Below are 144,179 nucleotides of genomic sequence, written 5' to 3'. Positions count from 1 at the left end.
TCGTGACCCGTTTTTGTTGGTTATGTTGTCGTAGTTGTGCCTAGGGGGGCATATGGGGGGGGGGAATGCTGTCACCTCCAGGTAGGTGTTTGTCCCCCTGTGTGCTGAGGGTGTCAGGTTCTTGTCCAGTTCTGGCATTTAGGTCGCCACAGACTAGTACATGTCCCTGGGTCTGGAAATGATTGATTTCCCCCTCCAGGATGGAGAAGCTGTCTTCATTAAAGTATGGGGATTATAGTGGGGGGATATAGGTAGCACACAGGAGGACATTTTTCTCTGTTGAGATAATTTCCTTTTGAATTTCTAACCAAATGTAAAATGTTCCTGTTTTGATTAATTTAATAGAGTGAATTAGGTCTGCTCTATACCAAATTAGCATACCCCCTGAGTCCCTTCCCTGTTTCACACCTGGTAGTTTGGTGGATGGGACTACCAGCTCTCTGTAACCTAGAGGGCAACCAGTGGGTCCGTCTCCTCTATACCATGTTTCTTGTAGGATGACAATGTCTGTATTTCCGATTTCTTTGGTGAAGTCCAGATTCCTGCTCTTTAGGCCAAAGGCAGATGACCTCAGGCCTTGGATATTCCAGGATGAAATAGTGAAGGCTTTGTGTTGCATAAAGTGTCTAATATTGTTGGTTGTGTGGTTTGGCCTCAGGCCAGTAATTGTGAGCAGAGTCTCTCTCTCTCTCTCTCTCTCTCGCTCTCGCTCTCGCTCTCGCTCTCGCTCTCGCTCTCGCTCTCGCTCTCGCTCTCTCTCTCGCTGTCTATCTGTCTGTCTCTCTCTCTCTCTCTCTCTCTCTCTCTCTCTCTCTCTCTCTCTCGCTGTCTATCTGTCTGTCTGTCGCTCTCTCTCTCTGTCTATCTGTCTCTCTCTCTCTCATTTGGCCTGTGGCTCTTATTATTATGCATGCAGACACACAAACATCTTTCTCTTTTATGTGGGAATACCGTATTTTCTACGCAATTAAAGCTTTACTGTGTTGATGTATCCATGGGGAAGACTTCTAGGTAAAGAGATAAGGGGCTCAATTGAATCCGTATCGTAGGAAGATCCGCGTTGAAATGTAAAGGTAATTTCTGATTTAGTCGACATACGCAGCGTTTTCCATGAATGCAGTCTCAGCGAACGCGAGAACGTTGAATTATAATTTCAGTCGAGCTATAACGCGGCTCTTCCACAATACTTCTGCGATACGGATTAAATCCAGCCCAAGATCATTATTTCTGTTAACATCTCGCTGATGATACTGCAGGTCACAGGTCAGAGAAACCGACACTGATAGAATGTGACAGAGGAAAGTAGTATGGAGGTGACATGACAGGGAACTAGTATGGAGAGCATGGGACAGGACGTATTTGGGGAATACACAAAATGAGATGGATTCATATAGTAACCAATTATGTCAGTCCAGCTTGCTAGCTAGAACACCTCAGAACACCTCAGATGAATTAACCTTAGCTAATAATAGCCTAGCTGAGGTGATCCAGTGTTTTGTTTGAATGATCTAAGGTGCCTAACCACTGGACACAAACTGGTTGAATCAACATTGTTTCAACATAATATGTAAACGTATTCTGACATGGAATCTACTGTAGTACACTATGCTGTAGTACACTATACCATACTGTAGTAGATTATACTATAGTACACTATACTGTAGTAGACTATAGTATAGTAGACTTTACCATACTGTAGTAATATGCCATTTAGCAGACGCTTTTATCCAAAGCGACTTACAGTCATGCGTGCATACATTTTTTTGGTGTATGGGTGGTCCCGGGGATCGAACCCACTACCTTGGTGTTACAAGCGCCGTGCTCTACCAGCTGAGCTACAGAGGACCACGAGTAGACTATAATGTAGTAGACTATACCATACTGTAGTAGATTATACTGTAGTAGATTATACTGTAGCAGACTATACTGTAGTAGACTATACAATACTGTAGTAGACTATACTGTAGTAGGCTATACTATACTGTAGTAGACTATACTGTAGTAGGCTATACTATACTGTAGTAGACTATACTGTAGTAGACTATACTATACTGTAGTATACTATACTGTAGTAGGCTATACTATACTGTAGTAGACTATACTGTAGTAGACTATACTATACTTCAGTAGACTATACTGTAGTAGACTATACTGTAGTAGACTATACTATACTGTAGTAGACTATACTGTAGTAGGCTATACTGTAGTAGACTATACTATACTGTAGTAGACTATACTGTAGTAGGCTATACTGTAGTAGACTATACTATACTGTAGTAGACTATACTGTAGTAGACTATACTGTAGTAGACTATACTATACTGTAGTAGACTATACTGTAGTAGACTATACTGTAGTAGACTATACTATACTGTAGTAGACTATACTGTAGTAGACTATACTGTAGTAGACTATACTATACTGTAGTAGACTATACTGTAGTAGGCTATACTGTAGTAGACTATACTATACTGTAGTAGACTATACTTCAGTAGACTATACTGTAGTAGGCTGTAATGTAGTAGACTATACTGTAGTAGACTATACTATACTTCAGTAGACTATACTGTAGTAGGCTGTAATGTAGTAGACTATACCATACTGTAGTATATTATACTGTAGTAGACTATACTATACTATAGTAGACTTTACCATACAGTAGTATGGCCTCCTGTAGCTCAGTTGGTAGAGCATGGTGCTTGCAATGCCAGGGTTGTGGGTTCGTTTCCCACGGGGTGCCAGTATGAAAAATTTATGCACTCACTAACTGTAAGTCGCTCTGAATAAGAGCGTCTGCTAAATGACGTAAATGTAGTAGATTTTACTGTAGTAGATTATACTGTAGTAGAGTATACAGTTGTAGGCTGTGCTGTAGTAGACTATACTATACTATAGTGGTCCACCCACACAGACAGTGTGGTGAAGAAGGCGCAACGGAGTCTCTTCAACCTCAGGAGGCTGAAGAAATTCGGCTTGGCACCTAAAACTCTCACAAACTTTTACAGATGCACAATTGAGAGCATCCTATCGGGATGTATAACCGCCTAGTACGGCAACTGCACTGCCCGCAACCACAGGGCTCTCCAGAGGGTGGTGCGGTCTGCCGAACGCATTACCGGGGGCAAACTACCCGCCCTCCAAGACTCCTACAGCACCCGATGTCACAGGAAGGCCGAAAAGATCATCAAGGACATCAACCACCTGACCCGAGGCGAGGTCAATACAGGTGCATCAAAGCTGGGACCGAGAGAATGAAAAACAGCTTCTATCTCAAGACCATCAGACTGTTAAATAGCCATCACTAGCACATTAGAGGCTGCTGCTGCCTATTGAAATCACTGGCCACTTTAAGAAATGGAACACTAGTCATTTTAATAATGTTTACATATCTTGCACTACTCATCTCATATGTATATACTGCATTATATTCTATAATATTCTTCTGTATCTTAGTCCATGCCGCTCTGTCATTGCTTGTCCATATATGTATATATTCTTCAATTCCATTCCTTACTAGTTTTGTGTGTATTTGGGTATATGTTGTGAAATTGTTAGATATTACTTGTTAGATATTACTGCACTGTCGGAGCTAGAAGCACAAGCATTTCGCTACACCCGCTATAACATCTGCTAAACACGTGTATGTGACAAATAACATTTGATTTGATTTGATTTGTAGTAGATTATACTGTAGTAGAATATACTGTAGTAGATTATACTGTTGCAGACTATACTGTAGCAGGCTATACTGTAGCAGACTATACAATACTGTAGTAGACTATACAATACTGTAGTAGACTATACTGTAGTACACTATACTGTAGTACACTATACTGTAGTAGACTATACTGTAGTAGACTATGCTGTAGTATACTATACTGTAGTAGACTATACAATACTGTAGTAGACTATACTGTAGTAGAATATACAGTAGTAGACTATACAATACTGTAGTAGACTATTCAATACTGTAGTAGACTATACTGTAGTAGACTGTACCATACTGTAGTAGACTATACTGTAATATACTAAACTGTAGTATACTATACAGTAGAAGGCTATACTGTAGTAGACTATACAATACTGTAGTAGACTATACTGTAGTAGAATATACAGTAGTAGACTATACAATACTGTAGTAGACTATTCAATACTGTAGTAGACTATACTGTAATATACTAAACTGTAGTATACTATACTGTAGTAGACTATACTGTAGTAGACTATACTATACTGTAGTAGACTATACTGTAGTAAACTATACTATACTGTAGTAGACTATACTAAACTGTAGTAGACTATACTAAACTGTAGTATATTATGCTGTAGTAGACTATACTGTAGTAGAATATACTAAACTGTAGTAGACTATACTAAACTGTAGTATACTATGCTGTAGTAGGCTATACTGTAGTAGACTATACTGTAGTAGACTATACTGTAGTAGACTATACAATACTGTAGTGGACTATACTGTAGTAGACTATACTGTAGTAGACTGTACTGTTGTAGACTATACTGTAATATACTAAACTGTAGTATACTATACTGTAGTAGACTATACTGTAGTGGACTATACTATACTGTAGTAGACTATACTAAACTGTAGTAGACTATACTAAACTGTAGTATACTATGCTGTAGTAGGCTATACTGTAGTAGACTATACTATACTGTAGTAGACTATACTATACTGTAGTAGACTATACTAAACTGTAGTAGACTATACTAAACTGTAGTATACTAAACTGTAGTATACTATACTGTAGTATACTATACTGTAGTATACTATACTGTAGTAGACTATGCTATACTTCAGTAAACTATACTGTAGTAGGATATACTGTAGTAGGCTATACTGTAGAATACTATACCATACTGTAGGATATTATACTGTAGTAGGAAATAATGTACTAGACTATACTGTAGTAGACTATACAATACTTCAGTAGACTATACTGTTGTAGACTATACCATACTGTAGTAGACTATGATATACTGTAGTAGACTATCCTATACTTTAGTAGACTATACTATAGTAGACTACACTGTAGTCGGCTATACTATACTTCAGTAGACTATATTGTGGTAGGCTATATTTTAGTAGACTATACTATACTTCAGTAGACTATACTGTAGTAGACTATACTGTAGTAGAATATACTGTAGTAGGATATACTGCAGTAGGCTATACTGTTTTATAAACTGGGTCGTTCGAGCCCTGAATGCTGACTGGCTGACAGCCAGGGTATATCAGACCGTATATCACAGGTATGACAAAACATTTATTTTTACTGCTCTAATTACATTACGTTGGTAACCAGTTGATAATAGCAATAAGGCACCTCTGGGGTTTGTGGTATATTGCCAATATACCACGGTTAAGGGCTGTGTCCAGGCACTCTGCGTTGCGTCATGCGTATGAACAGTCCTTAGCCGTGGTATAATGGCCATATTCCACACCCACTTGGGCCTTATTGCTTAAGTAGACTATATTGTAGTAAGATATACTGTAGTAGACTATACTGTAGTAGACTATACTGTAGTAGAATATACTGTAGTAGACTATACTGTAGTAGACTATACTGTAGTAGACTATATTGTAGTAAGATATACTGTAGTAGACTATACTGTAGTAGACTATACTGTAGTAGACTATACTGTAGTAGACTATACTGTAGTAGATTATACTGTAGTAGACTATACTGTAGACCTGACAAGACTAAAGGACAGAGCTGCCATCTTTAGTTGTAACCAATCAGAGCTCAGAAGTCATTGCTCTTATACATGACAGGCTTAAATCCCAGGTAGAGATTTAAGGCTTTAGCGACTTATCATTACGCTTAATAATATCATCATTTTATTCTCTGCAAAGCTCCTGTGAATAATTTTAATAACTTTATTCCATTATTTCAAATCCTAACAATCAAGGAAAAGTGTGGGTTACCTGACTTATTGCACATCATGGCGACAGTGGGAGGATAGCTTTGTGAATGCTAGGCTTAATCCTCACCTACACAGTCCAACTGAATCAAATGAAAACCTTGTACCTTTAGACCTGAGCCCTTTTCGCCACATAGAAATTCTCTGCCCTCTAAGCCCTTTAAATCCCTCTCAGTCACCGTTAATATTGGTTCTTACAGTCTGTCTGGCCCCTAAAGCTTTCCACTAAATGACTTACAGTGGAATCTCATCTCTCCAGCTAAACTGTGACCTGCCTTTCCTTCTGTTAGATGGGGCTTCATTCAGTTTGCCGGCGTAATTGAAAAGAGCCGAAAGCAACGTCCCTCCTAGATGTATCATAAGGCACTACACCACGAAGACTGTCTCTGTCTCACTCTGGCACAATGGACTCTTTAGCAGTGCCGGAGTCTCCATTTTTCCTCTGCCTTGTCTCGGGGTGACTGCGCTGAGAACATACATGTACAGCTTAATTGGAAGTAAATTGAGTTTAGACACCTTGAGAATTGATTGTATCTCTGATACAGGACATTTTGTTGTTGTGTTTTCACCCTCTGTAAAGAATCAAACAATATACATTACCATTCAAAAGTTTGGGGTCACTCAGAAATGTCCTTGTTTCCTTGAAAACATACATGAAATGAGTTTGAATAGGAAATATAGCAACATGCATAGGAAATGTAGTCATTGATAAGGTTAGAAATAATGATTTTTAATATAAATAATAATTGTGTCCTTCAAACTTTGCTTTCGTCAAAGAATCCTCCATTTGCAGCAATTACAGCCTTGCAGACCTTTGGCATTCTAGTTGTCAATTTGTTGAGGTAATCTGAAGAGATTTCACCCCATGCTTCCTGAAGCACCTCCCACAAGCTGGATTGGCTTGATGGGCACTTCTTACGTACCATACGGTCAAGCTGCTCCCACAACAGCTCAGTAGGATTGAGATCCAGTGACTGTTCTGGCCACTCCATTATAGACAGAATACCAGCTGACTGCTTCTTCCCTAAATAGTTATTGCATAGTTTGGAGCAGTGCTTTGGGTCATTGTCCTGTTGTAGGAGGAAATTGGCTCCAATCAAGCACCGTCCACAGGGTATGGCATGGCGTTGCAAAATGGAGTGATAGCCTTCCTTCTTCAAGATCCCTAATTCCCTGTGCAAATCTCCCACTTTACCACCACCAAAGCACCCCAGACCATCACATTGCCTCCACCATGCTTGACAGATGGCATCAAGCACTCCTCCAGCATCTTTTCATTTGGTCTACATCTCACAAATATTCTTCTTTGTGATCCGAACACCTCAAACTTCGATTCGTCTGTCCATAACACTTTCTTCCAATCTTCCTCTGTCCAGTGTCTGTGTTCTTTTGCCCATCTTAATCGTTTATTTTTATTGGCCAGTCTGAGATATGGCGTTTTCTTTGCAACTCTGCCTAGAAGGTCAGCATCCTGGAGTCGCCTCTATACTGTTAACGTTGAGACTGGTGTTTTGCGGGTACTATTTAATGAAGCTGCCAGTTGAGGACCTGTTAGGCGACTGTTTCTCAAACTAAACACTAATGTATTTGTCCTCTTGCTCAGTTGTGCACCGGTGCCTCCCACTCCTCTTTCTATTCTGGTTAGAGCCAGTTTACGCTGTTCTGTGAAGGGAGTAGTACACAGCGTTGTACGAGATCTTCAGTTTATTGGCAATTTCTCGCATGGAATAGCCTTCCTTTCTCAGAACAAGAATAGACTGACGAGTTTCAGAAGAAAGTTATTTGTTTCTGGACATTTTGATTCTGTAATCGAACCCACAATTGCTGATGCTCCAGATACTCAACTAGTCTCAAGAAGGCCAGATTTATTGCTTCTTTAATCAGCACAACAGTTTTCAGCTGTGCTAACATAATTGCAAAAGGGTTTTCTAATGATCATTTAGCCTTTCAAAGTGCCATTGGAACAAAGGACTCATGGTTGCTGATAATGGGCCTCTGTACGCCTATGTAGATATTCCATAGAAAATCTGCCGTTTCCAGCTACAATAGCCATTTACAACATTAACAGTATCTACACTGTATTTCTGATATTATTTTAATGGACAAAAAAATTGCTTTTCTTTCGAAAACAAGGACATTTCTAAGTGACCCCAAACTTCTGAACGGTAGTGTATATATATTTACAATATATAAATATATACAGTACCAGTCAAAAGTTTGGACAAACCTAATCATTCAAGGGTTTTTCTTTATTTTTACTATTTTCCATATTGTAGAATAATAGTGAAGACATCAAAACTATGAAATAACACATATGGAATCATGTAGTAACCAGAAAAGTGTTAAACAAATCAAAATATATTTTATATTTGAAATTCTTCAAAGTATCCACCCTTTGCCTTGATGACAGCTTTGCACACTCTTGGCATTCTCTCAACCAGCTTCACCTGGAATGCTTTTCCAACAGTCTTGAAGGAGTTCCCAAATATGCTGAGCACTTGTTGGCTGCTTTTCCTTCACTCTGCGGTCCAACTCATCCCAAACCATCTCAATTGGGTTGAGGTCGGGTGATTGTGGAGGCCAGGTTATCTGATGCAGCACTCCAGCACTCTCCTTCTTGGTCAAATAGCCCTTACACAGTTTTGATGTATTCACTATTATTTTACAATGTAGAAAATAGTAAAAATAAAGAAAAACCTTGGAATGAGTAGGTGTGTCCAAACTTTTGAATGGTACTGTATATACAATATATAAAAGTATAAAGCAAATACCCTCAAAAGCAAAACATATCTATGGTCTGCATCGTTTTAATTGCTTAAAGCTCTCTAGTGTCTATTTTGTCTGTGAAATGTCACATCACTTTGCATATGGGGAAAGACTCCCATTGATCAAAGTATAACTTAGAGTTTTTTGGATTTTAATCAGATCTCCATCTACACGTCCTCTCTGAAGTATGACAGCCAACTTCCTCCTCAGACTCGTTGGCATCTCCATGGAGATTAGCTAGAGAAATTAGGCATAAATTATGAATAATCCCCTGACTTGCTTGACATTTATGCAAAGACTATTTATTCCCACACACCTGCGCTTCTGGCAAACAGCATGATGCAAATGAATCCAAAATGCTTGTATTTTGTCACACTATTATAAAAGCGTAATCTCCTCTAGTGGCTACTTGTCAATCATTTCTATTCTGCTAATGGAGGTGATTTGCTGTGTCATATCAGGATGAAACATGCACAGGACAATCTTCCTGGGCTGTCATTTGGGGCTGTGAAACTACAGGAGTAGACATACCCTAACACTCATTCAGCACCATAATTAAACAAACTGTCGGGGTCAAATCTCAACCACCTCGTCAGTGAAGTTCCGTTCTTTATTTTCAGCCACGCTTCAAAGCTGGTGGATTCTCGTAAACATGAAATTATTTCTGGAAATAAACAACATGAAAGCCTATAAGCTTTGAGTTATCACACGGAACTTGTTAATCATAGCCTGTTACATTCATTTTATATTTCAAATCCCTCTCCTTCTTGTGTTGAATTACTTTCGTTTTGTAGCCATATTGTTTTCTTTCAAAACCCACCAAAATAGAAGTATCCATTTTGCAGCCAGGTCATTTCAGGCATATTTTGTATTTGTATTTATTAAGGATTTCCATTAGCTGCTGCCAAGGCTACTCTTCCTGGGGTCCAGCAACATTAAGACAGTTATATACAGTTTAAAATATTACATGACATTACATTTCATAACACTTTACCCAATACATTTAGTGTGTTCCCTCAGGCCACTACTCCACTATCACATATTTACAATACAACATCCATGTGTACGTGTGTGTAGAGTGCGTGTCTTATCATGTGTATGTGTGTCTGTGCCTGTGTGTGTCTCTTCACAGTCCCAGCTGTTCCATAAGGTCTGTTTTTATCTGTTTCTTTTCTATTACATCAGTTATCTGATGTGGAAAAGAGTTATAGCCATGGCTCTACATAGTAATGAGACCTTTGGTGGCATGTCTTGTGGGGAATGCATGGGTGTCTGAGCTGTGTGCTAGTAGTTTAAACAGACACCTCGGTGCATTCAGCATGTCAACACTTCTTACAAAAACAAGTAATGATGACGTCAATCTCTCCTCCACTTTGAGCCATGAGAGATTTACATGCATATTATTAATGTTAGCTCTCCGTGTACATTTAAGGGCCAGCCGTGCTGCCCTAATTTTCCGAGGTCCCTCTTTGTGGCACCTGACCACACGACTGAACAGTAGTCCAGGTGAGACAAAACTAGAGCCTGTAGGACCTGCCTTGTTGATAGTGTTGTTAAAAAGGCAGAGCAGTGCTTTATTATGGACAGACTTCTACCCATTTTAGCTACTGTTGGATGAACATGTTTTGACCATGACAGTTTACAATCCAGGGTTACTCCAAGCAATTTAGTCACCTCAACTTGCTCAATTTCAACATTATTAATTACCAGATTTAGTTTAGGTTTATGGGTTAGTGCAGTGGTGTAAAGTACTTAAGTAAATATACTTTCAAGTACTACTTAAGTAGTTTTTTTTGGTATATGTACTTTAATTTACTATTTATATTTTTGACAAATGTTGCTTTTTCTTCACTACATTCCTAAAGAAAAAATTTAACTTTTTATTCCATACATTTCCCCTGATACCCAAAAGTTCTCAATACATTTTGAATGCTTAGCAGGACATGAAAATGGTCCAATTCACACACTTATCAAGAGAACATCCCTGGTCATCCCTGCGACCTGATCTGGTGGATTCACTAAACACAAATGCTTTGTTTGTAAATTGTCTGGCTATCCGTAAATTAAAAAATCAAGAAAATGGTGCCTTCTGGTTTGCTTAATATAAGGAATTTGAAATTATTTATACTTTTACTTTTACTTTTGATACTTAAGTACATTTGATCAATTACATTTACTTTTGATACTTAAGTATATTTAAAACCAAATACTTGTAGACTTTAAGTATTATTTTACTGGGTGACTTTCACTTTTCACTTTTACTTGAGTCATTTTCTATTAACATATCTTTACTTTTACTGAAGTATGACAATTGGGTACCTTTTCCACCACTGGTTTAGCGAATGATTTGTCCCAAATACAATGCTTTTAGTTTTAGAAATATTTACGACTAACTTATTCCTTGCCACCCATTCTGAAACTAACTGCAGCTCTTTGTTACAGTGAGGGAAAAAAGTATTTGATCCCCTGCTGATTTTGTATGTTTGCCCACTGACAAAGAAATGATCAGTCTATAATTTTAATGGTAGGTTTATTTGAACAGTGAGAGACAGAATAACAACAACAAAATCCAGAAAAACGCATGTCAAAAATGTTATAAATTGATTTGCATTTTAATGAGGGAAATAAGTATTTCACCCCCTCTCAATCAGAAGGATTTCTGGCTCCCAGGTGTCTTTTATACAGGTAACGAGCTGAGATTAGGAGCACACTCTTAAAGGGAGTGCTCCTAATCTCAGTTTGTTACCTGTATAAAAGACACCTGTCCACAGAAGCAATCAATCAATCAGATTCCAAACTCTCCACCATGGCCAAGACCAAAGAGCTCTCCAAGGATGTCAGGGACAAGATTGTAGACCTACACAAGGCTGGAATGGGCTACAAGACCATCGCCAAGCAGCTTGGTGAGAAGGTGACAACAGTTGGTGCGATTATTCGCAAATGGAAGAAACACAAAAGAACTGTCAATCTCCCTCGGCCTTGGGCTCCATGCCAGATCTCACCTCGTGGAGTTGCAATGATCATGAGAATGGTGAGGAATCAGCCCAGAACTACACGGGAGGATCTTGTCAATGATCTCAAGGCAGCTGGGACCATAGTCACCAAGAAAACAATTGGTAACACACTACGCCGTGAAGGACTGAAATCCTGCAGCACCCGCAATGTCCCCCTGCTCAAGAGAGCACATATACAGGGCCGTGTGAAGTTTGCAAATGAACATCTGAATGAATCAGAGGAGAACTGGGTGAAAGTGTTGTGGTCAGATGAGACCAAAATCGAGCTCTTTGGCATCAACTCAACTCGCCGTGTTTGGAGGAGGAGGAATGCTGCCTATGACCCCAAGAACACCATCCCCACCTTCAAACATGGAGGTGGAAACATTATGCTTTGGGGGTGTTTTTCTGCTAAGGGGACAGGACAAATTCACTGCATCAAAGGGACGATGGACAGGGCCATGTACCATCAAATCTTGGGTGAGAACCTCCTTCCCTCAGCCAGGATATTGAAAATGGGTCGTGGATGGGTATTCCAGCATGACAATGACCCAAAACACACGGCCAAGGCAACAAAGGAGTGGCTCAAGAAGAAGCACATTAAGTTCCTGGAGTGGCCTAGCCAGTCTCCAGACCTTAATCCCATAGAAAATCTGTGGAGGGAGCTGAAGGTTTGAGTTGCCAAACGTCAGCCTCGAAACCTTAATGACTTGGAGAAGATCTGCAAAGAGGAATGGAACAAAATCCCTCCTGAGATGTGTGCAAACCTGGTGGCCAACTACAAGAAACGTCTGACCTCTGTGATTGCCAACAAGGGTTTTTGCCACCAAGTACTAAGTCATGTTTTGCAGAGGGGTCAAATACTTATTTCCCTCATTAAAATGAAAATCATGCGTTTTTCTGGATTTTTTTGTTGTTATTCTGTCTGTCACTGTTCAAATAAACCTACCATTAAAATTATAGACTGATAATTTCTTTGTCAGTGGGCAAACATACAAAATCAGCAGGGGATCAAATACCTTTTTTCCCTCACTGTATAGTGTTTAGTCATCCGCATACATAGCCATTAGTAAAGATTGAAAAAAGTAAGTGGCCTAGCTGCCCTGGGAATTCCTGATTCTACCTGGATTATGTTGGAAAGGCTTCCATTAAAGAACACCCTCTATGTTATTTTAGACAGGTAACTCTTTATCCACAATATAGCAGGAGGTGCAAAGCCATAACACAGACATTTTTCCATCAGCAGACTATGATCGATAATGTCAAAAGCCACACTGAAGTCTAACAAAACAGCTCCCACAATATTTTAATAATCAGTTTTGCTGTGCTTGTTGAATGTCCTCCCCTCTAAGTGTGCTGAAAGTCTGTTGTGAATTTGTTTACAGTAAAATAGCATTGTATCTGGTCAAACACACATTTTTCCAAAAGTTTACTAAGGGTTGATAACAGGCTGATTGGTTGGCTATTTGGGCCAGTAAAGGGGGCTTACTATTCTTAAGTAGCAGAATGACTTTTGCTTCCCTCCAGGCCTGAGGGCACACACTTTCTAGTTGGCTTAGATTGAAAATATGGCAAATAGGAGTGGCAATATCGTCCGCTATTATCCTCAGTAAATTTCCATCCAATTTGTCAGACCCCGGAGGCTTGTCATTGTTGATAGACAACAATCATTTTTCCACTTCTTCCACACTCACTTAACGAAATAAAAAAGAACAATGCTTGTCTTTCATAATTTGATCAGTTATACTTGGATGTGTAGTGTCAGTGTTTGTTGCTGGCATGTCATGCCTAAGTTTGCTAATCTTGCCAATTAAGAAATCATTAGTAATTGGCAATATCAGTGGGTTTTGTGATGAATGAGCCATCTGATTCAATGAATGATGGAGCTGAGTTTGCCTCTTTGCCCAAGATTTCATTTAAGGTGCTCCAAAGCTTTATGTCATTTATCTTTGTTTCATAGTGTAGTTTCTTCTTCTTTTTATTCAGTTTAGTCACATGATTTCTCAATTTGCAGTACGTTTGCCAATCGGTTGTGCAGCCGGACTTATTTGCCATTCCTTTTGCCTCATCCCTCTCAACTATACTATTTTTCAATTCCTCATCAATCCACGGGGATGTAACAGTTTTTACAGTCATTTTCTTAATGGGTGCATGCTTATTAGTAACTGGAATAAGCAATTTCATAAATGTGTCAAGTACAGCGTCTGGTTGCTCCTCATTTCACACCACAGACCAACAAATATTCTTTACATGAACAACATAGGAATCACTACAAAATATTAGGCCCATCCTTTGGAACTGTGGTTTTCCTAGATATGAATACTATAATGTGATCACAACATTCGATGGATTTGGATACTGCTTTATGGATCAGTTCCTCGTTAGCAACATAAACCCTGCTTATTTTCATACATTGACAGTGTTGCCATTATTGCTCTGCATTGATAAAGAGTTATCATATTCAGCACCCCCTGTCCTTAATTTGCGAAAGATTCCAAGTTCCATATGTTCATTTTCCACCCACTAAAAGGCATCATGGGACATATATTGCTGGTCAACGCAAATCAACGAAAGGGTTCAAAAGGACAAGGGAAAACAATTATTGGCACAGCTCAACATATTTTCAATGATCAGTATGTGTAGGGTCTGACGTGTTGTGTTCACCTGAAAGACCCGGAGTAGATGGTGTCATGTCATCAACCTGTCAGCTCTAATCGCTCATGCTTCCTAGTGGTTTCCTCTATTGGAGACTCTATGAGACAGGCACTTAGTGGCAGGTTGTCCTGTGTCAGAGGCAGTGGCTATTTCATTTATATTAAATGTAATAATTTGAATCAAATAATCCATGTATTAAAATGCTCTTGAATATGCAAAACAATCCAAGGACTTGGCATATCTGATGTTAAATGTCAAAATTATATCCAGGGATTACCACAGCAGGGGAATGTTGTGTCCTGCTGAGTGCTTTCTCCTTCTGGGGTTCCTTCATTCAAATCAAATAGTATAATGGATTAACCTTGTGGCTTTATGTGTGCCAATAATTACGTTTTCAAACTTGCAACGTAAGGTACTGCGGGCAGGTGTACTGAGAGTAATATGTTATTTGCTGCTCCTCCCCCCCATAACACATTTTCTTACAGCTGGCAGTTGTGGACTTGGCCGGCACATTACCATTACATTAGGTACGGTGCCTGTGATGCTCCAGTATTGAGCAGAGTGGCCACCGTTGTGCCGTAGGCGGTATAATATAGGTGTAGTGCGTTCCACGTATCCTATCATATATACCATAACCTGTCCCCATCCTGTGCCTGTAAAAGCAATCAGTGGTTCTTTTGAAATGATAACCAGAAAGGTGTTACAGGACCATCCATTTGCATGTCATTATGGTATAGGCATGTACGAGATGCCCTTCACGTTACAGCCCCACTCCTAAGATTGTAATATCAATCTTGGATGTAATGGCTGAAAATGAGGGTATGGGAATGTAGGTGGTAGAAATATGCCTCATGGCATGAGATTGCAGAGAGGTCGAGGTCACGTACTGTTTATTCTTACGCGTATCACTGCATGTAGGATACTTTATGTAGGTGGGATTGTTGGCGGTTTGAAATGGTGACTCCTCTGCATTTTCTAACGCACCCCATTTATTTCTCTCTCTTTCTTCTTCTTAGGTTGGCATGCTGTAATAGAAGCCTGGAATAAGCTGTGCAGTGCTATTCCCCTCTGGACCTCACACCTGAACGCTTAACTGACCAACAAAGATTTGACAGGAAAAGAAGTTAGACACACACACCGAAAATCAATAGAGCACATGCTGTGCTTCGTCTCACTAGGAGTCTGCAAACGCCTTTATCGCATTGAGTTGAGAATTTCTATTTCTAAGGCAAAGCCAAAAACATATGGAATGAAGAAGTGATATTGACTTGTTGTCCATGACTGGACCGGTTGAAAAGGACTCCCCGCGTGATGTGGATCATGTTAATGTTCAAGCTCACCCTCAACATCAACACGACTGGACCGCCCAGCCTTTAGCTCTGAAACCAAATTAAATAACCCCTTGGTTCAGCTTTAAACTAGGACAGAGCGAGCCAACCCTGTGTATCACTATCATCTATGAGTGTGGACTTTACCCACCGAGGGTTATTGAAAGAGAACCAGAACATCAAAGCAGTAGTTGATAGGGAGTCGGGGTCTGTGGTGTTGTGCTCGGTCTGGCTGGAGGGGAGATAAGAGCGATAAGGGCGAGCGAGGAAGCAGAGCAGAATACAAATTCTGCCGTCCCTTGGCCAGACTGCAGTGTCAAACCAATATTAGTGTGTCTACTGAAATGGACAGTGATTCAGCAACTGTAGTAAATCCAATAGTTGTGCATTAAAATGGTACGAGTATAACCAAAATCTCTAATATTTTTTACATTTAGATTTTCGTCATTTAGCAGACGTTCTTATCCAGAGCGACTTACAAATTGGTGCATTCACCTTATGATAGCCAGTGGGACAACCACTTTACTTTAATATGAAACTAAATAACAGTCATCACTTTTGAGACGATCAAAATGGAGATATACAAATAACCCAGTGTGTCTTCAAGAGTGAAATAAGGGATAAAGGATCCATCACGTCCCATGGATACGTGTGACAACCAACAGTGACATCCATCAATGCAGTCCTCTTTACCATGCGGAGAAGACAAAGTGAACCATAGGCTCTGATCGATTGCGGTGATGTGGCTTGTCTAGACCTGGAACAAAGGGTTACAGGGGAAAGGCAAGATGGATCAGGATAATAGCTCCGTTGAGTCAATCTTCACCAATGCCACAGAGAGCCCTGTACCTTCAGAGGCACCCTGGGATGAGGCCATTCTCCTGGGCCTGCAGATCTTCCTTTCGGCCATCCTGGCCATCGTCACCATGGCCACCGTGCTGTCCAATGCCTTTGTTATCGCCACCATCTTCCTGACCCGGAAGCTGCACACGCCAGCCAACTTTCTGATCGGTTCGCTGGCCGTGACAGACCTGCTGGTGTCCATCCTGGTCATGCCTATCAGCATTGTGTACACAGTGAGTAAGACCTGGTCCCTGGGGCAGATCGTCTGCGACATCTGGCTGTCATCGGACATCACTTTTTGCACCGCCTCCATCCTGCACCTGTGTGTCATCGCGCTGGACCGCTACTGGGCCATCACCGATGCCCTGGAGTACTCCAAGCGCCGGACGATGCGTCGAGCGGGCCTGATGATAGCAGTGGTGTGGGTGATCTCCATCTCTATCTCCATACCGCCGCTCTTCTGGAGGCAGGGCAAGGCCAACGAGGAAGTGATGGAGTGCCTGGTGAACACGGACCAGATCTTCTACACTCTCTACTCCACCTTGGGGGCGTTCTATGTGCCCACCGTGCTGCTGATCATCCTCTATGGCCGGATCTATGTGGCCGCCCGCTCGCGCATCTTCAAGACTCCGGCGTCGTCCGGCAAGCGTTTCACCACGGCCCATCTCATCCAGACGTCAGCCGGCTCCTCCCTCTGCTCCATCAACTCTTCCGCCTCCAACCAGGAGGGCCACCTGCACCACGGAGGGGGAACCAGCGGAGGTGGAGGAGGAGGCAGAGGTGGATTGCCTCTCTTCAATGACAGCGTGAAGGTGAAGCTGGCTGACAGCGTGCTGGAGAGGAAGCGTCTGTGCGCCGCCCGGGAGAAGAAGGCCACCAAGACGCTGGGCATCATCCTGGGAGCCTTCATCGTGTGCTGGCTGCCTTTCTTCGTGGGCACCCTGGTACTGGCCATCTGCAAAGAATGCTGGTTCCACCCAGTGCTCTTCGACGTGTTCACCTGGCTTGGCTACCTGAACTCGCTCATCAATCCCGTCATCTACACCGCCTTCAATGACGAGTTCAAACTGGCCTTCCACAAACTCATCAAGTTCAAGAGATGCTACTGAGGGAATGCGAGGATTGTACATTCAAAATTGAAATCCATAACCTATTCTCTCGCCATACTTAGTAAATACCGGTATGGGAATATAGGGCCTGTTCATAGAAACACTCTACTGTTGTAAACACACATGCTCATTGTGTTTGGTCTCTGTACATTGTTCTGTACATTGGAACTTCATTGACCGGCTTATGAGGTGCCACAGCTCTTTTAGATATTTCCATAATACAGATTTATGCATGCATTTCTAAAAGAAGAGAGAGTAAAACATATTCAGACTACAAAACATATTATAAATTAGGGTTTGGGTTGGGATATTACAGACCCCAAAAGAACAGACTCATCATACATTGAGACAAATTAATAATTATAAATGAGGGTTTGGGTTGGGATATTACAGATATTACATGAGAACTGGATCTCCTTTGGATGATAGACATGAGGGAATTGATCCATGGATTATAACTGAGCAGGGGATTATAAACCTCCATCGTACTGGAAAAGCCACGGCATGTTGTCACAGAAATGTCACATTACAGAGGCTCATCGTCCATAACACATCTGTGGTACAGCGCAATAGAGAAATATATAAAGATTAAGTCTTACTCTCTCTATGTGTGTGCATTTGTTTATGCTCTAGGTGTGAGGGTGTGTGTGTGTGGAGGGGGGGGGATCAGCTTTCCGTATTGAGTGTGTCAAGAACTGCAACGCTGATGGGGTTTTTCACGCTCAACAGCGTGAAAAACCTGCCAACTTGATACATCCAGCCAACTTGATACAACTGTGGGAAACATTGGAGTCAACATGTGCCAGCATCCCTGTGGAACACTTTCAACACCTTGTAGAGTCCATGCCCCGACGAATTGAGGCTGTTCTGAGGGCAAAAAGGGGTGCAACTCAAAATTAGGAAGGTGTTCCTAATGTTTTTTACACTCATATATATATTTTTTTTATAATACCATCTTTGAGAACTAACAATCAAACAAAAGCTAGACAGTCACAGAGAATCAAAAATTCCCAAAACCAGGCATTCAGGGCACATGCCATTGATGAGCAGAGGAACATCGCATTAGCCATGACAAAATGCATAGAATTGCAGGAAATTAGCTTTAAACTACAAAATTGTCTCTCAGCTCCATACCAAACTGTGTAGAATTCCTGGAAATTATCTTCAAAACTGCATTATTTTCTCTCAGCTCAATGGAAAAATAGGTCCCTGGGCAAGAAAAGTTTTTAAAAACCCTGTTCTAAGAGGCTGACTTTTCTGTGTAGGACACAGCATTTACCTTCGGATTGAACCTAAAAATGAATGATGGCCTCTTCCCTGTTAATATATTAATCTGTATGAGCTACTGTGAAGTTGTCATAATGACTAATTGATTCAACACGCAGGCTGTCTTAAACACATTTGTCAAATGCCTTACTGAAGAGGATTGCAAAGATGAAATAGGATTGTTTCCATTGAGGCTTGGTCATGTGTACAGCTACTGTTTCTGTGATGTTAAAAACATCAGTGAGAGAAAGCCCAGAGTTTATCATCATTCCTCAAATTTGTCTCCTACAACAAATAGGCCTAAACTCTTAAAATATGTAATATTATATGGAACTGTCCTTCCCCATAAGAGAAAATGGTACTGATAGTATAGTACATAACACTGACGACAGCTGCGGTAAAGTGACCTTTGTCAGCCTTGCTGTGTCTTTCACATCTCTTCCTGACACCCTGGTTTGTGTTTATTTTGACTCTAACTTGCCATGTCCGTAAACAACGCTGTTAGAGTCATGACATGCTAAAGTGGGGTGGAAATTGTCAGAGATGAGGTGATAAAGTGGACCGTGTCAGAAAGTTATAATCACACCGAGAGGTGGGTGTGGGCGGTTAGTGTAAAGGCAAGGGTCACATAGAGAGTGGAATTCCCTCTTAGTTGTCAGGTATCAAAATGTGCGTTTAGATGGTGAGAGACAAAGGAAACCCTAGAAGCTCAGTTGGTAGAGCATGGCGCATGCAACACCAGGGTTGTGGGTTTGATTCCCACAGGGGACCGGTACGAAAATGTATGTACTCGCTACTGTAAGTTGCTCTGGATAAGAGCATCTGCTAAATTACGTAAATGTGAGACTTTGCTGCGACTGTACGGTTGCACATTATGATGAGTTTCTAACTCATTTTGTTGTCAGAATCTCTGTGTGCTCATTTCGGGACAGTACATGGTGTGCAGATATGTTGTTTTGCAGCACCTTTAGATAAAGCGCATTAGATGGTACAGCCCTGCAACCGGATCAGAGCAGAACCTACTGTAGTCGGACCTAATGCACCTCCATCTGTGCCCGCCATCAATTCATCATGCTTTCCCGCCAAGTTTCTTTCCAAAAAAATGTACCTCACTTCATGATACCAATGTGCTTCTCATATGGTTTGACCACGAGTGTCACAAGTGTCAACAGGCGATACTCAGTCCATCATGATTGACCCAGACCCAACCATGAGGAAGACTGGACCAGATATAGGTAACCACTTGCTGACCATTTATTATTTACGGTCAATTTATTTTTGTTTATGTTGGCTAATGACACAGCTGCTACACGTCTGGCTTTTTATGTTGACCTGCTATACAATTTTTAAAAGATAAATAAATTGATGGATTTAAACCTGCCAACAGCAAAACTACAAAGCCAATAAACCAATTGTATATTGATTACCATAAAATAATGATTTACCAAGTTAATTATCTGACCTTGAGAGGGTTACACTAACTGTGTTGTTCGAGGCCAGTTAGAAAAGATGCTTAATTACCCCCTTGCAGCCCAGAGCTAAAATGAAGGTTGCTGCAGGATGTCAAGGTGGTTCACGTGTCTCAGAGTGAAGACAAATGAATGAAACTCAATCACAAAACCCACAGCATTAAACATGCCCTGATTAGCTGTCCAGCAATTGATTTCCCCCTTCGACAATCACCAGGGCTTCCAAACCTGTCCCAGTTAATTAAAGGGGAAATGGAAAGATAACAAAAGAAGGCCAAATAAGTTGGCACCTTCTATTCTGAGACGAGGGTGATGTTTTCGAATAGCATTAGTGCTTCTCTGACATACAACCAAAAGCTCCCTGGGTGGAGGATGGAGGATGTCACTTCATGGCTCATGTTAACAGACAGCGAGGTGGGAGAGGGGACAGCCCCACAAACAAACACATTTAGCCTCAAGAGAAAGTTTGGTCTGGACTATCTCAGCTCATATGAATATCATTGTCTAAAAGCAACTTAAATATCCTATAAAGACGGTATCTCAACCATGCACGTCATAAATGCATCACAAATGCCATGAATGAGAGAGAAAATCTGTTTCTTGTCTTTTTAACGTGAATTACTGGATATTCCATTCTTAATGTTATAGATTCATTTGTGTCTATAATGTCAGATGGGTTTAAATGACATACAGTGGGGAGAACAAGTATTTGATACACTGCCAATTTTCTGCCATGCTTTGTAAGTAGGAAAACACTGCCGGTTTTCCTACTTACAAAGCATGTAGAGGTCTGTCATTTTTATCATAGGTACACTTCAACTGTGAGAGACGGAATCTAAAACAAAAATCCAGAAAATCACATTGTATGATTTTTAAGTAATTAATGTGCATTTTATTGCATGACATAAGTATTTGATCACCTACCAACCAGTAAGAATTCCGGCTCTCACAGACCTGTTAGTTTTTCTTTAAGAAGCCCTCCTGTTCTCCACTCATTACCTGTATTAACTGCACCTGTTTGAACTCGTTACCTGTATTGCCTAGATTGCCTTTCTCTTCTCTGTCCTGTCAGTGTGTGTACATAGCCAAAGGGTTTTCTCATCTTGGCCAAGCCATCATATTTTATGTATGGAGCCGTGGGAAGAAGATTCCATAAAGACATTTGTTTAAAACATGTATGAGCTTAAGACACATGTGCTTGCCACTGTTGGTTTGCATATTTTCTTTTGAAGTGTCAGTTTATATTTCAGTATCTATGATTTGAACGGACAAGTCGAAAGTCATAGAGTGTGTATTTCTAGCTCATATTGACCACCTAGTCTAAGCAAAAGTATCCAAAAACATAATACTGAAGCAACAATTGTGAAACAAGATGCTGGGAATTGTAACAACGGGACATACTTACTTCAGATAGGGTTTCTACGGCAATGGGAAGATAATACAGGCAGACAGACAGGCAGACAGACAGGCAGACAGGCAGACAGACAGGCAGACAGACAGACAGGCAGGCAGGCAGGCAGGCAGGCAGGCAGGCAGGCAGGCAGACCTGTCCTCTGTTTGTTTATAAATTATCTAAAAATAAAAGCCACCGGTGGTGGACAGAGAGGTCCCATAACCACACTGTTGAATATGTGCACACACCTAGACACCGATGGCCATGGGAGATGTTGTACAACTGAATAATTGAAATGAAAGCAGTAAACACAGAAATGCACAAAACACATACAAAAGTGGTCACTGGTCCCTGCTCATGTAAATTCTTATAAAAATGTCCTATCCTGCTCCCATTCAGTCAGTACACAATCCCTATAATTATAGACTTACTGTATCTGCTGAGGGGCTCCCCACTCTGTAATTCATCACTCCAGAGAACATGTTTCCACTGCTCCAGAGTCCAATGGCAGCGAGCTTTACACCACTCCAGCCGACGCTTAGCATTGCGCATGGTGATCTTAGGCTTGTGTGCCACTGCTCAGCCATGGAAACCCATTTCATGAAGCTCCCGACGAACAGAGGCAGTTTGGAACTCGGTAGTGAGTGTTGCAACCGAGGACAGACGATTTTTACGCGCTATGCACTTCAGCACTTGGCGATCCAGTTCTGTGAGCTTGTGTGGCCTACCACTTTGCGGCTGAGCCATTGTTGCTCCTAGACATTTCCACTTCACAATAACAGCACTTACAGTTGACCGGGGCAGCTCTAGCAGGGCAGAAATTTGATGAACTGATGACGTTGCTATGTTGAATGTCACTGAGCTCTGCAGTAATGCCATTCTACTGCCAATGTTTGTCTATGGAGATTGCATGAATGAGTGCTCGATTTTATGCACCTGTCAGCAACGGGTGTGGCTGAAATAGCCAAATCCACTAATTTGAAGGGGTGTCCACATGCTTTTGTATACATAGTGTAGGTCTAGGGAGAATTGGTTTCTCCTAAATTCATTATTTTAACGATTTCGGAACAGAAAGCGCTATTCACTTCTATCAAATGCCTTTTGTGCATCCATGACAACAATTATTGGTGTGTTATGCCAGCAATTTGAAAGACACATTGATTTCTATGTTCCCATGTGAATTTATTAGAAAACGTTTCGACCATTTCGAAATTCACATCGGAGCGTAGAATGCAGTGTGAAAAGTCCCCTTTTCACCTTTTATTGAATCTTTTATATCCAGCACCTGCTCTTCTAAGGCAATGGATGTGCGTATGCAATATATTTTATATTTATTCATTTGAAATAGACAGTGGGATCTGATAACCTCGTCATGTTACGTCTACCATTGATTTCCCAAAGGGACATCGCCTGAAAGTCATATTTTCAGTGATGAGACATGTACTTTTGAATCTAAATAAAAACATACAGTAGTGTTATCTCCTGCTTGGAACGAGCACTAGCAATATTTCTTAGAGAGAGCTTCGTCCCAGCAATAGCATTGTTTTGACATGGTAAGACTAAAGAACCAAGGTAGACTTTAACAATGGTTGCCCATTTGTTCTTTGCTGTAATATAGCAGAACTTGTTGGAACTTTCATCTTCAACTTTTTTTGGTTGATTTGCACCCATTCCATGCTCACAGGCAAGCCATTATTCTTTCAAAATCGTTCCCTAAAAGCACATCTTTATTCATCAGACGTTACGGTAGAAAGTCAACGATTAACCCCTAACAGCTTTGAGAAAGCTTTCCATCTCTTTCTTCTACTTTGTCGTGACTTTATGATACAACTGACACATACCAGGGAAGGGCCTTATAATGGAGGAGGTACAGTTGAAGTCGGAAGTTTACATACGCCTTAGCCAAATACGTTTCAACTCAGTTTTTCACAATTCCTGACATTTAATCCTAGTATGAATGTCCCTGTTTTAGGTCAGTTAGGATCACCACTTTATTTTAAGAATGTGAAATGTCAGAATAATAGTAGAGAGAATGATTTATTTCAGCTTTTATTTCATTCATCAAATTCCCAGTGGGTCAGAAGTTTACATACACTCAATTAGTATTTGGTAGCATTGCCTTTAAATTGTTAAACTTGGGTCAAATGTTTCGGGTAGCCTTCCACAAGCTTCCCACAGTAAATTGGGTGAATTTTGGCCCATTCCTCCTGACAGAGCTGGTGTAACTGAGTCAGGGGGGGGGGGTTGTGAGGTGGAGGTGGAGAGATAAAGATATACAAAGTAAAATCCCCAAATCCCAAAGTCTCACCGGTCTGTGTGAGTTTTGGCAGAGTTGTCAGCATAGCAGGGTGTCCTGCCCTCATTCAAGTGAAGACCAGAACTGTTAAGCCTTCCGAGACACTTTCTCACATTGTGGCCTTTACAGCTCAATTAAAAAAGCAGCTGGTTTATTCCTTAGCAGCCGCACAACTGCTTTCCCCGTAGCAGAGACTCTTAGCCTCTAACCTCCATAACTATCTAGCTGTTTACACAAAGACCAGAGCCAACGGCAAGGGAGTAGAGGGAAGGGATTCATGCTAAGCAACCACGAACGCTATCATAATAACTCGACAGTGACAAAGAGTACTGATCACAGTATTGCAAATCGACCTTAGTGTCAAGGACATAGGACATTCCCAGTAGAAACCATGATGCGAGGCTGTCAGGAGTGGGTGGGTGAAGCATTAACACATCACGGCGATCTAGCATAAACACAGTCTGAAGATGAATGATGCTGGCTAGTTAAGTAGCCCACTCCCACACTGTTCAAGTGCCTTCACCTGAACCATTGAGAGCACCTTGACTGGCTGCATACTGCTTGGCAATAGCACCGGCCTCGATCGCATGGCGCTGCAAAGGGTGGTGTGGACAGCCCAGTACATCACTGGGGCTGAGCTCCCTGCCATCCAGGAACTCTATATCAGGCGGTGTGAAAGGAAGGCCCGGAAATTCGTTAAAGACTCCAGCCACCCAAGCCATAGACTGTTCTCTCTGCTTCCGCACGGCAAGCGGTACCGGTGCATCAAGTCTGACACCAACAGGCTCCTGAACAGCTTCTATCCCCAAGCCATAAGACTACTAAATAGCTAACAAAATGGCTACGCTGACTATCTGAGTTGACCCTTGTATTTTATCAGTATTAGTCTCTATTCACACGCACACTGACACTCCAACATACACACAAACACTCACTCCATCATTTGCTCACACACATATAATATGAACATACATTTATACTGGCTCTACACATGTGCACACCCACTCACATGCAATCATCATATACGCTGCTGCTACTCTGTTTATCATATATCCTGATGCCTAGTCACCTTAGCCCTATACATGTCTACCTCCATCACTCCAGTATCCCTGCACATTGTAAATTTGTTACTGGAACAGACCCGGTATATAGTATGCTTACTTACTTGTTATTTTTATTTTAAATTGTATATTACTCTTGTGTTTTTGTTCTACCTTGTTATTTTCAGTATTATATTGCTATTGATTACTGCATTGTTGGGTTTAGAGCTCGCAAGAAAGGCATTTCACTGTATTTGCAGTGGTGGAAAAAGTACCTAATGGTCATACTTGAGTATAAGTAAAGATACCTTAATTGAAAATGACTCAAGTTAAAGTGAAAGTCACCCAGTAAAATCCTACTTGAGTAAAAGTCTAAAAGTATTTGGTTTAAAATATACTTAAGTATCAAAAGTAAATGTAATTTCTAAAATATACTTAAGTATCAAAAGTAAAAGTAAAATTATAAATCATTTCAAATTCCTTATATTAAACAAACCAGACGACAAGATTGTCTTGTTTTTTAAATTTACGGATAGCCAGGGGCACACTCCAACACTCAGACATCATTTACAAACAAACCATTTGCGTTTAGTGAGTCAGAGATCAGAGTAGGGATGACCAGGGATGTTCTCTTGATAAGTGTGGAAATTGGACCGTGTTCCTGTCCTGCTAAGAATTCAAAATGTAATGAGTACTTTTCGGTGTCATGGAAAACGAATGGAGTAAAAAAATACTATATTTTCAATAGGAATGTAGTGGCATAAAAGCAAAAATTTTCAAAAATGTAAATAGTAAAGTAAAGTACAGATACCCCAAAAAACGACTTAAGTAGTATTTTTACTTAAGTACTTTACAACACTGTGTACTTGTGTACGTGACATTAAAACTTGAAACTTCATCTATCACTCAAAGTACGCTTCTGATTAAATTAAGTCTAACCCACATGAAAAAATACTATACTATACTATGGTATAAATACTGTAAACTGAGTATACAAACATTAAGAACACCTTCTCTTTCCATGACATAGACTAACCAGGTGAATCCATGTAAAAGTTATGATCCCTTATTGATGTCACTTGTTAAATCCACTTCAAATCAGTGTATATACTATGGTATTCGCTGTAGTGTTGTTGCAGACTTTAGTGTAATATTCACTGTAGTGTTTTTGAGGACTTTTTACATATTTTGTTATGTTACAGTCTTATTCTAAAATGATTAAAAAAGAAAAAATCCTCAGCAATCTACACATAATACCCCATAATGACAAAGCAAGAACAGGTTTGTCAATTTTTTTTGCAAATGTATTCAAATAAAAAACAGAAATACCTTATTTACATAAGTATTCAGACCCTTTGCTATGAGACTCGAAATTGAGCTCAGGTGGATCCTGTTTCCATTGATCATCCTTGAGATGTTTCTACAACTTGATTGGAGACCACCTGTGGTAAATTCAATTGATTGGACATGATTTGGAAAGGCACACACCTGTCTATATAAGGTCCCACAGTTGACAGTGCATGTCAGAGCAAAAACCAAGCCATGAGGTCAAAGGAATTGTCCGTAGAGCTCCGAGACAGGATTGTGTTGAGGCAGAGATCTAGGAAGGGTACCAAAACATTTCTGCAGCATTGAAGGTCCCCAAGAACACAGTGGCCTCCATCATTCTTAAATGGAAGAAGTTTGGAACCACAAAGACTCTTCCTAGAGCTGGCCGCCTGACCAAACTGAGCAATTGGGGGAGAAGGGCCTTGGTCAGGGAGGTGACCAAGAACCCGATGTTCACTCTGACAGAGCTCTAGAGTTCCTCTGTGGAGATGTTAGAACTTTCCAGAAGGACAACCATCTCTGCAGCACTTCACCAGTCAGGCCTTTATGGTAGAGTGTCCAGATGGAAGCCACTCCTCAGTAAAAGGCACATGACAGCCCGCTTGGAGTTTGCCAAAAGGCACCTAAAGACTATCAGACCATGAGAAACAAGATTATCTAATCTGATGAAACCAAGATTGAAGTCTTTGGCCTGAATGCCAAGCATCACGTCTGGAGGAAACCTGGCACCATCCCTACGGTGAAACATTGTGGTGGCAGCATCATGCTGTGGGGATGTTTTTCAGGGACTGGGAGACTAGTCAGGATCGAGGCAAAGATGAACGGAACAAAATACAGAGAGAACCTTAATGACAACCTGCTCCAGAGCGCTTTGATGATTTTTAGGGCCTTCCTCTGACACCGCCTGGTATAGAGGTCCTGGATGGCAAGGAGCTCAGCCCCAGTGTTGTGCTTTCAAAGCATTTCATGGCTATAGATGTGAGTGCTACAGGTTGATAGTCTTTTAGACAGGTTACCTTGGCGTTCTTGGGCACAGGGACTATGGTGTTCTGCTTGAAACATGTACAGTTGAAGTTGGAAGATTACTTACACTTAGGTTGGAGTCATTAAAACTCGTTTTTTCAACCACTCCACAAACTTCTTGTTAACAAACTATAGTTTTGGCAAGTCGGTTAGGACATCTACTTTGTGCATGACACAAGTAATTTTTCCAACAATTATTTACAGACAGATTATTTCACTTCACTGTATCACAATTCCACTAATTCACTGTATCACAATTCCAGTGGGTCAGAAGTTTACATACACTAAGTTGACTGTGCCTTTAAACAGCTTGGAAAATTCCAGAAAATGATGTCATGGCTTTAGAAGCTTCTGATAGGCTAATTGACATCAATCGAGTCAATTGGAGGTGTACCGGTGGATGTATTTCAAGGCCTACCTTCAAACTCAGTGCCTCTTTGTTTGACATCATGGGAAAATCAAAATAAATCAGCCAAGACCTCAGAAAAAACATTGTAGACCTCCACAAGTCTGGTTCATCCTTGGGAGCAATTTCCAAACGCCTGAAGGTACCACGTTCATCTGTACAAACAATTGTACGCAAGTCTAAACACCATGTGACCACGCAGCCGTCATACCACTCAGGAAGGAGACGCGTTCTGTCTCCTAGAGATGAACAAACTTTTGTGCGAAAAGTGCAAATCAATCCCAGAACAGCAAAGGACCTTGTGAAGAAACAGGTACAAAAGTATCTATATCTACAGTAAAACAAGACCTATATCGACATAACCTGAAAGGCCGCTCAGCAAGGAAGAAGCCACTGCTCCCAAACCACCATAAAAAAGCCAGACTACGGTTTGCAACTGCACATGGGGACAAAGATCGTACTTTTTGGAGAATATATGGATATGTTGAAGCAACATCTCAAGACATCAGTCAGGAAGTTAAAGCTTGGTCGCGAATGGGTCTTCCAAATGGACAATGACCCCGAGCATACTTCCAAAGTTGTGGCAAAATGGCTTAAGGACAACAAAGTCAAGGTATTGGAGTGGCCATCACAAAGCCCTGACCTCAATCCTATGGAAAATTTGTGGGCAGAACTGAAAAAGCGTGTGTGAGCAAGGAGGCCTAAAAATCGGACTCATTTACACCAGCTCTGTCAGGAGGAATGGGCCGAAATTCACCCAACTTATTGTGAAAAAAATGATTAAAAAATGCCATTTAGCAGATGCTTTTATCCAAAGCGACTTAAAGTCATGTGTGCATACATTTTTACGTTTGGGTGGTCCTGGGGATCGAACCCACTACCCTGGCGTTACAAGCGCCATGCTCTACCAATTGAGCTACACAGGACCACATTAAGGCTACCTGAAACGTTTGACCCAAGTTAAACAATTTAAAGGCAATGCTACCAAATACTAATTGAGTGTATGTAAACTTCTGACCCACTGGGAATGTGATGAAAGAAATAAAAGCTGAAATAAATAATTCTCTCTACTATTATTCTGACATTTCACATTCTTAAAATAAAGTGGTGATCCTAACTGACCTAAGACAGGGAATTGTTTCTAGGATTAAATGTCAGGAATTGTGAAAAACTGAGTTTAAATGTATTTGGCTAAGGTGTATGTAAACTTCCGACTTCAACTGTAGGTGTTACAGACTGAGTCAGTGAAGACACTTGCCAGCTGTTCAGTGCATGCTCTGAACAGAGTCCTGGTAATCCATCTGGCCATGCGGCCTTGTGAATGTTGACCTTTTTAAAAGTCTTACTCACATCGGCTACGGAGAGCATGATCACACAGTCATCCGGAACAGCTGGTGCTCTCACGCATGGTTCAGTTTAGGCTGGCAGCCACACAAGTCAAAGTAAAGTAAAGTAAATGAGCTTACAATTAAAAAGTAAGGTATTTTTTGCAAAAAAGATGCATGCCATCAGATTTCTAATGTTTATCACAGAAAGAATGTAGCCAGCTACATTTCCTAAAGTTTGGCTGAAAGTGATTCTTGCATTTTACCGGAAAAAAAGTAGGCTACACCGAAAAGTAGGCTATATCGAAAAGTACAGGAGAAAAGTAGCTACACATCAGTCAGAGCTCTGTCTTCTGATAGAATGCCCATTCGTGCAACTGAAGCAAAAATGAGTCTATACCAAGCAGAAATTACAATAAGAAGCATTAACACAGAATTAACGCTACCCCTAAGTTGAACTTGCTAATTATCTAAGTAAGTGGCTGAATTAATAAGCAGACGGTCCATCATATAGTGTTAGCTTTCTGCAGTGTTTGAGAAATCTGTACAGCTGCCAATGCTATCTTTTTTACTTGAGTTTTTTTCTCAACCCCCTCTTCTCCGAGCATAGCAGGCAGGCCCGTTGCCCTAGCAACTCCAGACTCCACATAGACAGAGCGTGTACACATGCTGCTCCAGAGCCAGTAATATTCTTCCTTCAGACAAGCATACGTCAAAACTTTTTTCATTTGCACAATGTCTCTTGTTCACATTCGCTTGTAAATGTCCAAACTCACCAAAAAGGACGTTCAGTAGCTCCTACCTATATATGTAGAACTTTGTGATGTACAATACCAGTCAAAAGATTGGACACACCTACTCATTCAATGGTTCTACTTTATTTTTTACTATTTTCTACATTGTAGAATAATAGTGAAGATATCAAAACTATGAAATAACACATATGGAATCATGTAATAACCAAAAAAGTGTTAAACAAATATAAATATATTTGAGATTCTTCAAACAGCCACCCTTTGCCTTGATGACAGCTTTGCACACTCTTGGAATTCTCTCAACCAGCTTCATGAGGTAGTCACCTGGAATGCATTTCAATTAACTGGTGCCTTTTAAAAGTGAATTTGTGGAATTTATTTCCTTCTTAATGCGTTTGAGCTAATCAGTTGTGTTGTGACAATGTAGGGGGGTATACAGAAGATAGCCCTATTTGGGAAAAGACCAAGTCAATTGGGTTGAGGTCGGGGGATTGTGGAGGCCAGGTCATCTGATGCAGCACTCCATCACCATCCTTCTTGGTCAAATAGTCCTTACACAGCCTGGAGGTGTGTTGGGTCATTGTCCTGTTGAAAAACAAATTATAGTCCCACTAAGTCCAAACCAAATGGGATGGCGTATTGCTGCAGAATGCTGTGGTAGCAGTGCTGGTTAAGTGTGACTTGAATTCTAAATAAATCACTGACAGTGTCACCAGCAAAGCACCCCCACACCATAACACTTCCTCCTCCACGCTGTGACGAGTACTGAGGATACGAAGAAGCAGGACGCAGAAGCAGGAATTAACAAGGTGAAGGTTTACTCAAACAATGACAAAGATAATTAACAACGATAGAGTATATGACACGAAGCAAAACAATCACACACATACCACAGAACAGTCCAGGGCTAAATTGGGGTAGTGATGAGATGATGAGGTGCAGGTGCACTGGAGATGATTAGGGTGCGTTGGGTTTCCATTCCAGTGTTGCTGAGGTGGTGCGCTCAGACCAGTGGTTCAGTAGACCGGCGAATCAGAGCGCCGGAGGGGAGCAACAGGAGGAGAAGTGACAGTACCTCTCCTCAGGACCATATCCCTCCCAGTCCACCAGGTAATGGAGCCGTCCCCCACAGAACCTGGAGTCCAGCAGATCCCTCACCACATCGCCGGACTCCCGTCAATGTCCAGGGGCGGAGGAGGCATACCTCGGGGGACGGTAACCGCCAGAGGACCAGACACGGTCTGGCTGGGTGTCCAAAGGGCCAGGGCCAGCTGATACCCCAGGACACACTGGAAGGGAGTGAGCCCCGTGGAGGAGTGAACAAGTGAGTTCTGGGCATATTCTGCCCAGGGAAGAAACCTTGCCCACTCACCCTGCCGGTCCTGACAGTGGCAACAAAGAAACTTCCCCAGCTCCTGGATCATGCACTCCACCTGCCCATTCGACTGAGGCCTATACCCGGAAGTGAGGCTGGCCGTGGCCCCGATCTTCTCCAGGAAAGCCTTCCACACTCGGGAGGTGAATTGGGGGCCACGGTCCGAGACGATGTCCTCTGGAAGTCCATATTGCCGGAAGACCTGTTGGAACAGGACCTCAGCGACCTGGAGAGCAGAAGGAAGGCCAGTTAGCAGTTAGTGGCAAAAAATGTCATGATTTGGAGAACCGATCTACGACCACCATGACTGTGGTGAAGCCGTGACAAAGTCTATGGACAGGTGTGACCAAGTTCGCTGAGGCACTGGGAGAGGAACTAGATTGCCTGCCGGGGCATTCTGAGGTGTCTTTGTTTGGGCACATACGGAACAGGAGTTGACATAGCGGGACACATCAGAAGCCAAGGTGGGCCACCAGTACTTTTGAGCTAGAGAATGCAGGCTGCGCGTAATACCGGAGTGCCCTGCCGTAAGGGTGGTGTGCGCCCAGATCAGCAGGCGGTCCCGGACACTGGTAGGTACATACACGCCCCGGAGAGGCGTTGTCAGGAGCCGGGTCCTCCTGAGCCGCCAGGCGGATGTCTTCGTCCACATCCCAAATGACAGGTACAACGATGAGAGACGAGGGCAGGATAGGGCCCCCCAGATCCTTCCTTTCTCCGGTATGGTGCATCCTGGAGAGTGCGTCAGTTTTCACATTCTGGGATCCTGGGCGGTAGGACAGAATTAATTGAAATCGAGTAAGAAATTTGGCCCACCTGGCTTGATGAGAGTTCATCCGTTTCGCTGCCCGTATGTTCTCCAAATTCCAGGGGTCAGTGAGAATCCGGAATGGACGGACTGCACCCTCCAGCCAGTGTCTCCATTCCTCCAGAGCAAGGACCACCGCCAACAGCTCCCTGTCTCCAACTCCATAGTTCCTCTCTGCAGGGGTAAGCTTTTTTGAGAAAAAGGCACAGGGATACATTTTCTCTGGCTTACCGTGCCGCTGGGAGAGGACCGCACCCATGCCCTCCTCAGATGCGTCCACCTCCAGGATGAAAGGACGAGAGGGATCTGGGTGTTTTAGGATGGGCGTTGTGGTGAACCTCTCCTTCAGCCTCTTGAAGGCATCGTCAGCCTCAGGGTTCCAGATCAGCTTCTGAGGCCCACCCTTAAGGAGAGAGGTGAGCGGGGCGGCTATGAAGCTGAAGGACCTGATGAAATGCCGGTAGAAATTGGCGAAGCCCAGGAAGCTCTGTAGGCCCTTGATGGCGGTGGGAACTGACCATGACCTGACGATGTGGAATGACAGCTCCTCGTGGTGCTCCGGTAGTGTGGGAATGGTCATGGTGATGGGGAGAGTGATGTGCGTAATGGTGCCTGACCCAAGGGGTTGGTTGTCCAATGAGGTGACATGTAGTGGAGATGGCAGTGGCACGGTGGGAAACCCCCTTTCAGAAACCAGCTCCCTATCTATAAGGTTTCCCGCTGATCCGGAATGTAAAAATGATCCATATCCCTGGGTCTAAACATCCCCCATGTTTCACCACAATTCTATAATTCCCAGCTGTTGATGCTGAAATCAAAAGTATTTTTCATCATGGTTATAAAACCATGGGCAAGCATTAAGTGCTTAGTAGTCTTTTCCATAATTGCTGTGATGCTGTGGGACTAATTAGTATAGAAATTCATAGAAAATGCAATGAAGGGTTTGGTTTACAGCACGCCTGAAAATGCCCATTAACTGTTGGTTTTTAACTCGGATGGCTATATCTCATTATATGAGTCAATATAATAAGGACAAATTACGTGTGTATGGCGAGTCTAACAAATCTTTAAGAATCGACCTGTAAAAAACAACACACAAAGAAAGTAATGGTGCCGTACTACAACTTGGAGGATAATGGCAGCTTGCTCCCATAATTTTTGTTGGATATTTATTAATATTTTGTTGTTTTTAAGTGTTTTTTTGTATTAACATTTTTCCATCAGCTTTTAGTTTTTTGATTGCTATTTTGAATTTGTTGTAATTGGTCATCTCGACAGAGATTCAAGACTGATGTTGTCTTGTTTGGCTTAGCTAGCTAGCAACTATGGACTGTTTGGACTGTTTGAACTGTTTGGATTTGAACGCCACAACACTGCCCACTGGGGACAGACGTCAATTCAACGTCTATTCGACATTGGTTCAACTTAATTTCATTGAAATGATGTGGAAACAACATTGATTCAACCAGTGAGTACCCAGTTTGGCGGCTTCATGAGAAGCCTGAAGTAGTGGACTGCATAAGGAGATGGCTTGTGCTAGTGAAAATAGTCTTGACTGTTAATTATCTGTGGTGAACCTTCAGCGCCTGTGACAGCAGTAGCATCACACAACACAGACTTAGTGGAGACGACTAGCTTGATAGCTAGTTAGCTAACCATCAAGCTAAAAAGCCCGGAGCACTGACGTTCGGGTCAGCGAGGTGCGCTGCAGGCTCACTGACTCTGACCGGTTCCATCCTGCCTGAAGTTCCTCCACTCTCAATGCCATTGACATAATCACTTCAAGTCCTTGATCCATCATTCGACCGTCCATTCCCTAACTTCCATACTGTGTTACCAGTTGTGTAAAGTAACTAAGTAAAAGTACTATGAAGCACTACTTTTGGAATCTGTACTTTACTATTGACAACTTTTACTTTTACTCCACTACATTCCTAAATAAATTATTTTACTTTTTACTCCATACATTCAGTGGCTTCCCCAAATATTTGACCAATAAAAAAATACTTTCGTCCCTCTCTATGTTTTCATACTTTTTCTGTCAATTCGCAAGTGGCTGAATCTCACTGGAGAAATTCTCAGAGCGGGGGAAACAGCGCCTCCCTGTCTCTGTATGTGTAGCCCATGTATCTGATGCCGTCTGGACCAAAAGAGTAGGACATGTTGCCGCGGTAGCATTTGATTGATGCCTGCAAGCATTTGGCCTCCCTTGATAAAAAATAAAATAATTAGCCAATCAGCATTGGACTGAGCTCAACTGTGGGTTGTCCTTGTGCAGCAAACAGAGTTACCTCAAGTATTTGTGCTGAATTGAGGTAACTCCGTGGTTCTAAATCAGTAGCTGTTTAGTAAACTGTCAAAAACATTAACTTGCTTAACCATGCTGCAAGTCATCTAACTGTTTGTTGCATGCAATATTTGCTTTGTGGACTTCACCGGACAGATGTTGCTGTCTGGTTTTGTGATGAAACAAACGTATGTGTAGTTTAATTTATTCCGCCACATTGTGACTGTTGTCTTTTTGTTGTCACGGCCTTGTTGTATATCACAGTGGTGTATGAACGAATGGGTTATAGAGCAAACAACGCAATAATCACAACATAGGTTGTAATATGGCTTTTTTACTGGCTTGGCTTCCCCAGTGATTTTACCCACGCAACACTACTGCATACATTTTCACAGACTTCCAAAAGTACTTGATACATTTTAAATGCTCAGACAGAACAATTCACACAGCTATCAATATAACGCGTTGTCATCCCTACTGCCTCTGATTTGGTGGACTTAGTATGACTGGGTCAACTCAACATGACAATCGACAGCGGCACCATCCACTCCTTCACAGTCAGGAACCTTGGTGTTACATTTGACCCCACTATGTCATTTGAACCCCACATCCTGAACATCACCAAGTCAGCCTTCTTCCACCTAAAAAACATCTCACGACTCACATCCTCTCACTGACCTCACTACTGAAACCCTCATTCATGCCTTTGTTTTATCAGGCCTGGACTACTTCAATGCCATTCTCTACAGACTCACCGCCAAAACACAGGACAGACTTCAACATATTCAAAATTCAGCTGCATGAGTCCTCACACACATCAGACCTTGGGACCACATACTCCCCACCCTCATCAAACTCCACTGTCTCCCAGTTCAATACAGGATCATCTTCAAATTGCTCATGCTCACCTACAAAGCACTCAATGGACTGGCGGCAACATACCTTACTGACCTCCTGCACCCTTACACTTCCACCTGTTCTCTGCTCTCCTCACCATCCCTTGTACCAGGCTTCACTCCATGGGAGACCAGGCTTTTAGCAGTGCAGCTCCCCAACTCTGGAACTCCCTCCCTCTCCATGTCAGAACCTCACAATCCATACACATATTCTAGTACACACTAAAGACACACCTCTTCACACAGGCTTACCTGGATTCTCTGTTGTCTTAGCTTTTATCCTCTGTCTAGTTCACTTCCCTGGTCAGTCGGTCATCATGTTTAGTGTTCTCCATGGTCAGTCTGTCATCATGTTTAGTGTTCTCCATGGTCAATCTGTCATCATGTTTAGTGTTCTCCATGGTCAGTCTGTCATCATGTTTAGTGTTCTCCATGGTCAGTCTGTCATCATGTTTAGTGTTCTCCATGGTCAGTCTATCATCATGTTTAGTGTTCTCCAAGGTCAGTCTATCATCATGTTTAGTGTTCTCCATGGTCAGTCTGGCATCATGTTTAGTGTTCTCCCTGGTCAGTCTGTCATCATGTTTAGTGTTCTACATGGTCAGTATGTCATCATGTTTAGTGTTCTCCATGGTTAGACTGTCATCATGTTTAGTGTTCTCCATAGTTAGTCTGTCATCATGTTTAGTGTTCTCACTGGTTAGTCTGTCATCATGTTTAGTGTTCTCCATGGTCAGTCTGTCATCATGTTTAGTGTTCTCCATGGTCAGTCTGTCATCATGTTTAGTGTTCTCCATGGTCAGTCTGTCATCATGTTTAGTGTTCTCCATGGTCAGTCTGTCATCATGTTTAGTGTTCTCCATGGTCAGTCTGTCATCATGTTTAGTGTTCTCCATAGTTAGTCTGTCATCATGTTTAGTGTTCTCCATGGTCAGTCTGTCATCATGTTTAGTGTTCTCCATGGTCAATCTGTCATCATGTTTAGTGTTCTCCATGGTCAGTCTGTCATCATGTTTAGTGTTCTCCATGGTCAGTCTGTCATCATGTTTAGTGTTCTCCATGGTCAGTCTATCATCATGTTTAGTGTTCTCCAAGGTCAGTCTATCATCATGTTTAGTGTTCTCCATGGTCAGTCTGGCATCATGTTTAGTGTTCTCCCTGGTCAGTCTGTCATCATGTTTAGTGTTCTACATGGTCAGTATGTCATCATGTTTAGTGTTCTCCATGGTTAGACTGTCATCATGTTTAGTGTTCTCCATAGTTAGTCTGTCATCATGTTTAGTGTTCTCACTGGTTAGTCTGTCATCATGTTTAGTGTTCTCCATGGTCAGTCTGTCATCATGTTTAGTGTTCTCCATGGTCAGTCTGTCATCATGTATAGTGTTCTCCATGGTCAGTCTGTCATCATGTTTAGTGTTCTCCATGGTCAGTCTGTCATCATGTTTAGTGTTCTCCATGGTCAGTCTGTCATGTTTAGTGTTCTCCATGGTCAGTCTGTCATCATGTTTAGTGTTCTCCATGGTCAGTCTGTCATCATGTTTAGTGTTCTCCATGGTCAGTATGTCATCATGTTTATTAATAATAATAATAATAATAATAATAATAATAAGTAGTGTTCTCCATGGTCAGTCTGTCATCACTTTTAGTGTTCTCCATAGTTAGTCTGTCATCATGTTTAGTGTTCTCCATGGTTAGTCTGTCATCATGTTTAGTGTTCTCCATGGTTAGTCTGTCATCATGTTTAGTGTTCTCCATAGTTAGTCTGTCATCATGTTTAGTGTTCTCCATGGTTAGTCTGTCATCATGTTTAGTGTTCTCCATGGTTAGTCTGTCATCATGTTTAGTGTTCTCCATAGTTAGTCTGTCATCATGTTTAGTGTTCTCACTGGTTAGTCTGTCATCATGTTTAGTGTTCTCCATGGTCAGTCTGTCATGTTTAGTGTTCTCCATGGTCAGTCTGTCATCACGTTTAGTGTTCTCCATAGTTAGTCTGTCATCATGTTTAGTGTTCTCCATGGTCAGTCTGTCATCATGTTTAGTGTTCTCCATGGTCAGTCTGTCATCATGTTTAGTGTTCTACATGGTCAGTCTGTCATCATGTTTAGTGTTCTCCATGGACAGTCTGTCATCATGTTTAGTGTTCTACATGGTCAGTCTGTCATCATGTTTAGTGTTCTCCATGGTCAGTCTGTCATCATGTTTAGTGTTCTCCAAGGTTAGTCTATCATCATGTTTAGTGTTCTCCATGGTCAGTCTGTCATCATGTTTAGTGTTCTCCATGGTTAGTCTGTCATCATGTTTAGTGTTCTCCATGGTCAGTCTGTCATCATGTTTAGTGTTCTCCATGGTCAGTCTGTCATCATGTTTAGTGTTCTCCATGGTCAGTCTGTCATCATGTTTAGTGTTCTCCATGGTCAGTCTGTCATCATGTTTAGTGTTCTCCATGGTCAGTCTGTCATCATGTTTAGTGTTCTCCATGGTCAGTCTGTCATCATGTTTAGTGTTCTCCATGGTCAGTCTGTCATCATGTTTAGTGTTCTCCATGGTCAGTCTGTCATCATGTTTAGTGTTCTCCATGGTCAGTCTGTCATCATGTTTAGTTTTCTCCATGGTCAGTCTGTCATCATGTTTAGTGTTCTCCATGGTCAGTCTGTCATCATGTTTAGTGTTCTCCATGGTCAGTCTGTCATCATGTTTAGTGTTCTCCATGGTCAGTCTGTCATCATGTTTAGTGTTCTCCATGGTCAGTCTGTCATCATGTTTAGTTTTCTCCATGGTCAGTCTGTCATCATGTTTAGTGTTCTCCATGGTCAGTCTGTCATCATGTTTAGTGTTCTCCATGGTCAGTCTGTCATCATGTTTAGTGTTCTCCATGGTCAGTCTGTCATCATGTTTAGTGTTCTCCATGGTCAGTCTGTCATCATGTTTAGTGTTCTCCATGGTCAGTCTGTCATCATGTTTAGTGTTCTCCATGGTTAGTCTGTCATCATGTTTAGTGTTCTCCATGGTCAGTCTATCATCATGTTTAGTGTTCTCCATGGTCAGTCTGTCATCATGTTTAGTGTTCTCCATGGTCATTCTGGCATCATGTTTAGTGTTCTCCATGGTCAGTCTGTCATCATGTTTAGTGTTCTCCATGGTCAGTCTGTCATCATGTTTAGTGTTCTCCATGGTTAGTCTGTCATCATGTTTAGTGTTCTCCATAGTTAGTCTGTCATCATGTTTAGTGTTCTCACTGGTTAGTCTGTCATCATGTTTAGTGTTCTCCATGGTCAGTCTGTCATGTTTAGTGTTCTCCATGGTCAGTCTGTCATCACGTTTAGTGTTCTCCATAGTTAGTCTGTCATCATGTTTAGTGTTCTCCATGGTCAGTCTGTCATCATGTTTAGTGTTCTCCATGGTCAGTCTGTCATCATGTTTAGTGTTCTACATGGTCAGTCTGTCATCATGTTTAGTGTTCTCCATGGTCAGTCTGTCATCATGTTTAGTGTTCTACATGGTCAGTCTGTCATCATGTTTAGTGTTCTCCATGGTCAGTCTGTCATCATGTTTAGTGTTCTCCAAGGTTAGTCTATCATCATGTTTAGTGTTCTCCATGGTCAGTCTGTCATCATGTTTAGTGTTCTCCATGGTTAGTCTGTCATCATGTTTAGTGTTCTCCATGGTCAGTCTGTCATCATGTTTAGTGTTCTCCATGGTCAGTCTGTCATCATGTTTAGTGTTCTCCATGGTCAGTCTGTCATCATGTTTAGTGTTCTCCATGGTCAGTCTGTCATCATGTTTAGTGTTCTCCATGGTCAGTCTGTCATCATGTTTAGTGTTCTCCATGGTCAGTCTGTCATCATGTTTAGTGTTCTCCATGGTCAGTCTGTCATCATGTTTAGTGTTCTCCATGGTCAGTCTGTCATCATGTTTAGTGTTCTCCATGGTAAGTCTGTCATCATGTTTAGTGTTCTCCATGGTCAGTCTGTCATCATGTTTAGTGTTCTCCATGGTCAGTCTGTCATCATGTTTAGTGTTCTCCATAGTTAGTCTGTCATCATGTTTAGTGTTCTCCATGGTCAGTCTGTCATCATGTTTAGTGTTCTCCATGGTCAATCTGTCATCATGTTTAGTGTTCTCCATGGTCAGTCTGTCATCATGTTTAGTGTTCTCCATGGTCAGTCTGTCATCATGTTTAGTGTTCTCCATGGTCAGTCTATCATCATGTTTAGTGTTCTCCAAGGTCAGTCTATCATCATGTTTAGTGTTCTCCATGGTCAGTCTGGCATCATGTTTAGTGTTCTCCCTGGTCAGTCTGTCATCATGTTTAGTGTTCTACATGGTCAGTATGTCATCATGTTTAGTGTTCTCCATGGTTAGACTGTCATCATGTTTAGTGTTCTCCATAGTTAGTCTGTCATCATGTTTAGTGTTCTCACTGGTTAGTCTGTCATCATGTTTAGTGTTCTCCATGGTCAGTCTGTCATCATGTTTAGTGTTCTCCATGGTCAGTCTGTCATCATGTTTAGTGTTCTCCATGGTCAGTCTGTCATCATGTTTAGTGTTCTCCATGGTCAGTCTGTCATCATGTTTAGTGTTCTCCATGGTCAGTCTGTCATGTTTAGTGTTCTCCATGGTCAGTCTGTCATCATGTTTAGTGTTCTCCATGGTCAGTCTGTCATCATGTTTAGTGTTCTCCATGGTCAGTATGTCATCATGTTTATTAATAATAATAATAATAATAATAATAATAATAATAATAAGTAGTGTTCTCCATGGTCAGTCTGTCATCACTTTTAGTGTTCTCCATAGTTAGTCTGTCATCATGTTTAGTGTTCTCCATGGTCAGTCTGTCATCATGTTTAGTGTTCTCCGTGGTCAGTCTGTCATCATGTTTAGTGTTCTCCATGGTCAGTCTGTCATCATGTTTAGTGTTCTCCATGGTCAGTCTGTCATCATGTTTAGTGTTCTCCATAGTTAGTCTGTCATCATGTTTAGTGTTCTCCATGGTCAGTCTGTCATCATGTTTAGTGTTCTCCATGGTCAGTCTGTCATCATGTTTAGTGTTCTCCATGGTCAGTCTGTCATCATGTTTAGTGTTCTCCATGGTCAGTCTGTCATCATGTTTAGTGTTCTCCATGGTCAGTCTGTCATCATGTTTAGTGTTCTCCATGGTCAGTCTGTCATCATGTTTAGTTTTCTCCATGGTCAGTCTGTCATCATGTTTAGTGTTCTCCATGGTCAGTCTGTCATCATGTTTAGTGTTCTCCATGGTCAGTCTGTCATCATGTTTAGTGTTCTCCATGGTCAGTCTGTCATCATGTTTAGTGTTCTCCATGGTTAGTCTGTCATCATGTTTAGTGTTCTCCATGGTCAGTCTATCATCATGTTTAGTGTTCTCCATGGTCAGTCTGTCATCATGTTTAGTGTTCTCCATGGTCAGTCTGGCATCATGTTTAGTGTTCTCCATGGTCAGTCTGTCATCATGTTTAGTGTTCTCCATGGTCAGTCTGTCATCATGTTTAGTGTTCTCCATGGTTAGTCTGTCATCATGTTTAGTATTCTCCATAGTTAGTCTGTCATCATGTTTAGTGTTCTCACTGGTTAGTCTGTCATCATGTTTAGTGTTCTCCATGGTCAGTCTGTCATGTTTAGTGTTCTCCATGGTCAGTTTGTCATCACGTTTAGTGTTCTCCATAGTTAGTCTGTCATCATGTTTAGTGTTCTCCATGGTCAGTCTGTCATCATGTTTAGTGTTCTCCATGGTCAGTCTGTCATCATGTTTAGTGTTCTACATGGTCAGTCTGTCATCATGTTTAGTGTTCTCCATGGTCAGTCTGTCATCATGTTTAGTGTTCTACATGGTCAGTCTGTCATCATGTTTAGTGTTCTCCATGGTCAGTCTGTCATCATGTTTAGTGTTCTCCAAGGTTAGTCTATCATCATGTTTAGTGTTCTCCATGGTCAGTCTGTCATCACGTTTAGTGTTCTCCATGGTTAGTCTGTCATCATGTTTAGTGTTCTCCATGGTCAGTCTGTCATCATGTTTAGTGTTCTCCATGGTCAGTCTGTCATCATGTTTAGTATTCTCCATGGTCAGTCTGTCATCATGTTTAGTGTTCTCCATGGTCAGTCTGTCATCATGTTTAGTGTTCTCCATGGTCAGTCTGTCATCATGTTTAGTGTTCTCCATGGTCAGTCTGTCATCATGTTTAGTGTTCTCCATGGTCAGTCTGTCATCATGTTTAGTGTTCTCCATGGTCAGTCTGTCATCATGTTTAGTGTTCTCCATGGTCAGTCTGTCATCATGTTTAGTTTTCTCCATGGTCAGTCTGTCATCATGTTTAGTGTTCTCCATGGTCAGTCTGTCATCATGTTTAGTGTTCTCCATGGTCAGTCTGTCATCATGTTTAGTGCTCTCCATGGTCAGTCTGTCATCATGTTTAGTGTTCTCCATGGTCAGTCTGTCATCATGTTTAGTGTTCTCCATGGTCAGTCTGTCATCATGTTTAGTGTTCTCCATGGTCAGTCTGTCATCATGTTTAGTGTTCACCATGGTCAGTCTGTCATCATGTTTAGTGTTCTCCATGGTCAGTCTGTCATCATGTTTAGTGTTCTCCATGGTCAGTCTGGCATCATGTTTAGTGTTCTCCATGGTCAGTCTGTCATCATGTTTAGTGTTCTCCATGGTCAGTCTGTCATCATGTTTAGTGTTCTCCATGGTCAGTCTGTCATCATGTTTAGTGTTCTCCATGGTCAGTCTGTCATCATGTTTAGTGTTCTCAATGGTTAGTCTGTCATCATGTTTAGTGTTCTCCATGGTTAGTCTGTCATCATGTTTAGTGTTCTCCATGGTTAGTCTGTCATCATGTTTAGTGTTCTCCATGGTTAGTCTGTCATCATGTTTAGTGTTCTCCATGGTCAGTCTGTCATCATGTTTAGTGTTCTCCATGGTCAGTATGTCATCATGTTTAGTGTTCTCCATGGTCAGTCTGTCATCATGTTTAGTGTTCTCCATGGTTAGTCTGTCATCATGTTTAGTGTTCTCCATGGTCAGTCTGTCATCATGTTTAGTGTTCTCCATGGTCAGTCTGTCATCATGTTTAGTGTTCTCCATGGTCAGTCTATCATCATGTTTAGTGTAATTTTATATACTTACTTATATGAAATTAGATTTTATTGCTTTTTATTCTGCAAATGTTCTTGTGTATGTAAAGTGGCTTTGGGTGTCGTGAAAAGCGCTTAAAATAAAATGTATTATTATTATTACTACTAAACACAAATGCAGCGTTTATAAATGATATCTGAGTGTTGGATTGTGCCCCTGGCTGTGTGTACATTTTAAAAACAATAAAATAATGCTGTCTGGTTTGATTAATATATTTAATTTGATCTATAGCATTTACTTTTACTTTTTACTTTTACTCAAGTATGACAATTGAGTACTTTTCCACCACTGTACTTAAGTACATTTAATACCAAATGCTTTAAGACTTTTACTCAAGTAGTATTTTACTGGGTGACTTTCACTTTTACTTAAGTCATTTTCCATTAAGGTATCTTTACTTTTACTCAATAATGACAATATTAGCTGGCATGCCAACTGGCAAGGTTGGTAGACTTTAGAAAAGTAAGCAATTACTAAATGTACTGAATCTTTCAATTTTTCACCCAGATTTTTTGCAGAGATGCAGAGAAGCATATTTAGTTTCTTTAAAAAAATAACCACCAGTCAGGAGGATACAGACAGCTCAAGATGTATGCTTAGATATGCAGAATAATATTAATATTTTTACATAGAATTAAGCATAATGATTATGGCTCTAGATTGCAGAAAAAAACTGTTTCAGGTGTTTGAAAAATTCTACATTTTACAATTTACAGACCATCCCCCAGCCATCCTAACGTACTTTGTGCCCCCTCAAAATTCTGGGGTGCATGACGCCCCTGCAGCAGCATGTGGTTATATGATAGTGAAATGATGATATTCCATTAACAAAATGTAGCATTTTATTTCCTGACACTTCCTCCCAGTGTCTTCAAGTTAAGTTCTGACTTGGGCAATCCTTTCGGCGCCACTGAAGACTAACCTATCAAATTTTAAAAGCTCTATTGATCGAAACACTTTGAACAAACTGTCTGTGGATGAACATTCTCCAGACATAGCGGCAACCAAGGTATGCTTATAGGTGAAGTTGGACTATCTCTGGTTCAACACACATTCAGAGCTTTTATTTATCTAAAAAGTCTGGCCTTTGTTTCAAGTTCTCTCTCCAGCCAGCTGTACTCCCCAGATTAGGCAAGACTGCAGGTTAATGTTTTAATCTGAATGGTCCACACGGGCAAAGAGGAACTGAACAAGGGATGAGAGTGGGGAATAATTAAGGAAAGAGAGAGTAAAAGAGAGCGAGAGAGAGAAAGAGAGAAAGGGGAAAGAAAAGAGGCTGAATGAGTATGTAATGGGAAACCAAGACAGGAGGGGAAGAGAAGAGAAGATGTCTTAGAGGGATCAGAGGACTATAGGAGCCTTGAATTCAAAAGGCTTCCACTGGCTTTTCTCTCACAGAACTTTATCGCAAATGAAATGTGGCATATCAAAGCCTCGGTGAACACTCGAAGGGAAGATTGAGGTTTTTCCTCTAAAGGCCACCAGCATAATCTGCTTTTCTCTTTTTACAAAAAGAAAAAATGATTATGAACAGAGGAGAATACTCTTGTGTGCCAAGTGGGGTGGTAGTCTTTGAGATCTTCAAGTGGAGTGATAGTCCTTAGAGGTGTCAGTCATACCTCCTCCATTCGATGGCTTAAAGAGGACTCCCTCTCATCCATCTCATCCCTCTCATCCATCTCATCCCTCTCATCCCACTCATCCCTCTCATCCATCTCATCCCTCTCATCCCTCTCATCCATCTCATCCCTCTCATCCCTCTCATCCATCTCATCCATCTCATCCCTCTCATCCGTCTCATCCCTCTCATCTATCTCATCCATCTCATCTCCACTCATCCAGCTCATCCCTCTCATCCACCTCATCCATCTCACCCCTCTCATCCAACTCATCCATCTATCTCATCCATCTCATCCCTCTCATCCATCTCATCCATCTCATCCAACTCATCCATCTCATCTCCTCTCATCCATCTCATCCATCTATCTCATCCATCTCATCCATCTATCTAATCCATCTCATCCATCTCATCCCTCTCATCCATCTCATCCCTTTCATCCATCTCATCCCTCTCATCCATCTCATCCATCTCATCTTCTCATCCATCTCATCCATCTATCTCATCCATCCCATCCCTCTCATCCATCTCATCCCTCTCATCCATCTCATCCATCTCATCCCTCTCATCCATCTCATCCCTCTCATCCATCTCATCCCTCTCATCTCCTCTCACCCATCTCATCCCTCTCATCCATCTCATCCTTCTCATCCAACTCATCCATCTATCTCATCCATCTCATCCCTCTCATCCATCTCATCCATCTCATCCCTCTCATCCCTCTCATCCATCTCATCCCTCTCATCCCTCTCATCCATCTCATCCCTCTCATCCCTCTCATCCATCTCATCCCACTCATCCCTCTCATCCATCTCATCCCTCTCATCCCTCTCATCCATCTCATCCCTCTCATCCCTCTCATCCCTCTCATCCGTCTCATCCCTCTCATCTATCTCATCCATCTCATCTCCACTCATCCAGCTCATCCCTCTCATCCACCTCATCCATCTCACCCCTCTCATCCAACTCATCCATCTATCTAATCCATCTCATCCCTCTCATCCATCTCATCCATCTCATCCATCTCATCTCCTCTCATCCATCTCATCCATCTATCTCATCCATCTCATCCATCTATCTAATTCATCTCATCCATCTCATCCCTCTCATCCATCTCATCCCTTTCATCCATCTCATCCCTCTCATCCATCTCATCCATCTCATCTTCTCATCCATCTCATCCATCTATCTCATCCATCCCATCCCTCTCATCCATCTCATCCCTCTCATCCATCTCATCCATCTCATCCCTCTCATCCATCTCATCCCTATCATCCATCTCATCCCTCTCATCCATCTCATCCCTCTCATCCATCTCATCCCTCTCATCTCCTCTCACCCATCTCATCCCTCTCATCCATCTCATCCTTCTCATCCAACTCATCCATCTATCTCATCCATCTCATCCCTCTCATCCATCTCATCCATCTCATCCCTCTCATCCCTCTCATCCATCTCATCCCACTCATCCCTCTCATCCATCTCATCCCTCTCATCCCTCTCATCCATCTCATCCATCTCATCCCTCTCATCCCTCTCATCCCTCTCATCTATCTCATCCATCTCATCTCCACTCATCCAGCTCATCCCTCTCATCCACCTCATCCATCTCACCCTCTCATCCAACTCATCCATCTATCTCATCCATCTCATCCCTCTCATCCATCTCATCCATCTCATCCATCTCATCCATCTCATCTCCTCTCATCCATCTCATCCATCTATCTCATCCATCTCATCCATCTATCTAATCCATCTCATCCATCTCATCCCTCTCATCCATCTCATCCCTTTCATCCATCTCATCCCTCTCATCCATCTCATCCATCTCATCTTCTCATCCATCTCATCCATCTATCTCATCCATCCCATCCCTCTCATCCATCTCATCCCTCTCATCCATCTCATCCATCTCATCCCTCTCATCCATCTCATCCCTATCATCCATCTCATCCCTCTCATCCATCTCATCCCTCTCATCCATCTCATCCCTCTCATCTCCTCTCACCCATCTCATCCCTCTCATCCATCTCATCCTTCTCATCCAACTCATCCATCTATCTCATCCATCTCATCTCCACTCATCCAGCTCATCCATCTCATCCATCTCATCCCTCTCTTCCATCTCATCCATCTCATCCATCTCATCCATCTCATCCCTCTCATCCATCTCATCCATCTCATCCCTCTCATCCCTCTCATCCAACTCATCCATCTATCTCATCCATCTCATCTCCACTCATCCAGCTCATCCATCTCATCCATCTCCTCCCTCTCATCCATCTCATCCATCTCATCCATCTCATCCCTCTCATCCCTCTCATCCAACTCATCCATCTATCTCATCCATCTCATCCATCTCATCCACCTCATCTCCTCTAATCCATCTCATCCATCTCATCCATCTTTCTCATCCATCTATCTAATCCATCTCATCCATCTCATCCCTCTCATCCATCTCATCCCTCTCATCCCTCTCATCCATCTCATCTTCTCATCCATCTCATCCCTCTCATCCATCTCATCCCTCTCATCCATCTCATCCCTCTCATCCATCTCATCCCTCTCATCCCTCTCATCCATCCCATCCATCTCATCCCTCTCATCCATCTCATCCATCTCATCCCTCTCATCCATCTCATCCATCTCATCCCTCTCATCCCTCTCATCCCTCTCATCCCTCTTATCCATCTCATCCATCTCATCCATCTCATCCCTCTCATCCGTCTCATCCCTCTCATCCATCTCATCCATCTCATCCCTCTCATCCGTCTCATCCCTCTCATCCGTCTCATCCGTCTCATCCGTCTCATCCCTCTCATCCCTCTCATCCCTCTCATCCGTCTCATCCGTCTCATCCATCTCATCCCTCTCATCCATCTCATCCCTCTCATCCATCTCATCCATCTCATCCATCTCATCCATCTCATCCCTCTCATCCATCTCATCCCTCTCATCCGTCTCATCCCTCTCATCCATCTCATCCCTCTCATCCATCTCATCCCTCTCATCCGTCTCATCCCTCTCATCCGTCTCATCCGTCTCATCCGTCTCATCCCTCTCATCCCTCTCATCCTTCTCATCCCTCTCATCCCTCTCATCCCTCTCATCCATCTCATCCCTCTCATCCCTCTCATCCATCTCATCCCTCTCATCCCTCTCATCCGTCTCATCCGTCTCATCCCTCTCATCCATCTCATCCCTCTCATCCATCTCATCCCTCTCACCCATCTCATCCCTCTCATCCATCTCACCCCTCTCATCCATCTCATCCCTCTCATCCCTCTCATTCATCTATTTTTTTTGTCAATTTCTTCTCTCTTTCCTCCTCCAGAAAGTTTTGTATGCGTAAAAAAACATGGCATGCTAGCTCCATCCTGGTGGCGCAGTGGACTAATTCCATGGAAAGAGATGTTGTGTTACAATAAAGAAAATACTTGTGTTTGCATGATTCATGCCTGAGGAAAATAATTTCCATGTGTCCGATATCTGTGCTTGGAGTTCAAAAAAGTTAACCTAAAATAAGATAGCAATGTTATTAAAAATCTTATTGAAACATTCAGTGAAAGTTAAGTAAGTTATTAAAAAACCTCAGAATAACATCATTTCTGTTCTCAGAGCGTTAATAAAACCTCCCAGGGAAACATTCAAGGAACCAGAGTAAAACGTTCTCAGAACCTCCCTGCAACCTAAAAATAAACGTTCCCAGAAAAGGACAAATGTTCACGTATTGCTTCGTTCCCACAACCAATATAAAGCCAAAAACATTCCAAGGAACCAAATGTGCTAGCTGGGCTGTCTGACTGACTAGTGGTAGTTTCAGTGCGTGTGGTGGGGTCAGCTCCTCTGTGAATGTTAATGACAGGTCTACACACAGTTCCCTTCACAAACCCTCAGGGAGAAGCTGTACAGTTGAAGTCGGAAGTTTATATACACTTAGGTTGGAGTCAATAAAACTTGTTTTTCAACCAAAACTTACGACTTCAACTGTATTATCAGCAGTGCCAAACAAGCAGAATTTCCTTAGCTAAAGACCGATAAGGGTGGCTGGTCAAATCTATAATTGAAAATGTTCTAATGCTGCAGTAGTCAACCCACAAAAGGAATGTAATGCTCGCAATATATATTGGGTAAGCGAAACAGTAGCTTTAATGCAAAAATCGTTTTTTTTTTAAAACCTTGTAGTCTGGCTGACATAACAGTGTGCTTTGCAATATGATGTAAGATATGCATCATCCAGTGATGTAGTGGTAAAATAAATTGGTGGGTAAATGCTGATCACCATTCACGGTGAGTAAAGTAAGGCTCCCTATACCTTCAATGCATTTTCTTTGTGTAAACAGTGTTTACGTGTGTTTTACCCTCCACTGCACCACTGGCATCACTGCAGCAGAGAAATTGCCATGGCCATCACTAATACGTGAGGTGTCAGTGCCAGCACCTTGTCTACAACACATATCGCTCTGTCAGTCAAACCAGATCTTGAAACAGCTTTAGGCTGGCAGTGTTGGATAATAATGGAACTGTGGAGTGCCTGGCAGAAAAACACCAATGACATCCACGTAGCCAAACATCACAACCTAAAACTTAAGCTGATGTAAGAGGCACTTTGGAGCCGAATGCCTGTATTAAACCTCTCTGACGCCATTACAGTAGAACTAACCTCGGGAAATATGCATACACAGCAGACAATGAGATTATGGAGAGTCTGGCTGAACAATGAAAATCGGGTTGGTCCAGCTAGCTCCAATAAGAGGATAGGTCGGCAATAATAGAAAAATAAAAGTAATGTGGTGAACAAATTTGACCAAAACAAAAGCATTTTTTAAAGATCTCTTATCTCCTCCCTTTATTTCTAGGATCTACTCTGGTCCCTGATCAACCTCAGACAGAGATCATCGAATGCCAGGGAGAGTTTTGAATAAAACGGTAGAGGCTTTTGAGGCAGTGGCAGCTGGGTGGTGAATATTGAGTTGTCACAAAAGGGAGATGAATATACTGTTATCAGCACAATGGGAGAGTGGAACAGGGACAGGCTTTTCACCACATATGGTCTGACTGGAACTCTCGATGGCATAAAATCTGGTTAAGAGAGAGCTTTGAGAGGCACAACACTAGAGGATTCAGTGAGGCAGCGGTACATAAGAATATCAAAGGCAAACATTTAATTTGTGTTGCTGTTATTGTCCATTAGCGTTCTGTGTTTTGTCATGTTCTATGTTTTGTGTGACCCCAGGAAGAATAGCTGCTGCTTCTTCAACAGCTAATGGGGATCATAAAAATCATAAATAATCTCATGCTTAGAGGCAGTAGTCACAATCTGCTTCTCAAACAATGGCACTGAAGCACTCTTATTGTAACGAATACAAAAGAGAGACACAAAAGCAATTTCTTAAAGATTAAATGTCTTAAAGAGGAAAAACACCAGAAATAATGAACTGCCAAGTGCAACAGAGCGTCTTTGAACAGAACATCGTCCGTCATTTTCGGTTAATTTTCAGATGTTTCTACAGGTTGAGTATGTGACAATAGCCACTGCCCGCTGACACCCAGCAAGTGGTTGCTATAACACACTGCATCAACAGCAAACGATAGGACGGTCACCCGCTTAGCTGTTCGTCATCGTGGTGGGTCCAAAGCTTTAGAGAAGATACCTCTTCTGGTTGGGCTTAACTAATAATAGAGCCTTGGTCGATTTTTTTCCACTTTCTTTTTTTGTCTTATTCAACAAAATCACGACGTTTGTGTCTTTTAGCCACAGTTCATTACCAACTTCTTCAGAGAATAAAGATGTCTAATTATTGAGTTTCTCTCCGAATACACAATGATTGTGTTGAATGTTCCCTGAGAGAATGTTACATGGATTAAAATGGAAAGGGCAAGAGTAAAATGTGAGGATGGAGTCCATTAAATATACAGTACCAGTCAAAAGTTTGGACACACCTACTTATTCAAGGGTTTTTCTTTATTTTTACTATTTTCTACATTGTCAAATAATAGTGAAGCCATCAAAAATATGAAACAACACATATGGAATCATGTAGTAACCAAAAAAGTGTTAAACAAATCAAAATATGTTTCATATTTGATATTCTTCAAATAGCCACCCTTTGCCTTGACGACAGCTTTGCACACTCTTGGCATTCTCTCAACCAGCTTCACCTGGAATGATTTTCCAACAGTCTTGAAGGAGTTCCCACATATGCTGATCTCTTGTTGGCTGCTTTTGCTTCACTCTGCCGTCCGACTCATCCCAAACCATCTCAATTGGGTTGAGGTCGGGGGATTGTGGATGCCAGGTCATCTGATGCAGCACTCCATCACTCTCCTTCTTGCTAAAATAGCCCGTACACAGCCTGGAGGTGTGTTGGGTCATTGTCCGGTTGAAAAACAAATGATAGTCCCACTAACCCCAAACCAGATGGGATGGCATATCGCTGCAGAATGCTGTGGTAGCCATGCTGGTTAAATGTGTCTTGAATTTTAAATAAATCACAGACAGTGTCACCAACAAAGCACCCCCACACCATAACACCTCCTCCTCCATGCTTTACGGTGGGAAATAAACATGCGGAGATCATCCGTTCACCCACACCGCGTCTCACAAAGACACGGCGGTTGGAACCAAAAATCTCAAATTTGGACACATTTCCACAGGTTTAATTTCCATTGCTCGTGTTTCCTGGCCCAAGCAGGTCTCTTCTTATTATTGGTGTCCTTTAGTAGTGGTTTCTTTGCAGCAATTCGACCATGAAGGCCTGATTCACACAGTCCCCTCTGAACAGTTGATGTTGAGATGTGTCTGTGACTTGAACTCTGTGAAGCATTTATTTGGGCTGCCATTTCTGAGGCTGGTAACTCGAATTAACGTATCCTCTGCAGCAGAGGTAACTCTGGGTCTTCCATTCCTGTGGCGGTCTTCATGAGAGCCAGTTTCATCATAGCGCTTGATGGTTTTTGCGACTGCACTTGAAGAAACTTTCAAAGTTCTTGAAATGTTCCGTATTGACTTAAAGTATTGAGGGACTGTTGTTTCTCTTTGCTTATTTGAGCTCTTCTTGCCATAATATGTACTTGGTCTTTTACCAAATAGGGCTATCTTCTGTTTACCTCCCCTACCTTGTCACAACACAACTGATTGGCTCAAACGCATTAAGAAGGAAATAAATTCCACAAATTAACTTTTAAGAAGGCACACCTGTTAATTGAAATGCATTCCAGGTGACTAACTCATGAAGCTGGTTGAGAGAATGCCAAGAGTGTGCAAAGCTGTCATCAAGGCAAAGGGTGGCTATTTGAAGAATTTGTTTAACACTTTTTTGGTTACTACATGATTACATATGTGTTATTTCATAGTTTTGATGTCTTCACTATTATTCTACAATGTAAAAAATAGCAAAAATAAAGAAAAACCCTTGAATGAGTAGGTGTGTCCAAACTTTTTACTGGTAGTGTACGTGTTTGTGAGAGTCTCACCTTTCTACAGAGTGTGTAGCCCAAACTAGTCGGACGCTACAGACAGAAGTTGGCAGATCGGCTGTACCGACTTCAGATGAGTCCCAAGACACTTGTGGGAGTTATAGAGCAAAATGGAGAACACCATTGTGTCTCATCGTTCCATAGAGGTTTTGTAGGCCAAACAGTTTGGACGCTACAGACAGTTTTGTGAGAAGACCGATTTTCGGGATGTCTCATGGTCTGACAAACAACGCTCTAGCTTTGTCACCTTTCACCGCAGATGCGGAAGTGTTACATAGGCGGATGCAGTGGATTGCTAAAAAATAGAAACACTACATGGCCGAAAGTATGTGGACACCCCTTCAAATTAGTGGATTTGGCTACTTCGGCCACACCCGTTGCTGACAGGTGTATAAAATCGAGCACACAGCCATGCAATCTCCATAGACAAACATTGGCAGTAGAAGTCCTTACTGAAGAGCTCAGTGACTTTCAACGTGGTACGGTCATAGGATGCAACCTTTCCAACAAGTCAGTTTGTCAAATTTCTGCCCTGCTAGAGCGGCCCAGGTCAACTGTAAGTGCTGTTATTGTGAAGTGGAAACGTCTAGGAGTAACAACGGATTAGCCGCGAAGTGGTAGGCCACACAAGCTCACAGAATGGGACCACCGAGTGCTGAAGCGCGTAAAAATCATCTGTCTTCGGTTGCAACACTCACTACCGAGTTCCAAACTACCTCTGGAAGCAACGTCAGCACAAGAACTGTTCGTCAGGAGCTTCATGAACTGGGTTTCCATGGCTGAGCAGCCGCACACAAGCCTAAGATCACCATGCGCAATGCCAAGCATCGGCTGGAGTGGTGTAAAGCTCACCGCCATTTGATTCTGGAGCAGTGGAAACGCGTTCTCTGGAGTGATGAACCATGCTTCACCATCTGGCAGTCCGACGGATGAAACTGGGTTTGGCGGATGTCAGGAGAACGCTACCTGCCCCAATGCATAGTGCCAACTGTAATGTTTGGTGGAGGAGGAATAATAGTCTGGGGCTGTTTTTCATGGTTCGGGCTAGGCCCCTTAGTTCCAATGAAGGGAAATGTTAACGCTACAGCATACAATGACATTCTAGATGATTCTGTGCTTCCGACTTTGTGGCAACAGTTTGGGAAAGGCCCTTTCCTGTTTGAACATGACAATTCCCCCGTGCACAAAGCGAGGTCCATACAGAAATTGTTTTTTCGAGATCGGTGTGGAAGAACTTGACTGGCCTACACAGAGCCCTGACCTCAACCCCATCGAACACCTTTGGGATGAGTTGGAACGCCAACTGCGAGCCAGGCCTAATCGCCCAACATCAGTGCTCGACCTCACTAATGCTCTTGTGGCCGAATGGAAGCAAGTCCCCGCAGCAATGTTCCAACATCTAGTGGAAAGCCTTCCCAGAAGAATGGAGGCTGTTATAGCAGCAAAGAGGGGACCAACTCCATATTAATGCCCATGATTTTGGAATTAGATGTTCGATGAGCGGGTGTCCACATGCGTTTGGTCATGTAGTGTATCTATAGCTTAAACTGCTAAAAAAAAATTGGGGGGTGTTTTTATTATGCTGATTAGATTTCCACGGGGGTGCGGACATCGACCTTAGGGGGTTTTAAAGGAAATCATTTTCGAGGGACGTGTTGAGATAGCAAATGCCCTTGGTTTCTCATCTTCTCTCTCTCATAGTCAGCACTGCAAACTGTCAGGCTTGACCCAGTTCTGTCTGAACATAAGAAATATTGTCAGTGGTTGATAGTATACATACTGTAGTTGGCTAGGTTTTAAATATGTACAGTGAGTACTAGTCTCAATTAGTGAAAGCAGTTACCGTTAAATCCACCTAATAATAACAACAGATTGTCCATTGTTAGTGTGACAGTATGAAAAGGTCAAATCACAGATAGTATCAACATTAGTCTATCGCTTTTTCCAATACGTCCAATCTATTCAGTGATTTTATAGGTCACTGGTTTGGCCAATTTACCAATAATGACTCAGTCATCCAACAAAACAAAAAACCCAGTGCTGAAAGCTTAATTAAGATATTAAGATCCATCTTCTTAAAAAACTTTTCCCAATGAAAAAGGATATCCAATAAGCCAGGGGTGTTAAATAGACGGCGAGCCCATTCAATCCGATTAAAACGTGCCAAGAAAATGTGATTTCGAAACATTTATAGTTCTTCACTCGAAAATTCTAAAAGCGTCCCTCGATTGCTGGCGAGGAAATAAAGGGGTCGGGGGGAACGTACTCCGCGACACGGCGATCAAGAGTCAATCGCGCTGAGCCGACTCCATTTCTCACTCTATCAAGCTTCCACCTGACAAATAACTCAGCCACACCCCGCTTCAATTGCTTCGTTCCTAAAAACACCTGGCCCAACACAGCATCGCGCTCGCTCTCCCTCTATTTTTCCCTCTCTTTCTTTACTCTGACTCTCTGAACAGTAAACAAGCTTTCTTCTTCTTCCCTGCTTGCCTGACAGCTCGCTACCAACATAGCAGCTGTTGTTATGACAACTCCCACCACATCAATAATACTGTGGTGTACAACAGAAGGGTTACCAGGTATTGCTGTGTGAACTTGTCCAACAGCAACACAAAGCATAATAAGCCCAGGAAAAGAACATGTTGCTTGACGAGATGTCATGTGGGTACATGCTACCACAAGATGGGCCAGTATTCATGAATATATGGTGCAAGAGAGGAGCTACTTTCACTCTAATAATGATGAGCCTGTGTCTGTGTGGAGTGCACTTTGGACAAATTGACATGCGGTGGGAGGAATACAAATTGACCTTTGCATCATTGTCATTCTTCACCATTCTGCTGGCTCAATCGATTGCTTTATTGCATTTATTTTTTTTAAGATAGGACATATTGCACTCTTAGTGTGTGTGTGTGTGTGTGTGTGTCTGCGTGAACCCACACTCGCAAGCACACACACGCGCACAGTGAGAGTGCAATATGTCTTACAATCAGCTGTGACAGGAGACGCTCCTGCTCCTTTACCCTTCCCTTTCAATAACGCCGCCGTTCTGCTTTCACACGGCTGGAGAAACAGGAAATGAAGGGAGCCGTATCACAGAGTAATAACAACACCACACCGATGATGAGGCTCGGCACAACATGCAGGGAAAATGGACATACGCTGACACATAACACAATAATTCAGATAGCCACGCTAGCTTCGCCCTAATGTGGGTGCTAGCAAGCAGGCTAGGTAGTGCTAGGTATCAACAGCAAATCCAGTAGGGGCTGGAAGCAACAGTGAGCTTGGATTGGTCAATAGCGTCACAATATTGCGTAGGATTTGCATAAAGTTCGGCTTTCCCCAACTTTGGTCCTGCTCTGTTCACGCTCCCTCGTCCATGCTCACATCGCCCAACTGTCCCCACACCCACTTCACTTCCCTCCATTGAAAATGAATGGGGCTGCATTGTTTCATCGCCCCCATCGTGTTATGTGGAAAGGCACTGTAAAGCTACGGCCACACTCAGACGCATGAACACAGATTAAATCAAATATGAGGTACATCATTGTCCGTTTTTGTCCGTCAAAAGTACTACCCAAGTCAACTATTGTTGAACGAGTAGCATACGTGAAAAGACGGACCGTTTGTGGATTTTTTGTCGGACAATCATCATCCAGTTGACATTCATCCTGAAACAGATGACTCCCATTAAAAAAGCATTGGCTCCATCCGAAATTCTCAGACACAAAATCCCAGTGTGTAGGCGCTTAAAACATACATTTCACTTTAGACCCAAATCCAATGTAGGGTTCATGCAGTTGACCTTTTCAACTAGTCTCTCATGACCAAATGTTAACATAAAATGCACGTGAGGTTTGGTTCTAGGTTCCCAGACTAAACTCAGCCAAATGGCAAAAAGCTCATTTCCACAGCAATCTGCAATTCAAACAACAACAAAGCCGTCACCTCGCAACCTTTTCACATCTTAGAATTTAGATTCAAGGCCTATATATCATTAATTAAAATGTCCAAAAATGAACGTAGCAACTGCAGATTGCTCCTTTAAGTTGATATTGATCAACTGGGTTTGATCTGAAGCGATACAGTGCAGAGGGTTCCCACCAAGACTGGTAACACCATCATTGATGAGACCAGTAGCTGCTCTCTGTGACATTAATTGTGCCTCAAGTTCTGTTGCTATCATGTCAAAACAGCCCATACAAGCCTTCAAGACAGCTCCGGTCCTGACTGTTCTGCCGCCCTCCTCCTATACCCCACAAAACTAGAATAGTCCCAGTAAGCAAAATGAGGTTGAAAAGACGTCTAAAATATGTATTTTACAGACGTTGAAGTTAGGTTCACTGTAGTTTCTGAATGAAAGGTGAAAATACGTATTTTCCGGACATTGAAGAATACATATTTTCCAGACGTTTAAATCAGGTACTCAATTAAAGTTGAAAAGACTTCATTTATAGACGTCTATGTTTGGTCCAAATCAAGGCTGGTCCAGACTGGACCAAAATCTGAACCAATGATTGGTTCATATTTGGTCCAGACCAAAAATCAATGTCTGTGGACGTGGAAATCAAGGCCGGTCCTGACCTCACCAAAAATATACATCCAAAAGATGTCAGCATCGGTCCATGCTTACTGGTGTGCATTGTCGGCCACAATGGAATTTTATGAATGCCCATCCATGTGGTAGGCCTACCATTTGTAAAACATCAATAAATTACGGCCGGTAGGTCCGGACAGGACCAAAAAAAGACATTGCCGTAGGTCCGTGCTTACTGGGGTGTAGCCAACAGTGTCACCAGCAATGGAATTTTATTAATGCCCAATTTGGCTATTTAAGCTCTGGATATCAGCTACCCAACTTCATCAGGAGTTATCCTGAGCTTATTTGCAATAAGAATCAATATGTTTACACAGCAGGAAATGCAGAATTATTTCCTTTTTGGCTATGATCGGCTGATGGATACAAACTTGAAACCACTGATCATGACAATTTAGCCCATGGGTTGAAACTCCTGGACCGCAGTCGTGAGTTGCCTGATTGTCCATTCCATATTGTTCATTTTACTATGCTGTTTTTAAGATATGGTGTTCTTTAACATGTCAGCGCATTTTTTATTTGATTGGGCGTCATTTAGGTAAGGCTATTTGATCTGAGAAACGTGCATGATGTTTAAAAAGAGTCCATCTCATTACATTGTCATACATTTTATCTCCAGTCTGTAGGCTACAGAAAAGGCCATGACCTATTATTTCTACCATAGGCTATACAGTTGAAGTCGGAAGTTTACATACACCTTAGCCAAATACATTTCAACTCAGTTTTTCACAGTTCCTGACATTTAATTCTAGTAAAAATTCCCTGTCTTAGGTCAGTTAGGATCACCACTTTATTTTAAGAATGTGAAATGTCAGAATAATAGTAGAGAGAATTATTTATTTCAGCTTTTATTTCTTTCATCACATTCCCAGTGGGTCAGAAGTTTACATACACTCAATTAGTATTTGGTAGCATTGCCTTTAAATTGTTTAACTTGGGTCAAACGTTTCGGGTAGCCTTCCACAAGCTTCCCACAATAAGTTGGGTGAATTTTGGAACATTCCTCATGATAGAGCTGGTGTAACTGAGTCAGGTTTGTAGGCCTCCTTGCTCGCACACGCTTTTTCAGTTCTGCCCACACATTTTCTATAGGATTGAGGTCAGGGCTTTGTGATGGCCACTCCAATACCTTGACTTTGTTGTCCTTAAGCCATTTTGCCACAACTTTGGAAGTATGCGTGGGGTCATTGTCCATTTGGAAGACCCATTTGCAACCAAGCTTTAACTTCCTGACTGATGTCTTGAGATGTTGCTTCAATATATCCACATAATTTTCCTTCCTAATGATGCCATCTATTTTGTGAAGTGCACCAGTCTCTCCTGCAGCAAAGCACCCCCACAGCATGATGCTGCCACCCCCGTGCTTCACGGTTGGGATGGTGTTCCTCGGCTTGCAAGCACTCCCCTTCTTCCTCCAAACATAACGAAGGTCATTATGGCTAAACAGTTCTATTTTTGTTTCATCAGACCAGAGGACATTTCTCCAAAAAGTACGACTTTGTCCCCATGTGCAGTTGCAAACCGTAGTCTGGCTTTTTTATGGCGGTTTTGGAGCAGTGGCTTCTTCCTTGCTGAGCGGCCTTTCAGGTTATGTCGATATAGGACTTGTTTTACTGTGGATATAGATACGTTTGTACCTGTTTCCTCCAGTATCTTCACACGGTCCTTTGCTGTTGTTCTGGGATTGATTTGCACTTTTCGCACCAAAGTACGTTCATCTCTAGGAGACAGAACGCGTTTCCTTCCTGAGCGGTATGACAGCTGCATGGTCCCATGGTGTTTATACTTGCGTACTATTGTTTGTACAGATGAACGTGGTACCTTCAGGCGTTTGGAAATTACTCCCAAGGATGAACCAGAATTGTGGAGGTCTACAAAATGTTTTCTTTTGATTTTCCCATGATGTCAAGCAAAGAGGCACTGAGTTTGAAGGTAGGCCTTGAAATACATCCACAGGTACACCTCCAATTGACTCAAATTATGTCAATTAGCCTATCAGAAGCTTCTAAAGCCATGACATAATTTTCTGGAATTTTCCAAGCTGTTTAAAGGCACAGTCAACTTAGTGTATGTAAACTTCTGACCCACTGGAATTGTGATACAGTGAATTATAAGTGAAATAATCTGTCTGTAAACAATTGTTGGAAAAATGACTTGTGTCATGCACAAAGTAGATGTCCTAACCGACTTGCCAAAACTATAGTTTGTTAACAAGAAACTAGTTTTAATGACTCCAACCTAAGTGTATGTAAACTTCCGACTTCAACTGTATCTGCTACATGATATATTTTTGATTTTAAAAAATTATGTTGGAGTGCCGCAGCGATGCGTCTCTCCAACAGCACCCTGGAGAGGTGCGATGGGAATGGATAAGCAAAATATTTTGCGCCCGTCTTTGACAACGTGCCCACTGTTTAGCTCAGAAAATGCCGCCCTTGCCAATCTGCCACCATAGGAGGCTGCCTAATCCTGCCTAATGGGCGGTCCGGCCCTGCTTCAAGATGATGGACTTTGATTAACGCACTCAGCATGGCTTTCTTCTTCTTCTTTTTGTCATGATCACAGTTCGCATGCAGGCTGGATAGACATGACGTGAGCCAAGTAGGATTTCAGCCAACTTTCTTTTTTTCTCTCCCTCTCACCACTGGCATGTACACATGGATGCCAAGGGAAGCCAGGCTTTCCCGAAAACTGTACCAATAAAATAATAAAAAAAGAATGTATCTTTCGTCTCTCTGTGTTTCATAATTTTCCTTCAATTCGCAAGAGCCTGAATGTATCTCACCGGAGAAAGCATCTGGCGAGCAAAACAGCGCCCCCTCTGTCTCAGTATGTGTAGCCCATCTATCTGATGCTGTCTGGTCAAAAAGAGTATGACATTTTTGCCGCCCACAGCATTGAATGCAAGGGAAGCCAGCAAGCGTTTGGCCTCCCTTGATATTTAAAAAAATAAAATAAAAGCCAATCAGCGTTGAGCTAAACTGAGCGAGCTCAACTGTGAATGGTCTTGGCGCACCAAAAAAAAGTGTAAAGGGAAGCCAGTTTGGATTTGGCTTCGCAACCAATCACATCACATCAAAAGCAGACCGTAATTTACAGAACAAACTTGAATTTTTGTATCCCGTTGTGTCTTTGTCCTCCGGCGGCTAGCTAGCTAGATAAAATCGTAATTGGCTATTCTTTTTTTTTAATGCTTTGTGGACTTCACCGGACAGATGTTGCTCTCCGGTTTTGTGATGAAACAAGGGTGTGGTTGAATTTATTCTGCCACTGTGTCTTCTTATTGTCTCGGCCTTAGGCCTATATATCACCGTGGCAAGGCATATGAACTAACAGAATATAGAGCAAACAACACAATTATCACAACACATAGGTTGTAATATGGCATTTTTTCCCTGGCTTGTCTTCCCCAGTGATTTTACCCACACATCGCTAATGCCTCTTACACTGTCAATTGAGCAGTGGCGGCTGGCCGATAGAGGGCGCTAGGGCGCCGCCCCCTTAAATAAAATTATTTTAAAATAAAAAATAAAATAAAAATAATAATAATAATAATAATAATAATAAAAACATCAGTATGTCAATATTTGTGTGTTTGAAATATGGAATGCACACAGTAATATGTGTAAGATACAGTGGCGGCTCCTGAAAAAATTCTCAGGGGGGGCAATTTTTCTGATGATTTAGGTGACCTACACACATTTTTAAAAAGATATGTCCAGCAACAACATGAAGACAGGGGCAGCATATAAGTCAATACCAGAAGCATTTATTGACTGATCTCAAAAGTGTTGGCTTACAAAAGCAAAATAAGTTATCACAGTAAAAATAATCAAGGGTGTTCTTTCACATTCCTCAACACTGCATAAACAATATGTATGGCTTTGTAAAAATGAACAACCATATTCTGGCCAATTGTATAGATTTGTAAATATGAACAACCATATTCTGGCCAATTGTATAGATTTGTAAAAATGAACATGAACAGATTTTTTATTTTTTTGAATGGCAGTACCTTTCAAACATGTCTGCTTGCAGTAAGGTAGCACTCACAAGGTGGCCAGAGAAAGAGAACCTTTCTTTGGTGTGATCCAGGATGGTGTTGCAGACCTCTTCAGACAGCCTCTGCTTCTCCTCTTCTCTCAAAGCTGTTCTGGGTCTTTTGGCTCCTGTTGCTTCTTGCAGCTGCTGTTGAGAGGAGTCCCTGAAGGCAAACAGACCAATGTGTTTGTTGGCTTTGTACAGTATTGTTGTCTATGTGATGCACAGGTATATGCAATGTATCCATGTATAGTACAAATACTTCAGTTCCACTTAAAATGGGCAGGGATGCATAAAGTCTTTAGTGTTTAAGTTAGCCTTTGTGTCTCACATAGCCTGGATGTTCAGCACAGTATACAGTGGTGTTCATAAGCTTATGATCCCATGCTAAAGTTGACTAAAAAGAGGAATAAAAAAGAAAAGAAAATTGGTGTCCTTAAAGGTTGGATTTTCCAACTTTTTTAATTAAGTCATTAAGATCAATTTCCAAAAGATGATTTTTTTATTTTTTTATTCCTCTTTTTAGTCAGCTTTAGAATGTGTTCATACACTTATGAGCACCACTGTACAGTACACATAGTATATAAAATAAGATAGATTACACCACTGGCCATATATAATGAGAATAATGTAATTTCAAACACAAATGCAGTCTCCTTTCATGCATACATTTTCAAATAAAGCTCTGCTTTGAGAAAGATCGAATGATATTGTTTAATCTTTATCTTACCTTATGGCCTGCACACTGCTTGCGAAGCTGTCGAGGGCACGTTTGATAAAGACAGCATCGATGTCCTTCTTCTGTAGCTTCTGGTACGGTGGGCTGGTCAAATGAACCCAATGAACCCGTCCGGATGGCTTCAAAACATTCTATGAGGTCGTCTCGATTCTCGTAGACAGTGTTCACGACTCTGCTGTTGCTAACCTCATCGTTGTGGCGGCGGACAGCTAGCCTGTATCCCTCATCCAGTTGAGTGGCAATATTCACTCTCCCCAAAGCAGACAATCTCAAACAGCTATCCATGTGGGTCTTTGACAGCTCATTTTTCTTAATCTTTTCTGAAAGATGGTGCATGTCGGTTACACCAGTCGCTGTCCAAGCGGTGCTGTCTGCCGTGCCGCCTTCAGGGTGAAAGAGTAGTTTCTTAGTTACGTTCATGGTTACGTTACGTTACGTATGACGAAAGTGCGTAAGTGCAAGCCCTCAGAAACCCATAGAGATTGTATTGAAAGCTCTGAAATTTGAAAAAAAAATTTTTTACATTAGAGGCTATGAGAGACTTCTGGGCGATTTTCAACCTGACTGAAATCGCCCCAAAACGGGCGGGGACATTTGAAGCACGACTTTAGCCTGATTGGACATTTAGTGGCTGGCAGATCAAACGTCTAGATTAGAACACTGAACTACTGTTGCCGTGATATAATTGATTAGAAAAAAAATCCCTTCCTTTTCCCGTTTGGCAGTGCGTCGCCCATATCGCCCTATTGAACAGACCGCCCCTGGCCTCTGCCATATATACATTTTTGAACGTAGGCTACGCTACGTTCAGTTGGCCTATGCTGAAATTGAGCTCTGAAGACTGCAATTGTTATACTTGTCCAGTAGATGACACTGTAGCACGCCTTTCTCTCTAACATCATGAAGGCATACACAACATTTGGGACAGTTATTGAGGATCAATTGGGTAGGGGCTGCATCATTTGTGGGTAACAAAATATCTGCCCCACGTTGAAATGATGCACAGCAGTGCAACTCCATATTCTATAGATTGCACTGCAATCTCATGAGTTAGTTGCATGTAGTTTAGGCTTTTCTTGTAGTTGGTCCATGTCAATGCCTTATATTAAAAACTAGATTTTCTTGAGTTGCCTTTGATTTGATACAACAGGGGGGTTGATATCCACATTTAATATAAACCATGAATTTCCAGTAACCCATCCAATGAATTCCCTACCATTGCCATGTTGTGCATATAGACAGTCAGGGCTAGAGGCCTGGCAGTAAGCGTGTGTAGCCTAACTTAACATCTTTGAAGGATATGGTGACAAGCACACCATGGAGTAGCTTTTCAATTATTGATCTGGGAAACCACTTCAAATTATGTTATTGAATGCTAATTTACATATTTCCCCCTGCAGATTATGCTAATTATATACCAAGCTAGAATTTGCTTTACTTTCTCAATTGCAGTGGCGGCTGGTGAAAAATATTCTCGGTGGGGCTGTGCCATACTTTTTTTTTCCTGTAACCATCGCGATATATTTTAACACAAACTGCAGGACAGCAGTGCTCAGTGAAACATTCAGTAATTATTTAATGCCAATATTAAAAAGTTGAGGCATTCTTACACAAAAACATATTACACAAACCCAAGCCTTTCATTTGCATTTAAAGTGAACTTTTTACCATTGGTAGTAAACAGGCAACGCAACAGGCATGCTGTCAGAACAGAGTGGAAAGTGGACAATAACATGAAATTATTATAAAGTTTATAGGAAATCTTACACTGTATAAAAGGATGTATAATATAGAAATGGATATCAAGTGGATGAACTCAAACCTTTGACTGGAAGAATAGCATACAGTATTTTATGATCATACTAAATGTGACTAATTGTTAATGTGCTCCAGAACTGCAACAATTAATTGATACAAAACAACATATATACAGTAATATTAGCAAAGACACTATTAAGACTTTCTAGAGTACCATATATAACTGGATTTTTTATGCTAAGGTCAACTATATACAAAGAAACATGCGGCCAGAGCTGCTCTGTGTGTGTGTGTCTGTCATCTTATTTGTACAGGAATTTTGCCCGTCTGTCCTTCTGAGTGGCAAACCTCTCAATGACCCTTTGATTAAAGTCAGGAATGTCCCTGACAAGTTTCTTCTCCATGGAGAGCATGGCCAGAGCGTTCAGGCGATCCTGTGTCATGCTGTTTCTCAGGAAGGTCTTGATCCTTTTCAGTGTAGAGAAGCACCTTTCTGACTCAGCAGTTGTCATGGGTGTGGTGATGAGGATCTTGAGGAGGCTGGCAGTCTCTGTGAAAGTGCTCTGAAGGTTGTTCTCCATGAAGAACTGGTACAGGGGCACTGCACCACTACAAGCCTTGAACTCACTGTTCTCATAGATGAGGGACAGTTCGGTTTTGAGCTTGGCCTTGTTCAACATGGGGTACGCCTCCACGGTTGTTTCAAGCGCTGTATCGGGGAACTTCACACTGTGTTGTGGGAACAACTCTCCGTGCAATAGTGTTGCGCTGATGAGGTGCTGGGTGAAGGAGAACCTCTCTTTGGCATGACTCAGGATGGTATCACATACCTGTAAAAGATACATCATCAGCTTTAATTTGCAATTAAGCTATTTTGATGCAAGTGATCCTGACTGACACATGCCTATGTCCAACTCAAGTATATGATTACCAAGGTGCTGATTGTTCAGGGTTTTGGCTACATACTACCAGGCCTGAAAAAAGTTCTATGGGGAAACACTGACAATTACATCACAACTTACCTCTATAGCCAACCTCTGTTGTTCTCCTGGTCCCAGCATCCTCCGTCGCTTGATGGGCTGTTGCTGCTCGTCAGATGCGCTGTCCCCACACAAAGAGGGAATTGAGGCCCTGGGTCCAAAAAATAAAGTTTAATTTGATAACTTGCAATCAGACTTCTTAGCTCACTGTAATTCCCCCTCAACACACAACCAGTGACTTTTATTTATATATATATATATATATATATATATATATATAGACAGACAGACAGACAGACAGACAGATAGTGTGTATATACACACAAACTATGTCTAGTAACTGCTTTTAACCTGTGATGTACATAATTAACTGATGTTATTACGTTTTAAAGCCTTTTTCTATTACATTTGTGAGAGGGATGCAACATAATTTTGTTCTGCTGTGCACTTAGCAATAAAGTTAATCTTCAATAACAACTAGGCCTCTTCTAGAAATTGACCTGGTGGACACCTGAATAATTATTACAAACTGTGTAGTACTTTCCTGCATTATTATCAACGTCTGATTGTGTCTTTTTGGACAAACACTTGTTCTCGTGGTCGAGTAACAACAACTGCGCTCCTTGAGTGACGGGGTGGTACTTGGTGAGAGAGGGAGAGAGACGACCCAAATTGCGGAGTAAACTAGAAAAACGGACGTTACACATGGCGGAGTGGCATTACCACATTTAACAAACCAAACATTGAAATACCGTTATAGAAGGTAAAGTAAAAACCCAAACTGGTCTGTGCATCAATACCGGTATATAGTAATATATAGGCAACATACCGTAAATCTGTATCAATTATGTATCAGTTTTACATGTGACCCATATCAAATTTGCGCATTCACACTGAAGGAGCACACAAATGCAATGCTCATTTGGCGTGATTGTCGTGGTAACACAGGTGAAAAAAAATCCTGAATGGTATCCTAATGGCAGCCATTTTGGTTAGGGAGAAATACAAACAACTCTACTGCCATACATTCCAATTAGACTGAAGGCATACAGTTGTGTCCAAATATATTGGCACCCTTGGGCTTTTCTTAAATAATTCCCTATTTCTTCTAAAATCAGTTGAAATTTGAGAGGAAAAAATGGGTCTCCACACCTTTAATTATATTTCTGTAAACTTAAGTTTACAATTGTAATTTAGAAAATATAGACAAATGTCATGGACTAAATTATTGGCACCCTGGAGCTAGTACTTGGTTGCACAGCTTTTGGCCAAGATAGCTGCCAACATATGCTTATTGTAGACATCAATGAGCTTGCTGCACCTTTTCTGCTGGCAATTTGGCCCATTCTTCAGCAGCAAACTGCTGTAATTCTTCAATGTTTGAGGGTTGCACTCCACCAACTTCTTTTTTCAGATCTTGCCAAAACTAATGTGGTCCCGTGTAGCTCAGTTGGTAGAGCATGGCGCTTGCAACGCCAGGGTTGTGGGTTCGTTTCCCACGGGGGCCAGTATGAAAAAATGTATGCACTCTTAACTGTAAGTCGCTCTGGATAAGAGCGTCTGCTAAATGACTAAAATGTAATGTAAATGTCTTCTCTTTCCTTTTAAAATACTAAAACAAATATAATTGTGACGGCTCTATGATAATCACTCACTTTGATGACCAGACACATTTAGGCTTTTAAACTGTTGTAAGTGAACTATTCATCTTTCTAACAGCATCTTTATCAGCCAATAGTAAATATAGTTATTTACCTGATTGTTAGCATGCTTTCTGTGAACCTCTGGACAAGTGTTTTAATGAAGACAGGGTCGATGTTCCTCTTCTGCAGCTGGCTGAAAAGCATGTCCACATTTGGCATGATCTTGTGGAACAGTGCCAGGAAAAAACAGAAAGCCTCGTCTTCGAGCATCCTCACAAAGCCCCCCGCCTCTCTGACAGTCGGGGCATCAAAGTTCCCAGAGTCTCTGATGGTCTGGAAACACGTTAGGAGGTCATCCCTGTACTCGTACACAGTGTTTACAGCGCGACTGTGGAAGTTCCACCGTGTTGTAGAGGCTCTGGGGAGTCTATGCGCAACCACTTCGTCAAGCACGGTGGTTCGCTTGGGAGACCTGGAGAAGAAAGCAGAAAATCCTGCAAGGTCGGAAAAGAAAGTGCCGATCCTGGGGATGCGTGAAGTAGCCTGCTGCATGATGAGGTTCAGCTGATGTGCATAGCAGTGGACGTAGTGCGCATTTTCGTACACATCCACTATTTTACGCTGCACTCCGCCGGTGGCTCCCCTCATCACACTTGCTCCGTCGTAAGCCTGGGCAATAAGTTTGGCCTTTTGTCCATGTGAGAGTATGGTGCTGAGCCTCTCCAGCAGCGCTGTAGCGATGGTGTCGGCGGTTGCGTTCTCGATCAAAATGAACTCGAAAAAACGCTCTTGGACGTTACTTTTAGCATCGATGTAGCGTATCACAAGCACCAACTGGCAGTGGGTGGAAACGTCAGTCGTCTCGTCAGCTTGAATGGCGATAAAATCAGCACTCTTTACTTCCTCCAGGATGTAATCCTTAAGCACTGACAACATACAGTCCAACAGCTCGTTCTGTATCGTCTTTGACGTGCCCTTAAAAACGGTAGCTGTCTTCAGGTGCTCCTCCAGCACACTGTCGAGGGAGGCAACAAAATCCACTAAGCCCCGGAAAATGCCGGGGTTGTCCGAGGAGTCAGTCTCCTCGTGCCCACGCAAGGCCAACTCAAAAGCCCCACAGAACTTCACACAATCGATAATTTTGGATAGAATGTGCCTGTTTTTATCCACCTCCTCATTGTGTTTCCTCACCGCAATCCTGTGGCCGTCATCCAGCTGCGTAGCAATGTTCACCCTTCCTAATACAGCTAGCTTTACAGAGTTGTCCATGTGTGCCCTGGTGTTCTCATGTTTCTTTACCTTCTCTGACAGGTGCTTCATATCCCTCACTCCGGTACCTGTCCAAGCTGAATCTGACCCCGTCGTTTTAAAAAGCAAGCACGGAAAGCAAAATAAAGCATTAGCATCAGTGCACCCAGCTAGCCAAGCCTTCCTGGTGTACCAGCTACGGGAGAAGCCGCGCATATACTGCTTCCCTTTCTCGCTAGCCTGCTGTCTGATTGAGAGGTCAGGTTGATCTGGGCCCAGCTCTTTCACCCGAACTTTCTCTGACAAAGTTCTCCTCTCAAACGGATCTTGGAGGAGAGATTTCACCGAGTTAGGGTTGGGTCTTGGAGGAGTAACGTTTGCGTTCGCCATTGTCGTCTAGTAAAAATGGCGCCACTGGAGCCCGGTCCTTATTTTATCAGGGGCGAGCTTGGGGCGATAAAATAATCGCCCTCCTTGGATTCGAATTAAAATCGCTGATTAGCTACATTTTATGTCATACATTCATATCTTAAATTAGCAATTGGCTTAACTGCTACGTAGACCCGCCTCCTCGGGGCACTTTCTGTATCGCCCAGAGCTGACGAGGCGTTTGACAGGCAGAGGAAAGTTTGCGAATATGATTTTCTATCATATCTTACCAGTGGCGGCTGGCCGATAGAGGGCGCTAGGGCGCCGCCCCCTTAAATAAAATTATTTAAAAATAAAAAATAAAATAAAAATAATAATAATAATAATAATAATAATAATAATAAAAACATCAGTATGTCAATATTTGTGTGTTTGAAATATGGAATGCACACAGTAATATGTGTAAGATATGATAGAAAATCATATTCGCAAACTTTCCTCTGCCTGTCAAACGCCTCGTCAGCTCTGGGCGATACAGAAAGTGCCCCGAGGAGGCGGGTCTACGTAGCAGTTAAGCCAATTGCTAATTTAAGATATGAATGTATGACATAAAATGTAGCTAATCAGCGATTTTAATTCGAATCCAAGGAGGGCGATTATTTTATCGCCCCAAGCTCGCCCCTGATAAAATAAGGACCGGGCTCCAGTGGCGCCATTTTTACTAGACGACAATGGCGAACGCAAACGTTACTCCTCCAAGACCCAACCCTAACTCGGTGAAATCTCTCCTCCAAGATCCGTTTGAGAGGAGAACTTTGTCAGAGAAAGTTCGGGTGAAAGAGCTGGGCCCAGATCAACCTGACCTCTCAATCAGACAGCAGGCTAGCGAGAAAGGGAAGCAGTATATGCGCGGCTTCTCCCGTAGCTGGTACACCAGGAAGGCTTGGCTAGCTGGGTGCACTGATGCTAATGCTTTATTTTGCTTTCCGTGCTTGCTTTTTAAAACGACGGGGTCAGATTCAGCTTGGACAGGTACCGGAGTGAGGGATATGAAGCACCTGTCAGAGAAGGTAAAGAAACATGAGAACACCAGGGCACACATGGACAACTCTGTAAAGCTAGCTGTATTAGGAAGGGTGAACATTGCTACGCAGCTGGATGACGGCCACAGGATTGCGGTGAGGAAACACAATGAGGAGGTGGATAAAAACAGGCACATTCTATCCAAAATTATCGATTGTGTGAAGTTCTGTGGGGCTTTTGAGTTGGCCTTGCGTGGGCACGAGGAGACTGACTCCTCGGACAACCCCGGCATTTTCCGGGGCTTAGTGGATTTTGTTGCCTCCCTCGACAGTGTGCTGGAGGAGCACCTGAAGACAGCTACCGTTTTTAAGGGCACGTCAAAGACGATACAGAACGAGCTGTTGGACTGTATGTTGTCAGTGCTTAAGGATTACATCCTGGAGGAAGTAAAGAGTGCTGATTTTATCGCCATTCAAGCTGACGAGACGACTGACGTTTCCACCCACTGCCAGTTGGTGCTTGTGATACGCTACATCGATGCTAAAAGTAACGTCCAAGAGCGTTTTTTCGAGTTCATTTTGATCGAGAACGCAACCGCCGACACCATCGCTACAGCGCTGCTGGAGAGGCTCAGCACCATACTCTCACATGGACAAAAGGCCAAACTTATTGCCCAGGCTTACGACGGAGCAAGTGTGATGAGGGGAGCCACCGGCGGAGTGCAGCGTAAAATAGTGGATGTGTACGAAAATGCGCACTACGTCCACTGCTATGCACATCAGCTGAACCTCATCATGCAGCAGGCTACTTCACGCATCCCCAGGATCGGCACTTTCTTTTCCGACCTTGCAGGATTTTCTGCTTTCTTCTCCAGGTCTCCCAAGCGAACCACCGTGCTTGACGAAGTGGTTGCGCATAGACTCCCCAGAGCCTCTACAACACGGTGGAACTTCCACAGTCGCGCTGTAAACACTGTGTACGAGTACAGGGATGACCTCCTAACGTGTTTCCAGACCATCAGAGACTCTGGGAACTTTGATGCCCCGACTGTCAGAGAGGCGGGGGGCTTTGTGAGGATGCTCGAAGACGAGGCTTTCTGTTTTTTCCTGGCACTGTTCCACAAGATCATGCCAAATGTGGACATGCTTTTCAGCCAGCTGCAGAAGAGGAACATCGACCCTGTCTTCATTAAAACACTTGTCCAGAGGTTCACAGAAAGCATGCTAACAATCAGGTAAATAACTATATTTACTATTGGCTGATAAAGATGCTGTTAGAAAGATGAATAGTTCACTTACAACAGTTTAAAAGCCTAAATGTGTCTGGTCATCAAAGTGAGTGATTATCATAGAGCCGTCACAATTATATTTGTTTTAGTATTTTAAAAGGAAAGAGAAGACATTTACATTACATTTTAGTCATTTAGCAGACGCTCTTATCCAGAGCGACTTACAGTTAAGAGTGCATACATTTTTTCATACTGGCCCCCGTGGGAAACGAACCCACAACCCTGGCGTTGCAAGCGCCATGCTCTACCAACTGAGCTACACGGGACCACATTAGTTTTGGCAAGATCTGAAAAAAGAAGTTGGTGGAGTGCAACCCTCAAACATTGAAGAATTACAGCAGTTTGCTGCTGAAGAATGGGCCAAATTGCCAGCAGAAAAGGTGCAGCAAGCTCATTGATGTCTACAATAAGCATATGTTGGCAGCTATCTTGGCCAAAAGCTGTGCAACCAAGTACTAGCTCCAGGGTGCCAATAATTTAGTCCATGACATTTGTCTATATTTTCTAAATTACAATTGTAAACTTAAGTTTACAGAAATATAATTAAAGGTGTGGAGACCCATTTTTTCCTCTCAAATTTCAACTGATTTTAGAAGAAATAGGGAATTATTTAAGAAAAGCCCAAGGGTGCCAATATATTTGGACACAACTGTATGCCTTCAGTCTAATTGGAATGTATGGCAGTAGAGTTGTTTGTATTTCTCCCTAACCAAAATGGCTGCCATTAGGATACCATTCAGGATTTTTTTTCACCTGTGTTACCACGACAATCACGCCAAATGAGCATTGCATTTGTGTGCTCCTTCAGTGTGAATGCGCAAATTTGATATGGGTCACATGTAAAACTGATACATAATTGATACAGATTTACGGTATGTTGCCTATATATTACTATATACCGGTATTGATGCACAGACCAGTTTGGGTTTTTACTTTACCTTCTATAACGGTATTTCAATGTTTGGTTTGTTAAATGTGGTAATGCCACTCCGCCATGTGTAACGTCCGTTTTTCTAGTTTACTCCGCAATTTGGGTCGTCTCTCTCCCTCTCTCACCAAGTACCACCCCGTCACTCAAGGAGCGCAGTTGTTGTTACTCGACCACGAGAACAAGTGTTTGTCCAAAAAGACACAATCAGACGTTGATAATAATGCAGGAAAGTACTACACAGTTTGTAATAATTATTCAGGTGTCCACCAGGTCAATTTCTAGAAGAGGCCTAGTTGTTATTGAAGATTAACTTTATTGCTAAGTGCACAGCAGAACAAAATTATGTTGCATCCCTCTCACAAATGTAATAGAAAAAGGCTTTAAAACGTAATAACATCAGTTAATTATGTACATCACAGGTTAAAAGCAGTTACTAGACATAGTTTGTGTGTATATACACACTATCTGTCTGTCTGTCTGTCTGTCTGTCTGTCTATATATATATATATATATATATATATATATATATAAATAAAAGTCACTGGTTGTGTGTTGAGGGGGAATTACAGTGAGCTAAGAAGTCTGATTGCAAGTTATCAAATTAAACTTTATTTTTTGGACCCAGGGCCTCAATTCCCTCTTTGTGTGGGGACAGCGCATCTGACGAGCAGCAACAGCCCATCAAGCGACGGAGGATGCTGGGACCAGGAGAACAACAGAGGTTGGCTATAGAGGTAAGTTGTGATGTAATTGTCAGTGTTTCCCCATAGAACTTTTTTCAGGCCTGGTAGTATGTAGCCAAAACCCTGAACAATCAGCACCTTGGTAATCATATACTTGAGTTGGACATAGGCATGTGTCAGTCAGGATCACTTGCATCAAAATAGCTTAATTGCAAATTAAAGCTGATGATGTATCTTTTACAGGTATGTGATACCATCCTGAGTCATGCCAAAGAGAGGTTCTCCTTCACCCAGCACCTCATCAGCGCAACACTATTGCACGGAGAGTTGTTCCCACAACACAGTGTGAAGTTCCCCGATACAGCGCTTGAAACAACCGTGGAGGCGTACCCCATGTTGAACAAGGCCAAGCTCAAAACCGAACTGTCCCTCATCTATGAGAACAGTGAGTTCAAGGCTTGTAGTGGTGCAGTGCCCCTGTACCAGTTCTTCATGGAGAACAACCTTCAGAGCACTTTCACAGAGACTGCCAGCCTCCTCAAGATCCTCATCACCACACCCATGACAACTGCTGAGTCAGAAAGGTGCTTCTCTACACTGAAAAGGATCAAGACCTTCCTGAGAAACAGCATGACACAGGATCGCCTGAACGCTCTGGCCATGCTCTCCATGGAGAAGAAACTTGTCAGGGACATTCCTGACTTTAATCAAAGGGTCATTGAGAGGTTTGCCACTCAGAAGGACAGACGGGCAAAATTCCTGTACAAATAAGATGACAGACACACACACACAGAGCAGCTCTGGCCGCATGTTTCTTTGTATATAGTTGACCTTAGCATAAAAAATCCAGTTATATATGGTACTCTAGAAAGTCTTAATAGTGTCTTTGCTAATATTACTGTATATATGTTGTTTTGTATCAATTAATTGTTGCAGTTCTGGAGCACATTAACAATTAGTCACATTTAGTATGATCATAAAATACTGTATGCTATTCTTCCAGTCAAAGGTTTGAGTTCATCCACTTGATATCCATTTCTATATTATACATCCTTTTATACAGTGTAAGATTTCCTATAAACTTTATAATAATTTCATGTTATTGTCCACTTTCCACTCTGTTCTGACAGCATGCCTGTTGCGTTGCCTGTTTACTACCAATGGTAAAAAGTTCACTTTAAATGCAAATGAAAGGCTTGGGTTTGTGTAATATGTTTTTGTGTAAGAATGCCTCAACTTTTTAATATTGGCATTAAATAATTACTGAATGTTTCACTGAGCACTGCTGTCCTGCAGTTTGTGTTAAAATATATCGCGATGGTTACAGGAAAAAAAAAGTATGGCACAGCCCCACCGAGAATATTTTTCACCAGCCGCCACTGCAATTGAGAAAGTAAAGCAAATTCTAGCTTGGTATATAATTAGCATAATCTGCAGGGGGAAATATGTAAATTAGCATTCAATAACATAATTTGAAGTGGTTTCCCAGATCAATAATTGAAAAGCTACTCCATGGTGTGCTTGTCACCATATCCTTCAAAGATGTTAAGTTAGGCTACACACGCTTACTGCCAGGCCTCTAACCCTGACTGTCTATATGCACAACATGGCAATGGTAGGGAATTCATTGGATGGGTTACTGGAAATTCATGGTTTATATTAAATGTGGATATCAACCCCCCTGTTGTATCAAATCAAAGGCAACTCAAGAAAATCTAGTTTTTAATATAAGGCATTGACATGGACCAACTACAAGAAAAGCCTAAACTACATGCAACAAACTCATGAGATTGCAGTGCAATCTATAGAATATGGAGTTGCACTGCTGTGCATCATTTCAACGTGGGGCAGATATTTTGTTACCCACAAATGATGCAGCCCCTACCCAATTGATCCTCAATAACTGTCCCAAATGTTGTGTATGCCTTCATGATGTTAGAGAGAAAGGCGTGCTACAGTGTCATCTACTGGACAAGTATAACAATTGCAGTCTTCAGAGCTCAATTTCAGCATAGGCCAACTGAACGTAGCGTAGCCTACGTTCAAAAATGTATATATGGCAGAGGCACACACGCCATTGCTGTGTATGCAAGTTTAGATACAAATAACGAATTGATTGATTCGCTCATGTAAACGAGAGGCAACCGACATGCACGCTGTTTTATTCCACTTTGAGAAAACCATGGTCAAGATAGTAGAACAGGTGCTTCGATACAAGTGCTTTTCTTTAGTTCAACTGACAGGTAGGCCTGTATGTAGAGAATTGGTTCCTTTGCTATTACTTGACTCTTTCAAAATTATATTTATATTTAGTATAGTCTCAGAATACGGTAGGAAAGAAAGATCTTAATCAACATGAACAGCGCTGGAACTGATCCGCCATAATTGCGTGGGACCATTATGACGTAAATAGTTTACCTGTCTGCCAACATGGGCGGGTAATTTAATCTCATCACAAATACGCCAAATTATTGATTACATTAAAATGTAGGCATATCTTGTATGGGAACATCAGGCATATTCAATTATAATTAATCACAAAGATTGGTCAAATGAATTACTTATTTACTATTACCACCCATTATTGCTAAATTATATGTCACTATTGATTTGGAAATCATGCTGGAAAACGCAGTCAAAGTCAAACAATTTCCTGTAAACCTCAATATCATTAGGCCTTTTTGATGTGAGTTATATATCTTGCTTTACCTAATTTCCTCATATACAGTACCAGTCAAATGTTTGGACACACCTACTCATTCAAGGGTTTTTCTTTATTTTTACTATTTTCTACATTGTATAATAACAGTGAAGACATCAAAACTATGAAATAACACATATGGAATCATGTAGTAACCAAAGAAGTAAACAAATCAAAATATATTTTATATTTGAGATTCTTCAAATAGCCACCCTTTGCCTTGATGACAGCTTTGCGCACTCTTGGCATTCTCTCAACCAGCTTCACCTGGAATGATTTTCCAACAGTCTTGAAGGAGTTCCCACATATGCTGAGCACTTGTTGGCTGCTTTTCCTTCACTCTGCCGTCTGACTCATCCCAAACCATCTCAATTGGGTTGAAGTCGGGGGATTGTGGAGGCCAGGTCATCTGATGCAGCACTCCATCACTCTCCTTCTTGGTAAAATAGCCCTTACACAGCCTGGAGGTGTGTTGGGTCATTGTCCTGTTGAAAAACAAATGATAGTCCCACTAAGCCAAACCAGATGGGATGGCGTATCGCTGCAGAATGCTGTGGCCTCGCGACTAGCTCTTAGGAAACTTTGCAGTATTTTGTTTTTTTATGTATTATTTTTTACATTATTAGCTCAAAGTGTTTTGCATCATTACATACAGCCGGGAAAAACTACTGGATATCAGAGTGGCGGTAACTCACCAGCATTACGACCAGAAGAAGCAGATCCTTTGTTTGCTCTCCCCAGGGCAACTGAACTGATTCCAGCAGCTGACCCAAAACATCGCTGGCGGAGGAGAGGCACTCGGAGCAGCCTGCTGGTCCGACTTAGGAGGCATGCACACCACCCACCGCTTCCAATTATTCTACTCGCTAATGTTCAATCTTTGGTTAACAAAGTCGACGAACTATGGGCAAGGATTTCTTTCCAGAGAGACATCAAGGCCTGTAACATACTCAGTTTCACGGAAACATGGCTCTCTTGGGATATTCTGTCGAAATCGGTCCAGCCAGATGGGTTCTCAGTTCATCGCGCAGACAGGAATAAATATATCTCTGGGAAGCAGAAGGGTGGAGGTGTGTGTTTCATGATTAACGACTCGTGGTGTAATTGTAGTAACATAGAGGAACTCGAGTCCTTCTGTTCACCCGACCTAGAATATCTCACAATCAAATGCCGACCGTATTATCTCCCAAGATAATTTTATTTGGTTATAGTCACGGCCGTGTATATCCCCCCTCAAGCCGATACCACGACGGCCCTCCAAGAACTTCACTGGACCTTATGCAAACTGGAAACCACATATCCTGAGGCTGCATTGTAGCCGGGGATTTTAACAAAGCAAATTTGAGGACTAGGCTGCCGAAGTTCTATCAACATATCGACTGTTAATATCCTCGACCATTGCTATTCAAACTTCCGGGATGGTTATAAGGCCCTCCCGCGCCCTCCTTTCGGCAAATCTGACCACGACTCCATTTTGCTTCTCCCTTCCTATAGGCAGAAACTCAAACAGGAAGTACCCGTGCTAAGGACTATTCAACGCTGGTCTGACCAATCAGAATCCACGCTTCAAGATTGTTTTGATCACGCGGACTGGGATATGTTCCGGGTAGCTTCCGAAAATAATTTAGCCATATACACTGAAACGGTGACTGAGTTTATCAGGAAGTGTATAGGTGATGTTGTGCACACTGTGACTATTAAAACCTACCCTAACCAGAAACCGTGGATAGACGGCAGCATTCGCGCAAATCTGAAAGCGTGAACCACCGCATTCATCCATGGCAAGGTGACTGGGAATATGGCAGAATACAAACAGTGTAGCTACTCATTCCGCATGGCAATTAAACTGGCAAAACATCAGTATAGAGACAAAGTGGAGTTGCAATTCAACGGCTCAGACACGAGACGTATGTGGCAGGGTCTACAGACAACCACGGACTACAAAAATAAAACCAGCCACGTCGCCGACACCGTCGTCTCGCTTCCAGACAAGCTAAACACCTTCTTCGCCCGCTTTGAGGATAACACAGTGCCACTGACGAGGCCCACTACCAAGGACTGTGGCCTCTCCTTCTCCATGGCCGACGTGATTAAGACATTTAAGCATGTTAACTCCCGCAGGGCTGCCGGCCCAGACGGCATCCCTAGCCGTGTCCTCAGAGCATGCGCAGACCAGCTGGCTGGTGTGTTCATGGACATATTCAATCTCTCCCTTTCCCAGTCTGTTGTTCCCACATGCTTCAAGATGGCCACCATTGTTCCTGTACCCAAGAAAGCAAAGGTAACTGAACTAAATGACTATCTCCCTGTAGCACTCACCTCTGTCATCATGAAGTGCTTTGAGAGACTAGTCAAGGATCATATCACCTCTACCTTACCTGTCACCCTAGACCCACTTCAATTTGCTTACCGCCCCAATAGATCCACAGACGATGCAATCGCCATCACAATGCACACTGCCCTATCCCATCAGGACAAGAGGAATACCTATGTAAGAATGCTGTTCATTGACTATAGCTCAGCATTCAACACCATAGTACCCTCCAAGCTCATCATTAAGCTCGAGGCCCTGGGTCTGAACCCCGCCCTGTGCAACGGGATCCTGGACTTCCTGACGGGCCGTCCCCAGGTGGTGAAGGTATGAAACAACATCCCCACTTCGCTGATCCTCAACACTGGGGCCCCACAAGGGTGCGTGCTCAGCCCCCTCCTGTACTCCCTGTCCACCCATGACTGCGTGGCCAAGCACGCCTCCAACTCAACCATCAAGTTTGCAGACAACACAACAGTAGAAGGCTTGATTACCAACATTGACGAGACCGCCTACAGGGAGGAGATGAGGGCTCTGGGAGTCTGGTGCCAGGAAAATAACCTCTCACTCAACATTAACAAAACAAAGGAGATGATCGTGGACTTCAGGAAACAGCAGAGGGTGCACCCCCCTATCCACATCGACGGGACTGCAGTGGAGAAGGTGGAAAGCTTCAAGTTCCTTGGCGTACACATCACTGACAAACTGAAATGGTCCACCCACGCAGGCAGTGTGGTGAAGAAGGCGCAACAGAGCCTCTTCAACCTCAGGAGAAGGCGAGGTCAGTATAGGTGCATCAAAACTGGGACCGAGAGAATGAAAAACAGCTTCTATCTCAAGGCCATCAGACTGTTAAATAGCCATCACTAGCACATTAGAGGCTGCTGCTGCCTATTGAAATCACTGGCCACTTTAAGAAATGGAACACTAGTCACTTTAATAATGTTTACATATCTTGCACTACTCATCTCATATGTATATACTGCATTCTATTCTATAATATTCTTTTGTATCTTAGTCCATGCCGCTCTGTCATTGCTTGTCCATATACAGTGGGGAAAAAAAGTATTTAGTCAGTCACCAATTGTGCAAGTTCTCCCACTTAAAAAGATGAGAGAGGCCTGTAATTTTCATCATAGGTACACGTCAACTATGACAGACAAAATGAGGAAAAAATTTCCAGAAAATCACATTGTAGGATTTTTTATGAATTTATTTGCAAATTATGGTGGAAAATAAGTATTTGGTCAATAATAAAAGTTTCTCAATACTTTGTTATATACCCTTTGTTGGCAATGACACAGGTCAAACATTTTCTGTAAGTCTTCACAAGGTTTTCACACACTGTTGCTGGTATTTTGGCCCATTCCTCCATGCAGATCTCCTCTAGAGCAGTGATGTTTTAGGGCTGTCGCTGGGCAACACGGACTTTCAACTCCCTCCAAAGATTTTCTATGGGGTTGAGATCTGGAGACTGGCTAGGCCACTCCAGGACCTTGAAATGCTTCTTACGAAGCCACTCCTTCGTTGCCCGGGCGGTGTGTTTGAAATCATTGTCATGCTGAAAGACCCAGCCACGTTTCATCTTCAATGCCCTTGCTGATGGAAGGAGGTTTTCACTCAAAATCTCACGATACATGGCCCCATTCATTCTTTCCTTTACACGGATCAGTTGTCCTGGTCCCTTTGCAGAAAAACAGCCCCAAAGCATGATGTTTCCACCCCCATGCTTCACAGTAGGTATGGTGTTATTTGGATGCAACTCAGCATTCTTTGTCCTCCAAACACGACGAGTTGAGTTTTTACCAAAAAGTTCTATTTTGGTTTCATCTGACCATATGACATTCTCCCAATCCTCTTCTGGATCATCCAAATGCACTCTAGCAAACTTCAGACGGGCCTGGACATGTACTGGCTTAAGCAGGGGGACACGTCTTGCACTGCAGGATTTGAGTCCCTGGCGGCGTAGTGTGTTACTGATGGTAGGCTTTGTAACTTTGGTCCCAGCTCTCTGCAGGTCATTCACTAGGTCCCCCCGTGTGGTTCTGGGATTTTTGCTCACCGTTCTTGTGATCATTTTGACCCCACGGGGTGAGATCTTGCGTGGAGCCCTAGATCGAGGGAGATTATCAGTGGTCTTGTATGTCTTCCATTTCCTAACAATTGCTCCCACAGTTGATTTCTTCAAACCAAGCTGCTTACCTATTGCAGATTCAGTCTTCCCAGCCTGGTGCAGGTCTACAATTTTGTTTCTGGTGTCCTTTGACAGCTCTTTGGTCTTGGCCATAGTGGAGTTTGGAGTGTGACTGTTTGAGGTTGTGGACAGGTGTCTTTTATACTGATAACAAGTTCAAACAGGTGCCATTAATACAGGTAACGAGTGGAGGACAGAGGAGCCTCTTAAAGAAGAAGTTACAGGTCTGTGAGAGACAGAAATCTTACTTGTTTGTAGGTGACCAAATACTTATTTTCCACCATCATTTGCAAATAAATTCATAAAAAATCCTACAATGTGATTTTCTGGATTTTTTTTTCTCAATTTGTCTGTCATAGTTGACGTGTACCTATGATGAAAATGACAGGCCTCTCTCATCTTTTTAAGTGGGAGAACTTGCACAATTGGTGGCTGACTAAATACTTTTTTTCCCCACTGTATGTATATATTCTTAAATCCCATTCCTTACTCGTTTTGTGTGTATTGGGTATATGTTGTGAAATTGTTAGATATTACTGCACTGTCGGAGCTAGAAGCACAAGCATTTCGCTACAACCGCTATAACATCTGCTAAACACGTGTATGTGACAAATAAAATGTTATTTGATTTGGTAGCCATGCTGGTTAAGTGTGCCTTGAATTCTAAATAAATCACAGACAGTGTCACCAGAAAAGCACCCCCACACCATAACACCTCCTCCTCCATGCTTTACAGTGGGAATTACACATGCGGAGATCATCCGTTCACCCACACCGCGTCTCTCAAAGACACAGCGGTTGGAACCAAAAATCTCAAATTTGGACTCCAGACCAAAGGACAAATTTCCACCGGTCTAATGTCCATTGCTCATGTTTCTTGGCCCAAGCAAGTCTCTTCTTCTTATTGGTGTCCTTTAGTAGTGGTTTCTTTGCAGCAATTCGACCATGAAGGCCTGATTCACACACTCTTTTGAACAGTTGATGTTGAGATGTGTCTGTGACTTGAACTCTGTGAAGCATTTATTTGGGCTGCCATTTCTGAGGCTGGTAACTCTAATTAACGTATCCTCTGCAGCAGAGGTAACTCTGGGTCTTCCATTCCTGTGGAGGTCCTCATGAGAGCCAGTTTCATCATAGCGCTTGATGGTTTTTGCGACTGCACTTGAAGAAACGTTCAAAGTTCTTGAAATGTTCCGTATTGACTATCCTTCATGTCTTAAAGTAATGATAGACTGTCGTTTCTCTTTGCTTATTTGAGCTGTTCTTTCCATAATATGGACTTAGTCTTTTACCAAATAGGGCTATCTTCTGAAATGCTTTTAAAATGCTTATTTTACTAAATGCACTAACAGTGTCCATAAAACAGAATAAAAAAATCAGTAGCCATAAAACAGTGTCCATAAATCAGTGTCCATAAACCGTGTCTTCAGGTGTTGCGCGGTTAATCAGGGATTAGTCGGAGCCGTCAGAGAAGCCCGAGGCGTCTCTGTACTTGTCAGCGGCCTCCTGTTTGCCGTCGCCTTTGGATCTCCTCCGGACCTGAGGAAACCCTCCAGGGAAACCATGCGCTGCTCCATGCCATCCATCTTGAGCAGGACCTGCTCCTGCAACTCAAATCCCTGGTGCAGCTTCTGCATGTTGCCTTTGCACTGGAGGAATCCTCCTTTGCCCTAACAGAAATGTTGCCAGACATACATTCAAAAAACAAAAATGTGTCCTTCAAAAAACAGTAACATAGAAATACATAGAGAGCAGTATGATTTTAGGACTTTTCTCCAACCTGTACCAGGCCTTTGTAAGCTACAGTGGGGAAAAAAAGTATTTAGTCAGCCACCAATTGTGCAAGTTCCCCCACTTAAAAAGATGAGTGAGGCCTGTAATTTTCATCATAGGTACACGTCAACTATGACAGACAAAATGAGAAAAAAAAATCCAGAAAATCACATTGTAGGATTTTTTATGAATTTATTTGCAAATTATGGTGGAAAATAAGTATTTGGTCAATAACAAAAGTTTCTCAATACTTTGTTATATACCCTTTGTTGGCAATGACACAGGTCAAACGTTTTCTGTAAGTCTTCACAAGGTTTTCACACACTGTTGCTGGTATTTTGGACTATTCCTCCATGCAAATCTCCTCTAGAGCAGTGATGTTTTGGGGCTGTCGTTGGGCAACACGGACTTTCAACTCCCTCCAAAGATTTTCTATGGGGTTGAGATCGGGAGACTGGCTAGGCCACTCCAGGACCTTGAAATGCTTCTTACGAAGCCACTCCTTCGTTGCCCGGGCGGTGTGTTTGGGATCATTGTCATGCTGAAAGACCCAGCCACGTTTAATCTTCAATGCCCTTGCTGATGGAAGGAGGTTTTCACTCAAAATCTCACGATACATGGCCCCATTCATTCTTTCCTTTACACGCATCAGTCGTCCTGGTCCCTTCGCAGAAAAACAGCCCCAAAGCATGATGTTTCCACCCCCATGCTTCACAGTAGGTATGGTGTTCTTTGGATGCAACTCAGCATTCTTTGTCCTCCAAACACGACGAGTTGAGTTTTTACCAAAAAGTTATATTTTGGTTTCATCTGACCATATGACATTCTCCCAATCCTCTTCTGGATCATCCAAATGCACTCTAGCAAACTTCAGACGGGCCTGGACATGTACTGGCTTAAGCAGGGGGACACGTCTGGCCCTGCAGGATTTGAGTCCCTGGCGGCGTAGTGTGTTACTGATGGTAGGCTTTGTTACTTTGGTCCCAGCTCTCTGCAGGTCATTCACTAGGTCCCCCCGTGTGGTTCTGGGATTTTTGCTCACCGTTCTTGTGATCATTTTGACCCCACGGGGTGAGATCTTGCGTGGAGCCCCAGATCGAGGGAGATTATCAGTGGTCTTTTATGTCTTCCATTTCCTAATAATTGCTCCCACAGTTGATTTCTTCAAACCAAGCTGCTTACCTATTGTAGATTCAGTCTTCCCAGCCTGGTGCAGGTCTGCAATTTTGTTTCTGGTGTCCTTTGACAGCTCTTTGGTCTTGGCCATAGTGGAGTTTGGAGTGTGACTGTTTGAGGTTGTGGACAGGTGTCTTTTATACTGATAACAAGTTCAAACAGGTGCCATTAATACAGGTAACGAGTGGAGGACAGAGGAGCCTCTTAAAGAAGAAGTTACAGGTCTGTGAGAGCCAGAAATCTTGCTTGTTTGTAGGTGACCAAATACTTATTTTCCACCATAATTTGCAAATAAATTCATAAAAAATCCTACAATGTGATTTTGGGATTTTATTTTCTCATTTTGTCTGTCATAGTTGACGTGTACCTATGATGAAAATTACAGGCCTCTCTCATCTTTTTAAGTGGGAGAACTTGCACAATTGGTGGCTGACTAAATACCTTTTTCCCCCCACTGTATGTAAGCAATGTAGGCAAGTACACAGCAGTGCACATTTTCAATGTAGACCATATGTAAAACTAGGGCAGAGATTTTATTACCACCAAAAATAATTAACAAAATTCATAAATTGACTAAGAGTAACTATTCACCAATCTGTCCAGGGCTCTTCTTCCAGCTGATCCACAGGTAAATCATGGAGATGACCAGAAAGGCCATGCTGAGGGCCAGGATCATGCAGCCGAAGTCGTGCAGGGCCATGTCCAAGAAGGAGGTGTCATACTCCTTGCTCTCCACCACCTTTCTCAGCTCATCAGGTGTGATCTCCATCCCAACCCTTGACCAGGTTGGGTGTTTGCAGTACTCCACGCCAATATCAACACAGACCATCTTCAGATAATGAAGTAGCTCATAAAACAGCTCTGTGTTCTTATCTTTGGAGGCCAGAGATGTGTATCCAATCGTGTCTGAGTAAAGAATGAGGGCCTGAGCCAGTGCAGCCTCAGACCAGCTCAGCAGCCCCATTATTACATCATATGTACCATGATTGCATCATGACTGCCAAATGACAACTATACCAACTTTGAAAATGAATCATTTGTGAAAATAGCACCCTGGTGTGCTCATCAAAACAAATGTATCAAACACAGTGCATCTTAAATAATGAATTAAACAATTTTCTAATTCTTCTAACCTTAACAGTTTTCTTAAAACAAACAGGTGTATCAAGACACAAGGCGGCAAAATTTAGTTCAGAACTGAGTTATATTTTAAGAACAGAACAGGCTCCAAGTCCTGTCTCGTTGTCAGCGCTCCCGAGTGCTGGTTGTCAGCGCTGCCGAGTGGTTGCCCTCGTCTTCACTCTCTCCTGATGAGCAGCAACATGAGGAAGATTCCACAGCGTCACAGCGGGTTAGTTCTCGGCCCCTGTTATTTCGAGGTGCTTTCCCCCGTCTCCTACGTTCCTCATCCATCGCCTGAAGCTTCTTCTCCAGGGCTAGCAGCCTCACCTCCACGCCCTTCAGTTGTTGGAGATGCTCTGACAGCATGGCGGATGTGTAATGCACATCCAACTTCTTCTGCAGGAAAAACACATTTCAGAGATGATTTTTTTTACCACCATTTTGATAAGTTAAATCCTTAGTATTCCTCAGTGTTTTGGGCCAGATATTCCTACAACCAGCTTTCCTGGGACTAAACCTCGACAAGCACCAATATAGAGGACTTACATATCTAGTTATGTTTCTCAAAAATCTAAATGTTGCCCTGATGTGAAAGTGGGTAATAATGTTACTTACCAGTAATGTCTTGATCAGCTTCCTCTTGTATATTCTGTAAAGAGTATTAAAGGCAACAAATGCCAAGGAGATCACTAGCAGGTACGGGAGCACAGGTTCTATTGCACTGAAAACTAGGCTAATCCCACTGGCACTGGGTCTGAAAAATGCAGCAAGTTCCTCTGGAGTTATATCTATTCCAACCGTTGCCCATGCCGGAAGGCTGGGGAAAATTGAATTTTTGGGGGGTGGAGGACTGGAAAAGGGCCATATAGAAAAGGCCATCTTTACCAGATTAAACCACACACAGTGAAGCTGACACAGGCATTAGAAATGTAGAATGTATAAAACTGAGCATAGAATCTTTGGCAACATTCCAGTCAGAGCTGTAATTGTGACAAAACCATGGAACTGGGAGAGCCTTCTTTGACAATCATTGATGATGCAACCTCAATTCCATATCAACTCAACAAAAGGGATGGCAGAGAGCTATCAGTTCATTCCTCAAGTTGTGCATTTATTAAAACAACTTCAATGAAAATTCACCATCAATGAATTTTCAAAATTCCATTACAAGAAACATACTGCAATAAAAACAACATTTTTTAAAAAGAGGATGTTCAGTTATGTGCAGCCTATACAGCCCTGAGACATATTCCCATTATAAATGGTTACAGCAAAACATTTCAGATACATCAATTCTACATTTTTATCCAATACCGAATGGCAATACAATTCTATGGCTTACATGTCCTGTCAAAAAAGAACGATCACTCCACGTTTGTAAATTATCCTCTAGTTTTCAGAAATCTATAACAAACAGTTTGAACAGATTGGGCTTTTATGGCCCATGATAAAAGTTGCAGTTACCAATGTGATGTAATGCAACAGAAATAGGTTTTTATGAATGGCTTTTTCATCCTAAGGTCTTAAAACTATACAAGAAGATTCAAATGCAGCTTTTCCCAGAGTATCCAATTAGTATCAAATTACACCGCTTTTAGACTTTAAAATGTCCAACTTGACCTCACTCACCTCTTAACTAAAATCCTTAATGAACTATGCAAAGAGCCCTCAATCAACTCTCCCACTAAATCATAATTCTCTCAATGAGATGCAAAATTGGACAGACATGGCAGTATAATCAAGTCATTTAAAGTGATTAATTTACCCAGCTAATGACTGAGCACTAAAATGTCAGGTCAGAAACTGGACTCTAAGAACACATCCATATGAGTGACCTTCCACCAACATTAGAAAATGGAGCCCGATCATTTATCATCCTCAGGGAACTTGAACTTGGCATACACAATGAGCATGACCATCGACATGACAACACACAGAGATCCAACCACCAGGTATGCGATGCCCAAGAACTGGTTCTTTCCGCCCATCCAGGACACGTTGCTGAAGACCACCTTCTTCCTCCCGCCAAAGCTCAACACGGGATAGTCTGGAGAAGGAGTGTGTTAAGGTCGAACAGGACATAGAAGAGTGTCATTTGAGAGTGACCATACAAATTAGACACCGTTGGCAATATTTGCATCGAAAAATGTACTCTTTCCCTAGCATCTGCTTTTTTCCAAGGCCCAAGAACTACCACGTCATGGTAGTATTGTCTCCCATTCTCTTCTGTTTGAAAAGCAGAGTCCCACCTAACTGGTAAGACCAGTTGAGCTGAAATGCAGGGGTAAACCATTGAGCAATAAACTGTTGTAACACGAGACACTAGCCCCATGGGAGTGGAATACAAGTCACTCCGAGCAGAGTAAAAAACACATTATTACAGTTGTCTGTATTTAGCTGGAGTAATAGCATCAAAATGCAGTTAATGTTCTCTCTGATGAATGAGTGAGTGGAAATGACAATTGGATTAGAATGAAATAAGAGCTTATGAATTTACGGGAGTGATTATTGAATTACATAACATGACATTGTAATGTTTGAATCATCTGTCATTCCGTACATAATAACAGAACATTACATTTTAGTCATTTAGCAGACGCTCTTATCCAGAGTTAGTGAGTGTATACAATTTTTTGTTTTCATACTGGCCTCCCGTGGGAATCGAACCCACGCTTCATAAAGCCTGCGCCCCTTCACACACTCCCACTGACTTATTGACATTTCCATAGACCTATACATATTGTAATGAAGGATACTGTAGGCGATTTCAAGGGAGTAGTTCCCTGCAGGTAGGCCACTGGCGTAGTCGCCCTCTGTGATTCGTCGATACAGCTTCCTGAAGTCTGGCAGGGCAGCCCTTCTCATCCACACCAGGAAGTCCTGGTTCACAAAGCCGTTGTTGGATGGGTCAGAGGTGTCCAGCTCATAGGCCGGCTTGGACCAAAAGGGTGGCTTCACAGTACCTACGTGAGGAAAGCAAATGAAAGTCAATGTAACATCCAACTTCTAGGTCAGTGTGTTAAGACATGTGGATGTAGGGTATTAATGATTAGGCATCTCAAATTAGGATGTCACCGTATACATTAATGTCATGGTCTCTGGATTGAAATTATTACCATTGAATGCGTTCTTTAGAGGGGTAACAGATGGGTTCCTGTATTTGATGTTGTAGTCAGTCCACCATGCTATTCCTTTTCCATCAAAGGGAACAAGCTTCTTGGTCCCATTGACCATCTGATAGAGCTTAAAGGTGTCTTTCAAAAAAACAATGCAGAGATGTAATTATTGGACAATGTTGAACAGAACATTTACCCCAAGTGTAGCGTGTTACAAAACGTTCTACTAGAGTTACGATTAATGAATTATGGGCCTTGTACCATTGAACATGCTGTTTGCTAATGATCCACAGGGCACAATTGGGTTGTTGTTGGCATCATACTGATAGGGAGAGCATGCAGAATTAGGTGTCTGCAAGAAAGAGGGGAAAACAGTTGGTGATAGCTGTCCGTCACAACATTTGAGGCTGTTCTTAGATAATTTGCCACACATTCACATATCTTCTCACCTTGAAGTAGTCAAGATCTCCTGAGAGCTGGTATTCATCTTTTGAAGCCCCATATGCACGTTGGCTCTGAAAGTAGTTGGACAGACCATAGTAGAAAAACACAGGACCCTGAAGAACAAATAGTTTGTTAGAACCAGCTCTGTACTAGATGTAATGAGCAGACCTCACATTACTGTGATAACTTAAATAAGCGAAGGAGAGTACCGATGGCACGTTACCTCAAACAGATTGGAGAGAGAGAAATCCAGTTTGCACGTACAGTTCTTGACGCTGGGGTTAGAGCACTTGTAGCAGTCCGAGACGGTCTCTACTCCGGTGTAATCCCTCTGTGTCAACATGAAGCCTTGCATCAAATATTGATCAGCACCTATCACCATACAACCACAACTCACACCTCCATTGTGTTGTATGCCAGATACTATCACCTTCATCCTGCCAAGACCGAATTAGCTAGTAAACGAGCTTGAACAGATAGCAAGAGTAACATTCAAGTAGAAGATGTACACGAGTAACTAAAGAGAGTTACAGGCTGTGTCTAATTTGAACTAGTAAAAATAGAGCTACTCTGAGGGTACGTTGATGAACTTCATAACTAAATTGAGAACATACAACTGGCCAATATAAATTGTTATGCAAATGGTAAATAAATGTATCGTAAGTCCTGAAACTAGGAGTCACTTTTGACCAGTTATGCTCTTACCTCCAGCACTGTGATGTTCTGGGAGGCGATGAAGAGGGCAACACCTATGCCAATGAATGCCAGGCCGATGAGCACAAACCCAGGGATGACGATACCAGCCGACAGCATGGGCTGCCAAGCAGGGAGCCTCTGCTGTGTGAAGGCTGTGTTGTCTGGCCGGTTGGCCGTTTCTAGCTCTTCTTTCATCATGATTCTGTTAGTAAGAGAGAATAAGGAAGGACTTGTTTTAATCCAGGAGAGCTGTTGACCAGCAGATCAGGGCTGGGGTCAATTACAATGGAAGGCAATCAAGTCAGGAAGTGATTTAAGTGTAATATTCAAAAACGTTTGAAATAAATACTATAGCTTCTACTCCTCAGTTTATTGAGAAGTCATTGAAAATAGATGCATTTCACATTTTGAATTGTTTTTTTAGTTTACTTCCTGAATTGACTGCCTTGAATTTGAATTGACCCAGCCCTGCAACATATGTAGGCATATCAGAGTTTTTCCATGCAGGAATTCCTAAAGAAAAAATTAAAACAATACAATGCAGTTGCACTGACATGATTAGGGCCCTGTGTTTTGCGCAATCATGGGACATGCCTGGATTTGTGACTTTACTTAGTTTTTTCATCAAACTGTCCCCTTTTTATGTCAGATGTTCCAGCACCATCCTCAGACAATTTATTTCATTTGTGTAATTCTCATTTCTGGATATAAGGATACAATCTTACTGTCACATGATTGCACAAAACACAGATTAACCATATAATATAAATGACTCGGAAATCAGAGATAAGTGGGTTTATATTACACATTTCTTGGTCAATCCCCCCCCCCCCAAATATGAATAATCCAATTAAGATAAACCTTCGGCAAAATAAGTAAAACAACCGTAAAGTTAAAAGGTAGACTCAGCGAAATGACATTGCCAGGAGCAGCACAGGTTGGGCGCGTTTGAGTGGTATACTCAAAGTAGTCGACTGTAGACGGACGTCGACGAGTAAAGTCAGGGGAGGTACATATGCACCGACAGCAAGTCAGTCAACTTCTGCCGTTTCTAGGAAACGCGACTATGGCAGACATGGCATTCGCCTTTGTTGTTGCCGATGACAACACGAAGCTGAACATGATCAACAAGTCTTGTAAATGTTAGAGCTTGTGCTGGTATCTAATTTCCTTATCAGAATATTAATTCCTTGGGCCATGTTGATCATAACCAGGTAGTGAGTGCATAGGCTACTAGAATGAGAACATAGGTGTTTTTTCAGCATATGCTCTGTTGTTGCCATTACTTTGTGCCCTTGTACCTTCCTCATTATTATTTGTGATTGTGCAACATGGAATTGTAACAGATTGTGATTAAATGGAGTCCAAAGATTCTTACTGTATGGTAATTGATTGCATGTCAGCTTCACTACAGTCTCCAGTGTATTTATTTATTTAATTCTCAACCTTTATATTGCTATTGTCAGTAAGCAGAATTTGATTCAATCACATGAAGGACAACACACTCACTGTACAGAAAAGGATTAGACAATACATGTACATCAGTTCACATAAATTACTGGGTAAACAATATGCCAAGCAGTCAAATGCACTTGGTATTGACCCCACGACTGGTGTCTGGGGAAAAATCTGTCATTAATTTCGACGTTTTTGCAGAGGATATCTTAGTCGTGCAATTTTACATCTAACTAAGATGTTTGGTGCAGTATTTCTCAATGAAAATGTGCATGAAAACGAGTCATCCTCCTTGAATGACAAACACTTCATTGAAGAATCCCTACTGATGACCGATGAAGGGGCGTAGACTTCGGCTACGAACTTCGGATTGCCGAACAGCCCAAAAAATGACCATAGTCATAATATATGTTCCGAACTGTTTCAGATTGGGATACAGCGGCGGCCCGCCCATTAGGGCATTAGGGGCTGCGGCCCACTTGTGATTGGTAAAAAAAAAATAAGTTACTATATATATTTTTTAAACAATATTATATAATTCACAGATTATGCTTTAAATGCTCAAAAGCCCGGTAAATGTGTACATTTCAAAAATATGTTTCAAAACAAGCTGTTCAGTTCCCACTCTGCTCCTCAGTGACTGCCAGGGACCTGGACCTTCTCATCGCAGATCTGGTAGGACAAAAAAGCATGGCCAATTGTTCCCCCCCATGTTTTTCATCATCAGGTTCTACTGACAGGGCGACATGTTGTATACACTAAAACAGCATAAAAATGGGTGTATCACAAAGCATGATCAAATTAATTAGCCAGCTACAGTAATTGAGAATCATTGAGAAATAGTTTTGTCGATCTTTTGGTCAAATTAACCACTTATTTACCTTCGATAAGCAGCTAACTAGCTAGCTGGTAACTTGCTAGCTAGTTAGGTCCCATGCCAATTTCAAGTCTTTCTATACTAATATCGGACTAACTATTCAGTTCTTTCAGAATGAAAGTTAACTGACTAGCGCACCATGCTTTGTGACATCATGTTAGCAAGCTATCCCCAGTTAGATCATGTGTTTTCACTTATTGCATCTGTATGCTGCTTGTTGCATTTTTCCTGGTGCACTCGTTCATTTGTAAACTGGCTGCTCATTCTAAATAGTATAATCACAGAGTTTCTAAACCCAGAGGCGGACCATCGTGAGACTTCCGGGAACGCTTGCGTTTGAGAAGTCAATGAGAGAAGTGAACAATTCTTCCTTAGTTAATTTTCTCTAAATCTAAAAATGCACAACCTAGATTCGAGCCAATGTCTTAAGTAGTTGAACATGTTATTACTCCAAAGTCGTGAAAGTGATAAACTGATACTGTACCATCTTTGGTATAATCTAATCTGTTCAAAACAGAGGCAGCATGTGCAGCAGTGGTCATTCGGCTTTTGAAATGCAAAAGTGAAATAGGTGTATTTATACTGTTGGTTACATTTCTGTCATCCAGCTTTAATGACAACTCCAACCACCTTGCGCCCCCGAATATTCAGCCAATCAGTGGCCGCCACTGACGGGAAGCCTTTAGTTGTTGTGAAATTGATGGTGCTTTCAAGACAACTGGGAACTAAAAAAAAATTATGAAGTCAGTGTTCTTCAGGTCGGAAAGTCAGAGCTCTAGAAAGAGGCTCAAGTTCTCGACATGGATGACCATAAAAAAATATATTTCCGATTAGGAGCTCGTTTTTTTCCCCCCCGAGTTCCAATTTGTCTACCTTTAAATACCAGTACAGCTTCTTTGATATTGGGTTTTTAAATAATCCCAAATAGTATGATTTTTTGCCTCAAACAGCTGCTAGAAATAATGAGCATTGTTATGTTTATGTCAACTGTATTTTTGTTTTACTTTTAATGTGGAGAAATGGTGTATGGATGACTGAATGATTGCATTTATGAATACTATTTGTCTTTTCAAAGGGACGATTGTGGTAAAAATGAGAGCATTTCTTATTTTGTTAACTGAAATACAGGTTAGGTGACCCCCTTTCGATTCCGATTGTGGTATCACGGTCTGATTTATTAGGTAAGTTATTGACTAGCATTTGGCAAACACGGCATACTCCACTGCCAGAAGAACATTTTAAATATTTCCGCGTGCCTGTCGCCTTCTTCACTCTGAGAAGTTGGAAAGTAAATAATTGCAAACTAGCGTACTTACCCGTTTTAACGAAGAAGAAAAATCGGTGTCTTTTTTTCCAGATTCGGTTGAGGGATATTCACAATAGGCAGCGTAGATAGACAATAGACTGGGCGCTGCCTGCCGCCAACACCTTTACCTGACTGACTGTTCCTTCCTTTTCTCTCTCTTCTCTTCCTGCCAATGGTGTTCCTCACAATGACGTCATTTGTCCTCCACAAGTCGTGAAAAGCACTATACATATAAATTCCTTCAAGTTACATAGGCAATGTTACAGAAAAAGTATATGTGCTGTCGAATATTATAATGCCATTTTTTATGCATTATTTTATTTATGTTATTTTTGTGTAGGCTGTCGTTTTTTGTAATTTTATCTTGCCTGATTTGTGTATTGTGTTGTTCATTTTTTCAATTAAAAAGCACTTTACATTTTTAGTAGACACTCTTATCCAGAGCGACTTACAGTTAGTGAGTGCATATATATATATATATATTTATTTATTTATTTTCATACTGGCCCCCCTGTGGGAATCGAACCCACAACCCTGGCGTTGCAATACCTCACTTATCTCCAATATGTAACGTTAGGCCCAATTCTATGGTGAGAATTCAACCACAGTAGCCTAAGACATATGACTTACACCGTCTTGTCATGGCAAAAAATAAGGACACCTAACTATAATTATAATTGACGTTTTGTTATCATAGCAGACTTTACAATTGGCCTCTAGCCATTCCTTCCAGTTCTCTGCTGCAAATGACTGGAACGAACTGCAAAAATCTCTGAAGCTGTAGACACTTATCTCCCTCACTAACTTTAAGCATCAGTTGTCAGAGCAGCTTACCAATCACTGCACCTGTACACAGCCCATCTGTAATGAGCCCACCCAACTACCTCATCCCCATATTGTTATTTACATTGTTATTTATTTTGCTCATTTGCACCCCAGTATCTCTATTTGCACATCATCATCTATCACTCCAGTGTTAATACTAAATTCTAATTATTTTGCACTATGGCCTATTTATTGCCTTACCTCCATAACTTACTACATTTGCACACACTGTATATAGATTTTCTATTGTGTTATTGACTGTACGTTTTGTTTTTGTTTATTCCATATGTAACTGTGTTGTTGTTTTTATCGCAGTGCTTTGCTTTAATAATAATAATAATATGCCATTTAGCAGACGCTTTTATCCAAAGCGACTTACAGTCATATGTGCACAACATTTTTAACGTATGGGTGGTCCCGGGGATCGAACCAACTACCCTGGCGTTACAAGCGCGGTGCTCTACCAATTGAGCTACAGATATCTTGGCCAGGTCGCAGTTGTAAATGAGAACTTGTTCTCAACTGGCTTACCTGGTTAAATAAAGGTGAAATAAACAAAAAAACTAAAAATAGCTTGAGTAATGATTTCATGGAATGGTTTTGCTTGAGCAGCACAGATCAAGTGATACTAAAAGGGATGCATTTGCTCCATTGTCTATTTTTTGTTGGTGACCTACCCTATGTGCACATAGTGTGGGTTTCTTTCTCTAGGGAAATTACACGGACTTCAATTCATTCATACATTTAATTAACTGAAAACAAATGCATGAGTAGCCTACAGAAAATGCAATAAATCTTTGTTGTAACCATCAGCGTAATTGAAAAAAAATCGCCTCTTCCTTGATGATTGACAATATCCATAACCAATCATTGTGTTCACGAGCGTATCGACGTTCTCCTCCTTAACCAATAGGATGATAGTGAGGGGCGGGTCATATAATTCAACGAGAGGACGAGTTGCCTTTGTGTTGACAAATTACGAAGATCTAGAGGTAAAAATATCATATTATGCATATAGCTAGTTATGTTTTATTTTTCATCTCACGGCCCCAGTATTGCCTGAATACTGAAATGCGATATTATTTTATAGCGTAGCTAAGTTACTAACACGTAATTGGAGTGCAGTGTTTTCACTGACACGGGTAACGTTAGCTAGTTGCTATCGTTAGCTAGTTGCTATCGTTAGCTAACTAGCACACACAGACACTTCATCTGCTGAGACTCATTGTTAGCCTGCTAACGTTAGCTAACTAGTTAGCTATCTAACTAAATTGATTAGTTTGTGAATCCGGTGAGGACAGTACAACATGCACATTACGCGTTAAATAGACCTTGTTAAGTCAGAGAAGCTAGCTAGCTATGTTGTAATAATGTCAGACTGGGGTTTATAAAATGGCTAGCTAGCTAACATTAGCAGCATGATTTAGCTAGGCAGATGGCTTGTTAGCTAGCTCGACTGACTGGCGGCTGCAGTCCGATTGTCCGACATGTTTTCTTGGTTACGAAACCATCGAAAAAGGCGATTGATACGAACCAAGTAATGTTAGATAGCTATCTGGCCTAACTACTAGTACCAACGGTTGTTTTTCTCTGCATGTTTAAAATACAATTACAATAAATTAAGTAGTTAGCTACCTAGTAATAGCTAGCTAATTCCTAGCTAGCTAATACACCTGGAGATCTTAAGTTATTAAGGCTAAGTTAATCGTTAGCTAGAGCCTTTTAACGATTAATTTAGCCTTAAGATGCTTTTGGGAAACCGGGCCCAGGACTGATTGGCTTTCGGCCTGGCTAGGTGGACTTAACTAACTATTTCTCAGTTGCAGTTGTTCATGACCATATTTCTGATTCTGTCTTTATTTCTTAGTGTTTGAATGGATATTACCAGGTGCCCGGAGAAATGGTTAAAACAAGACAAGGTTATTGTGGCGTCCTCTTACATTTGTCATCATGCACATCTGTCAACGCATCTAGCTAATAGTGCACTTCTTAGGCACGCTACAATTCCCGTGACTGGCAGGTGCATTTAAAGCCCCAACAATAAAAATTATAGAAATGTATTTAGCTAGCTGTTATGGAGTTGTTCAGAACTCTTTTCCATATTTTTCCATCATGATATTGTTATTATCCATATAGAAAGTGAGAACATGAATGCATTAATCAGACAAAGAAAATTATGAAACATAAAAAATCACAACAAAAAACATTCAGTGTGACCAGGAGATGTTAGTTGAGTTGGTAAACTACAAAATTAATCTGAACAACAAAATGATCTCAATATTCTAGTTGTGTTTCTTAGCTATATTGGTGATCTTTTTGCCTGGCCATTGTAAAAATAAATCCATTAACAGCAATTCATCGTCATTTTCATTTGCGAAATGCAGAAATGTTGCTAATATGCAACTTCATAGCCGTTTATTATTTTCCATCACAACACAATGGACCATCGTTGTGGAAAAACTTCAACACTGGCCATCCTAGAGTATCACATCACCAGCTGAAACTCTAGAGCTGCGAATGGATTTGGCTCATGCCTATTTTTGTGGTCTCTCTTTCCAGGAGAGGCCTCTGTCTTCCTCCATTATGCTGTCGAGTAAGAAGTCGGATGCAGGCACCTCTTCCTCCGCATCTTCCTCCTCCTCGGCGGCAGGGGGAGCTGAGCGGGCCCCTGAAGCTCAGGCTACTGCCCAGGCTGGGGCCCCTGCTTCGGCACCAGGCCCCATGGAGATAAAAAAGAAAGAGCGGGCCTCCCCAAGCGGGGAGCCTGGCGGACCCCCTCTGCTCCACCCTCCTGGCCCCGGAGGCGTTGACCCGGACACGGCTGAGGGCCGCAGGACAAGCCGCCGCAAGCGATCAAAAGTAAAAAACCTATTACTCCTGTCCCCCCTATCTTAGAGAGAAATAGAGGAAGTCACTACAAGCACGTGCCCCCACCAGCCCTAGACCAGGAGCACATTGAATGACTATTAAGAATACAGTAATCTTGGTATGGCCATTTAATTAGTGGTGAACAACACCAGAGGAGCACAGGGAGCTTGACCTTTGACCTCATCTCAGGTGAGCCGGAACATGGTTTTAATGGAGCGTTTATTGTGCCCCTTGTTGCAGGTGGAGTACCGCGAGATGGACGAAAGCCTGGCCAATCTGTCTGAGGACGAATACTACTCGGAGGAGGAGCGCAATGCCAAGGCGGAGAAAGAGCGAAAGCAGGTGATCCCGCCGCCGGCGCCTCCCGTGGAGGAGGAGCCGGACAGCGAGCCTGAGGAGCCTTCTGGTGAGTGTGAGTCGGACTTTGCGAAAGTGTGTGTCTGTGAGCGTGAATGTTACATTGGGCAGCGAAAGGTGTGTGTGTGTGTGTCAGGGCAGGTGGTGAGGGTGGTGTGTTTGTGGTTTTCCAGGCGTGGAGGGAGCTGCGTTCCAGAGCCGCCTCCCACACGACCGCATGACCTCCCAGGAGGCCGCCTGCTTCCCGGACATCATCAGCGGGCCCCAGCAGACACAGAAGGTGTTCCTGTACATCCGCAACCGCACGGTGAGAATGCACACACACACACACACACACTTCATTAATACGATTTGCTTCTTTCTGGAGAGTATTGTACATTTTGGACTTTGGTCTGAAGTTGTGGCGAATTCTCCGTTCTAGCTCCAACTTTGGCTCGATAACCCGAAAATCCAGCTGACCTTCGAAGCCACAGCACAGCAACTCGAAGCGCCGTACAACAGTGATACAGTGCTGGTGCACAGGATACACAGTTACCTGGAGAGACACGGCCTCATCAACTTTGGCATCTACAAGAGAGTCAAGCCTTTACCAAGTGAGTATATTAGCTTTTCACTATCTGCCAGATACAGAAACTTTATGTACAATGCATACACTCATTTAGATATGCACATATTAAACGCACACCAGTAGTACTTCTTGGTATTTAGGCATGCATAGACAATGTTTTCCACAAGCACATGGAGTAGCCAGACAAATAGAAAAAGTAGCCAGTCAGGATTAAGACCTTTTTGCTGAACAAGCTTTATTTAGGTGGCCTCTGGTACATCCTAATGCTAGATTGTATTTTCAACCAGCAACTATCAGGAAATAACACAGATCAAATGTTCACACTTTTACAGTGTAAGTAGGTTCATCAGCTGTTGTACAATATGATAAAAACACAGGAAAAACTTAATTTTGACCGCACTGGGCCTTTATAGAATCCTGTAATTGTCTGCTGACTTCCACAGGCTTCAATCTTCCTTTTAAAAGGCATTTTCTCAGCTATCTGCAATACAGGTATGATTGAAGAATGAAGCATGTGTTAAACATGGGTTTTGCTACACAGAAAGCAACAGTTGATTACTCCATTGTCAACACTTTGATTAAATCAGTAGACCTTTATCAATATCTGAAAATACCATATATGTATCATTTTAGCTTTTAAAACAATTCAATCTGTTTTCTTTTATAATATTTTGGACCAGAGTGAGGCTCTCTCTCCACTAGCCTACCTATTGTTTCTGCAGTAAGGAGGATTCACCATCTGCCTCTGTTTTCATCATTTATCTGCAGATGAGCGACAAAAAGCCTACCAGTATGCAAATGAGGGAGCCAAATGAACAGCTCTCTTACCGATGCAATTCAGTAGGCTACTGACGGGTCACTCACTTTAACGTCACTGTCTGGCAAGTCCTGATGGACTTCATATCAAAAATACAAGTGAGATCTTCAGATTAAATGTCCCGATGCGATACCATGGACATATAACTACGTTGTATGATTTAAGAATTGGCAAGGATATATGAGATCAGTCAGATCGACACCTTTTATAAACTAGTCAAGGTTGCTGTTTGTCAATCGAAGCACAGTAAATAGCCTTTACGCCTCCACTCCATGGCTGCATATGAAACGCCAGAGTCCAACGGTAACTTTTTTTCTCACTGGCCAAAAATCTACTGGCCCGAACAGAATTTCTACAGGCCCGGACATAGTGTAGTTCTTAAATGCATTGGGGGGGCCTATATGTTGGCAAGCTTTCTCTCTATATTCAGCTATTAATAGGCTACATTTGGTTATGATATGTATTAAAAAGCTGTGTAATCATTTTACAATGCAAGTCATTACTCTATTCATTTGAATTGCATTGTATTCATTGCCTTCATTTTGAAAATAGGATGCTGCCCCTTTAAGACAAATTTCCAAAAGAGATATCATAAACTGGGTGGTTCGAGCCCTGAGTGCTGATTGGCTGACAGCCATGGTATATCAGACCGTATACCACGGGTATGACAAAACATTTATTTTTACTGCTCTAATTACTTTGGAAACCAGTTTATAATAGCAATAAGGCACCTCCACTGAAGAACAGCCCTTAGCCGTGGTATATTGGCCATATACCACACCCCCTCGGGCCTTAATGCTTAATCGACATGGCTACACTAGGCTAGCCAAGAGGAATGCTAGGTGTGTTTTTGTAGCGTTCTTTTTGCAAACTATCAACAGTAGCCAGCATATTGCTAGTATTTTCACTATTGAAGGTTAACTTTTGTAAATCACTTTCCCTAAAATAAATAAGCTCAGCGAGTTGGGTGCTTCTTTTTGTTCTGGACAGCTTGCGTGTGCTGTGTGAAGGCATCAACTCATGTATTGCTCTCGCGGGAGCGTGGTGATGCTTGAATTAACGGCCAATCATATTGCTCAAATACAAATTGCATGACATTTACGCATGTAGTCTTCAATTATTTTCAATGGTAGACTGCGAATGAGCAGGTAAAATGTTCAACCGGAATGCAAAGATGCGCTGAAAAGTTAGTGGCCCTTTTGGGCCAGTGACTGACGAGATCCACTGGCCTGACACATGTTTTTACTGGCCCTGACCAGCGGGCCATCGTTATTTTGGGACCCTGCACGCGAAAGAAAGTAAATGAATGTGCCAGAAAACAATAGGCTAAGTGGATTTTGAATAATCGTTACCACATTATATGGGACGTGCAAATTCATGCTCTCTCCCTCTGTGTAAAGACATTTGACTACAACCACAACACACATAATGCACACATCCAGGTACAGAGAGTCGGGACAGACAGCAGACTGTCAAACCAGCAGTGTTTCCATGTCATCGCTCACTTTGCCTATCAATAGATCGCTAGAAGATGCATATTGTTCATTCTAGCGGGAGAGGGCTCTGCAGACTTTTCTGACTCGCTAATTGAAAAGTAGCCTAGTTAATTTAAGTGGAAAAAGTACCTGGCTGAAAATGTGTCTGTAATCGGCTGTATAGCCGACAGCCGGTGCTAGTGGAAAACACTGCATATATAGGTGTTTTCCTGAAGCATACCCTCAGATACTGGATGACGTGAAAATAAGTATATTTTTAGCAATGTGTGTGTCAAAATAACTGGTTATGTGGTAGGGCTGGGAATTGCCAGGGACTTAAAGATACGATTTTATCACGATACATAGGCGCTGATACAACATGTATTACGATTCTATATGTATTGCAATTCGATACTGTAATTTTATTGCGATGAAAAATTGCTCACTATATGTCTGCTGCAGAGAGACAAGAGAAAGAGTTTTGATCCGTCAGGGAAATACAAATGCTGAAAACATGTTGACTCACTATTTAAAAAGAAGATGGAGAACAAGCGATAGGATGAAAAATACCAGAGTTTTGGCACAGGTACAGACGGCTATCGCTAGCTAACGCTACCTAGCAACAAAAAAGAAATGATACCTGGAGCCAAAGTATCAATATAATATCGTCCAAAAATAATATTGCAATATGCAACTATCGATTTCATCCCCCATTACTATGATGTGATTGTCAACCACTCTGGTTTCCCTGTGTCCCTGCAGCAAAGAAGACTGGGAAGGTAATCATCATCGGAGGGGGTGTGTCTGGGCTGGCGGCCGCGCGGCAGCTGCAGAGTTTCGGCATGGACGTGACAGTACTGGAGGCCAGGGTGGGTCAACAGCACATCACATGTCAACACGAGCACAATAAAGAGGGTCATGTACATTGGGGCACACCATAGAAAAACAAATAAAATAATTCTTATTGGATAAGCTCAGATAGTCTGTTTCGCTCCGCCTTTGACCGTTTTCTTCTGTTTTGTGCCAATTGAACACGCCCTACATCTACCCATCCGCTAATCCAGTGATACTGACCAGCCTGGTGTCCTGTTTTGACCTGGTGTAACAGCTAAAGGTTTTCCTCTTCACTGTGGTAGTTGTGTGATATGGTTGTCTCCTCTCAGGACCGCGTTGGGGGGAGAGTGGCCACGTTCCGGAAGGGCAACTACGTGGCTGATCTGGGGGCCATGGTGGTGACGGGACTGGGTAAGGATTAGGGTTGTGAAATTCTGTTAACTCTCCCAAAAATACCAGGTTTTCTGGAAATCCAGATGGGAAGATCCCCGGAATCAGTGGGGAATAAGCATGAAATCCAGGAATCCTCCAACTGGGATTTTTAGAAAACCGGTGAAATTTTACAGAATTTTGCATTCTAGTAAGGATGAACCAGAGACATGCAAACTATTACATACATGTACAGGTGAGGATGTAGATGATTGAAAGTCACGTTGAACAGTCATTTCCAGTTGACCGCAAATTCCTCTCACCTATTATCAAGGAACAATTTACTTTGAATGATCTATTGACTAATACCTCTACTGTGAATTCGTCAGTGTTCCTGCTATGACAGCTTCTCACCAGCAGAGGGTGGTGTTGACCTTTTCAATGTAGTCTCATCAAATGTAGTCTGAATGAAAAGGATTGGACAGGCAAAACAATACTTGTTCACCACTTTTCTCCTATAAAAACTACTATTGGATAGAACGATGAGATTCCACAGATGTGTTTCAAAAGATACCAAGTTTGGTCATATTCAGCTTGTTGTGCGATCATAATATATTTTACATTACATTTTAGTCATTTAGCAGACGCTCTTATTTTCATACTACTCGTCTATTCAGAGTATTTTACATTAGTCATTTACAGTGCCTTGCAAAAGTATTCATCCCTCTTGGCGTTTTCCTATTTTGTTGCATTACAACCTGTAATTTAAATGGATTTTTATTTGGATTTCATGTAATGGACATACACAAAATAGTCCAAATTGGTGAAGTGAAATGAAAAGACATAACTTCTTTCAAACAATTCAAAAAAATAAATAACGGAAAAGTGGTGCGTGCATATGTATTCACCCCCTTTGCTATGAAGCCCCTAAATAAGATCTGGTGCAACCAATTACCTTCAGAAGTCACATAATTAGTTAAATAAAGTCCACCTGTGTGCAATCTAAGTGTCACATGATCTCAGTATATATATATATGTATGTATATATGTGTGTGTGTATGTATGTGTGTATATATATATTATTATTTATATATATTATTATTTATATATATATATATACACATACATACACATATATATGTATACAGTGAGGGAAAAAAGTATTTAATCCCCTGCTGATTCTGCACGTCTGCCCACCGACAAAGACACGATCAGTCCACAATTTCAATGGGAGGTTTATTTGAACAGTGAGAGACAGAACAACAAAAAACTCCAGAAAAACGCATGTCAAAAATGCTATAAATTGATTTGCATTTCAAATGAGGGAAATAAGTATTTGACCCCTCTGCAAAACATGATTTAGTACTTGGTGGCAAAACCCTTGTTGGCAATCACAGAGGTCAGACGTTTCTTGTAGTTTGCACCAGGTTTGCTCACATCTCAGGAGGGATTTTTTTGTCCAACTCCTCTTTGCAGATCTTCTCCAAGTCATTAAGGTTTTGAGGCTGACGTTTGGCAACTCGAGCCTTCTGCTCCCTCCACAGATCTTCTATGGGATTAAGGTCTGGAGACTGGCTAGGCCACTCCAGGACCTTAATGTGCTTCTTCTTGAGCCACTCCTTTGTTTCCTTGGCCGTATGTTTTGGGTCATTGTCATGCTGGAATACCCATCCACGACCCATTTTCAATGCCCTGGCTGAGGGAAGGAGGTTCTCACCCAAGATTTGACGGTACATGGCCCCGTCCCATCGTCCCTTTGATGCGGTGAAGTTGTCCTGTCCCCTTAGCAGAAAAACACCCTCAAAGCATAATGTTTCCACCTCCATGTTTGACGGTGGGGATGGTGTTCTTGGGGTCATAGGCAGCATTCCTCCTCCTCCAAACACGGCGAGTTGAGTTGATGCCAAAGAGCTCGATTTTGGTCTCATCTGACCACAACACTTTCACCCAGTTCTCCTCTGAATCATTCAGATGTTCATTGGCAAACTTCAGACGGGCCTGTATATGTGCTTTCTTGAGCAGGGGGACCTTGCGGGCGCTGCAGGATTTCAGTCCTTCACGGCATAGTGTGTTACCAATTGTTTTCTTGGTGACTATGGTCCCAGCTGCCTTGAGATCATTGACAAGATCCTCCCGTGTAGTTCTGGGCTGATTCCTCACTGTTCTCATGATCATTGCAACTCCACGAGGTGAGATCTTGCATGGAGCCCCAGGCCGATGGAGATTGACAGTTCTTTTGTGTTTCTTCCATTTGCGAATAATCACACCAACTGTTGTCAACTTCTCACCAAGCTGCTTGGCGATGGTCTTGTAGCCCATTCCAGCCTTGTGTTGGTCTACAATCTTGTCCCTGACATCCTTGGAGAGCTCTTTGGTCTTGGCCATGGTGGAGAGTTTGGAATCTGATTGATTGATTGCTTCTAAGAGTGTGCTCTTAATCTCAGCTCGTTACCTGTATAAAAGACACCTGTGAGGCAGAAATCTTTCTGATTGAGAGGGGGTGAAATACTTATTTCCCTCATTAAAATGCAAATCAATTTATAAAAATTTTGACATGCGTTTTTCTGGATTTTGTTGTTGTTATCTGTCTCTCACTGTTCAAATAAACCTACCATTAAAATTATAGACTGATCATTTCTTTGTCAGTGGGCAAACGTACAAAATCAGTAGGGGATCAAATACTTTTATCCCTCACTGTATCATGTGTACTTACATTGCTAATCTTTGGAAAATATACTCCAGAAAACACCAACTGTAGCTTTCTGGTGTGTCCACTTTGAGTGTTCAGTCGCTATTTTTCACTGACCCCAGGCCTAAAACGTTAAGCTTAGCACAGCAGTTCTCTGAGCCTGATGCCGAAGTAAGCAAAAAGAGAAAAGCGAGGGAGGATGAAAGTGAAAAGACCTCCAAAGTTATACGCAATAGTCATCATCAAGTGAACTGCCAGGCTAGTAATCAATGACATTCCTTGTAGTTGTAATATAGGCTATGTGATGGTTCTATGGTTGTGTAGGCCTATATCCTGATGTTCTATCTGGTGTGTTCTAGGAGGGAATCCCATGGCAGTGGTCAGTAAGCAGGTCAACATGGAGCTGGCCAAGATTAAACAGAAGTGCCCTCTGTACGAAGCCAACGGTCAAGCTGTGAGTGCTGCATCGCTAACTATTTGGTTAACTTACTTTACGTTATGAGGTTTAGGCTGCAGTTGAGTGAAATGCCTGCATGTAGATAGAACATTATAAGAAAATGAATTGTCATATTAGGCCTACATTGGCGTGTTGGTGTCTCGTGCAAGCATGCTCGATTTCAGCAGTTGAAATGTCTGCTTACCCCAAACGCAACTTTCTACCATTGTAACCTACAATTGTATACATCACTATTTGGTTCTCGTTCCCCCATGTTAACTTGCTCCATTTGTTATTTACCTCCTGTGCTGAACCACTATGTGCTGTGTTAGCAGGGCCCTTCACTTTGTCCGCGGGGTGGATTCATTTAGCCGCTTATCAGGGTGGATTCATTTAGCTGCTTAGCAGGGTGGATTCAGTTAGCCGCTTATCAGGGTGGATTCATTTAGCCGCTTAGCAGGGTGGATTCATTTAGCTGCTTAGCAGGGTGGACTCAGTTAGCCGCTTAGCAGGGTGGATTCAGTTAGCCGCTTAGTAGGGTGTATTCAGTTAGCCGCTTAGCAGGGTGTATTCAGTTAGCCGCTTAGCAGGGTGTATTCAGTTAGCCGCTTAGCAGGGTGGATTCAGTTAGCCGCTTATAAGGGTGGATTCAGTTAGCCGCTTAGCAGGGTGGATTCAGTTAGCCGCTTAGTAGGGTGGATTCAGTTAGCCGCTTAGTAGGGTGGATTCAGTTAGCCGCTTAGCAGGGTGGATTTAGTTGGCCGCTTAGCAGGGTGGATTCAGTTAGCCGCTTAGCAGGGTGGATTCAGTTAGCCGCTTAGCCTAGCATCATCCAACAGCTCAGCCCTCTCCGGGTTGAGACCGGACTCTCCAAATGTAATAATGTTCGACTGGAAATAAACAGCAGTGTCCTTTGTGAACTATTATTTTCTCCCCCCTCTCTATCAAGCAGCAGTAGGATGTTTGGGGTTATTTTCAGGCCAGGGTTGTATTCATTATGGCAAAACATTTTGCAATGGAAAATGGAAATGAGCCTTTTTCTTATTAGACAAGTTGAGGTAGTCCCTCCCTGTTTCAGTCCATTTTCTTCCAGTTGGTGCCTAATGAATATGACCCATTTCACAGAGGTGGTAGTCAGGCATAAGGCAGCCGGTCGCGCCCCACTCCACGTGCAACTGAGTGTCATTTTCAAGTGTATGTAAATCTGTTCAATGTTAAGTTTGTGTTTGTTTATCTAATTTGTTATTTATTTGACCCCCGGCCTCAATCCCTCCTGCGTTCATCTCCTGGTTCATCTCCTGGCTGACTGCTAAAGGGCGAACGATGCACAAGTGTATGTATTGTTTTGGGATTGTGGTACTACATGATAACATTGTTCACCTATTGTTCATATTAATGTCAAATCAGCTGTCAGTTTCCAATGAAGCAACTGTGTAGTAGACCGTAATAGAACTGGGTCTGTTCTTGAGTGTCTGTCTATGGTTCAGTTGGCTGTAGTATGTTTGTAGTCAGTCATTTTTTCCCCTTCCGAATCGATACCTTAATGGTAAACAATACCTCCTAGGTCAGCTTCTCTTTATAGAGAAAATAAGGATTGCTTTCTAAATTGGACCGCCCTCCCTGCTGACCTCATGTTCATGATTGACGTCAAATTGTTAGTATCAAATGCTGTAATCCTATGGTTGATTCTTAACACGTCACTGTATTACTGACTGCTCCCCCAGGTGCCCAAGGAGAAGGATGAGATGGTGGAGCAGGAGTTTAACCGTCTGCTGGAGGCCACCTCCTACCTCAGCCACCAGCTGGACTTCAACTTCCTTAACAACAAGCCTGTGTCTCTGGGACAGGCCCTGGAGGTGGTCATCCAGTAAGTGTTTGGCCCTTTGGCCAGGTAATCTCAGTTAACCCAGAACAATCTAGTGTAATTTGGTCAGCCGTGTGATTTAGTTCTGGGTCCATCCATACGTGTTAGAAATTGGGAGTTCCCCTTCAGTTGAAGTGTTTAAGCACCGCTTTCACCCAATCCTGATATGCCCAAATAATCAGTGTGGAAAACCCAAACACCAGAACTACTGCTGCTCATTATCCTACGCATTCCATCCCGTCGCGACAGATTCTTCGATTTACGTGCTGAATCTGTCCACTAGAGATCAACGGCCAAGCAACTTGTACAAATTCTGTGACAGTGGTTGTGTGTTGTTTTTCATAAAAAAAGTATCCCTCTTTCTCAATGGCACATATAATCACTGATGTGTTCTTTTGTCTGGTAACGTCCAATAGACTGAGGTGTTCTTTTGTCTGGTAATGTCCAATAGGTTGCAGGAGAAACATGTGAAAGATGAGCAGATAGAGCACTGGAAGAAGATAGTCAAGACCCAAGAGGATCTCAAGGAGCTGTTGAACAAGGTGACCATGAGATCCACTGTATCTCAGAGGTCAAAAGAACGATGAGTAGCTTGCGTGTAGATTTACTCTGTCCCTCCTTTTAATCTGTTTTCTCCTCCTTTGTATATCTACCTTTCTCGCTTTCCCTCATTTCGTCAGATGGTGGGTACCAAGGAGAGGGTCAAAGAGCTGTATCAGCAGCACAAGGAGGCCAGCGAGGTCAAGCCCCCCAGAGACATCACCGCCGAGTTCCTGGTCAAGAGCAAGCACCGCGACCTGACTGCACTCTGCAAGGTGAGACCACAAGTCAACCACTCACGTTCTCGGTCACACCACCCTACTGTAGAGGCAGAGAGGAAGGATAGATGGAGGTATGGATAAAACTAGATTATGGGATGATTGATGATGTTGGTTTTTGGAGTGGATAGGAACAAAATGGAATTGAAATCCTCATCACCTCAATTGACTTGTTCCGTACAAATGGCTTCAAGCTGCAAGCAGTTAATGCCACATTACTTTGATTACTTTCCTGTTTGCTTAGTTGTTTTTCCAAAACAAACTAATTCCATTCCTGTGAGGTGTGGTACTTTCTCCAGACTCTCACACTGTGTGGATAAGCCATAAATCTAACAGCTGGAGTTGTTAGCAGGAGCAATCACCTATTTCTAGCCTCCAGACACAATTTGATTAAATTAAAGGCGTTCTCAATGTATGTGTTTTGAATCGCATCAATTTTAAGCCACTTTCGTGCGATTATCAGAATATGTTTTCTGTGGACAGGGACTCCCAATAGCAGCTTGACTAGCAGAATGGCCTGCAGCTATAGTAAAGGCCTAGTCTGTATACCTCTCGCTGTTGATTTACTTTCCATGAAGACATTCCATTGTAATTGTTGTGGTTGTTAGTCTCTCCTCCATTCAAGTATTTTCTTGATTTGAGTAAACTAATTTGCAAGGGGAAATATAGAGACTAATGACTATAGCCTACTGTCTGTCACACTATGGCTTCGTTAACACCGGCAGCATAATTCAGATCGTTGGCCTGTGTCTCTGGGACAGGCCCTGGAGATGGTCATCCAGTAAGTGTTTGGCCCTTTGGCATTGTAATCTCAATCTGTTTTTCATTTTTAAAAAGTATCCCTCTTTCTCAATGGCACATATAATCACTGATGTGTTCTTTTGTCTGGTAACGTCCAATAGACTGAGGTGTTCTAATTCAGCCTAATTCAGATCGTTTGCCCAAAAGACTAATTAGTGGAAAAATAATCAAGAGTTGGGCTGCCTGTTTTTAACGCAGCCTAAGAGCTTTACCAGAAATAATGTTAGCATAGCAAATAGATAGATTGGATTTGGGCCATTAAGACAAGGACAAAGAAGTGTACTTGATACCTAACTTTCACTTAAGTCCAATTTTCACTCAGCCTCCCATTGACATCAACGCACGACTTAAGTGAGAATTCGACTTAAATAGAATTGTAGGATTTGCCCCATAGAGACAAAAAATGCTATAAGTCGTGACAATGGTATTATCTCTAAGCAAAGCCGACCGTTTCAGCAGCATGTGTTTGACTGGTCTAATGCCTTGCCTGGTGTGTATAATTTTTTTGCGCAGATAAAGCTTCACCTCAGAAGTGTATTTTCAGGAGGCAAGCGTAAACACAGCTGCTGTCTGAACTTGTCGTCTTTCGGTCGACTGCCTCCTGAAAAAGCAACTTCTAAGGCGTGACTCAGGCTGGTCTGTCTGGTTGGAAATGGTGTACACACCACACACACCACACAGAGTGTGTTTGATACACATACAGGCTAGGTCAGGGTCGGGGAAGCCTTGGTCCGAACGCTGTGGGGTTTTAGTTGGACATATTTGTTAGGCCGTGGCTGCAGGGGTAGGTGGTGAAACTGTGGGAAATCTGGATAGGGTGAGTCAGCCCATTAAACTGACTAAGCTGCTGTCCTTCCTACTTGACTTAGAACCTCTTTGGGGGTGTGTGCAGCGCAGTACATACATGCCCTTGTTTCCCTTACTATCACTTAGTGTCCAGTACACACACCTCTATATGTCCCACAGTGCTTATACCTTGCTGTCCCCTGTCTCCTGTAGGAGTATGATGAGCTGGTGGAGTTGCAGGTCAAACTGGAGGAGAAGCTCCAGGAACTGGAGGCCAACCCACCCAGGTAACACTTTAACCCCTCAACTCCACCGTAAAGGCCTGTTGTGGTCCTGTTCTTTAAGCGTGGGCGTGCTGTAGCCTGGGGGCTAGTCTGTTTCTGCTCTCTTGCCAACTCTATATGGAATTGTCATGCCAATGTTTGGCTTTACAATGACAATGGAGTAGGCTAAAGTACAGACAGGTCTGGGACCAGGATACAGGCAGGTCTGGGACCAGACCCAGGCCACAGGCAGGTCTGGGACCAGACCCAGGCCACAGGCAGGTCTGGGACCAGACCCAGGCCACAGGCAGGTCTGGGACCAGGCCACAGGCAGGTCTGGGACCAGACCCAGGCCACAGGCAGGTCTGGGACCAGGCCACAGGTAGGTCTGGGACCAGACCCAGGCCACAGGCAGGTCTGGGACCAGGCCACAGGCAGGTCTGGGACCAGACCCAGGCCACAGGCAGGTCTGGGACCAGGCCACAGGCAGGTCTGGGACCAGGCCACAGGCAGGTCTGGGACCAGGCCACATGCAGGTCTGGGACCAGGCCACAGGCAGGTCTGGGACCAGGCCACAGGCAGGTCTGGGACCAGGCCACATGCAGGTCTGGGACCAGGCCACAGGCAGGTCTGGGACCAGGCCACAGGCAGGTCTGGGACCAGGCCACAGGCAGGTCTGGGACCAGGCCACAGGCAGGTCTGGGACCAGGCCACAGGCAGGTCTGGGACCAGGCTAGATGCTCGCATCCATCCGTTCTTTTTTTTAACCCTCTGATAATCTCTCTACAGTGACGTGTACCTGTCGTCCCGGGACAGACAGATCCTCGACTGGCACTTTGCCAACCTGGAGTTCGCCAACGCCACACCCCTCTCCACCCTCTCGCTCAAGCACTGGGACCAGGTATACTCCCACTCACTCATTAAAGTTTGACTCAGCGAAATGAGTTGCATGCATGAAGTAAAATCTGGTCAATTCTGGCAACGGCTAAGAGCGTTGGCGCGCGAGGCTAAACTTGTCAACTGTTTTGCACCAGTAGATACCAGGTTGTAGCATCGTCAGGACAGAGAAGCTACGTCTGGTAAGGCAGGGGTGTGTGTCTATTTGTCAATAACAGCTGGTGCGCGATGTCTAATATTAAAGAAGTCTCGAGTATTGCTCGCCTGAGGTAGAGTACCTTATGATAAGCTGTAGTCCAGACTATCTACCAAGAGAGTTCTCATCTATATTATTTGTAGCCATCTATTTACCACCACAAACCGATGCTGGCACTAAGACCACACTCAATGAGCTGTATAAGGCCATAAGCTACAGGACTGTTTTACTAGCACAGGCTGGAATATGTTCCGGGATTCACCACTTCAGTCATCGGCTTCATCAATAAGTGCATCGACGACGTCGTCCCCACAGTGACCGTACGTACATATCCCAACCAGAAGCCATGGATTACAGGCAACATCCGCATCGAGCTAAATGCTAGAGCTGCCGCTTTCAAGGAGCGGGACACTAATCCGGACGCTTATAAGAAATCCCGCTAAGCTCTCAGACGAACCATTAAACAGGCAAAGCGTCAATACAGGGGCCAGACGGATTACCAGGATGTGTACTTAAAGCATGCGCCTTCACTGACATTTTCAACCTCTCCCTGACCGAGTCTGTAATACCTACATGTTTCAAGCAGACCACCATAGTCCCTGTGCCCAAGGAAGCGAAGGTAACCTGCCTAAATTATTACCGCCCCGTAGCACTGACGTCGGTAGCCATGAAGTGCTTTGAAAGGCTGGTCATGGCTCACATCAACAGCATCATCCCGGATACCCTAGACTCACTCCAATTCGCATATCGCCACAACAGATCCACAAATGAAGCAATCGCACTCCACACTGCCCTTTCCCACCTGGACAAAAGGAACACCTATGTGAGAATGCTGTTTATTGACTACAGCTCAGCGTTCAACACCATAGTGCCCACAAAGCTCATCACTAAGCTAAGGACCTTGGGACTAAACACCTCCCTCTGCAACTGGATCCTGGACTTCCTGATGGGCCGCCCCCAGGTGGTAAGGGTAGGCAACAACATGTCTGCCAGGCTGATCCTCAACACTGGGGCCCCTCAGGGGTGCGTGCTTAGTCCCCTCCTGTACTCTGTTCACCCACGACTGCGTGGCCAAACACGACTCCAGCACCATAATTTAGTTTTCTTACGTGACGACACAACAGTGGTAGGCCTGATCACCGACAACGATGAGACAGCCCATAGGGAGGAGGTCAGAGACCTGGCAGTGTGGTGCCAGGACAACACCCTCTCCCTCAATGTGAGCAAGACAAAGGAGATGATCGTGGACTACAGGAAAAGGCAGGCCGAACAGGCCCCCGTTAACATTGACGGGGCTGTAGTGGAGCGGGTCAAGAGTTTCAAGTTCCTTGGTGTCCACATCACCAACAAACTATCATGGTCCAAACACACCAAGACAGTTGTGAAGAGGGCACGACAACACCTTTTCCCCCTCAGGAGACTGAAAATATTTGCGATTGGTCCCCAGGTCCTCAAAAGGTTATACAGCTGCACCATTGAGAGCATCCTGACCGGTTGCATCACCGCCTGGTATGGCAACTGCTCGGCATCTGACCGTAAGGCGCTACAGAGGGTAGTGCTTACGGCCCAGTACATCACTGGGGCCAAGCTTCCTGCCATCCAGGACCTATATACTAAGCGGTGTCAGAGGAAAGGCCAAAAAATTGTCAAAGACTCCAGTCAGCCAAGTCATAGACTGTTCTCTCTGCTACCGCACGGCAAGCGGTACCGGTGTGCCAAGTCTAGGACCAAAAGGCTCCTTAACAGCTTCTACCCCCAAGCCATAAGACTGCTGAACAATTAATCAAATGGCCACCCTGACTATTTACATTATTATTTGTTAAATATTTCTTAACTCTTTATTGGAACTGCATTGTTGGTTAAGGGCTTGTAAGTAAGCATTTCACAGTAAGGTCTACACCTGTTGTATTCGGCACATGTGACAAAAGTTTGATTTGATTTGAAGCACAGATACTCTGTGTGACTGTGAGAATCACGCGCATCTCATTATCTACGGTGCTGCTCGTTGCAACGTCATCTCGCTGAGTCTACCTTTTTAAGATTTCTTCTTGCAGTGCATGGGGCTTGCCTTTCCACTAAACCAAACTGTCTTGTCCTGGCACTTCTCTCTCCTAGTATGCACATCCACACTAGATCAGATTTCACCCACCAGAAGAGAGGATGACATCAGTATGCACTTACTAGAAACTGCTATTAGACACCAGGTCCAGTTTAATCTAGGCCATTCAAACCACCAGGCTATAGTCTCCATAAACCACACATAACCAACATTGAGTCTGTTCTAATGTTTTCTAGTCCCTGTAAACCACACAATCCACATTCTGAGTCCCTGTAAACCATATATAACCCTCTCTCCCTTAGTCCCTATAAACCATATATAACCCTCTCTCCCTTAGTCCCTGTAAACCATATATAACCCTCTCTCCCTTAGTCCCTGTAAACCATATATAACCCTCTCTCCCTTAGTCCATGTAAACCATATATAACCCTCTCTCCCTTAGTCCCTGTAAACCATATATAACCCTCTCTCCCTTAGTCCCTGTAAACCATATATAACCCTCTCTCCCTTAGTCCCTGTAAACCATATATAACCCTCTCTCCCTTAGTCCCTGTAAACCATATATAACCCTCTCTCCCTTAGTCCCTGTAAACCATATATAACCCTCTCTCCCTTAGTCCCTGTAAACCATATATAACCCTCTCTCCCTTATTTAGTCAGCCACCAATTGTGCAAGTTCTCCCACTTAAAAAGATGAGAGGCCTGTAATTTTCATCATAGGTACACGTCAACTATGACAGACAAATTGAGAAAACAAAATCCAGAAAATCACATTGTAGGATTTTTTATGAATTTATTTGCAAATTATGGTGGAAAATAAGTATTTGGTCACCTACAAACAAGCAAGATTTCTGGCTCTCACAGACCTGTAACTTCTTCTTTAAGAGGCTCCTCTGTCCTCCACTCGTTATCTGTATTAATGGCACCTGTTTGAACTTATCAGTATAAAAGACACCTGTCCACAACCTCAAACAGTCACACTCCAAACTCCACTATGGCCAAGACCAAAGAGCTGTCAAAGGACACCAGAAACAAAATTGTAGACCTGCACCAGGCTAGGAAGACTGAATCTGCAATAGGTAAGCAGCTTGGTTTGAAGAAATCAACTGTGGGAGCAATTATTAGGAAATGGAAGACATACAAGACCACTGATAATCTCCCTCGATCTGGGGCTCCACGCAAGATCTCACCCCGTGGGGTCAAAATGATCACAAGAACGGTGAGCAAAAATCCCAGAACCACACGGGGGGACCTAGTGAATGACCTGCAGAGAGCTGGGACCAAAGTAACAAAGCCTACCATCAGTAACACACTACGCTGCCAGGGACTCAAATCCTGCAGTGCAAGACGTGTCCCCCTGCTTAAGCCAGTACATGTCCAGGCCCGTCTGAAGTTTGCTAGAGTGCATTTGGATGATCCAGAAGAGGATTGGGAGAATGTCATATGATCAGATGAAACCAAAATATAACTTTTTGGTAAAAACTCAACTCGTCGTGTTTGGAAGACAAAGAATGCTGAGTTGCATCCAAAGAACACCATACCTACTGTGAAGCATGGGGGTGGAAACATCATGCTTTGGGGCTGTTTTTCTGCAAAGGGACCAGGACGACTGATCCGTGTAAAGGAAAGAATGAATGGGGCCATGTATCGTGAGATTTTGAGTGAAAACCTCCTTCCATCAGCAAGGGCATTGAAGATGAAACGTGGCTGGGTCTTTCAGCATGACAATGATCCCAAACACACCGCCCGGGCAACGAAGGAGTGGCTTCGTTAGAAGCATTTCAAGGTCCTGGAGTGGCCTAGCCAGTCTCCAGATCTCAACCCCATAGAAAATCTTTGGAGGGAGTTGAAAGTCTGTGTTGCCCAGCGACAGCCCCAAAACATCACTGCTCTAGAGGAGATCTGCATGGAGGAATGAGCCAAAATACCAGCAACAGTGTGTGAAAACCTTGTGAAGACTTACAGAAAACGTTTGACCTGTGTCATTGCCAACAAAGGGTATATAACAAAGTATTGAGAAACTTTTGTTATTGACCAAATACTTATTTTCCACCATAATTTGCAAATAAATAAATTAAAAATCCTACAATGTGAATTTCTGGATTTTTTCTCATTTTGTCTGTCATAGTTGACGTGTACCTATGATGAAAATTACAGGCCTCTCATCTTTTTAAGTGGGAGAACTTGCACAATTGGTGGCTGACTAAATACTTTTTTTCCCCACTGTATAACCCTCTCTCCCTTAGTCCCTGTAAACCATATATAACCCTCTCTCCCTTAGTCCCTGTAAACCATATATAACCCATGTTTTGTTGTGTATTCTCTCTCCTGTCCAGGACGATGACTTTGAGTTCACAGGCAGCCACCTGACAGTGAGGAACGGCTACTCCTGTGTCCCTGTGGCTCTGGCCGAGGGCCTGGACATCAAACTGAACACAGCAGTACGACAGGTCCGATACACCGCCTCTGGTAAGTTTACAGGATGTGTGTGGGTAGCTGTCTTTTGTTTGTCAATCTGTGTGTCACTTTTGTTTATGTGTGTGTGTGTGTGTGTGTGTGTGTGTGTGTTAAACTTGTTTGACTAACCATGTGTATATCTCCAGGCTGTGAGGTCATAGCAGTGAACACGCGCTCCACCACCCAGACATTCATATACAAGTGTGACGCGGTGCTGTGCACCCTACCTCTTGGTGTCATGAAGCAACAGCCCCCCGCCGTACAGTTTGTTCCCCCCCTGCCCGAGTGGAAGACCGCAGCTATCCAGAGGATGGGCTTTGGAAACCTCAACAAGGTACAGAACAATCCTCCAATTGGTGTTGTAACACTTTGCGTCTCTGTTATGTTTGGTGTTTGTACTGAGGTGCAAGTCCTTTGGGAGTCCTGCTGCAAAAACAAGGTACTGAAAATCCCTCACACACACATACATACATATACACACACACATATACATATATACATACACATATATATATACAGCTCTGGAAAAAATTAAGAGACCACTACAAATTTTTCTTCAATCAGCATCTCTACATGTATGACAGCCATTCCATTCCAGTGTCTGTTGAATTCCAACACAGGCACACCTCATTCTACTGAATTAGGTACTGATTAGGTGATCACCTGAACCAAATCTTATTTAACGAGGAAAAGTATAAAAACCACTGCTGTGGTCATCACTATCCTCTTGCAATAGGACCAGCTGGATGGCAAACACAATGCTAATAGTACCTCAAAAGTAATATTAATCAAAAAATAACTATTGACCATGCCAAAAGAGTTGAAAGGGAAAGTTTTGAGTGAGGAAAAGAAGGGTTCAATTCTGGCTTTACTGGCAGAGGGATACAGTTAGCGTCAGGGTGCTTCCATCCTTAAAATGTCAAAGACTGCGGTTCATAAGAACAAGGTCAAGCAGCAGACATTGGGGACAACAAAGCTACAGACCGGCAGAGGGTCGAAAACGACTCTACTGACCGGGATGACCGCCAACTCATTCGAATGTCACTCAACAACCGTAGGATGACATCAAGTGACCTACAAAAAGAATGGCAAACGGCAGCTGGGGTGAAGTGCACGGCGAGGACGGTTCGAAACAGGCTCCTAGGGGCAGGGCTGAAGTCGTGCAAAGCTCGAAAAAAGCCCTTCATCAATGAGAAGCAAAGAAGAGCCAGGCTGAGGTTTGCAAAAGACCATAAGGATTGGACCGTAGAGGACTGGAGTAAGGTCATCTTCTCTGATGAGTCCAATTTTCAGCTTTGCCCAACACCTGGTTGTCTAATGGTTAGACGAAGACCTGGAGAGGACTACAAGCCACAGTGTCTCGCACCCACTGTGAAATTTGGTGGAGGATCGGTGATGATCTGGGGGTGCTTCAGCAACGCTGGAGTCGGGCAGATTTGTCTTTGTGAAGGACGCATGAAATAAGCCACGTACAAGGTTGTCCTGGAAGAAAACTTGCTTCCTTTTGCTCTGACATTGTTCCCCAACTCTGAGGATTGGTTTTTGCCAGCAGGACAATGCGCCATACCACACAGCCAGGTCAATCAAGGTGTGGATGGTGGACAACCAGATGAAGACCCTGTCATGGCCAGCCCAATATCCAGACCTGAACCCCATTGAAAACTTCTGGAATGTGATCAAGAGGAAGATGGATGGTCACAAGCCATCAAACAAAGCTGAGCTGCTTGAATTTATGCGCCAGGAGTGGCATAAAGTCACCCAACATCAATGTGAAAGACTGGTGGAGAGCATGCCAAGACGCATGAAAGCTGTGATTGAAAATCAGGGTTATTCCACCAAATATTGATTTCTGAACTCTTCCTAAGTTTACATACACTCAATTAGTATTTGGTAGCATTGCCTTTAAATTGTTTAACTTGGGTCAAACGTTTCAGGTAGCCTTCCACAAGCTTCCCACAATAAGTTGGGTGAATTGTGGCCCATTCCTCCTGACAGAGCTTGTGTAACTGAGTCAGGTTTGTAGGCCTCCTTGCTCGCACATGCTTTTTCAGTTCTGCCCACAAATGTTCTATAGGATTGAGGTCAGGGCTTTGTGATGGCCACTCCAATACCTTGACTTTGTTGTCCTTAAGCCATTTTGCCACAACTTTGGAAGTATGCTTGGTGTCATTGTCCATTTGGAAGACCCATTTGCGACCGAGCTTTAACTTCCTGACTGATGTCTTGAGATGTTGCTTCAATATATCCACATAATTTTCCTTCCTCATGATGCCATCTAATTTGTGAAGTGCACCAGTCCCTCCTGCAGCAAAGCACCCCAACAGCATGATGCTGCCACCCCCGTGCTTCACGGTTGGGATGGTGTTCTTCGGCTTGCAAGCGCTCCCCTTTTTCCTCCAAACATAACAATGGTCATTATGGCCAAACAGTTCTATTTTTGTTTCATCAGACCAGAGGACATTTCTCCAAAAAGTACTATCTTTGTCCCCATGTGCAGTTGCAAACCATAGTCGGGCTTTTTTATGGTGATTTTGGAGCAGTGGCTTCTTCCTTGCTGAGCGGCCTTTCAGGTTATGTCAATATAGGACTCGTTTTACTGTGGATATAGATACTTTTGTACCTGTTTCCTCCAGCATCTTCACAAGGTCCTTTGCTGTTGTTCTGGGATTGATTTGCACTTTTCGCACCAAAGTACGTTCATCTCTAGAACGCGTCTCCTTCCTGAGCGGTATGACGGCTGCGTGGTCCCATGGAATCATGTAGTAACCAAAAAAGTGTTAAACAAATCAAAATATATTTTATATTTGAGATTCTTCAGATAGCCACCCTTTGCATTGATGACAGCTTTGCACCCTATTGGCATTCTCTCAACCAGCTTCAGGAAGTAGTCACCTGGAATGCATTTCAATTAACAGGTGTGCCTTCTTAAAAGTTAATTTGTGGAATTTCTTTCCTTAATGCATTTGAGCCAATCAGTTGTGTTGTGACAAGTTAGGGGGGGGGGGGGGGGTATACAGAAGACAGCCCTATTTGGTAAAAGACCAAGTCCATATTATGGCAAGAACAGCTCAAATCAGCAAAGAGAAACGACAGTCCATCATTACTTTAAGACATGAAGGTTAGTCAATACGGAACATTTCAAGAACTTTGAAAGTTTCTTCAAGTGCAGTCGCAAAAACCATCAAGCGCTATGATGAAACTGGCTCTCATGAGGACCACCACAGGAATGGAAGACCCAGAGTTACCGCTGCTGCAGAGGATACGTTCATTAGAGTTTCCAGCCTCAGAAATGGCAGCCCAAATAAATGCTTCACAGAGTTCAAGCAACAGACATCTCAACATCAACTGTTTAGAGGGGACTGTGTGAATCAGGCCTTCATGGTCGAATTGCTGCAAATAAACCACTACTAAAGGACACCAATAATAAGAAGAGACCTGCTTGGACCAAGAAACACGAGCAATGGACATTAGCCCGGTGGAAATTTGTCTTTTGGTCTGGAGTCCAAATTGGAGATTTTTGGTTCCAACTGCCGTATTTTTGTGAGACGCGGTGTGGGTGAACAGACGATCTCCGCATGTGTAGTTCCCACTGTAAAGCATGGAGGAGGTGTTATGGTGTGGGGGTGCTTTGCTGGTGACACTGTCTGTGATTTATTTAGAAATCAAGGCACACTTAACCAGCATGGCTACCACAGTATTCTGCAGCGATACGCCATCCCATCTGGTTTGGGCTTAGTGGGACTATCATTTGTTTTTCAACAGGACAATGACCCAACACACCTCCAGGCTGTGTAATGGCTATTTTACCAAGAAGGAGAGTGATGGAGTGCTGCATCAGATGACCTGGCCTCCACAATCCCCTGACCTCAACTAAATTGAGATGGTTTGGGATGAGTCTGACCGCAGAGTGAAGGAAAAGCAGCCAACAAGTGCTCAGCATATGTGGGAACTCCTTCAAGACTGTTGGAAAAGCATTCCAGGTGAAGCTGGTTGAGAGAATGCCAATAGTGTGCAAAGCTGTCATCAAGGCAAAGGGTGGCTATTTGAAGAATCTCAAATATAGAATATATTTTGATTTGTTTACTTTTTTGGTTACTACATGATTCCATATGTGTTATTTCATAGTTTTGATGTCTTCACTATTACTCTACAATGTAGAAAATAGTAAAAATAAAGAAAAACCCTTGAATGAGTAGGTGTGTCCAAACTTTTGACTGGTTCTGTATATACATACATACATACATACATACATACATACATACATACATACATACATACATACATACATACATACATACCAATATTTTCTTAAGCGCACTGGACTCCACGTGTATCGGCCAATCAATGAATCACTCCAGTCTTAATTCCAACCCTCAGATGTTCAGACTAACCCATCTTTCCCAGTACATTATCATTTTACTATTTCCTTTTGCAACACATCCTTCTATTTTACTGATTTCTTACGAGGGTCTTGAACCTCTATTTGTACCATTTCTACAGAGATTGCCCTACAAATAAACACTTTACCTAAGAGTATAATCATATTTCCCATTGATTATGGTTTTCCAGATCTCCTAACAGTACTGTTTGTAGGTCCATGTGAACACAAGACATTATGACTTAACAACCACTCCTTGCCCTGATGCCAAAAGCAGTACCAAAATAGATGATCTATTGATGATGATCCCTCATGGCAGTCTGCACAGGGCTGACTGTCCAAAGCCCCATATATTAAGCATTATTTTTGTGGTGAGAATTTTATATAATAGTTTAAATTGAAAAGAAAGGATCGATGCGTAAATTGTGGTTTTGTATAGCAGTTCATAAACCCGTTGCCATGGTATTGGGACATCAAAGAACTGTTCCCAACTGTCTTGAATTTGGTGCAGCATAGTTGTCAAACCTATAGACCCTAACTGAAATTGATATATTTTACGATTTATACAAGTCATTTTAAGCCATGGATGGTTTTTCATTGGAGGCAGACCACCAATTTATTCCTTTTGCTTTTGAGCAATTGCCTCTTCCATTTTTGTGCCAGAGCTGCGATGAGTTGGTTATACTTTTGTATTGAGCATACACATCTCCATACACCTTTTCAATTGCTTGTGTAACAATTTTACAGTCCTTATTTACAATGTCAGTCATAAACATGGTACCTCCCTTATACATTTTATTAGTACATTGGAGTTTAGCCATATTATTTGCGGTTTTATTTGTTCTGGCTTTTCTGGAGGATGAAATTTGGAATTGTAACCAACTCTGTATTGCTTCATTTATAAACAAGGACAAGGTTACCTCTCTCCCCAAAATAGCTATTTATCCTGCTTTATATCAACCCAGAGAGAGAGAGGGAGGGAGGTTGAGTTGGAAGGTGTGCGGGTGAGTGAGTGTTTTGGCAATCTGTTAGTAATCAGATCAGAGTCCTCCTCCACGCTCTCCCCTCTTTTTCTTCCTGAGCCCTGATGTGCATCATCTACTGCAGAGTTTCAATCTGCTAATTCGGCTGCAGCAGAAAATGCTGCATTATTATGCAATGAGAGCTGTTTGTGGTGCCTCGTGGCCACCAGAGGGAGCTCTGTCTCTGGATCACTTGAATGGAGCAACTGTTTCTAATGACAGCGTTTGTATATGAAAAGATTAATGTGCGTGAAATGGGTCTTAAACAACTTCTCACGAATATAGAACAGTCAGTTGGAACCATAGAGATTATATAATTCAGTTGCTTTTAATACTGTGGGTTGGAACGATGTTGAAATGCAGTTGCTCAGACTTCTCACATTTGGTCCGGTTCCAGCTTTCCCTCGGGTGTCTCTTATAAAACAGTTCAATTCTGATTCATCTGACACTTCTGGGTTCTTTTTGATTACTAGTGTCATCAGAAAGGCCTAGAGCACATAATTCCCCTTCCTCTGGCTCCCTGCTCCTACCTGTTCTGTTACCTCCCCACAGGGCATCAAACCAGGCTTATTGCCTAATTATTCACTTATATTCGACTCATTGCTCAACTCCAAACTTTGCCTGGGAAACTGTCCTGAATAGACTGACTAGACTCGGGTTGACTGGTATCTGTGTGGTTGTGGGGTGTATTGAGTCACTCATGCTGATGTTGTGTGTCCCTCCCGTCACCAGGTGGTGCTGTGCTTTGACCGTGTGTTCTGGGACCCCAGTGTGAACCTGTTTGGTCATGTGGGCAGTACTACAGCCAGCAGGGGAGAACTCTTCCTCTTCTGGAACCTCTACAAAGGTGAGTAGGGCTGGGCGATATGGGCAAAATATGTCACGGCCCCCCAAAAATATTAGACAGTATTTTCTGTTTTTGAATAATACAAGTTCGAAATGTGCTTTATGAGTTGTGCGTGACCCTAGGGTGGCATCAAATCAAATTGTATTTGTCACATACACGTGTTTAGCAGATGTTATAGCGGGTGTAGCAAAATGCTTGTGCTTCTAGCTCCGACAGTGCAGTAATATCTAACAATTACACAACATATACCCAATACACACAATAAAGTAAGGAATGGGATTTAAGAATATATACATATATGGACAAGCAATGACAGAGCGGCATGGACTAAGATACAGAAGAATATTATAGAATAGAATGCAGTATATACATATGAGATGAGTAGTGCAAGATATATAAACATTATTCAAGTGACTAGTGTTCCATTTCTTAAAGTGGCCAGTGATTTCAATAGGCAGCAGCAGCCTCTAATGTGCTAGTGATGGCTATTTAACAGTCTGATGGCCTTGAGATGGAAGCTGTTTTTCATTCTCTCGGTCCCAGCTTTGATGCACCTGTACTGACCTCGCCTTCTGGATGGTAGCGGGGTGAGCAGGCAGTGGCTCGGGTGGTTGATGTCCTTGATTATCTTCTTGGCCTTCCTGTGACATCGGGTGCTGTATGTGTCTTGGAGGGCGGGTAGTTTGCCCCCGGTAATGCTTTCGGCAGACCGCACCACCCTCTGGAGAGCCCTGCAGTTGTGGGCGGTGCAGTTGCCGTACCAGGCGGTGATACAGCCCGACAGGATGCTCTCAATTGTGCATCTGTAAAAGTTTGAGGGTTTTAGGTGATAAGCCAAATTTCTTCAGCCTCCTGAGGTTGAAGAGGCTCTGTTGCGCCTTCTTCACCACACCGTCTGCGTGGGTAGACCATTTCAGTTTGTCGGTGATGTGTACGCCAAGAAACTTGAAGTTTCCACCTTCTCCACTGCGGTCCCGTTGATGTGGATAAGGGGGGTGATTTCAATGGGTCTTTCCCACTGTTCAATTCAACCGTTCCCCCACAAAATTAAGCATTTTCATCAATTTTTGCATTTCCTGCACTCATTTGAGATAATTTCCACACTGCCACGTAGGGCTGCACGATATGGTCAAATAATCTAGGCCTTATTTTTAACTAAATGTTGCAATTGTGATTTGACTTGTGAATTAGAGCAAAACACTTGCGTGAACTGTTGGAATTATGGAAATTGAATGATTATTCAAATTCTATAGTTAGAATATAATAATGGGCACTTTGAATAGTGTTTGACATGACAACAAATGAAAATTCCAGGGAGGAGTTATTGTGACAGGGTAGGAACCGAAGTGTTGACAAGTGTTTCCTAGGGGACTCTCTAATCTATGGCTAAATTGAATGTTTTCTCTTAGCTACTTCATGTAGCTAACATAGTCTTGTTTTGCGTATTCCTCTTTGATTTAGAAGATACTGTTGCACAAACAACATGCAGATGTAGGACTACACCACCACTGGTATTATCAGGCTGTATAGCTAGTTACATTTGCTCTGACTCAGTCCATTTATTAGCTAGCTAGCGATTAGTATTAGCAATTAGCGGCTAACAAGGTTTAGGCCCAACTTACTAAGAAAATACAAACTAGCTGTTTGCAGATGTAAGAAACACAAACTAATAGTGTAATTATATTACGCTAGTGGATTTATATTAAGAAGTAAGTTGAAAACAGCATCGTTGTCATCAACATTGTTGCATGTGCTGCAATGACCATGCAGAGACTGAACAGGAGTCTCGTGCTCTAGGAACAACATGGAGGGAGAGCGGAGAGAGATGAATCAAGTAGCGAAGTAAACTATAAACATGGACGTTACACACGGCATATCACATTTAACAAACCAAACATTCAAATACCGTTATAGAAGGTAAAGTAAAAACCCAAACCGGTCCGTGCATCAACACCGGTATATTGTAAAATACGGTATACGGCCCAGCTCTAAAGATGAGCACAGTGAACCAGTCAATTCTCTCTGAACTGTGATGGGCCTAATTTGACTTTTTCTTTTGTTTTTAATAGTCTATCCTTTCATCTCCTTCATTGCACTGATCAGAAAGAACTGACCAGGTGAAAGCCAGCCTGATGATAAGCTTCCTCCACCATTTAGTTGTAAATTGTAACGTCTTCTCCCGTGCAGATAAAGGGGAGGAAACAGGGAGAGGATGGATTTAGAAGCAACTGAGTTAGAGACGTGGTGATATTTGGATGTAGTCACTCATTTTGACTTGGGACAGAATTTCCTTCTCTGAATGAACACGACTACATTTTCACAGTGGTGGAAAAAGTACTCAATTGTCATACTTGAGTAAATGTAAAGATATCTTAATAGAAAATGACTCATGTAAAAGAGAAAGTCACGCATTAAAATACTACTTGAGGTAAAGTATAAAAATATCTGGTTTTAAATATACACTACCATTCAAAAATTTGGGGTCACTTAGTAATGTCCTTGTTTTCGAAAGAAAAGCAATTTTTTGTCCATTAAAAGAACATCAAATTGATCAGAAATACAGTGTAGACATTGTTAATGTTGTAAATGGCTATTGTAGCTGGAAACTGCTGATTTGTAATGGAATATCTACATAGGCGTACAGAGGCCCATTATCAGCAACCATCAGTCCTGTGTTCCAATGGCACGTTGTGTTTGCTAATCCAAGTTTATCATTTTAAAAGGCTAATTGATCATTAGAAAACCCTTTTGCAATTATGTTAGCACAGCTGAAAACTGTTGTGCTGATTAAAGAAGCAATACAACTGGCCTTCTTGTGACTAGTTGAGTATATGGAGCATCAGCAATTGTGGGTTTGATTACAGGCTCAAAATGGCCAGAAATAACTTTCTTCTGAAACTCGTCAGTCTATTCTTGTTCTGAGAAATGAAGGCTATTCCTTTCGAGAAAATGCCAAGAAACTGAAGCACTCGTACAACGCTGTGTACTACTCCCTTCACAGAACAGCGCAAACTGTCTCTAACCAGAATAGAAAGAGGAGTGGGAGGCCCTGGTGCACAACTGAGCAAGATGAGAAACAGACGCCTCATAGGTCCTCAACTGGCAGCTTCATTAAATAGTACCCGCAAAACACCAGTCTCAACGTCAACAGTGAAGAGGCAACTCCGGGATGCTGACCTTCTAGGCAGAGTTGCAAAGAAAAAGCCATATCTCAGACTGGCCAATAAAAATAAAAGATTAAGATAGGCAAAAGAACACAGACACTGGACAGAGGAATATTGGAAAAAAGTTATGGACAGACAAATGTGTTTGGATCACAAAGAAGAACATTTGTGAGATGCAGACCAAATGAAAAGATGCTGGAGGAGTGCTTGATGCCATCTGTCAAGCATGGTGGAGGCAATGTGATGGTCTGGGGGTGCTTTGGTGGTGGTAAAGTGGGAGATTTGTACAGGGTAAAAGGGATCTTGAAGAAGGAAGGTAATCACTCCCATTTTGCAACGCCATGCCATACCCTGTGGACGGCGCTTGATTGGAGCCAACAAGGACAATGACCCAAAGCAAAGCACAGTCACCGGATCTCAACCCTATTGAGCTGTTGTGGGAGCAGCTTGACCGAATGGTACGTAGGAAGTGCCCATCAAGCCTATCCAACTTGTGGGAGGTGCTTCAGGAAGCATGGGGTGAAATCTCTTCAGATTACCTCAACAAATTGACAACTAGAATGCCAAAGGTCTGCAAGGCTGTAATTGCTGCAAATGGAGGATTCTTTGACGAAAGCAACGTTTGAAGGACACAATTATTATTTCAATTAAAACTAATTATTTCTAACCTTTTCAATGACTACATTTCCTATTCACTTTGCTATATTTCCTATTCAAACTAATTTCATGTATGTTTTCATGGAAAACAAGGACATTTAAGTGACCCCAAACTTTTGAACGGTAGTGTATTTAAGTACAGTGGTGGGAAAAGTACTTAATTGTCATACTTGAGTAAAAGTAAATGCCATATATCATATTCCATAGATTAAGCAAACCAGACGGCACAATTGTCTTGCTGCTTTCTTTACAGATAGCCAGGGGCACACTCCAACACTCAGACATCATTTACAAACGCAGTATTTGTGTTCAGTAAGTCCACCATAACAGAGGCAGTTGGGATGACAGAGCGTTACATTGATAAGTCCGTGAATTGGTACCATATTGCTGTCCTGCCTGAGCATTTGAAATGTAACGAGTACTTTTGGGTGTCTGGGAAAATGTATAAAGTACAGATTTTCTTTAGGAATGTAGGGGAGTAAAAGTTGTCCAAAATATAAATAGTAAAGTACAGATACCCCACAAAACGACTTAATTGGTACTTCAAAGTATTTTTACTTAGTTACTTTACACAACTGCATTTTCACATGCCTTTTTGACAGTGTTACTGCGAAATTGACCCATGTGTTTTTTCCCCCTCCCAGCCCCCATACTGCTGGCGCTGATGGCCGGAGAGGCGGCCGGCATCATGGAGAACATCAGCGACGACGTTATTGTTGGACGCTGCCTCGCCATCCTTAAAGGTATCTTCGGAAGCAGCGCAGTACCTCAGGTATGTGTGAATTTGCTTGTTTTGTACATAAAAATATGGCCGCCACCGGTCCTCCCATCACGGAACGTAGACTTGAATCGTAATATCCGTTCTAGTTATTTTATTTATATACACTGCTCAAAAAAATAAAGGGAACACTTAAACAACACAATGTAACTCCAAGTTAATCACACTTCTGTGAAATCAAACTGTCCACTTAGGAAGCAACACTGATTGACAATACATTTCACATGCTGTTGTGCAAATGGAATAGACAACAGGTGGAAATTATAGGCAATTAGCAAGACACCCCCAATAAAGGACTGGTTTTGCAGGTCGTGACCACAGACCACTTCTCAGTTCCTATGCTTCCTGGCTGATGTTTTGGTCACTTTTGAATGCTGGCGGTGCTTTCACTCTAGTGGTAGCATGAGACGGAGTCTACAACCCACACAAATGGCTCAGGTAGTGCAGCTCATCCAGGATGGCACATCAATGCGAGCTGTGGCAAGAAGGTTTGCTGTGTCTGTCAGCGTAGTGTCCAGAGCATGGAGGCGCTACCAGGAGACAGGCCAGTACATCAGGAGACGTGGAGGAGGCCGTAGGAGGGCAACAACCCAGCAGCAGGACTGCTACCTCCGCCTTTGTGCAAGGAGGAGCAGGAGGAGCACTGCCAGAGCCCTGCAAAATGACCTCCAGCAGGCCACAAATGTGCATGTGTCTGCTCAAACGGTCAGAAACAGACTCCATGAGGGTGGTATGAGGGCCCGACGTCCATAGGTGGGGGTTGTGCTTACAGCCCAACACCGTGCAGGACGTTTGGCATTTGCCAGAGAACACCAAGATTGGCAAATTCGCCACTGGCACCCTGTGCTCTTCACAGATGAAAGCAGGTTCACACTGAGCACGTGACAGTCTGGAGACGCCGTGGAGAACGTTCTGCTGCCTGCAACATCCTCCAGCATGACCGGTTTGGCGGTGGGTCAGTCATGGTGTGGGGTGGCATTTCTTTGGGGGGCCGCACAGCCCTCCATGTGCTCGCCAGAGGTAGCCTGACTGCCATTAGGTACCGAGATGAGATCCTCAGACCCCTTGTGAGACCATATGCTGGTGCGGTTGGCCCTGGGTTCCTCCTAATGCAAGACAATGCTAGACCTCATGTGGCTGGAGTGTGTCAGCAGTTCCTGCAAGAGGAAGGCATTGATGCTATGGACTGGCCCGCCCGTTCCCCAGACCTGAATCCAATTGAGCACATCTGGGACATCATGTCTCGCTCCATCCACCAACGCCACGTTGCTCCACAGACTGTCCAGGAGTTGGCGGATGCTTTAGTCCAGGTCTGGGAGGAGATCCCTCAGGAGACCATCCGCCACCTCATCAGGAGCATGCCCAGGCGTTGTAGGGAGGTCTAAGGCACTGCATCGCAGTGCTAACTGTGCCACTAGAGATCCTGGTTCGAATCCAGGCTCTGTCGCAGCCGGCCGCGACCGGGAGACTCATGGGCGGCGCACAATTGGCCCAGTGTCGTCCAGGGTAGGGGAGGGAATGGCCGGCAGGGATGTAGCTCAGTTGATAGAGCATGGTGTTTGCAACACCAGGGGTGTGGGTTCGATTCCCACGGGGGGGGCCAGTATAAAAAAAATGTATTCACTAACTGTAAGTCGCTCTGGATAAGAGCGTCTGCTAAATGACTAAAAATGTAAATGTAAATGTGAATACAGGCACGTGGAGGCCACACACACTACTGAGCCTCATTTTGACTTGTTTTAAGGACATTACATCAAAGTTGGATCAGCCTGTAGTGTGGTTTTCCACTTTAATTTTGAGGGTGACTCCAAATCCAGACCTCCATGGGTTGATACATTTGATTTCCATTGATAATTTTTGTGTGATTTTGTTGTCAGCACATTCAACTATGTAAAGAAAAAAGGATTTTAATAAGATTATTTCATTCATTCAGATCTAGGATGTGTTATTTTAGTGTTCCCTTTATTTTTTTGAGCTCCAACCACCAGTCAAATACATCATGAAAAACGTGTCATATGTAGTTATTCATGTTGGTTAGGGTTGGAACTGTTTAGTGTTTCCCAACCACGTTTACTGGAATCTAATATCGGCATGGAAACTCGCCGCTTTCTGTTTGTCACGGCAGCCCAAGGAAACGGTGGTGACTCGTTGGCGTGCCGACCCCTGGGCGCGGGGCTCCTACTCGTACGTGGCGGCCGGTTCCTCCGGTAACGACTATGACCTCATGGCCCAGCCCATCACACCTGGCCCTGCCATCCCCGGAGCGTCACAGGTAACCACTAACACATGGGACCACTAAGAAATACGATACATTGCGAGACAGTTTCCCAGATACAAATTAAGCCTAGTCCTGGGTCAATAAGTACGCTCAGTGGAAAACACATACACTACATACTACGCTGTACTACCCTATACCACTTTGTACTCTGCTTTGGGATTAAGGCTGTAAACACTACATACATAAAAATAGCTGCAAGCAGCAATGCTGGGGTTACGCTATGTGTCCACTGTGCCACGATCAGGGAAAATGTATCACTTTGCCCTAGGACGAGTTACTTCTGTAATGTTTACCACACTTGCCAAATATCAGAATTCAAAATCAAACTGATCATGAAATTAATTGCATGATCAGTTTGATTTTGAAGTATTTTTGACCATTTTCAATGATGCTGACGACTTTAAAAGTCTTATTCTCCAGAACCACTGGACCAATCGGCACCAAATTTGGCATATAGCATCTATGGATGCACATCTTCAAACGCAAAACTCTGGCTGAAACAATATGGCCGCTCTGAGCCAACATTGTTTTTTCCTGTCCGACAGCGCCACAATGTGGACGAACTCAACCATACTTTACAGGTTAGCTAGACTCATATCCTTGAGCATGTGTGCCAAATTCCATCACTCTGAGTCAGACAGATCAAGAGATATAGAAATGTGCTCGTTATTGCGCCACCGTGTGGTCGATCTGTATGTACTTGCATATGTTAAGTTTGCAGCATGTGTACCAAGTTTTATTACGATTCGAATATCCGTGACTGATTTATAGGCATATACAGTGGGGAGAACAAGTATTTGATACACTGCCGATTTTGCAGGTTTTCCTACTTACAAAGCATGTAGAGGTCTGTAATTTTTATCATAGGTACACTTCAACTGTGAGAGACGCAATCTAAAACAAAAATCCAGAAAATCACATTGTATGATTTTTAAGTAATTCATTTGCATTTTATTGCATAAGTATTTGATAAAGCATAACTTAATATTTGGTACAGAAACCTTTGTTTACAATTACAGAGATCATAAGTTTCCTGTAGGTCTTGACCAGGTTTGCACACACTGCAGCAGGGATTTTGGCCCACTCCTCCATACAGACCCTCTCCAGATCCTTCAGGTTTCGGGGCTGTCGCTGGGCAGTACGGACTTTCAGCTCCCTCCAAAGATTTTCTATTGGGTTCAGGTCTGGAGACTGGCTAGGCCACTCCAGGACCTTGAGATGCTTCTTACGGAGACACTCCTTACTTGCCCTGGCTGTGTGTTTCGGGTCGTTGTCATGCTGGAAGACCCAGCCACGACCCATCTTCAATGCTCTTACTGAGGGAAGGAGGTTGTTGGACAAGATCTCGCAATACATGGTCCCATCCATCCTCCCCTCAATACGGTGCAGTCGTCCTGTCCCCTTTGCAGAAAAGCATCCCCAAACAATGATGTTTCCACGTCCATGCTTCACGGTTGGGATGGTGTTCTTGGGGTTGTACTCATCCTTCTTCTTCCTCCAAACACGGCGAGTGGAGTTTAGACCAAAAAGCTCTATTTTTGTCTATCAGACCACATGACCTTCTCCCATTCCTCCTCTGGATCATCCAGATGGTCATTGGCAAACTTCAGACGGGCCTGGACATGCGCTGGCTTGAGCAGGGGGACCTTGCGTGCGCTGCAGGATTTTAATCCATGACGGCGTAGTGTGTTACTAATGGTTTTCTTTGAGACTGTGGTCCCAGCTCTCTTCAGGTCATTGACCAGGTCCTGCCGTGTAGTTCTGGGCTGATCCCTCACCTTCCTCATGATCATTGATGCCCCACGAGGGGAGATCTTGCATGGAGCCCCAGACCGAGGATGATTGACCGTCATCTTGAACTTCTTCCATTTTCTAATAATTGCACCAACAGTTGTTGCCTTCTCACCAAGCTGCTTGCCTATTGTCCTGTTGTCCTTGTGCAGGTCTACAATTTTATCCCTGATGTCCTTACACAGCTCTCTGGTCTTGGCCATTGTGGAAAGGTTGGAGTCTGTTTGATTGAGTGTGTGGACAGGTGTCTTTTATACAGGTAACGAGTTCAAACAGGTGCAGTTAATACAGGTAATGAGTGGAGAACAGGAGGGCTTCTTAAAGAAAAACTAACAGGTCTGTGAGAGCTGGAATTCTTACTGGTTGGTAGGTGATCAAATACTTATGTCATGCAATAAAATGCAAATTCATTACTTACAAATCATACAATGTGATTTTCTGGATTTTTTTAGATTCCGTCTCTCACAGTTGAAGTGTACCTATGATAAAAAGTACAGACCTCTACATGCTTTGTAAGTAGGAAAACCTGCAAAATCGGCAGTGTGTCAAATACTTGTTCTCCCCACTGTATGTGCGCTCCCATGTGAAATGTTTATTGGTCAATGTTGTTTTAGGGAAAGGGGATACCTAGTCAGTTGCACAACTGAAATGCATTCAACCGAAATGTGTCTTACGCATTTAACCCAACCCCTCTGAATCAGAGAGGTGCGGGAGATGCCTTAATCGACGTCCACGTCATAGGCGCCCGGGGAGCAGTTGTTGTTGGAGGTTAACTGCCTTGCTCAAGGGCAGAATGGCAGATTTTTCCACCTTGCCGGCTTGGGGATTCGAACCAGCAACCTTTTCGTTACTGGCCCAACGCTCTAAACCGCTAGGCTACCTGCCGCCCTAGTCTGGAAAATATTGCATTGAGAGACCTTTGTCCATAGATACCACATCAACTTTCGTGCAGATCGGTCATTTGGTGCCAGAATAATTTTTTTAAAGTGTTTATCACAAAATTCAAAATGGTGGAAAATCCATCATGGCGGACCTGAGGAATCGGTATTATAATAATAATAATAATGAACCAAAGGATTGACAGCCGTCCCATATAGATTGCAAAATAGTTGGGAAGAGATTTTTGACGTACCGATTCCATGGCATAGTGTTTATGAATTGATACGCAAAACGACGCCGGATTCAAAACTTTAAATTATTATATAAAATTCTTGCTACCAATAGAATGTTATTTATATGGGGGATACAATCTTCCCAGCTCTGCAGATTTTGCTGCGGAGAGACAGAATCATTAGATCATTTGTTTTGGTACTGTCCATTTGTAGCTTGTTTTTGGACACAGGTCCAGGAATGGCTAAAGGATTGCAATATTTACCTGGAGCTAACCCTGCAGATAGCACTACTGGGTGATCTGAAAAGTCATAGTCAATCGATCAATAATATAATAATACTTTTAGCAAAAATGTTTATTTTCAATTTATGATCTGTAGAAACAATGAGAATAGAAAGGTTCAGAACTTTTGTAAAACATCACAGTACAGTTGAAAAATATATGGCAAATAGAAATCCAATATGGATGGTGTTAAGAGATAGATGTGAGGTGTTGAATGGAGCTGAAGGATGGGACTAATAACAACAACTAATAACAACAAGAACTAATGTAAAGCATACTGTGTCCATAATACGTATATAGGTTATAGGTTGAGAGCTTTTGTGAAAGAGCACAGTTAGAAAAATATGGCATGTAGAAGCAAACCAGATGGACATCATGAAAATGATCGGAGGAAGTTCAGGAGTAAAAAGAAACAAAATATAATTATTGTAGAATTTGACTGTGTCCATAAAATGTATATAGTATGTATGGGCTGGAAGTAGAGGCCTAAGTGTTGTTGTTCACTAGTTTACTCCAATTGGGGAAGGGGTGGTGGGGTTGGAAAGTAATGAAGGGAAATATAATTTAAAAAAGGATGTGTGTGTGTACAGTGAGGGAAAAAAGTATTTGATCCCCTGCTGAAAAAAGTATTTGATCCCCTGCATGATCAAGTTTAATGGTAGGTTTATTTGAACAGTGAGAGACAGAATAACAACAAAAAAATCTTGGTGACTATGGTCCCAGCTGCCTTGAGATCATTGACAAGATCCTCCCGTGTAGTTCTGGGCTGATTCCTCACCGTTCTCATGATCATTGCAACTCCACGAGGTGAGATCTTGCATGGAGCCCCAGGCCGAGGGAGATTGACAGTTATTTTGTGTTTCTTCCATTTGCAAATAATCGCACCAACTGTTGTCACCTTCTCACCAAGCTGCTTGGCGATGGTCTTGTAGCCCATTCCAGTCTTGTGTAGGTCTACAATCTTGTCCCTGACATCAGTGGAGAGCTCTTTGGTCTTAGCCATGGTGGAGAGTTTGGAATCTGATTAAGGCTGAACGATTTTGGAAAATAATCTAATTGCGATTTTTTGCCCCCAATATTGCGATTGCGATTTAATATGCGATTTAATTTATTTATCCTTTTTCCCCTACAAAACATAATGAATGATTTAAATATGACCAACACAATAGTATATACATTTAGTGTGAAATGTTCTTTCCCATAGGCTGGGTCTATTTGTTAGAATTAAATTCAAACATGTATGACTTGAAATAAATGACATTTTTATTGAACTGCTCATTACAGAAACATCTGTGGCTTTGCCACTGTGCATTTAAATAATTTAAACAAAGGCATGAACTTTGTAAACACTGTGTGCAAAAGGTACAGTCTTAAGAAAAAAATAATTTTAAATTGTATGTATCTTACTGCTCCCAAGTCAGTAACATTTCACACAACTGAAACAAGGAATTTGCTTTGAAAATATTTTGTAAAATCAAAGTAAATAAAGTTATAAATAAAAAATGAGAAATGCACTTTTAATTTAGACAAACTATTTTTTATAAACGATTTGAATATTATAATATAAAATAGATGAGCCTCACTTATCTCAAGTACACAACAATAACACACCACACAGACTAAAGTTCACTACGAGTATGGCACTGCCAGCCATACTTATCCAACAGTTCTGTTCTCAGTGGCTCACAGGTTTTTTGCTAAGAAAACCAGAATATTGACTTTTTCTGGCTTCAAGGCTGAGCGAGTGCAAGTCACAATATTCCCTCCTGTGCTAAAAAGACGCTCTGAGGGAGCGCTTGTAGCAGGTACACAAAGATACTTGCGTGCCATGGTGCACAACTGTGGGTAGCTGATCTTGTGCACCCTCCACCAAGCCAATGGATCATCTTCTCCATCAATGGTAGGAGTCATCAGGTAATTGTTTATCTCTGCCTCTGCGACATCTTCAAGATTTACAGGCAAAGAAGGAGAGGCTGAACTGGTCTTGAAAAAACTGCCAAGAGACCTCTTCGTCTTTTCCCCCAAGGACTGTGCACTTTGAGGCATCTGAACAGTTTCAGTACGAGACCTCTTCTCCTATTAGATGAAAACAACAGCCATTAGTTTTCCAGTTAGATTTTACAGAAAATTTTTGTTTTTGTGAAATACATAATTATTTACCCAATGATATGTACGTTGTGCCAAGTCTACTATCTCTGTCTTCAGACGAGTCTTGATAGCAGGGATGTTGTCTGTACTGATGTACTGTATTTTGAACCTAGGGTCCAGGAAACAGGCAACATCCAAAAGCTCCTGGATGTTTGGGTCTCCATATTTGTTATTGAGGTATGCTAGGACTTTGGTTTTTATTGATTTAGTCAGGTCAGTGTCCTCAGCATCTTCAGCCAGGACTGATGTGGCAAAAAGGTGGAGAACTGGCTTGAGGTAGGAGATGCTTACATACTCCTCTCCAGAAAGAGCATCAGTAAACTCCAGTAGAGGATGCAGTGCCTTGTGAATCGACTCCAACACGTCAATATCCTGCCAGGTTGGGATAAGGGAGCGTGCATATCGATCTCCAGACAATACCTGAGAAATGGCTTTGGCCTGTTCAAGCACTCTGGCAATCATCATTTCTTTAGAACCCCATCTTGTTGGGCACTCCGTTATGAGGTTGTGCTCAGGGAGTTTGAGCTCTCTCTGTGCCTCCGTCAGGGCTGCTTTCTTCTTCCAACTGTGGGAAAAGTGCCCCACCAGCTTCCTGCACAGTGCTGTTGCCCTTGACACTCTGTCATCTTTGAGTGCATTTTCTAAAAGAAAAAAAAGTAGTGTATTACACACAATTTGAGTTTTGATACAAGGCTCTCACTATTACACACTCAAATTAGCTGTAATTCTGAAATACACACATCCACAACACATCCTCTCTCTCTCTCTCAATTCAAAGGGTCTTTATTTGCATGTCAATTCTCTCTCTCTTTCTCTCTCTCTCTCTCTCATAAACACTAAAAAAACATGTAAAAAACAAAAACAAGAAAAGAAAAAAAATGCAGGTGGGCATTCCACCACAGACAGACATATGATATAAGCAAGTAAAATGAATTTACATATTAGAAAAGGAGTGGAAGTATGAATTTATTTAATCCCATCCGATTTATATAATATCATTTATATATATTTGTATATTCAGCTTTACTAATCGACGCATCTCTCTCTCTCGCACTCGCGCACACACACACACACACACACACACAAACACACACACACACACACACACACACACACACACACGATAACTTACCAATGGCAAGATGTAATCTGTGGCCAAAACATTGGAGCCTCGTCCATTCATTAAGCCGCGCAGCAAGCACCATATTCGACGCGTTGTCCGTCGTGATGCAGACGTGATTCTCCTCGTGGAGATCCCAGCTGACAAGCCCTTCTCTCAGGCCGGCTGCAATATTTTCCCCTGTGTGATCGTCTGGGAAGTAGGTAGTTTGTAGGCAGCGAGCTCGGAGGTTGAAATCTTCATCAATAAAATGGACTGTAAGACTCTGGTACGGCTCAGCTGTGCGGCTTGACCACATATCAGTAGTGCTAGCAAAAAACTCCACCGTTTTAAGTTCCGCGGCGACTTTCTCTTTGCACTTTTTGTACAGCTCCGGTATGGCAGTCTGACTGAAGTATGTGCGGGAGGGTATACTGTAACGTTTATCAAGCGTATGTATTAATGCCATGAACCCAGGCTTGGTCACCGTGCTGAGAGGCATCATATCTTTGGCTATGAACTCGGTTATTGTCCGAGTGATTTCTCCGTGCCGTTTTGAATTACGTTCATACGGAGTGACACTTTCGAACATTTCTGTCAGTGATCCCTGTCTTGAGGTATTTGGCTTGTCTCGCGCACTGATGCTCGGCATTTTGGTCATACAACTGTCATGCATTGATTTGTGGTATTTTTTTAAGTGCTGAAACAGGTTTGTAGTGTTACCCCGTGAAGTAGCAATCGGAGCACGGCATGCTCTGCACAACACCTGACGCTGCTCAGCATCTTCTTTTTTAAAACCAAAATAGTTCCACACCACCGACGTGCTGTTCCTCTTCGATATTAAAGTATCAGCTGTGTCAGTTTCTGACTGTTCCGTCGAGCAAGAGGCCATTGCGCTGGACAGCATGAAAAGTCGCGTCACGTGACCACCTCAAATCGCGCACGTTGCGATTAGAAAATCGCGTTCAGTCAAATCGCGATATTATCGCGAATGCAATTAATCGTTCAGCCCTAAATCTGATTGATGATTGCTTCTGTGGACAGGTATCTTTTATACAGGGAACGAGCTGAGATTAGGAGCACTCCCTTTAAGAGTGTGCTCCTAATCTCAGCTCTTTACCTGTATAAAAGACACCTGGGAGCCAGAAATCTTTCTGATTGAGAGGGGGTGAAATACTTATTTCCCGCATTAAAATGCCAATCAATTTATAACATTTTTTACATGCATTTTTCTGGATTTTTTTGGTTGTTATTCTGTCTCACTGTTCATATAAACCTACAGACTGATCATTTCTTTGTCAGTGGGCAAATTTACAAAATCTGCAGGGGATCAAATACTTTTCCCTCACTGTATGTATGTATATATATATATATATATATATATATATATATATATATATATATATTTGCGAGTGAAAAAAACATATGGGGGATTGGAAGTGATGCAGACAATTACATTGATGGAAGTTACAATCTATCTGAAATAGTAAAGCTGATCTACCCCCTAAAAATAAAAAATAAAAATAAATATATATATAATGAACCAGAACAAAAGCAATAGGGTTTCACCTATTAACATATTCCACTACTTTTTCTGTACTCTACTGGCATCCCACTTTTGATTGGTGTGCAGTGAATGGAGTGGTAAAGGCCCTAAGCATGTTGTCTTTATTCATAAAGAGTGTAAAGCCCCCATCTATTAAATCATCAGAATCCCCCCATCGCTCTAAGCCAATGAGAATACTGTAATTTATCACACGCCAGAAAGCTGTTCTGCGTGTTTTTATTTTAAAAAAAAACATTTGCCCGATCTCATTCACGAAACGACCAGAGCATGTTCGCAAATCTCATCCTCCTTAGCCAACCCACATTTATTGGACTAAACCGAGTCGTTCCCGAGATGTTTTAGGGTCGTTTTGATGTTGAAACACTGATTAATGGGAACAGTCATATTTCTGTGTTGGCTGATGAGTTTGTCGTTTTGATGTTTGTCATTTCTTTCTTTCCCCCCTTTCCTTCGCAGCCCGTCCCACGTCTGTTCTTCGCCGGCGAGCACACTATCCGGAACTACCCGGCCACGGTGCACGGCGCTTTGCTCAGCGGCCTGCGAGAGGCGGGACGCATCGCAGACCAGTTCCTGGGTGCCATGTACACCCTCCCCCGACAGGCCACGCCCACCGCCGCCCCTCAGCCCTCCCCCAGCGTCTAGAACCCTGCCCCTTTATAACAATGTCCTTCCATGTTCAAGTGATGTCAGTGACTCCTAACTAAGATGTAAACAATGTGCCTGTCATTTTGTGTTAATGTTTAACCACAATTCGATGTTACTGGGCAAACAAACAGTGGAACTACCACTGTACATTCCCAAAGGACCGAGCCAGCACCAGTCATGTCTCTGGCACATCTCTTATCCTGTATCGTTCCCTCTCATCCACCTCATAACTCAGTCAATGCAGTCCTCATAGCTGATGCACTTAGGTGGAACCTGCAATGGAACTCTCAGCTGGTTTAGTGTTCCTTCCATTGCCGCTAGTTAACCATAGTGCTGTTTGAGCAGGCTAGGCCCATGCTAGGATCTGGTTGTTGAAGGTAAAGAAAGCCTCTTTGGAAGGACAGATCTAGTTCTGGTTCCCACTTCCCAGTCTTATTCCAGTAGGATGACACTACATTAGGTGTCATGGCCATCCCCGTTCCACTTCTTCGTCACCCAGCCCGGGACTTGAACCAGCAACCTTCCTGTTACTGGTCCACCTCCTCTGGGCTATCTAGCATTAAATGGATGGAGGGGCTGAAGAGAAAGACCAGCAGCCAATGGAATCCAGAAAAACAGACAATGAGCCACAGAGGACAGCCAATCACGCGCTGCTCCCTCCAACCCTAACGTACTGTACCGGGTAGGTCTGCTAGCCAGCATCAACACCGTAGCACTGTTTCACTCCCATTGAAACATGTTGTGTTTTTCTATTAAAAGTATGCTAGCTGCTGCGATGTTGTAGCCTACAAGTGCATTGTATTGATTGTTTTAAGGCTAATGTCGCTAATGTTAGTTGTATGCCTGCTACTGAATAGGACCTGTACCATGTAGGGTATGATGCATAGAAGAGTAGTGGATGAAAAATAGCAGTTTGTATTAAAATGCAAAAGGATAGATACTATGATTATGTTGAGAGAAAAAAATCCAGTTAATGTTTTTGTTACTTGTTGTTTTTAGCAGCTTGTTTTGAAGTGTATTTTGTCAGCATTGCATACCTTTTTGATATGTTTTCAACATTTGGGTATAAAAATCAAATAAATGCATCTTGTGTCCCAAAAAATGTTTCTTATTGAACAGGTTCAGATAGTCCCTACCTGTTTCACTTCTTCCATTTCATGCCTAGTGAACACAACACAGGCAGTTATGAGTGGCGAAGATGGTCAATGCTTTCTGACAAGTGTCCACACACAGAGGGTGCGTCCCAACAATCTCCTGAAGTGTACACTCTTTCACTACTTCCAAAGATGATTAAATTGACAAGCTAGCCGAGTGACTGCTCTAACCATGGAAATACATGTCCTCAATGATTGAAGGAAGGCGAGAGCAGGTGGGACCATTCTAGCCAATGAGAGGGCAGATACGTGTGTGAACAACAGGCACAACTAAGTTGCCAGAATTACATTTTAGTCATTTAGCAGATGCTCTTATCCAGAGCGACTTACAGTTAGTGAATACATTTTTTTTATACTGGCCCCCCCCGTGGGAATCGAACCCACAACCCTGGTGTTGCAAACGCCATGCTCTATCAACTGCCGGCCATTCCCTCCCCTACCCTGGACGACGCTGGGCCAATTGTGCGCCGCCCCATGAGTCTCCCGGTCGCGGCCGGCTGCGACAGATCCTGGATTCGAACCAGGATCTCTAGTGGCACAGTTAGCACTGCGATGCAGTACCTTAGACCACTGCGCCACTCAGGAGTACATGGATGAATGTCTAAATCCTCTCACTTCGCCTCTTCCTCTGCTACTTCCCACAAATCTAAAAGCATTGGATTGGTGGAGGCATGGACTAGTGGGAGATTCCACCATGTCTTATAAAAAGCTCTGTCTCACGTCAGAATTAAGACATTCATCCATGTTTCCCAAATGTCAAAATTGGAAGTGTTTGGTTACTTCTCTACCGTTCCAAGGTTGTTTAATGCCGAATGAAGGTTTGAGATAAGCTTAAAACAAAAACAGCTTTCAAATCGCAGGATTCGAACATGCAACCTTTTGAACCAGAGGCAGACGCCGTCCACAACGCCCTAACAAAACGAATGCCTACTTGAAGATAATGCTCACTGTTGCCCCTAGTGGCCGGTTTCCCAGACTGGTCTCAGACTAGACATAAAATAGTAAACATACGTCTGGGAAACATATGAGTATATGTTACATTTGGTATGGTTACATGAAATAGGTTACTTAAGGCAAAATCAAAAGGAGGGTGGTTGTATAACGCAAACATCTAGCAACGCAAAGGGTGCGTGTTTGAATCTCATCACGGACAACTTTTAGCGTTTTAGTTAATGTTAGCTTTAGCCACCTAGCTAACGTTTGCCACAACAAATTGGAATTTGCAACGCATTGTACTTTTTGCAAATTCATAACATTCTGTACGTACATCCACAAATTAATACATACCGTACGAAACGTAACATATCATACTAAATGGAGTGTCTCGGATTTACATACAGAATAATAAGAAATGCTCTGAGATCAGGTTGGGTTTCCACGTCATCTCCCAACATCCTCAGACATGGATGGGCGTCGAATACTGATTTGTATCATGGGTGACCTGCCTGATTTTATAGCAGTAATTTGCTTTCAAATCAGTAAAGGGCAGTGAACAAATGCACACTTTGGGAGAAAGGAGAGATAATTGGGATATAGCCACACATCTGTGACCTGGGTGGCCTCAGTGTTTATGTAGGACTGATTCTCCCGGTCCTCTCCCTGACCCTGCTCCCTGGAGCGTGTGTGTGTGGTGGCCCGGACAGGCTTTGGCAGCCAACGCCATTGTGGGGGTCTGATGGACCAATGGAGAAATTGCACTGGGCGGTTTGGGAACATAGTTCAGTACCCCTATATTATTAGTGAGATTTTCCCTGGGCATGAGGGGCCATAAGACCACAGTAGAGAGGTTTGACTTAACTATAGTAAATTCGGTTGGGAAATGTATTGAAATAGCTCTCATCAAGGTTGGCACTAGGTTATTTCCATGTGCGGTTCACCATGGGGCAGTAGTGGGTGGCATGTTATTATATACACACACACAACAGTTTCCATTGGAGTTCTCTAACACGACTTTCCTCTCCTACTGTCAGGTGTGCGTCTCCATGCTGGTAGAGGTTAGTTACACAAGGCTGAGGCCTGTCTGAACGCATCTCCTCCAACAGCCTTGAGACTCACACAGCAGCCTGTACAGACATCACAGGTGGGGTGAAAAATGTACCCAGACACACACCTCACTTTCTCTCCCACACACTCGGTACACGTATGCCAGTCACAAGATGCGACAGCAGTTCCAAGAATGAACTTGTAGACGAGGTACCGCTATTGATACTCAGACCCAAGTCAGGATGACAGTAGAATTATTGGAAAATAATCTATGGACACATACAGTATCACATTGCTGTGAATGTCAAAATGCATGTAAGCTCATGTTCCTTATTGTTCTAGAACCACTGAAACATAAATCATATCTGTCTGTATACAGGAAAGTACTGTACAGACGCATCCTGTTTTTGTGTCGTTTTAACCTCCAAACTAAAGCCATGTAGCACATTTCCAGAGTTCAATCAATGGGATAATTCATTCAGGTTGTACAACTGATGTGCCGGGTGTCTCCGCAACCGTTTTAAAATCATTTTTATATAGACAAACTCATAAAAGAATATGCATGCTATGTCTCCAGAACCACTCTATAACCCTGTTACTAGACCTGCTGGCTGTAAGACTGTCCGGGAACAACCCCTAGACTTCTCACAGCCTGGCAGTGCTGTTTAATAGAAAGGTTTGTGTGACTAGGCATTCCACAAGAGTTTCCTCCTCTCACCTGATGCATTTGCCTAATTTGTCTGCTAGTTTGCCTATCTTGCACACGGTCAAAAGCCTCTCACTAACCAAGCCTCAATTGCAGGTGATATAAAAGCAATGGAAGTGTTGCTCTCACCCAAACACACTTCCGTGCACGCACACACACACACACACACACACTAGGGTAAGGTGCTGTCAAATCATTAAACTAAAATGAAAGACATTTACATTTACATTACATTTACGTCATTTAGCAGACGCTCTTATCCAGAGCGACTTACAAATTGGTGCATTCACCCTATAGCCAGTGGGATAACCACTTTACACATTTTTTTATTTTTATTTTTAGGGGGGGGGGGGGGGGGTAGAAGGATTACTTTATCCTATCCCAGGTATTCCTTAAAGAGGTGGGGTTTCAAATGTCTCCGGAAGGTGAAGACCTGAGCACTGCTGAGTGTTTTTTTTTCTCCACTTTCCCATAACACAAAGTATAGTCAAGATAGACACAAAAACATGGTCACAAACAGGTTGGTTTTTTATTTTATTGGAATACATAGTCCACTGTACAGTCGGCAGCTTCGAGAGACCTACATGCAGAATGCGGTAAGGTTAAACATGCACAAACGTATTACCCTAGGACAGAAAAAGCATCCCGCACAGTTTACAGTGTATCACTGACACAGAGAGAAGCTCAGAGCAGCGACATCCATAATAACCCTTTTGATCTGATTTCAAAACATACATTTTTCTCTCTTTGATACGACTGTAGGTTCCCTCCAGCTGTCCAATAGTCATTTCTATCCATTTATAAACGCACTGCAATATAAAATACATGAGTTGCAACTACCCTAGTTGATTGTACAGGACGAAGTTCCTCTGTGTGTCTATGTGGGAGTGTGTGTGGAGAATATCCAGTTTGTGTTTTTGTTCATGTTGGAGTGTGTGTAGGTGTGTGTCTCGAGGCCTGAACATCTCTTTCTTTGGCAGCACACAAGATGAACAAACCATGAATGAGAGAGAAAACAGAGAACTTGGTAGAATGACTGATTCCTGAACCGCTAATAACAGGATACCACATGGTGAATGACTTTAGACTGCGTGGACTCTGAGTAGACATGCTCCTGATAAAAAAACGTACATTACTCTCATTCTTCAACGACTATGACAAGTCTCTGTCGGTTTGCCATCTCGTGTCATAGCTCAAGATCATGAGACATCTCTCACATTAAAACAACAAAACAAAATAGGAAAAGTACTCTCCAGGAGTGCATTAATGAGAAAGATGCATATCTAGAAAACAAAAAAATCCGACATATATTTCAATAAGGCCCACTTTACAAAATTACAAGATTTTCTTAAATAAAATCTATCCGATACGGCTTCCAAAATAAGACATTTTGTTTTACAAAACTGAAACAAAAAAATACATGGGCGAAAAACAAAAGAAACCCTCAAATTGAATATTTCCCCTTATTTCAGCACAAATAGTTGAAGAGACAGGGTATCCATCTTGGAAAACACTAGCGCTGTCTCACAGAGTGTAAACTGGAAACACTGTGGAATGATTTTGGCACCATGTTAGAAGGAAAAGACACTGACGTGATCGAGTGCCATGCCTCACGAAATCAATTGTTTAAAAAATGAAGCACTTTATAATAATCTGTACAATAAACGTGACAGTCCACAGCTCCTCACGCTATCGGACGAGTTGTTTCATAATTGCTCCAAGCAATTTATCAATTTCAATTTGGCCGGTGCAAAAACACACATTTACAATATATATACACACATCTTTGATGACCATACATCCAGTGAAGAAGAAGAAAAATCACAGAGTGGAATACAATTCTCAGGGATAAACGCAAAAGCAACTTTTGACAAAAGAGGGCTTACTTATGTAGGGTCTTAATTTAAGTGCTGGTTAAGTGCAGATTACTGTTTCTGATGTCCAATGACACCATGAACCCTCGCCTTACAAAGGAGGCCTTTCAGAACCAATGCCAAGTCACTCCAAAAGAGCCATTTCCGCTCTCTGGCCCCTCTGGTCTCGCTCCACTAACTACATTCTACTCTACTTTGGAGGAAGAGGAAAAAACAATGGCTCGTAAATAACGGATGTTTATACACCAGAAGTTACATAATGAGGAGTGTTAAGAGTTTAGTTCTCATCTCAAATTGGCGAGGGTTTTTCCTGTCTAAACCTAGTCTTCCTCTGACCTTCTCCGATCATACCTAATCTGACAATCTCTCTACAGCAGCGATCACTCTTGATTATCTGAGCAGACAAAAGATCTTGCCCTTTGAACCACTGCAATGCCTTATTTTGAATTCCAGTTCAGTCTGGACTCTCTCAAAAGTGTGGTAAGGAGTGCTGATGGAACAACCTCATCCCCTCCCTCTACCCCAAATCAGGTGAAGCCCCTCTTGCTGACCCCTAGATGGGCAGAGTGAGGCCATGTCAAATGTAATGTTACAGCAGTGTTTGTGTACATAGGGGCCATGTAGGGAAGAAGTGGACGTGCGTTGCTGCTGGGGGGGATGGTGTTTCAGCCTTTAAAAAGCCTCTTTCTTTAAAGCCCATCTCCAGGACAAACCTTGGAGAGCACATCAAACCTATGTTTTCTAACAGCTGCTGTCATCCTGGAACCCCCCCCCCCCGACTCCCCTTGGAGTGTAGGAGGGTAGGGTAGAATGTAAGTGGCCAGGGGAGACTGTACGGTGGGGAGGGGGAAGGGGGTGGGTCATGGGTGCTGGCCTTGCATCATAGGATCAATGAAATATGATGATATCCGACCCATGGTAATGTATTGTCTATGGGAATGACAGTCTGTGACGTGCCTGGGCTCAACTTTGACACGGACCTCTGAAATCAGCACCTCATTAAGATGGGCTGGAGTTCACTAGCTAACTGCCGACTATCAAAATGTCCCTAGGGAGTGAATTGCAACGAGAGTCTGCACAGACACTTCTATATGAGCATCACACATAAACCCTTTGGCTATGATGGACAACGAGCACTAGCACGTGGATTTTGGCTTATTTTGGCTTACACATCGGAGCGAGCCAGTTCTGACTGGCACTCATCAACTGCCTCCATTTCGTGTTAGTGCTGGCCACTGCCAAATCGTTTTGCTTTCCTCCCAGTATTTATAACCCCCAAAGTCCAAGGGAAAGACGCGATTAGCTCCAGCCTTGACCTTCAACCTTTCGGCTACTCGGGGGCTGTATATCAGTGTCTGCCAGCAAGCTTTGGCAGCCTGCAAAACGGCACTCAGAACTACCACTGCTTATCACGGTCGTTAAGAATCAAGGCATTCTTGGAGGGGAAGGAGGAGGGGATAGGAGGGGAAACTGAAACCACTGTACTTTTCCCTTCTCAGAACCACTGTGCAGGAAAGAAGTGATGAGGTCGGAAATACGAATTAGGAACGAGTGGCCTGCTGGCGGTCGTCATCCTGGTAACCGAGGACTGGTCAACAACAGAAGCCTTCTGAAGTGGCTAAGTCATCACGTAGCCCATGGCACATCTGCGCCGGGCTTCTGAACAGCATCGAGCGATGTGTGTTTGCACTAAACACATGTTCGCAGATGGGCCAGTAGCCGTGCAAGGGGCCACATGGCAACACTAATGCTTTATGATGCCGAGCCAGAGCACTTCTGACAAGCGAATCCAAAGGGCAGAACATTTTGTGCAGCAAACATTCTTTTTTATGAGTCCTTTTAAGATTTTTTTGGGAAAACAAAAAAACGATTACATTCAAAAGATTGAAGGTCTTTTACATATCTGGATTTTTTTTGTTGCTTCAATTGAAACCACAACGGTCTTCTAGAAAATATTATCTCCAAATGCAAAAATATTTGTAAATGTGTAATGACCGCATTCATTATACTTGTCCACACAATAACCAGTAGACCAACCTTTTTTCAATATATCCCAGTCCCCTCTCTCTAACTCAAGGCACCAATATGTTTAGATATATTTTTAGAGCAGCACCAGAGGAACACTCACAGCAATGACAGTAAGTGGAGAAATAATTATTTAAGGGGAACAAGTGAGTAATTCACATATCCTAGGCTCAACAGCTTAGTAATGTGTTGCCAGCAGGAGGGAATTGCACCTCCCATTCCCACAATGTTAGAGGAATACAAGGTGGTGATTTCGGGGTTAGGGGTGATTATACTTGTATTCTTTGTGTGTAATGACTTCTTCCATTTCCCATAACCAATACACTAGGAAATCTAAAGGACTGTAAATGGTAGGTCCCCATCACCAAACTGCAACGTTCACAATGAAAAATAGGCATATGCATTTTGTAGTAAATAACTAATAAATATGAAAGCTAAACAGTGAAAATGCTGGTTGGCTGGTACTATACAGGCAAGGCTAAATTACCATGACTGACCAGTATCAAGTGGAAACTTCTCCTACCTCTCCGGTCAATCCCACATAGTATGACACTTGGGATCATCTGACTGACGACACCTCCAAGAGAGCTAGTGAACAAGCAGTTGGTGGAAGGATACAAACCGCATTACCACCTGGATTAACCCATTCTGTCCCGAACTTTCTAGTCATTGCATGGTGTAATAATACAGTGACTCTCCAATAGGATCTGAGGGGGAGATGATTTTTCTCTTTTGCTTTAAAATGACAGCCAAGCCACCAAGCAAAGGCTATTCTCAGGTTTAGCTGTCATTCCTGATGTGACATGGTGCCCTTCCGACCAGAGTTTGTAGCTCAGAGTTCAGAGTATTGCTTGTATGAGTACATCAGACTTCAAAACTAGGTAATCTAGATCCACCTGCCAGACTGGTTGTGTTTCTATGTCACCCCCATGATATGTTTCCTGGCCAGAGTGACAGAGAACCCTCCCTAATCCAACAACGAAAAGTCCAGTTTCAATATTACAACAAAATACACTTCTATAGAAATGGGGAGAAGTTGAGACGATTCGCACCGCAGACCCAGTCGCGTGTATGTGGACTGATTGTTCCTTGTGGTGATTGTACAATCCGAGCCCAACGCCTTGCTTCCTTTGTCTGATTGGCTGTTCATAGCAGCGCTGCACATTTTACTGCTAGATCCAGGGCAGCAGTTCCAGGTGGAGGAAGGTGCGCTGAAGCAGAGCACCCTGGGAATAGTAGTCCTGTTCCAGATGACAAATACATGTCCCCCAAGCTTAAATAAGTGCATTCCATCATTCACTGAGTGCAGACAAAGGGGGATGGACCTTCCTTTCTGCCGTTTGTCCCAACAGACAAATTCTAGAGTCCAGTTGAGGAGGGGGAAGAGACCGTGGCGAGCAACAGGGAGCGAATTACTGAGAAACAAAATAAAGCACAATTTGAAGGTTGTTGATCAAAGTACTTGGCTATTATCTTCCTTATTGCATAGGGACGGATGTTGAAGAGGATATTGTGTATGCAGCCTATAAGAAAATAAGAATGTGTATCTATGACAGGGTCCTTGTCTTTGTTGTTCTTGAAGCAGAGAGCATGCTGGGAAACTGGAAGCACATAACTCCAAAATATTCCTCTTATAGAGTATGTTGAATCATGCAAACTTCCTCAAAGCCCTACATTCAACCATCTTTTAGGCCCACATTATGCATTCTCTGGGATGATAGTCATGTTTGTGGGTTAAAAATAGATAGGTGTATGTGTACGATGTGCAAAATAAAACCCTGCAAAAACTGCTTTGGTTGTCAGTATGAAGCAAACACATGGACAAAAGTTCACCAAATTAAGTTTTTTTTTAAACGAGTTCAGAGCACATTTACAAAAATCCAAGTAATTCGCTCCCCGTTTCTGTTCACATCCATTGTGTAGCTCGGGGAGCTCCGCAAGAAATTCCAAAGTGAGGTCTTGTAACGGTCCATTCTGAAAGACAACAAATCCTTCCTTCCTGTGTCTCTCCCCTCCCCCCCCCCCCCCCCCACACACACCTCTAGACCCAGTCACTCGAGTGAGCATCTCTCCCTTGTCAAGTCTGAGCAATACATTATAATACATCAGGTAGGAGAAGAAGCGGAAGAGGGTACACGTTGGCTGGTGGTGAGGTCCACTCCATCGCGATACAGTATATGAGCATATTATAATACAACTGAAGTGGTCTCTGTGCAGATCAATGACGTATATAAACCCTGGATTGCTGACATATCAGTCGGCCATATTGGCACTCCCCAGTAGGAGCAGTCCTCCATAGGAATGAATGGAATTCTACAGTATTTCATTTCAATGTTTTAAGGTCATAATTACCTGTATTTAATTATTTTGTTGTTGTAGTGGGGACAGTAACATTAGTACTCTCTCCCAAAAATACTGTAAGGATTTAATTTATATATATATATTTTTTTATGTTTAGCTCACATAATATAATTTAAAAGTATGCATTAAAGTCTCTGTAATAGAATGTCAAAAACGTATGTAGACATTAATAAATGCATTTCTGTAGCTTCCCAAATCTTTTTTTACAATGGAGGAGTACCAAGATGGCTGCACGGTGGCTTCAATACAGCGCCCCCTGTCAGTCATCCAGGGTTTCTACACATCATTGGTGCAGATGGAGAGTGTGGTGGAAGGTTTTACAGGTGGCCATCTTGTTTTTAGACTCAGAGAAGCACGGGTTGGTGCTGGACAGGGACTTGGCAGGAACTTGCCTGCCACTGCTGTTGCTGTTGCTGTTGCTGGGGGGGGGGGGGTTAGAGATGTGAGATGCAGTACATTCCTCCTTGTTGTGCAGTTTGGGGGGATGGAGAGCTCTGGAAAAAAAGAGAGCACAAGTCGTACACTCAGAGAGGGCTGGCTGGCATCATTAGAGTAGGAGTAATTAAACTAGCACATCCTTTGATTAAAGTAAGAAGTGCAGTCAAGCAGTCTCCAGTGGCTCAGTCTGGAATCATATTTTTATCCTCTGGCCGAGTTCTAAAAAGATTCCCACCAATAGAAATACAGTAGTTGTAATAGTCATGGCTAACACAGGTCTTCAGTGAGATGAGAAGATAATCCTTCCTGTTATCGTCAGTTGATAACACTATACAGCATCAACCACACCCACGGTTCGGTACGTATTGTGGTTTTGGGGTCACGGTTCGGTACGTATTGTGGTTTTGGGGGTCACAGTTTGGTACTTATTGCGGTTTTGGGATTACGGTTCGGTTTCGGTAGA

The 144,179-nt window shown here is 42.6% G+C and overlaps 5 protein-coding genes across 8 annotated transcripts in view; 2 read left to right on the top strand and 3 right to left on the bottom strand.

Annotated features, from left to right (window-relative positions):
- Positions 1 to 16,473: 16,473 nt before the first annotated feature.
- LOC311145817 (5-hydroxytryptamine receptor 1D-like) lies at positions 16,474 to 17,637 on the top strand (the record flags this gene model as incomplete). The annotated part of the gene is made up of 1 exon (XM_084182133.1): positions 16,474 to 17,637. One exon carries the CDS (start codon positions 16,474 to 16,476, stop codon positions 17,635 to 17,637), a length of 1,164 nt encoding a protein of 387 aa, XP_084038259.1.
- Positions 17,638 to 83,185: 65,548 nt separating this feature from the next.
- On the bottom strand, positions 83,186 to 90,203 carry LOC311145939 (cell cycle control protein 50B-like). Its single transcript, XM_084182342.1, has 8 exons — positions 90,040 to 90,203; positions 86,401 to 86,593; positions 85,919 to 86,026; positions 85,701 to 85,808; positions 85,513 to 85,603; positions 85,252 to 85,389; positions 84,892 to 85,098; positions 83,186 to 84,182 (listed from the first exon to the last, which is right to left on the bottom strand). The coding sequence occupies exons 2-8, from the start codon at positions 86,587 to 86,589 to the stop codon at positions 84,001 to 84,003; spliced, it is 1,023 nt and encodes a 340-aa protein (XP_084038468.1). The 5' UTR covers positions 86,590 to 86,593; positions 90,040 to 90,203; the 3' UTR covers positions 83,186 to 84,000.
- Positions 90,204 to 91,764: 1,561 nt separating this feature from the next.
- LOC311145758 (lysine-specific histone demethylase 1A-like) lies at positions 91,765 to 134,271 on the top strand. Of its 4 annotated transcripts, none has more exons than XM_084182049.1 (21): positions 91,774 to 91,846; positions 92,722 to 92,773; positions 93,414 to 93,713; positions 93,963 to 94,134; positions 94,253 to 94,386; positions 94,501 to 94,672; positions 97,702 to 97,808; positions 98,103 to 98,184; positions 101,191 to 101,285; positions 102,583 to 102,600; positions 102,992 to 103,134; positions 103,583 to 103,673; positions 103,812 to 103,946; positions 105,750 to 105,823; positions 106,589 to 106,700; positions 111,288 to 111,420; positions 111,555 to 111,742; positions 117,541 to 117,655; positions 122,121 to 122,248; positions 124,380 to 124,526; positions 132,987 to 134,271. In XM_084182049.1, the coding sequence occupies exons 2-21, from the start codon at positions 92,729 to 92,731 to the stop codon at positions 133,170 to 133,172; spliced, it is 2,577 nt and encodes an 858-aa protein (XP_084038175.1). In that variant the 5' UTR covers positions 91,774 to 91,846; positions 92,722 to 92,728; the 3' UTR covers positions 133,173 to 134,271. The 4 variants fall into 4 exon arrangements, with proteins under 4 accessions (XP_084038174.1, XP_084038175.1, XP_084038176.1 ...); XM_084182050.1 differs by having other exon boundaries at positions 91,784 to 91,846; positions 93,963 to 94,128; XM_084182048.1 differs by lacking the exon at positions 92,722 to 92,773 and having other exon boundaries at positions 91,765 to 91,846; positions 93,963 to 94,128.
- Positions 128,957 to 131,566, bottom strand: LOC311145759 (E3 SUMO-protein ligase ZBED1-like). The gene is made up of 3 exons (XM_084182052.1): positions 130,997 to 131,566; positions 129,877 to 130,505; positions 128,957 to 129,792 (listed from the first exon to the last, which is right to left on the bottom strand). Exons 1-3 carry the CDS (start codon positions 131,553 to 131,555, stop codon positions 129,400 to 129,402), a joined length of 1,581 nt encoding a protein of 526 aa, XP_084038178.1. The 5' UTR covers positions 131,556 to 131,566; the 3' UTR covers positions 128,957 to 129,399.
- Positions 134,272 to 142,950: 8,679 nt separating the features above from the next.
- The window catches only part of LOC311146104 (uncharacterized protein), a 16,242-nt gene continuing 15,013 nt past the window's right edge, over positions 142,951 to 144,179 (bottom strand). The window contains exon 3 of the mRNA XM_084182573.1: positions 142,951 to 143,772. The gene's annotated coding sequence lies outside the window, so the exon portion shown is untranslated. The remainder of the gene's footprint in view (positions 143,773 to 144,179) is intronic.

Source organism: Coregonus lavaretus (genome assembly GCF_964263955.1).
Source record: "Coregonus lavaretus genome assembly, chromosome: 18".
In the NCBI taxonomy this organism is placed as follows: Eukaryota; Metazoa; Chordata; class Actinopteri; order Salmoniformes; family Salmonidae; genus Coregonus; species Coregonus lavaretus.
This window is presented reverse-complemented; position numbering and strand designations above follow the sequence as displayed.

Bases quoted from the DNA above. Each gene is read 5' to 3' on its own strand.
- LOC311145939 (XM_084182342.1), bottom strand. From the start codon at position 86,589: ATGATGAAAGAAGAGCTAGAAACGGCCAACCGGCCAGACAACACAGCC. The intron at 85,604-85,700 runs GTGAGAAGATAT...TCTTTCTTGCAG, and splicing joins GAGATCTTGACTACTTCAAG to ACACCTAATTCTGCATGCTC. The intron at 85,099-85,251 runs GTAATAATTTCA...TTCCTCACGTAG, and splicing joins TCTAAAGAACGCATTCAATG to GTACTGTGAAGCCACCCTTT.
- LOC311145758 (XM_084182048.1), top strand. From the start codon at position 91,769: ATGATAGTGAGGGGCGGGTCATATAATTCAACGAGAGGACGAGTTGCC. The intron at 93,714-93,962 runs GTAAAAAACCTA...CCCTTGTTGCAG, and splicing joins GCCGCCGCAAGCGATCAAAA to GTGGAGTACCGCGAGATGGA. The intron at 98,185-101,190 runs GTAAGGATTAGG...GGTGTGTTCTAG, and splicing joins CATGGTGGTGACGGGACTGG to GAGGGAATCCCATGGCAGTG.
- LOC311145759 (XM_084182052.1), bottom strand. From the start codon at position 131,555: ATGTTCGAAAGTGTCACTCCGTATGAACGTAATTCAAAACGGCACGGA. The intron at 130,506-130,996 runs GTAAGTTATCGT...TTTTTCTTTTAG, and splicing joins CAGATTACATCTTGCCATTG to AAAATGCACTCAAAGATGAC. The intron at 129,793-129,876 runs GTAAATAATTAT...TTCATCTAATAG, and splicing joins CACAACGTACATATCATTGG to GAGAAGAGGTCTCGTACTGA.